The 115,247-nt window shown below is 33.2% G+C and overlaps 2 protein-coding genes across 9 annotated transcripts; both read left to right on the top strand.

The window, feature by feature from the left end:
* The first annotated feature begins 34,246 nt into the window (after nt 1-34,246).
* On the top strand, nt 34,247-71,638 carry LOC143256780 (protein bunched, class 1/class 3/D/E isoforms-like). Of its 2 annotated transcripts, XR_013031485.1 has the most exons (4): nt 34,247-34,684; nt 64,691-64,745; nt 65,873-69,802; nt 71,343-71,638. XR_013031485.1 is itself a non-coding variant. In XM_076514441.1 (3 exons), exons 1-3 carry the CDS (start codon nt 34,539-34,541, stop codon nt 66,146-66,148), a joined length of 477 nt encoding a protein of 158 aa, XP_076370556.1. In that variant the 5' UTR covers nt 34,247-34,538; the 3' UTR covers nt 66,149-71,638. The 2 variants fall into 2 exon arrangements, 1 of the variants encoding a protein (XP_076370556.1); XM_076514441.1 differs by having other exon boundaries at nt 65,873-71,638.
* Nucleotides 71,639-78,307: 6,669 nt separating this feature from the next.
* Nucleotides 78,308-107,609, top strand: LOC143256779 (cytoplasmic dynein 1 light intermediate chain 2-like). 7 transcript variants are annotated; one of them, XR_013031479.1, is made up of 6 exons: nt 78,589-78,867; nt 85,711-85,874; nt 91,520-91,613; nt 92,988-93,117; nt 97,847-97,939; nt 107,160-107,609. XR_013031479.1 is itself a non-coding variant. In XM_076514440.1 (5 exons), exons 1-4 carry the CDS (start codon nt 78,861-78,863, stop codon nt 93,098-93,100), a joined length of 378 nt encoding a protein of 125 aa, XP_076370555.1. In that variant the 5' UTR covers nt 78,590-78,860; the 3' UTR covers nt 93,101-93,117; nt 97,847-107,146. The 7 variants fall into 7 exon arrangements, 1 of the variants encoding a protein (XP_076370555.1); XR_013031482.1 differs by lacking the exon at nt 107,160-107,609 and having other exon boundaries at nt 78,575-78,867; nt 91,524-91,613; nt 97,847-107,146; XR_013031481.1 differs by lacking the exon at nt 107,160-107,609 and having other exon boundaries at nt 78,576-78,867; nt 91,524-91,677; nt 93,006-93,117; nt 97,847-107,146.
* The last annotated feature ends 7,638 nt before the right edge of the window (nt 107,610-115,247 follow it).

The raw sequence follows: 115,247 nt of genomic DNA, 5'->3' as shown, positions 1-115,247 counted from the left end.
CTAGTTGTACCTAATTTAGCAGTGTAAGATTAGAGGGAAGGCAGCTAGTCATCACCACCCACTGCCAGCTATTGGGTTACTCTTTTACCAACGAATCGTGGTATTGAACGTTACATTATAACGGCCCCACGGCTGAATTTTTCAGGATAACGAATATTGCTTAAATCTTTATTAGTAAAAACTAAAAAAAAAAAAAAAAGATGGAGTTTAATAACATAACCATTAGGCCACACTCACATCCAGAGATAAAATTATCTCCTTTTCTGTGCTATCTTTAAATTTTAAAATACTATAAATATCATACGTATGTTAACGGTTGTAAAACTTCGTGTCGTCAAAGTTGATTTCATGTTTGGTAATGCGAAATTATACGGTTAGTTGTCAAAGTACTTATTTGCTATAATATTTAAATTATAGATTTAAAATGCAGCTATCAACAATATATATGCTGTTCATAACTGAAATAAAATCGGTTTTTTCATGACTGAGCGCACATTTATGTATTTTATTAAAATTATCTGTTTACCTTTCCATCTCACTAATGTCACACCGTGATATATAAAGACAAACGTTGGAGATGAACTCAAAAATAGCAGAAATGTAAAACAAGTGGATATTCAGCAACTGATATATAAATTAAAAATCAACTTTATGTCATTTATATCTAGACATTGGTTCTTATCAATTTACTTATGACATATAAATATCTTGTATTCACGCTGATCCACGCTGAAGTCGTATTATTTGTATTTCTTGCTTCCTTAAAATTTGAATACTGCAATGACATTAATCGCCTGACTAATCTCATAATACGCTTACAGCGAGTAAAGCCTTTGAACCAAAGCAATAGTAAGTAACCCCCATAAAGGAAAGAGGGAAATCTCCTTGGCATGGACTGAGGATTTCGCGATCTCTTTGATGTAACTCCTAATTTTATCAAGTTTATAATTATCGGTCTCAGAAGTTTCAATTGAATTTCTGATGACATATAAAGCTAATACTATTTTATCTTTTTTATGGTTATTGGTAATTACTATATTTTCTCCCCTCCCCAGTCCTAAATGACACAACGGTACGTCTGTAGACGATACTGGTAGAAACCGAGTTTTGATATCGTCGGTGGATAGAATCCATATAACTTTTTCTTTGTGTAGTGTTTGGCTTAATAGCAGACAAAACAACAACCCCTCTCATTCTCTTATATCTTATTCACTGTTTATTTTGGTTTATGTAGAATATATCGGACGGAGATTGCAGACTCACTCTCGCTTTTATTGTACTTTTGTGTTTGTGTCTTACAAAAGTGAAGTCCTTTATTTTATAAATACCAGTGATTTTTTCATTTAAATCTGTCTATGTTCGTGTATTTATCACAATTAAACCATTAGTTAACGTTGAGGATTTTATGCTTACAATTTGTCTATCCTTGTATTTATGAATGGCATAGTTAGAGTATGGTGCAACGAAAATGGGAAATTAATCATGTGGTGCCGTTTTTCGTTTCTGTTTGTTTCCATGCGGTACTTATTTGTAGGTATGTTTTGTGTATGTGTTTTTATTATAGTAAAGCCACAATGGGCTCTCTATTGTGCCCACTGAGGGGAATTGAACCCCCTGATTTTAGCAGTGTAAGTCCGAAGACTTACTGCTGTCCTAGAGGGAGACCGCATTTGAAGAATACTACGTTTTGTTTTCTTTAAGTGTCTGAATAACGCATCTTCTATTATATAACGTCGTAACCAATACTTGATGGACCTCATGTGCTCATAAATTTGTCCTATTTACATCCATGTTTGTGTAGAGTATGACTTGAGTCTTATTGATGGATTATTGCTGATAATTTTGTATAAAATAATAATCCTTTGAGATACTTGATTTATAACATTTGAATTGTTATGATTACAGTACTTGTCCAAATAATGTAACTAAATGTTTTGCTCGATTGTTTGTGGAATTTGGCGCAAAGCTGCTCGAGTATTTTTGCGATAATTATCCCTAACTTAGAAGTGATGCATATCATATGTATATGCATATTTTTTGCATTTCGCGCACAGCTAAACAAGGGCTATCTGCGCTAGCCGTCCCTAATTTAGCAGTGTAAGACTAGAGGGAAGGCAACTAGTCATCACCACCCATTGCCAACTCTTGGGTTACTCTTTTACCAACGAATAATGGGATAGTCACATTATAACGTCCTCATGACTGAAAGGGCGAGCGTGTTTGGTGCAACGGGGATTCGAACCCACGACCCTCAGATTACCAGTCGAACGCCTAAACCCACCTGGCCATGCCGGGTCATAGAAGTGATAGAGTAGAGGAAAAACAGCTAGTTAAGGCCGCCGACCACAAACTTTTAGGCTGTTCTTTTACCAATGTGATTAACCACCACATTATGATACACTCAAGGCTTAAGAGCAAGCAGGTTTGGTTACGGGATTCGAATCTGCAACTCGTAGATTGTGAGTCGAGCACTCTAACCATCAGCTTATGAAAGATCCATAAGTCAGAGAAATCTGGTTCTCTACAAATGGACCAATTTTCCCTACATCATTAGCTCCTGTGTACACTAAAAATACCTGTATCAATACTAACATCTTTTACAATGTCACTTTGTTATTGAATAGTAGAGCCATAGCAACAGTTATAAACAACTTTTAACTAATGTTTCGGAATTACATATTCAGTCTCTAGTAAATCTAATAAACTATGAATTGAATAATATTTATTGTAATCATTATATATTCAGTTTTAAAGGAAAAGGAGGGAGAGAGCTATTAAGTAAAGCAAGGGGGAACAAGTTTGAATGTCTATTGATGCTTGGATTTTCATTAATATTATGCAATTTTCTTTTATTAACACTTCGTAGTTATTACACCAATAAAGTAGAATTTTAAAGTTTTACTCAGGAAATTGGGTGTGATGACGTTTCATTGTAAGAACAGATCAAAAGAGTCAGGTGGAGTTTGAACTATAATCTAGTTCTGTGAGATACTTTCATGTGTTCCAAGGCTTGTGCTTGTAAATGGCGAGAAGTTATATAGGAGAGTTTAAACCAGCCACATGTATAAGACCTTTGAATATAAGATCCAAGTAAAACATATTTTTCTCTGAAAAATTTATTGATGCAAAGTGACGATCTGAAGACAATATGGAGTTTAATCTGGATATAGTAAGACCTAAGTAGCTTATTGAGTTGGGTTATAACAATAATATTTTGTTTCATAAGATAAGTAATAACAAGTATTAAAGAGAATTTGGAACATGATTTGATATTATTCAGTGGATTTTCATTTCTCATGTTTTTTTGTAAAAATGGAGGATATGTATGTTTTAAGGTGTTCTGTAGGAAAATTAGTTCATTATGAATATACTTGTAATCAGAGCAGATTGAGTAGGCCTTTTAAAGAGTTAAGACTATGTTTAGTTTGAAATATTTTGGTAGAAAACATTCAATGCGCGTGTACAACCCAGTTAAATTTTTTTTTCTGTAAATGGATGTGCTAAATTCGCTATTTCGTTTCTGAACTTAACCATTCAGCGTGAAAAAAAAAATGCAAAGTATATATTTCTGAAAAATGCTCCTTCGGTGTTTAAAAATTAAAGTGTTAACTTTTCTCTTTAAAAAAGAAGAGATTTTCAGCTACATCTATTCGCATATTAAAGAGAAACAGCATGTTGATTCATTGTGTTGGTGTTGACACTGATTATTATAATTATTTCAGTGACAGTTGACAGTTATGCTAGATTTTGAATTTCACAAACAAGTTGCATTGAAAATCAGTTTGAAGGATTTAAATTTTTTCAGTCGAAAGTCCTATGCATACACAGTAGAGATTTTGCCATTGTTGATGACGAAAAGAAATTAACTCAATGAAATCTTCATGTGGTATTTTTCTTTCTGTAATTTGAACAAAAATCATTAGGAAATGTTGGTAAACTTGTGTTTTAGTGACCTGTTACATCTGATATCTTTCAAACTATAATGAAACTTGCTGCTAAAGAATATTGCTTATTTTAACTTAAGTGGTTATAGAACAAAATCATTTATTTTCTGATATAATATTAATTACACTTTATGACGATAATTATGTTAATTTTTTGTTTTATTTCAATAATCATGGTAGAATGTAAGTTGTATCATTTGGTAGTTTTAGCCATATATAGAGTTGGTATTTTCCTATGTCAAAAGAAATGTTTAGTATTACTGTTTGCACACTTTTTTTTTCTGGTTATATTAATAGTTGTTCGCTTAAGTTTTATACTGCACATTTAGGTATATTTGTAGTGTTGGTTGGCTTATTGTACTAAGATAATTGTATTCATGTGAATTTCCTTAATACGTGGGTGTTATAAAGTTTTAATATCTGGCTTGCCTGTAATGTCTTTCGTATTATTTGTCTTCTAATACATATTTTTAATGTTGTTAAGTGTCTTGTGTTTAATTATATGGTGATATTTGTATACTATCTTGAACCATGATTTTATTAAGTGCTTGAGTTAGCCTTTGAAATATGGTGGATGAATGGGTTATTTGATATTTAAACCCTTTGGTACTTACATTATTCAGTCTACAGTTATAGAAGAAAGTAATATGATCATATATTTTATCTAACGTACAGTTAAATATTTCTTAGCTTTTAATATGCACCTGTATACGCCTGTATGTTTACGATATTGTGGACATGAGTTGACTATGTCGTAAAACTGAATTATAGAGCTAGCAAGCTGGATACAATACCATGAAATATTCCATGTATTTTAAACTGAGGAGGTAGTATAAGAGTGAGAGTCAATACCACAGCATGGATAGTAGGTGGTAGGGTGTTCTTACCTGGCTGTCTGTCCTCTAGTCAGTAGTTCAAAAAGAGAGCCAGCAGATATACTCAAGTTTTTACATAAATTCAAATTATGTTTTTTATTGAACGTAATAACATATTTTTACTCACAAACACTTGTTTTATGTTACAACATTTTTTGAGTGTTTATAAGATTTTTATTTTGAATGTTTTAAAAAGTTTATAAACAGTTCGAGTTGTTGTTGTTTATCACAAGGAATTACAAATTGTAGGACTCACAGTCGGAGTACGCTAGCCGCTAGGGCCAAAGACCCTAATGAGATGCAAATGGGTTTGCAGAACTTGGCGACTTAGAAATAAATAATTATACATCTGTCATCCACTTCCTGGAATAGTCTTGATTTGTCTGTAATGAGGTTGTGTCCTACTTAATCATTCGATCCCTCCAGTTCAACTCTTTGACCGTATTATGTACACTGATCTGTGAAAAGCCTATTAGTAGTATAATATTTTTAATTAGGTTATTTTTAATAACGTGTATTCTGTGGTAAGCATAAAATTGATAAAATGAGTTTCATCTTCTCCTTAACATCTTGGAATCTAAATTGTCTTATGACATACGTCGTGGCCCCGCATTCTGAGAGAGGTGGGATACAATCTCCGTCATAAAACACGCTCGCCCTTTCAGTCGTGGGTGCGTTATAATGTTCGATCAGTTCCACTATTCGTTAGTAAAAAGAGTAGCCCAAAAGTTGACGGTGTGTGGTAATGACTAGTTGCCTTCCATCTAATTTTACATTGCTAAATTACATTTACGTGAAATTAAAATCAAACAATCGTATTTACTAAACTTTTAAACAATGAGCATTAACCATAGGCTGAAAACAGAATTTAGTGATATGCTGAAAAAAAAGAAGAAACTCAGGACATATCTAATCACGTGATATTTTGAAATCAAGTAACGGACATACAACGACACTTATTATAGTTAACGCGTTTCATAATCTCGAAAATCTCTCGTATTTATAAATAAAAAAAGTACAATTCATCTAATGTTGTGTTTATTGAGATGATCTTAGCAACACTGGCATCGATATTAAGTGTTTTTAGTTCGCACTTGTTTCAGAATAAGATATAAACTCGCGTGAACGAGTAAGTAGTAAGATACTTTATCTGTACAATTTAAAGCAACGTGTATACGCGTTTGAGGAGCTTTTTAAACTTTACTACATTATACAAAAATCAAATTAGATGTGAGGAAGTACAGACGTCGTAACCAAAAGCTTAAGGAGGTTGATGTAAGTTATTATGAATCGCGAAGGGAAATAAACTGCTCAAAAAAAGTAAATAAACATGCACGTTTCCTTATATAATTTATCTTAGTGTTCCAAATGTGATAATACTTTTTTTATATTTTTAGGTAATTTACCTCATTTCAGTTCTATCTGTATCCATTTTTTAATGTGTGATGAACGGTAAAACATGGATAATTTTTTTAAATGACCAATATTACCAAAACTAATATTCTATATAAAACAATACTTTAAACAGTTTACATGCGTTCATTCAAGAAATGTCTGAAGCATTCAATATCCAGTGTGACCTCCACGGGCTATGATACACTCCTGACACCGATTTGGCACACTTTGAATCAGTGTATCGATGTTGTCTTGGGGTATGGCAGCCCATTCGTCTACCAGGGCTTGTCGGGGTTCCTGTACATTCTGAGGAGGGTGCTAGAGTTCAGTAACACGCCTCGACAACAAATCCCAACAATGCTCAATCGGATTTAAATCTGGAGATCTGGCGGGCCACTCAAAAGTCTCTATTCCTTCCTCCTCAAGAAACTCCATACACAGCCAGGCGACGTGGGCTCGCGCGTTAACTTGCATGAGAATGAACTCATTGCCGACAGCACCGGCAAAAGGCCTCACAATGGGTTCCAGAATTTCGTCTCTATATCGTCGTGCGTTCAGAGCACCGCTGTCGAGTATGAGTGGGTCCGTGCGGCCACCCAAGTATATGTCTGCCCAGACCATTACAGAACCTCCTCCATAAACGTTGCTTTGTACAATGTTACAGACGGATATTCGCTCTCCTCGGCGTCTCCACATTCTCGCACGACCATCATCACGAGACACAGTGAATCTGCTCTCGTCTGTCCACAGCACGATAGCTCATTGACAAAGTTCCCAGTCCAGGTGCTGACGAGCAAACTCCAACCTTGCTGCACGGTTATGCGCTGTCACAATAACGCCTCTTGCAGGCCGTCTGGCCCTAAGGCATCCTTCGTGCAGACGATTGGGAACTGTTTGAGTCGACACACGGGTTCCAGTGGAATACTGAAGGTTATTTCACAAGGACCGAGCCGTAGCTAACCTATCATGCAGAGCGGTAGTCACAATGTAGCGGTCCTCTCTGGCTATTGTGCAGCGATGACGGCCTTGACCTGGTCTCCTGATATAAGAGTTCATCTCCTGGTAGCATCGCCAAAGTCTATTGATGACACACTGACGCGCTGTGCCACACTCCTTTGGGTCTGGCCATTCCCCATCATCTGGACCGCCCTGGCCACCTCGTTCTCTGTCAGATGGCGCCTGACTGCTTGGGTTCACAAGATGAAAGTGCACAATGACAAAATGAGCTGCAAAAGATACATGTTGGTGTTTGTTTCAAGAATTAATGAGGAATGCATAGTTTCACGTAACAGTCTTATATAGGGTACCTTGAGTTGTATTCTCCTTGAGTGAGGTGAGTTTCGTTTGAGTTACTTCAAACGTCACTCGCAAGCTTAAAAATACACTTGTAGAGGAGCGGATATGTTTTTCATACATAAATTTAGTTATGACAAAAATATACTGAAATGTATACTTGTTCTTTTAATTTTTTGAGCAGTATATTTAGTGAATGGATTTGTCATTTCTCAAAGCCCCATCTCAAACAGCAGCGTTTTTGTATTAAGGTTTAGTATGCAAATTTGTTTATAAATTTTTAGAATAACCGCACCATCGCCCTATGAATTTTAACATTCGACACTTTTGGCATTCTCAAGCACCATTTGGCTCAAAGTGTCTTTTGTACAAAATGTGTTTAATGGGTGTCGCATGTGGAATGGGTTTAACCTTGCAATCATTGAAACGCCCTGCACAGCCATCAGATGTGTTTAGAATCCTTCCGTGAGTAGTCTCATCAGGCCATCTAATGGTTTCAATTACTTCAGATACACAACACTGACCTTACATTTTATAAACTTTGTGCATTCAAATAAAAAAAACACAAACAAAAATGTTTCGTACATGTAGCACGAGTTCCCTCTCATATTATGTTAAGAGAATCGTCTGATGTGATTTATTTAGTAACTGTCGGTTTTAATAGTTTTAGTGAGTTTCTGCCTCAAAAAAGTTATTAATAAAAAATTTTATAAATATTTAGAGTGTAAAGGATGTATTTCTCTTAACTTTTTCCAAAATGTGTAAATTCCTCTCTTATGCACTACAAAATTTGGAAGACAACAAATAAGTTATTAATGCTTATATGGACTTATTTTTGAACGTGTATAAAAAGTGTACGTAAGTGTTTAAGGCAAGCATGTTGTCAAATATTTGGTAATAGATTTTAGATTACATTATGTATGGTAGATAGCAAGATTAATTAATCATTGGAGTTGCATTATGTTTGTTATTAAAATACAGTGTGGCCCAAAATTATCTACCCTATTTTACAATTTAATAATTAAATAACTAAATAAGTACAGCTATGCAATTTTCAATATCTTATAGCTCAAATGAAACAGTTTTATTGTCATGTTTTATTTTATTTTGATTTTTCCTTGTAGCCTTACCCTGTAAAATTCAAGAAAATGTTCAATGGGATGGATCGATCAGCGGTGGCCAAGTCGCCAGACAACATTCCACTAGATTTATTCCTTTGGGGGTATGTTAAGGAGATCGTGTATCGCACACTTATAGCAAACATCACGAAACTAAAGACCAGGATAACGGATGTCAATGCCACTGTAACTGTGGACTTGTTGCAGTGAACGTGTACTAAAATAGAATATTGATTAGACGTGCTGAGAGCCACTGATGGTGCACTTATAAAAAGTCTGCTGACATGCCAATAAAAACTGCTTGAGTTACACTGCAAGAAGTTGAAAAACTGCATGGTTGTATTTCTTTAGTTATTTAATAATTAAATTTTAAAATAGGAAGTACAATTTTGGACCTCTCTGTATTCTTATGATAATATCTGATACGCTCCAACATGAAAATTGTATGCTGTGAAGCTGATAAAACACTGTATTTCACTTAATGTAGTTTCAAAAACTAGTCAGGAGAGGTTTGGAAATACGTTGTAAGAATCTAATAAATACCTAGCTTAACTTCATACACCATTCTGTACAATTAACAAAGAAAATACCGAAAAAATCATAACTGTAAATCAAAAACAGCGGAAGAGAGATAAGGTGAAAAAGTCCGATAACACAGTGTTTAATTTAATTATACTTGAATTTTGGATTACATAACAAAATATTATGTTTCATAATGTTTGAAAATATCAGTGACTTTAAAGCAGTGTCTCGCTTAGTCCAGATCCGACGAATAAAAGACTAATTATATATTTAGGTTTGTAACTTATTTGAGGGACTTTTAATAAGTGCGTATATATTTAACCACCTGTGTGTGGACATTGTGAATATAATATTTATAATCGACTAGTACTTATATTGGTTACGCATATACGCTTTAGTGCTTTTAATTAATTAGCTGACTCTGTGTATGTGCATTGTTACTTCTGCCAGCCTTTCGACAGACTCGTATTATGTATGAAATCATTAAGAATTTATTATATTTGAAATCTAGTTTTCACCTTTGTGGAAAGAGTTTATATAACTTATGTAAACCTATATTCTATTGACAAGTTTCCTATACCGTTTTTATTTCACGCATAACTTGCAAATTTTACTTTAACTCAGTTAAACGTCTCTGGTTACAAATACTTCAGTCTCCCTCGCATCTATTTCTTGTATAACTCATAACTGTTTTCTGTTGAAAGTGTCTTTCAGGGAGTGTGCACGTTCAGGGAATGTTTGGTTCTGACGATAAAATTCAGACATAAACACGAACTAAGCTTAAACCTCGCAGTGTTTTTAGTTCATTTATGCACAAGCCCCGTCGTTTACCTTAGTTACCACAGCTATAAACCTATATTATATAAAATTGGAGACTTATACACACTTTATTATTATTATTGAAAACCTATACTTTACTTCTTTGTGTCCTAAGGCACTAAAAGGCCTACTTCTGTGAACTCTGCACAAAATATTCGTTGCTTTACTTCATGAATCATATATCATTTTTATTAGGCCTGTCGTATTATTTGGTCTAGACAGCATCTAAACTACCAGTCAAAAAGTTACATTTGTAAAGTGCATATTTTTCAACCTGTATCACCATATACTACATGACTTGTTTCAGTTGTTGGATATGATGTCCGTTTTTTGTACAACGTACACGTACTTACAGGTTAGGCATTAACTGTTTAGAAAATTACCCGAAACCTAGTAGTTAACTTCAGTTTCTTTTCAAGCTTAACTTCGTCAATGTTGCATGCTGTAAGTCGTATACTATTTTACGTGGGATTTTCTTCCGTAGACTTTAGAGAGATTAATAATTAGTCTCGTGACTTTTAATTGTCACTTGTAAAAGGTTACCTTTCTTCTACTTTGTGTATTGCCAATCGCAAATTACGTCGAAACCTAACTTTCCCAGAATCTGCTATACAAGACTTTTATATACTAGTAAAGGCCCTCGTCCAGGTTCCTAGCAATTCCGAACTTAAACAAAAAATACTTTGAGCCATAGCATAAAGATTGTTTATCTCATGCATAAACACATGCGTTTCTCTGCCAAATGTCATTGAAATTCTTCAACCGGTTTCATGTAATGACTTATGATACAAGATGGACATACAAATTACTCTGCTTTACACACACACACTCATATATATATTATATAGAGTCGATGTTAAAAATTTAATATAACAGAGTATTCAAAACATTTCAAACACTGATAGTACAAAGTGTTATTGATAAATTATATTTTTTGACACAAACACAAATCACATACTTTATACAGTGTCAGTGACACTATAAAACTACATGAATGATGTAGTGTAATGTATGACTAAAGTAATAATGTCATTATTTCTGCACCCAGTGGCTCAGCGGTATGACTGTAACGCTAAAAACTGGATTTCGATACCCGTGGTGGATAGAGCACAGACAGCCCATTGTGTAGTTTTGTGCTTAATTCAAAACAACGTTATTATTTCTGCTCTAAATGTAACTCATTTAAGACTAAATAATCTCTATATTTACGCTATTTGTAAATATATGTGAAATAACTTTCATCACTTAACCACATTTTGATATTTCTTAAGAGATGGAAAAGTAGACAACTTCATTCTTGACTTGAAGCCGTCATGTAAGACCTCTTTGATAAACATACCAATTTCCCTTTGTGTATTAACGTTCGTTTGTTTGTTTTTTGAAATTTCGCACAAAGCAACTCGAGGGCTATCTGTGCTAGCCGTCCCTAATTTAGCAGTGTAAGACTAGAGGGAAGGCAGCTAGTCATCACCACCCACCGCCAACTCTTGGGCTACTCTTTTACCAACGAATAGTGGGATTGACCGTAACATTATAACGCCCCCACGGCGGGGAGGGCGAGCATGTTTTGGCGCGACTCGGGCGCGAACCCGCGACCCTCATATTACGAAGCGCACGCCTTAACGCGCTAGGCCATGCCAGGCCCATATTAACGTTCCACAAACTTGTTACTGTGATAAACAGTGTATGAAGGTCACCTGTGGTTGTAAAAGCTGCTCTAGCATGTACATTTACCGGCATAATTATATTATTACGTAAAAACAAAAGTAGGACGTTGAGAACTTACTGCTTTTATTCATTTTTTCTCTAAAGCACAAGGACACTAACATATCTTTGAATGTAGCTAAAAACTCTTTTTTGTAATAAAAAAAAAGTTTAATATTTTGGTAAAAACAAGACATTTTATTACGACTACCAGGGAGTTAACCCTAGAGTGGCATGGGCAGGTGGTTAGGGCGCTTGCTGGTTCAAATCCTCGTCCCAGTAAACATGATCGTTCTTTCAGACATGATGGCGCTTTAATGTTACGGTCAATCCCACTATTCGTTGGTAAAAGAGTAGCTTGGCGGTGAGTGGTGATGACTAACTGCCTTCCCTCTAGTCTTACACTGCTAAATTAGAGACGACTGGCGCAGGTAGCCTTCGTGTAGCTCAGCATGAAATTCGAAAAACAAACAAACAGACGTTGTCACATTATGATGTGTGGTCAATCTCAATATTCGATAGTAAAAGAGTACCCCAAGAATCGGCGGTGAGTAGGGACGAGTAGTTGCTTGCTCTCGTGTCCTGCTCTGCTAACTCAGGGACGGCTAGCCCCAGTAGTCCGTGTGTAGCTTTGCGCAAACTTCCCAACAAACCAAACTCTAAAATAATCAGAACTATAATGTATAGTATATACTGTTGAATTATATCGTTATTTTTATTCGGGTTATTACAAACAATGCAAGCTTTTATGAAAGCAAAAAAAATAAACTAAATTAAGATTAAAAAAGACGAAATGTTATGTCCCGTAAAATTAAATTACTGAAGCATTTCCCATTAACATTCTTGACTGTTATTATAAGACGTGTGAAAATAATTACCAGAATATTTCCAAATTTTGCGACAAATAAGATGATTTGGTACATCCTTACTACGACACCATTTTCGGTGATGCATTATGAGCACGGCGTTCTAATATTTTCAGATACAATATGAACATAGCATCCCAGTATTCTTACATACACAACATGAACAGATCATTCTATTATTTTTACAAATACAAGACGAGCATGATTTTCAACTAATCTGAAAGATACGGTATTGTAATATTGTCACCTCACAGTGAGTGGCACATGCACTACAAACCATACATACCTGAATGCCAATGTATCTCAAGTGATCGACAGAGAATAGTAGATCTTTGGTAGTACACATTTATTGTAGAATCAGGTGTAATTGCAACTGTGTAAGAATTCACCTGTTTTAACTGGTAACTGTCAATGGTTTGATCCTAAGTATGATAAAGTAAGTATGTGTAACATAAGTTGTATGCAGATATACTGCACGCCGTAAAAATGGTTTCTCTTTTTCTACAAAAAATAACAAAGAAAACAATCAACAGCAAATACGTAAGTTTATTTAAAGTATTTCTTAAGTTATCTGATGACATCACACCTTTACGGTTGGATCTGGATATGTCAGTGTTCTTGATATTTGTAAAGTAGAGCGCTGTTATGCTGAGATTATATTCATCTTTTTTTTTAAGACTATCATTCATAAGGCTACCTAATCAGTGATCTTTTCGTTTAAATATCTTTGCTATCAACAACAAGGAAAACTATACTAACAATTTTCAAACAGGTTCTGGTGAAGTGTGTAACTCTAAATTTAAGCTTTCCTTAATGCAAGTTATAACTCATATATTTTCATAAAAACTATTCAGATATTTCTGGTTGCTCCTTAAAGGTCGAGCAAGTTATTAGGACTCGATCAGTGAAAATGGGTTTTCTCAGAATGCTGCCATATCTACTTGAAAAGGTGCTATTTCTTAATCAACTAATGACCGCTAACATTAGTTTAGCTCCTCAGTGGTACAGCGGTACGTCTAGTTTTACAGTGCTAGAAACCTAGTTTCGATACCTGTGGTGAGAAGATCACAGATAGCCCTTTGCGTAGCTTTGTACATAATTTCAAGTTCCCCGTTGGGACATCATCAAGTCTTCGGATTTACAACGCTAAAATTAGAGATTCGTTTCCTCTCGCAGACACAGCATATAGCCCAATGTGGCTTTGCTATAAGAAGCACACACATAACTTGAAATAAACAACACCAGTTTAAAGCATTGTCATGATATAAAAGACTATTAATTTAGACATTAATTAATTTATTTCTTGGATGAATATTTTATGATTATTTAGTGTTGTTTAGAACAAGAGGGTTAGAAGCAATTGTTTTAAATCAAATGCTATTACAAGCTTAGTTACGTAAGTGATGTTTATATTATCGAACGTTGCGTAAAGTTTATAGATGTCGAGGATATAGCAAGCAAACGTTTAAGTAATAAACATACAAACAGTGTAAGGTGATAGTTAAAAAACAGACACGGAAAAAAATAGAGCTGGGGAGGATAAAAGTAAAATTGCGAAAAGGAATTACGCCAAAGAAAAGTTAAACGTCGTAGTAGTGGAAGGCCTAACAATTGATGTATTGGGGTGTGACTAATGACTTTGAAAGAGATAAGAAGAAAAATTATTTAGTCAAAAAGAATTCTAAAGTAATTGAACAAGTCTTAGTGGCCTTTGACAAAAAACAGAATATTCTTGGAATTATAAAGAGAAAAAAAAAGGAGCAGACGATTTTAGAAGTATGGAATACAACCGTGTAACTCGACGATAAAATAAGCATATTGTTTAGCAACAGTAACAGAAAAATAGTTCAGCTTGTCTACTAAAAGCTCAAAGTAACTGAACAGGTCTAGGTAGATTTTTGACAACAAAAAAAGAACTATATAGTGTTTATGATACAATTATGACCCCTTTCGTGTAAAAAAGTTGGTGTACATACGTTTGACTAGTTCCGAATATATATATATATATATTATTTTTAAAACAAGTAGAGTGACTAGTATTCATTGCTTTTTGAATATATAGCAAACAAGTCACAGACACCTACTGTAGAAGAATCCTTAGCCCAACACACCCATACATGTAATTACTATACACACAATCTCAGGGCTGTATTAAGGGCAACTGATGCCCTAAGCACAATCCAACAACGGCGCCCCCCTCGACCCCTCCACTGCTTAACTGACAAGACATTAAGACTCAATAAGTGCTGAAAGTGAAATAAAAATTTGAATATTTATAACCTTTCTTTAGTTTTTCTCCCAGGCCAGTCCCTGCAACTACATTAAATTAAAAAAATTCATTTTATTTATTTAACAAATTGGGCATGGATCAAAATCAAGCAATTACTGAGGCCTAATATTTAGAAGTGATGAGAGAAATTACTTCTTTGATTAATGATAATTAAAAAGAATTATTTTTACTGTATATTTGTTTTCACTATGAGTTGACAATTCATACTTTGATGTTCGCAAATTCACACTTTGGTGTTAACAAAAATGAAAAATTTACTCAAAACCCTTTCATTCAAAAAATTCTCACTTTTGTATTAACAATTTCTCACTTTGAACTTAAAACCCTGTAAGTAAATCATTTACTTATACCTTAATATTTATTTCAATTTTAAAAAAGAGTTTTTCTAGATTTTTTAATTGCAAAGTCTTTGATCAAGTCCTCAAAACTAATTTGGCGAAACAAGTGTGCTTTATATTCAGCAAAGACAAGGCATCCAAGCCTGTTTTGTCGCATAGTTGTTCTGTTGGGAATTTTAATATGCTTGAGTTGAGAAAATGAACGCTCAGCTGTGCAATCTGTGACCATTAATGTTAAAAATATACACAATGCAATGTTTACGCTTAAAAATGCACGCTCAATTTTGTCTTCTGAAATTATTTTATAAAGTTTAAAATGACTGAATCTGGTTTCTGCAGTTTTTGTTGCCCTAAACTTATAGCGCACATATGAGAGAAACTGCTGCTGAAGCTCGACAGAGAGATTAGTGTCCAAGTCTTCTGGGTAAACATCAATTAGCTTTTGGGAACACTGAAAGTACCTTTCAGTTTCAGCATATGAAGTGACATCATTTGTCATATCACTTAGGAAAGAAAATCTGTTTGATATTTCTTTGTACACCTCTCTTGTTCTCATCTGGGTTTCTAGTTTGTCAACAATTGTGTAGAAGGTGGTGATACGAAATTTATCTCTGGCATTCAGATCTACTTCTTGTGCATCTTCGTCATTGAGTACCTTCTTTCTAACACGTTTGCGAGTTTCAGCTGCATTGTAATCAACATCTGATAGTATTTCCTTTGCAACTGCTTCAACTCTTTTAATGAATGGTGAATACAATAACCACACTCTCTTGTATTGCTCACCATTAGCTTTCACCCCAAAGAAAAGTTTTGCAAACAATATCTCGCTGGTTTGCCACTATTGAAAATCAGGCAAGATATGCCAAATGGCCCATTGTGGTGTTGACAGTCAGTGGGTCCACAAGCAATCCAATAAGCCACATTATCAGCAGAGAAATCGAGCTACAACCCTGGATCTTTTGTTCTAGTTTCTTCATCTTTTGTAGACTGAAGCATTTTACCATAGTCCAGTAAATGTTCAGCAATTATTTCAACTTCAGACTGTCTTGTAGAGCAACTTGCATCAACATTAACATTAGAGATTTCAGGAGAATTTACAGGCAAAGTGAGATCGATTGTGAAACTTGTGCCACTTGAGTCAGCCCGTGACACCTCAACGTCATCATGATGTTCTGATCTTGAAGTGCACAAAGTGATACTTGCAGGTGTGGAGCTGGGTTCAACTTCAATCTTGTCAGAGTCAGATGCAGTACAAGTGACTTCTGATGGCGGAGATGGGTTTTGATTTGGAAGGTCATGTTGTGTAGTTGTGTGAAAATATTAGTCACATTTCCAGTTCTTGCCACTAAATCCAAAGCCTTTTGCTGGTTCTTTATTGCCAGTTTTCTCTCTTGTGCACCACTTAATTGAACACGTTTCATCTTGCAGACTGAAAAATACAGAAACAAAAAATATAGATCATATATAGTTATAATGATTAGAAAAACACTGTCATTCATAAAGAAAAACCTTAAAACAGTCAAACATACTAAACTTTAGGCCTACATTTTGACAAAGATTGTCAGAAAGTTATCCTTGGACCTAGCTTTATCAGCACATAAACATGAATTCATAAATACTGATTTGCTGCATCGTGATTGGTTGAAAACCACTCGAGACTTGCTTCAATCCATTTTTGGAGAATTAACTTTCAGTTACTGTAAAAGTTTCACAAAGCTATGGTAGCTGTATACAAGAAGCATTGTAAGTCAAAAAGTATTCCAAAACAATTTGTGATCAACAAAACATACTGTATGACCTATATACACAGTAATGATTTTGTACTGGTATACATACATAACATATAATCAATTGTAAACTGTACTGCACATTGAACTACTAAATACTGTGTAAGGTCCAGGTTGGAGTACCTTAATCCTAATTAAATATTTGAAGAATCTTTCCTCAAGTTTGAGCTCAGGTTTGACCTGGGGTCTTTAGAGGAGAGGAGCCAACAAACCATACATCAACAAAGTTGGCATATGTCTGAAACTTTATCTGCATGCCTGGATGCGAAGGCAAATTCAAAACGACGGCCCTAAATTGTGATAGTCCACTTCATTATTCCAGGCTACAGTAGCGTTTCCAGCGTATTTACACTAAACTAGTTACAGTATTTAGGCCTAACGTTATTGTCATTCAGTTCTCAGATAACAACACTAACGTTAGGCCTAATGCTAATGTATTGCACCAGAGGCCACTAACGTTAATCCTAGTACTCAGTACTACATTGCTCACACGAACTTGTTCAATTCATGCACTTTTTCACACAGTCCTAAATTAATTTTGTTGATTTGTCAGTTTTCTTTACAGTATCTTTATATGACCACGGTGCCACAGTGCTCTACTACTACTAGTAGTATAGTGCATACATAACAACGTTAAAAATCACGTTGTCGTACATGACGAAGTCTCACGCAGTTTGACCTAAAAGGTCGAATTATCGCCTTTAGACTGCTCCGATCAGTTAATTGTTTTCCCAGCTTTTCAGAAATGTAATAGAACACATACTGATCTGAATTTATAGTCGCAAAATAGTTGAATTACACCTAAAAGTTTGTCGCTGTTGTCTCTGTGTTTCTGTCTCGGATTGTCGTTCGTCTCATAAAAAATATCACCAGAGGGCCGGACCGGACAAGGCCGGGTCGGGGCATTATGACGTCAGGATAGAATCAAGGAAGAAGTAAGGAGAATATAATCGTGATCTCCATTTTTAGGTGTAAAAATGGCATATTTGACAAAATTTTGTTGACTATTTATGAATGGGAATAAAAACAAGGGTGCCCGGTCTTAAATCACATTTCAGCCCCAAAGTAAATCTCAAGTTTCAGATCTGTTTATATTATTACATAATCACATGAGAATACATTCATGCCCAAATTTATGTGATCTATGAACGGTGGCATCGCTACAGCGGCATTCCTTTCTAAATTTTTTCTTGGTGTGATAAATTTCAAAACATACTCACACACAAAGGAGGTTTTTTACAGCAAATTGTTTGAAGCCAAAAAAGTTACGGCTCAGAAAAGCTTCAGTAAGAAGCACTTATCAAAATATTACAAACACGCATGAATAATGCAATACTAACGCAAATAAAACTAAAACAAACGAGACAATAACCCAAATATAACGTACGAAAACAGAAGCCGTAAAATACATAAAACGTTTCTGTACACATCTGTCACCATTTCGTTTGACTTATGTTTCTGTGGTATTATACTCTTAGTTTTCTGTAAATGTGACTGAATTAAGCAGTAAAAGGTAAAACAAAACAGTTCTATTGCCTATAACTTCTTTTAAATAACGATAACAAAAGGAATGATTGAGAAAAATATTTCATCTCGAAGGTCAGACATCATAGCATACAATCATCTTTTATCTGAAATTTTATCAACATTTTGTACTGCTCTTTACAGTAATATTTCGCAAATCAATGACTTTTTGCTTCACATACATAGTTTAATAGTTTCTCGGCTCTTTAGTCACTCATCGAGCCAAAGTAAACTTTTCTTAACAATGCAGAGTAAAGTCGAACACGGCAGATAAGGACAATTACAAAAAATCGACTAAAGTTTATTGTAGCAGTGAAAGAGTTGAGGGAAAAACTCTGTGGTGCCCCCTTCCCTTTGTGCCGTAAGCACGTGCTTATTTTGCTTAATGGGTAATCCAGGGCTGCACAAACTATAAAAAGTAAGTTTTCTGATAACTGAAGAACCAACCAGGATTATAAAGATAATGGCATTAAAATACAACAAGGTCGACAGTGTAAATGAGTAGAAGTGTATACGCAGAACTGTAGTCGTAAAGAAAGTCTGGAAATTACAATCGTGATATTGACCATGTCAAATTTTGTTAAATTGCTGTAAACTGTAGAACGTCTTGGGTTAAAACACAGTGAACTAAGATCGTATTTAAACAACGCGAACTAGAGAAACAAGAGCATGGGCAGAAAACAGAGAAAGAAAAAGTAAAAGATGAAAAGGAAATATAGGTAGAAAGAATCAGAGTACAAAGAGAGAAAAAAGATAAAGAAGAGATTAGAAAAAGAGAGAATGAGAATGAAAGGTGAGGAAAACAAAATACTATAAACAGGACGAAGGACCCAGAAATGACAATGGAGTCAGGGACAGCTGACCCAAACAACCAAATTTTGGTGAATGTAAAGATTACATGGAGGCTTTTCTAAAAATATATGAAAAATTTGCCCAAAGTTAGAACTGGAACAAAGGTCATTTGGCATTATGTTTCAAGCCACTTTTTACAAGCACAAGAAAAGGCCTACAAGTATATGCAGGCATCAGGTCAGAAGATGCTACAGAATATGACAAATTAAAGTGGCTTTGATGAAATGATATGAACGTAATGAAGAATGTTTTTGTCGGAAGTTCAGAGGAGTCGAACATGACACTGGATAAACTGTATTTCAGTTTGTGGTACGCCTGCGGCAATATTTTACCAGATGGGCTGAAATGGCCAGATGTGAAAATACTTTTAAGGGATTGGCAGATCTATTAGTGTGATAACAGCTCATTATCACGTGTCCAACTGACTATTCTTAAAAAACAGAGCACCAAACGATGTGGAGGAGATGATCAAGCTTAAGCTAATAGAACAGTGTATGGAGGCCCATGAAGGTAATGTAACTGGCAAGTCCAAAAATGTTTGGTTAACTTCAAAACCAGTGATGGCTGACCAAAAACAGTAGTTTATCAAAGACGGCAGGAGGTTAACAGACAGAAGGTAGAAGAGATACTATGTTTGTTATAAAACGGGACACATTGCAAAGGAATGCAAATATATCACCAGCAAACAATAGCAGAAGTCTTTAAATGAAGCAGCTGAAGCTATTTACAAAGACAGTTCTAGTAGAAACAAGAAAATAGTGATTGACACTGTGAATACTGCTGTCAGAAGGAAGAGAATCAAGACAACTCATCAGATTCAATATATGAAGAAAGCATGATTGATTAGTGCATGAATAATAGTCGGCTCGAATCATCAAATGGATCAACAGTGTCACTAGTAACGGGAGCATGTGACGAACACCTAGAGGTGCTAACAAATCATAATATGACAATATGTGAAGAAGATGTTGGAGACAAGAAAGTGAAGGTTTCACGAGACACTGGGTGCAATAGTGCAGCAGTGAGAAACAGTCTGGTATCTGATGATCAGATGACGGGCACCGTACATCTATGTGTTCTGATGGATGGGACATTGAAGTTTTCCATAGCAAAGATAAAGGTGGATACTCCATATAATGTAGGAGACCTTAAAACCATGTGTATGGAGAGACTATAATGCGACCTGGTGATAGGAAACATACTAGGTAGTAAGAATTTGGAGGAACTAGACAAAGCATCTACTATCTCCACCAGAACTCAAGAAAAGAAAAGCAAACAAAACATCAAGCCTCTGCAAGTGTCAAAAGGCAACATCTCGAACGTTGGTTGCAGGAACTCAAGGAGTGTTTGTGTGTGTGTTTTTTTCTTATAGCAAAGCCACATCGGGCTATCTGCTGAGCCCACTGAGGGGAATCGAACCCATGATTTTAGCGTTATAAATCCGTAGACTTACCGCTATACTAGTGGGGACGGGAACTGAAGGAAGCACAGAAACTTTGGGAAGAAATATATATATAGAATAGAAGACCAGAAGGGTGTGAATCTATACACAATATACGGGAAAAGTTAAACAGATCATAGTACCAACAGAATACACGACTCATTAGATGAAATTTACTCATTACTCAGTTGTGAGAGAAAACCTAGGGACAAAAAAGACGGCGAACGGAATCAACAGTAACTTCTATCAACTGGAAGTCATCTGAGATGTGAGTACATTCTACAGGTCATGTGGCATCTTCCAAAGAACAATACCTAGAGAAACGTACTCAAAGTGCCAATAAGGGAGATACCTTCAGAAGAGCCGTTCAGCACACTAGTTGCGGACCACTAGCACCTGTATCTAGCAATAATAACTATTCGTTTATTATGTTATTTCCACAATTTCGTGGCATATAATTAACCAATCCATAGCCGAGTTATGGAGGATTGACTAATATCCGAACATCCCAGATAATTTTTATACTACATTGTCACAATGCGGCACATTATCCAAATAGCTGTCACATGCAACGACGAATCACTCGCGAATCTGAGGTAGTAGCACTGACCTGTAATATACTGCATAGCACCTACATGGCCATTTCTAGTCGTACCTTTGCCAAACAGTTGTGCAAGACACATTCAGAATGTGCGATTGTAAAATGTAACTACTCCTGTGAGACACATTACAACCTAATTACCCTGCTCTCTGGTAATCCCATGTGGATTGTATATAAGAAATAACTACCTAAAGTTGCAAAGTTGCTCAGTCTAGGCCTTTCATCCACCGGTGATATTACTCTCTAATAATGTATCATTTATGTTGGAACACATCTGATAACACAGGAATTTCGTGGATCTCATTCTGCTTTATGTATCTACCAGACATGAGCCTTTCACAGTGCCCACTCCCAGGTGGTGTAGCAATGAGCCTTTCACAGTGCCTACTCCCAGATGGTGTAGCAATGTTTCAATCAGTTGTTCGTTCAGTCAAACTGATAACTATTACTACACCGTCTCTCTTATCAGTACGTAATAAACATCAGTTATATGTGTTATTTGCTCTGGGTATTCATAGTTTAATGCTTTTTGATGTGAGTGTGTAAGAATCAGTTAAATGCAAATCCGCGGATTTTTTACTTTTAATGAATGTTTCCTGTTTAGATTTCATGTTGTAGCAAAGGTCCTGTCTGTATCTACAGAACGCGACTTTTCATTTTGACACTTTATTTCCTATTTACTGTACCACTTTATTATCTATAACCTTTCACACCACAATTCTATCCCATTTTTATGAGTTGCTGGGTGTCTTTAGGCCCATGACGACATCTGTCTTTTGTCGACAAGATTTTTATGGATTCGAATTTTATGGTTGGCTATTTAATTAACAGATTAACTACCCAGTCATATAATCTACTCGCAAATCTTACTTAAAATATATTTGGGTTTAATAGAAATAACTTTTCATTTTTAACGCATTTGGTGGATATTTTTCCCCAAATTTAGGTCTAGATGGCGTTCTCAGCACAGCTAAGGCGACTAAAGATTGGACGTCACCAGCATTGTACCTCTTCCTCCCCGCATCCTAAGCCCTTTTCATAATGTTCAACAGTTCCTTCTATCAACACAAACACAGCTTAGAAGGTCTTACATTCCACTAGGTTAATCGTACAAAGAGGTTTTCTTATCATCATTAATGCTATTCCATTGCTGCAGTTCATCCCTAAAATTTCACCATTAATGATGTTTGTTGGATCCAACAATCTTCAAGCTGTTTTTACTTTAGTTTTGCCTTAAAATTTCCCCAAACGTTTCGCACCTTTGGCATTTCGGTAGAGTAACTCTTCCGTGGGGCCTGGCATGGCCCGGTGAGTTAAGGCGTTCGACTCGTAATCTGAGAGTCGCGGGTTCGAATCCCGGCCGCACAAAACATGCTCGCCCTTTCAGCAGTGGGTGCGTCATAATGTGACGGTCAATCCCACTATTAGTTGGTAAAAGAGTAGCCCAAAAGTTGGCGGTGGGTAGTGATGACTAGCTGCCTTCCCTCACTACTAAATCAGGGACGGCTAGCGCAGATAGCCCTTGAGTAGGTTTGCGCGAAATGCAAAAAACAACAACAAAACTCTTCCGTGAAGTATGGAATTATAACTGTTACCACAAAAATATTTCCATGCGCACATTTTCTTCAAGTATTAATTCTGTACTTCACAGAAAGTCATTTTCAAATTCAATGATGTTGTTTTCCAATTACATGTAGGAAATGGCCATCAAAGTGATATTCATAACGTCACTTTTTGTATTACTCGTGACAAATAATACGTCCGTAATTTCATAAAGTCTCTAAATTAGCAATTCTACCATTTCTGGTGATTTGATGGGCAATTCGAGGTCATTAAAGACACCTGTCCATTGCTGGCATTTTTATTTTATGGATACAAAGTTAATGATTGTCTATTTAATTAGCAAACTAATTCACAGTGTTAAATAATGAATAAGTCTGTTAAACTTTACGAATTCTCTGAGGTGTTTCATATTTACTATAAATGTTTACTTTTGTGCTGTTGGTACAGTTTATTTCTGGCCAATTTTTAACCTGTACAAACTGTTTCGGTTATCGGGTTGTAGTCTCACTTCGTTTTCTATCTTTCCTCTAATCTTGGTGACAAACCACCAGCAGTCGTCAGGTGTTTTCTTTTTAATAAAGTTTAATATTTTAAGTAGGTCACCTGGCGTTTAGGTAGACTTGTAATCTCTTGAAATGAGAGACATTGTTAATATGATAAAAGTATCGTGTCTTTTAAATCAATAATAAAAAACTAATGACGTATCACAAGGTTTTGTGTTTAACTTTAGAATACTTTTTATTAATTTGTTTGATTTTAAATTTCGGGCATAGCTACTCGAGGGCTATGTGCGCTAGCCGTCCGTAATTTAGCCGTGTAAGACTAGAGGGAAGGTAGCTAGTCAACACCACCCACCGCCAACTCTTGGGCTACTCTTTTACCAACGAATAGTGGAATTGATAGTCACATTAGAACACCACCACGGGTGAAAGGACGAGCATGTTTGGTGCGATGAGAATTCGAACCCGCGACCCTCAGATTATGAGTCAAACGCCTTAATCTACCTGGCCGCTTTTTATTAATAGTTTATATGCTTGCTGAAAAGGGAAGTCTGATAGGAACGTTCGAGACTATGTTGAAATTGTGTTTCATAGTTAGGCAGGTCTCCACTGTATTTATGCTAGCCGTTTGTCACACATTATTAGTCCCGAAGCCGCCCGATGGACCTGTGGTAAGTTGACAGACTTAAAGTACAGAACTCGGGGTTCAATTCCCTGTGGTAAAAAGAGAGCAGATAACACACTGTAACTTTGCGATATAACAAGAAAAAAAACCCGTTATTCACTGGAGAGTTCTGTCAGGGAAGTTAATAGTGGTCGGTAATATTATCACAGCTTTCAATAAATTATTTGCAAACAATAGAATATTACAGCACCAGCCCATGTGAATTTCTACATAAATGCACGAAAGGGGCTGGTTATTAAACATGTGTGTTGAATTATTTATAATCTTAGTTTGCATTATTTAGTTAAACGACATATGACTGTTTAATTTTTGTTACACGCTTGCACGTGGCAAAGCATATTCATTATTAATAAGTGTTCACAATTAATAACACTGTCTTCAGTATAGAAGCCGAAACGTCGCCTTTGCTTTCAACAGTCAGTTGCAGTGAAAATTATCAAACATACTACGTCTACTCGGCCTCGCTGAAACAACTGTGTAATTCCAAATCGAGACGAAAGTAGCAAAAAGTGTTTTGAAAAACTAAAGTGTAAGGCTTGAAATTATAGTAAAATATGTTATAAATATATTTTTCTGTGTTATATAATGGTGCAAGGAATAATGTTAGATCACCTATATTTCAGAAGAGCATTTCTATGTCTTCACATATTTATTTACTGGCACAAAAGGTTGTCATAGCAACCACCACAATACCGCGTTACAACACTTAAGTGATGGGGAGAAAAAAAACGGCCACTGTAATTGGATAACATATTTTTCTAAGTACATGTATATATTCTCTTTGTTTGTTTGTTTTTTTGAATTTCGCACAAAGCTACTCGAGGGCTATCTGTGCTAGCCGTCCCTAATTTTGCAATGCAAGACTCGAGGGAAGGCAGCTAGTCATCACCACCAACCGCCAACTTTTGGGCTACTCTTTTTACCAACGAATAGTGAGTGGGATTGACCGTCACATTATAACGCCCCACGGCTGAAAGGGCGAGTATGTTTGGCGCGACGGGGATGCGAACCCGCGCCCCTCGGATTACGAGTCGCACGCCTTAACACGCTTGGCCATGCCGGGCCTCTATATGTTCTGAGAACTAGATTCTGTTTAGCGTTATATTTAAATTCGTTTAAAACGAAGTTTAAAAATGTATACCATTTGGCATAAAATTGAAAACAAAGCCCACTGAAAGGGGAAATGAACTAGTTCGCAGTTTCTGAGTGCTGTAGGTAATCCTCCATAGCAATTTCACGAGTTACTTCTTCGCTTTAATTTTAATTAACAGAAAAGCAAAGAACATACAAGAAAGTAGCTATTTTTTAAAAACTTACAGGTCAAGATTTAGTTCGTTTGTTTTTTAATATCGCGCAAATCTATACAAGAGCAATCTATGCTAGCTGTCCCTAATTGAGCAGGGTGAGACAAGGGGAAAAGCAACTGGTCATTACCACCCACCGCCATCTCTCGGGCTACTCTTTTTACCAACGAATAATAGTATTGAGCGTTACATTGTTACTTCCCCAAGGCTGAAAAGGGTAAGCATGTTTTGTGTGACTGGAAATCGAACTCGCAATCCTCTGATTACGAGTCAATCGCCCTAACCACCTGGCAATGCCGGGTTCATGTAATACAGGAAAAATATCTGTTTAGTAAGCTTAAACATTAATGTTAACATTTTCCATTGATCAAATATTTTGACTTTGTCTACTTAATGAAAACTTGTTTTGTTCTGGTGAGAATGTTGTGAAAGTTTAGACACCTAGTCAAAAGCTGTATCGTAATATTTTAAGTAACGATGGTTACATAAGGCAGAAATCACTCACACACTGGTATTTCATGAGTTCTAAGTTTCTCAGGATAAGTTGTCACCTGTTCCGTTTGTGTGCAGTACGTTTAAAAATGTGTAATAGATGCTACTTTTAATCTTATATTAGTGTTCTGTGGTGAAACGATACATAAACTAAATTATCATACACTGCTCTTCTATTTCGCAAGAGTCACTGTTACTGAAGACATATGTGTTTCACGGGAAAGGAGGAAATGCCTTTAGAATGAGATTAACATTGTTCGGATATTTTTAAACTTATAATTACCCATAACACTTAAACAAATGACTCAACCCAAGTTTTAAATAGATATTGTAAAACAATATTTTAAATATGTGGACATAATATGCCTGCGTTTGTCCACCTGACAAATTTCATATCGTTAACAAGACCTTTGTTCCAGGAATCTGGAATGCATATTGAATTTTCAATTTAGAACCAACTTATCTGTTTGTTTGTTTTTTTTGTTTTTCAGTCAAACTTTTCAATGAAACGAGCATCCTACATGAATGCATAATGTCGTTGTCGTCACACAACGATCGGCTTTGATTTAAATTTTAGTGTTTTTTTTATTTGCAAAGTATTTTACTGAAATAACACGTAACCCGCGTGTAAGTTCCTAAAAATTAAACATTACATTAAATAAAATTTATGTGAACTATCTCGACTTATTTAGATGTAAAATACGCATGCACAGTTGATTCAAAACCATATGCTTATAACTTTTCTTGGACACACATTCAGACGTTTTTGCATACACAGCTAAGTTTGCTTTCATAACAACAACATTTACTTTATTACTTTGCACTAATGTTGCTTCGGTTCGCTCCATAAACTGCTATAAACACCATATTATAATTACCATTCCTTTGCTTTATTGTTTATTTTGTGTGTAGGTTTACTAAATAAAATTACGTCTACGTAACTTTGTTTGTCTGACTGCGTAAATTTGTTTTTGCAATTAGACCAGGACTTACCGATCTAACTCGTGTTGGAAAGAAAGCGCAACTTAAACGTAGTGCGAGAAAATAATAGAAAAAGAAAAAAATTCAAGAGAAGAGCATTAAAACTATCACAAATATTTTACCGGTTGCAGATAGACCTTTAGTAATTTACACTTCCTATAAATCGTATATTTTGTGTGCAGGTATTTTTGAACACAGAGTTGTCATAAAATTGTTAGTTCAAGGTTTGTTTGGTACAATATTTTTCTTTTTCATAGGCTACTTAAAATTCTAGAGGTTTAATGAAAGTTAAAGATACAGCATACTAAAACTGTAGTTGATTAACAAACAACTGTCTTGGGCCGGAAAACTTTTTCATCTAAAGAGGGCGATCTGAAAATTTACAATCACGTTTCATGGAATGGAAGAAGATTTTTTTTATTAGAACAATCTTTCTTATATACAATTATTTATAAATCCAAAGCCTTTTTATAATGTGCATTTCTAACTGGCATAGCATGTCTCACTTTTAGAAACTTAAAACTGTTTTGTCTGGAAAAGGTGCGTTTAGCGAATAGTGTCACGATTTTACTTATTACTAGTCTGGTTTTGTTATTGGAATAAAAAGTCGCTAACCAAATTGTGTTCGAATAACCTTATTTCTGGAGGGGAGGATAAGGACTTATCGGATATAAATGTTTTGTTACAACATGAAACATGATCATATACATTGTACAACAAGCAGCACTGTGCAACTAAAAAGTAGTTATTTTATTTAGTTATTTTGAATTTCGCGCAAAGCTACTCGAGGGTTATCTGCGCTAGCCGTTCCTAATTTAGCAGTATGAGACTAAAGGGAAGGCAGCTAGTCATCACTACCCACTCTTTTACCAATGAATAGTGAGATTGACCGTCACATTATAACGCCCCCACGGCTGAAAGGGCGAGCATATTTGTTGCGACCGGGATTCGAAACCGCGACCCTCAGATTACGAGTCGAACGCCTTAATAGACTTGGCCATGTCGGGCCTGCAATTAAAAATAAAACCATTGATACTGCAAAAAATTCCAAAAAAAAACATCGGAGTTCACATTATAAAGTTAATAGCATTGTTGTTTGGAGTGCTTTTAACACCTGAAGGTATTTCTTTTTTCTTAAATTTGAAACGTTTGTTAAATATACTTTTGAAGCCCTTGTGTTTTATAGGTCTATAGTTAGAATTTTCTCCATGTTATTAAAAACATTGAGAAGTTAACATGCACGTTAAAAGATAATAGAACAGTGTACTACTGGGAATAATTACGGCTTTAAAGAACGTACATGTATGAATTACTGGAACCCTAGTTTACAATGTAATGATATGAGAATACTCGTATTCCACTGAGCTGTATGAGCTCTTGTGTTCCTGTACTGTTATGTTTTATCGTACTTTACGATACTATAACTGTCTCAAGAATTAATATTAACATTGCTAAGTACGGGCTGGGTATGATATTATTGAATTTAAAGTATTGAGATATTTGTATATATGAAATCTCGGTCATTCCATGGAAGTTATAAAAGTTGGTGTTGATGCTAAATTTGTCAAGAAACTTCTAACTTAATTCAAAACTTTTTTTTTCATTTTTTACACTCTACTTATATAAAATCAGGTAAGTGAAAAAAATGGCACAGAAAAATGACTACAAGTTGTGTAAGAAAAAGTTTATTGGAACAGTTTAGCAACATATAATAAGATGTATATATTATCCTATGATTCATTGTAAGGCACCAAGTCAACATGGGTTTATCTGCGTTTCTTTTACTTTCAGCATCAGTTTGTTTTTTTTTAATTTCACGCGAAGCTACACGAGGGCTATCTGCGCTAACCGTCCCTAATTTAGCAGTGTAAGATTAAAGGGAAGGCAGCTTCTAATCACCACCTACCGCTAACTCTTGGGCTACTCTTTTACCATCGAATACCGGGATTGACCGTTACACTATAACGCCCCCACGGCTGAAAAGGCGGGCATGTTTGGTGTGACGGAGATTCAAACCCGCGACCCTCGGATTTCGAAATCGAGCGTTTTAACTACCTGATGATGCCGAGTCTAACTTCGCGCAAAGCTACGCGAGGACTATTTGTCTCGATGCCTCATCAAAAGCATAAATTTTCAGCAATTTTGTTTACTATACTTCAGTCAGAATTAGGTAAAGAATGTAAAAAAACATATATAATAGGTTATATTGAAAAGTTAAAAATTATAACCTAAGTCTGATAAAAGTGATGAATATTGTACTAGAAGTTAATCCTATTTCTCTTTACATATTATCCGTAGTTTGGCAATTATTTTTCCTACATCTATTTCAACACTTTCTTTACTTTTGCTTTGTAGTGAACAAATTATAAGTAACCTGAAAATGGGGTGTTATTTTGATATATCATTTCATAGTAGTATTTCACGTTATTTGTTAAGTAAGAATTATCGAAAAAGCACATGCAGTCTAACATAAATGTGATTTTCAATTTTATCATATTTTAAAGTCTGTAACAGGTTTTTCAAAGTTTCACCAACTATTCAGTTTTCAGTTCGTAAGCTGAAAGTTTGTCTTTCCTATTAAACGAACCTAAAAGTTTTTAAAAGTGTAATACTCTTGTGAGTCTATACAGGTTTTTCATAACAACATTTTGCATTAATATTCTCTTTGTTTGACACTTACTTGGACATAAGATATTGTTCTTTGTTACTGATTTTACCATGAAAATCTGGTGGATTGATATCTTTGTGGTATGCAGGCATAGTATGCTTTACCTACCCCTTTAATTGATATATAAAATTTGCAAATTTTTTATACATTTTGGGTAAAGTATATCAGTCAAGGAAGCCGTTAAGTTCATCTCGCTTTATTTACTAAATAAATTAGGTCAGTCTACAAGGGTGTCACGTAAGCTTTCTCATTTGAAGGATTGGTGTGATGTCGACCACAATGTATAGAAGATTACTGTGATCGTTTGCACTGGCAAGTCGAGTGATGCTCGAACAGTATAACATCCCTTATTTGAAGTGAGAGTGATCGTTAGTCACAGAAGTGTTTCTTAATCCTGAGAAGAATGGCATTATTGTTACTTGTATATAAATAACGCCATGTTTTCTTGGTCTGAAATATATTTACCGACTTGAATGAACAGTTTCAGTAACTTTGAGAGCTAAACAGGTTGCCTTAATACTGCTTAATTGAAATAGAACTTAGCTTCAATTCTAACAAGAGCTGTGGAAACAAAGGAAAATATGTTACAACATGTCAAACTCACTATGTCTGTTATATCCTCTGCCAATGAGGCCTTTTGTCCAATAATAAGTTTCATCAGACTAGGTGGAATAGTACAGACGCAGAAGTTGTTCAGACGTTATTTATCTTATCAATTTCATTATAAGCAACTTATTATGTGAAGTATATCACGTTGGTGAAGTTTAATTTCTATGAATTTCATGAGTTATTTACAAATTAGGGTAAGGATGATTAACTTAATATTATATATTAATTTTAATATGAATTTACTGTTACTATTTATTTTTACTTATTTTAACTTCATTCATCATTCAGAAAAACTGGTAAATCAGTCAGCCCTTCTTCCTGTTCCAGTGGGTTGATCCCATCTTTGGTAGCTCAGTGGTAAGTCTAAGGACTTATAACGTTAAAAGTCAGGGTTTAATACCCGTGATGAGCACAGCACAGATAGCTCATTATGCAACTTTGGGGTTAATAGCAAACAAACCAGGAGCAGGTCTGTTATTTGATGGCTGTGGGTGCGTTATAAGGGTGACAGACAAATGCTACTATTAGTACAAAGAATAGTTGGTGGTAAGTACAGTTGACTAGCTGTCATCCTTGTGATCTATCAGGTAAAAAAATTAAAATCGACTAGTGCAGATTGTTCTTTAGTAGCATTGAGTGAATATTCGAAAACAAAATAATATCTGTTTCCAATAATGAAGAAGAAGATTTTGAAGATTTGTTTATAATTAAGCACAAAGGTACATAATGGGATATCTGTTCTCTGTCTACTACGGGTATCTAAGCTTGGTTTATAGCATTGTAAGTCCAAAGACATACCGCTGTGCCACTGGGGGGACAATAAGGAAGAAACAATACTCGTTAAAATAAAAGATATCCCTTTTTAAAAAGTAATCATTTTGATGAATGTAATGCATTAAGAAGTTTAATTTGTAGACTACAAACGAAATACTAAAACGCTTTTGATACGACATTTAAAAAAAAAAAAAACGTTTCTCATATTCAGTTTTTGAGACATTATCATTAATCTAATTTTTAATAATTTCACATATATTACCATTTTTCAAATGTAATAAATTTACTTATAAGTATAAACAACATAAAGATTATTTACATGTTTTATCATTATTAATATGTTTTTCAGTAGTTGTGTATAATAAAAAAGTTAATATCGATGGCAAGGCATAAAACTGAGCATAACTTGTAAGAGGTACAGTATATACTTATACTAACTGAGAATAGCCGTTATGGAAGCAAAATTGTATAAAGATAATGTTAAATAATGTTTCTCCTTTTTTTCTTTCTCTCATTAGATGCTAATTGCATACCATATTTGATGGAAAGTAATGGCTTTCTATACAGGTATCATTTTATGGCCCTATCAGGAGGTTTTACAAAGTTACATTTAAACTTTGCTGTAACGCGTACAGCTGCCATAAAAAATGTAGCTAATTATGCATGTTTTAATATTACATACGTTTTCAGTTCTTAATTTTATAAGTTAATGTTAAAAAGAAAATTTTCAATTCTTCATAGAGTGGGAATTTTGACATCAGTTATTTAGGCTTCTCATCTTCTCTAATATATTTATCATACCTCCCAAAATAAAAAAATAACGTAAATTGCTTACTATAATAATGCCATCGTTCAGACAAAATATATTTTTTATAACTATCAATCTTATTTGGTTACAGAGGCATAAACTAGGAAATCACATCCTTTCTTTTCAGAATGTGCCAGTATTTCTCTCTGACGTTTAATGCTGTATTATTTATAACCAATATAAAATCAAAGTTTTAATATATCGAATGAAATATTATGTTAAGTTAGTTAGTTAAACAGAAATAAATATATAGTGTTGTAATTTTAAAGATATTAAGAATTATTAAATGTGGTTTCACGTTACAATTTGAATTCATTCTAAAATGATAATTTAAATATTTTTTTCTCTCTTTTTGTGGGTACGAGGTCGTTCATATTGACCAACTTCTTAAAGAGTTAGGGTACAGAAAATAACAAATAAAAAATAAAGTCACACTGAAAAATGTTTTAAAGTTACTTAGAACTTTTTAGATTTTAAAAAATGAAATTTGAGAATTTTCAGACGACGCAAAGTATCTTTAATCTTAACATGAAAATCACATCACACTCAAAGCAGTCAACACTTTGACTCTAAATATTCATGCATATATTTTAAGAGGAAATGCTTTATTCAAAATTCTTATTTTATGTCTACAAAATACTCTTAATGTACGCTAAAAGCTTGCAAAAGTTTCTGAAAATATACAAAACATGTTAGAAATTATAGTATGGAAACTATTTGGCAATTTGGGATCACGAACTCGGTTGATACGTTCGAGCCAGTAGTGAGTGATAATTGATTTATTGAACTGATTAGGTACTTGTGCCTCTAAGAAGTAGAAAGTTGCGCAATTCCAAGGGCATTTTTATCTCACATTTTAGGTAAATTTCTGAAACAAAATAACCTACATACACAACCAGTTTCTATAGCAAAAGTTAAGGTAACCGAGCAAACCAATTAAGTGTGAAGGATTTCAACACATACGTAATGGACTAAGTATAATGTAAGAAGGACGTGTTTCGTTGCATTTATTTTAATGTGTGTGCATTTTTCTTGTAGCAAAGTCACCTCTGGCTATCTGCTGATTTATTTTAATAGTAGACGACAGTGTTTAAGTTACCATTATTTTATACAAAAGTACAAATTCTGAAATGATATATCTTTCGTCCGAGTTCAAACGTGAAATTTTTAAATAACTAAACCAAATGTCTGAATATTGAGTAAAAGCGACTTCATAGAAACATTTTTTCCATTAAAGCAGCTTTTTGTTTGACTTTATTGTCGAAAATTTATATATTTATATTTGAAGCGGCGTTTGATCATTACTTATTTAAAAGGTCTATTGCATCAGTCACAGGATATATACGTATATTTATAAAGTCGATAAATATGGTTTGATTCGTAGGTCGGTTTTATGTGAAAATATTGGATCACAAGACTGATAATACTTTGGCAAAAATGTAGGGGAAAGACCTTTCATTTCGTCCCCGCTAGTACAGCGGTATGTCTACGGATTTACAAACCTAAAATCAGCGGTTCCAAACCCGTTGGTGGGCCCAGCAGATAGCCCAATGTGTCTTTGCTGTAAGAAAACACACACTTTTATTTCCAGATAATTCATTCAACGTTTCGCCATTGCAACTTCACCAAGGCTAGTGGTGTGAAATTCTAGCCCTGATGAAACGGAATGACAAAATATTGGCGTATTAATTTTTTTTAAATTATTTTCTAAAGAGTATTTTGTTTGTTTGTTTGTTTGTTTTGGAATTTCGCACAAAGCTACTCGAGGGCTATCTGTGCTAGCCGTCCCTAATTTAGCAGTGTAAGACTAGAGGGAAGGCAGCTTGTCATCACCACCCACCGCCAACTCTTGGGCTACTCTTTTACCAACGAATAGTGGGATTGACCGTCACATTATAACGCCCCCACGGCTGGGAGGGCGAGCATGTTTATTCTAAAGAGTAACTTTCGCTTTTAGCCGCAGCATTAGCGCCTCATAAAATGGAGTTTCTTGGGGTGTTTTTTTTTAGTACAAACTTTATACTCGTAGCTCCCTCTTTTCATTGATTTGAGATTTAATTACAGCCGCAGCTATTGAATATTTTCTCTTGTTTTCGGTAACTTTACTGCCAGAATGTACGCATTACAGATATTAATAATTATCAATTTCACTGAGATGCAATGACTCATAAATACTTGATCGCTATGTTAACAATATTAGTTTTAATTTATGTATTGTGTTTCTGAGTGTACAGAAATTTAATAAAAACTGTTTTCATTTAAATGAGAAATCTATTAGTTAAACAACTCATTCTTCCATAACTGATATAGTTATCAGTAAATAACAATAATGTATAAATATCTTATAATAATGTGTATGTAACATAAAATAATTTCACATTGTTAATCAGCCAGTCTTACAGGCTGTTCCTACATATAGCAGACATATTTCTCAACATGGAGTGCTCGGGAAACCTATTCTGCTCGCGTTGTGATGATGTCATCACGACAAAGGCCAGTTACGTAGAACGGGTAGGAGCGTCGTGTTAGTACTTTTCGATACACACATAAAATACTTTAACGATTTGAAAGACTACACTCTTGCGAGTATCATTTTCTTTCAAGGAATGGTGCATAATAAGACTGAATATTTTAACTCCTAGTGAATGCTTCCATGTTAATACTGTTAATCGTGCCGGACATTTTACCCCTTAGTATCACCAAACGACTGAGCTGCAGCGCGTGAAACAACTGCCATCTATTGGGCCTGTCAGCATTGCTCACCGTGGTTGCTTCGTACATTTGGATGTTGACCGCTATGAGTACCGTAGTCCAGTTTAGTCTGGCAGACAACAGTCAGCAAGTCGACACCGCTAACCAACAAATGCCGCGTTTAAACTTGTCCGATGAAAATCTTCTATCCGTGTACTATTTTATAAGGGATTTTATTGGGTAAGGCAAACATATATATATGTACTACTGTAAATATGGATAATATATGCGTTTCATAACAATCCGTCTATAAATAACTTACATCGAAATATTATGATACAGCCATGAAGAATAAACTTCTATGAAAAGAATACACGGTGTAATGTTTAAGAGAGAAAATTGTGATGCTAAAATCTCAAACCGGAATTGTAATCGCATTTGTTTTGGTGAAAGGTATAAGATGATGGAAGAGTGGAACGATCTGTAAGAATCCATGTATATGTGTTTTCTTGTGGCGAAGCCACATCGGGCTATTTGCTGAGCCCACCGAGAGGAATTGAACCCCTGATTGTAGCGTTGTAAATCAGTAGACTCACCGCTGTACTAGCGGGAGGCCCATGTATATGTAATTTGTAATTAAGCTTACATTCATTGATAAAAGCGATTTAAAAATTAACTCCACCCTCATTTTCGAAAAACAATTTCTTAATGTTTTTTGGGGGGGAGTCAAAAGTTGTGTGTGTGTGTATGTTTGGGAGCAGAGAGGTGACCTCTGAAGTTCATTTTCGAAATTATTCTGAACTCTAAAGCATGAAAGCAAGCTGAGTTGGTCGATACGGTTGGAATTTTTAACTTGGTACCTTTTTGAATATATTTCTCTTAATATATTCTGTTATTTTACAATTTTTTTGTTGAATGTTCAGAAAGTTATTAAATTTTAAATAAACCGTCTTATGATACGCTAATTTAAATGTTGTTTAATGTCGCACTTACACACTCTGTGGGATTAATTACCTAGTTTTGATAACATTTGAAAGGCGCTTTTTTTCGGGGTTGAGCTCTTCGCTTTTCAGCCAAAACATGAATTTTGAACTTTTCTGCTAAAGAATCAGTTCGATTTTCGAATCAACTGTAGTGTATTATATATAGTATAAACCTAAAAAGGTAGACGTTTATAATTTGTTAATTTTCTTCGAACTGTTTTACAGACCAAAATAGATTAATTATATGTAAAAATCAGTTAATTTATGGTTTTAAATCTACCTTTATAATAAGAATCGAATATTCAAATTTTCCAGTCTTACTCAGGTATAATGCTGGTTAGAAAAATAACTTGACAAAAATTATTTATAAGCATGATTAAGCGATATATTTTTGTGCGTTTACTTCAATGTGTATATTGAAGTGAGCTATTTTTATGGGAACATACTACAATATGCATGTTGAAGTGAGTTATCTTTGTGGAAACATACTACAACATGTACATTGAAATGATTTATTTTGAGGGGAACGTATAACAAGCACAATGAAGTCATTTATTTTTTTGGGGAAACATACTACACGTTTTGATATAGTATTGGTCTGTTTTATTCAGATATGAAGCGTGCACATGGTACCATATTTATCTATATATGACTTCTGATCATTTAACTTTTAATTAGAGACCACTGTTTTTGCATACTGCTACCTACCAAATAACAGGGTAAAGTAATGTGCCCTCTGATTGTGCCCACTAGACCCTGGACTTTCTCTAACAACACTATGAATTATATCGAAAAAGGATCTGTGAGTTTTAATTCTTTGTTTTTATTTTAAAAATGCAATTTATAATGATATAATTATTGAACAAAAATTAAATGAAGGTGGATTTTAGTGTCTTGGAGAGGATATTTATCTTGCTCACCATCTCTTTTCAATCTATGGGATTATAATACTTTTTTCTTGGGGGAGAGAGTAACTAAGAGCTACGGTTCCGGCAGTTTTGATCAGCATTACATAAGAAGCTATACCATCTGCTTGAAACATGAATTTCACAACAGGAAGTTGTAATCCATAGATTTGTGAGATTATAAATGACGTGAATCTGTCGTTGAGCATCATAGTGCGGGAAACACCTCGAATCCGGTTTAACGTTGACTTTCCACGTTGTATATGGTACAATTAACCAGTTTAATCGTTTGTTTCAGTAGTACTTTAATACACAGATTTTATCAAGGTAAGATAAAATTTTTTAGTATGTGCACTCGAATTTTTGTCATTTTAATTATTAGAATTAATTAAAATTTCTACTAATGTTTTCAGGATTTTTAGCGTATTAAACCCCAAACAAACACGTTATTTTAAGCCTTTTCTACATGTGTATTACCGATGTATACGCAAGTAGAAGACGAGAATATTTTTATTGCATTTAATGATTCTAATCGTAATTGATGAATTATTTTTAAACGGTAGTAACGTTTCACCATAGTATGATTTCGAGTGTCAGTAAGAAATAAGCATTACGAAATTCTTATCAATGCTCTTATATTGCATTTACCTAACTTTTAGGTCCGTTGAGATTAAATGATTGTTTTTAATTATCTTGTGTAATGTTACCTTAAGTTAAGCATCGCTTATCAGTTTCCTAAAGGTGAAATTGTAACACTCGAAGAAACAGTATATGTGGGAATTTTGTTTTTCGATGTTTATTTTTTTTAATCCGTGTTTATTTTAAGCAGTTTTATAGTTTTACTTAAATGTCTTAAAATTGTTCTTTTCGGATTTTGATTTTTAGTTTTGTATTGGTAATTTAAAATCGTTTTTCCTTTTCGGAGTTGTTGCCTTAAATACTTTAATGACTGTACTAATATACTGTATATTATCTGCACAATAATTTTTTCATGGAAATAATAACAGGTGCAAAACACAGTTCTAATTATGTTAAAGCTTCGTAAGAGCAGTTAATATTTCGCATGAAATTATAAAAATAAACCAATCACTTTGGAAAGCAGAATAACCTCTTCTGGTATTTACTGAAAAAACATCGATTTAATTTCTATTTTCTTTGTATTGGAGTTGTTTTGTCAATGGTTATCGATAAATCCTAAGATTAGAATCTTCAAGTACATATAAGGATTTTCGAATGAAATTTTCTTCGCCATTTAAGTGTGCATAATAAAATTTCTATATAAATATGTTATCGGCTAAGTGTTCTCAGTTCAAGTCTAATCCAGAACTTTATCACACCGTATATGTGGCTCATTTTTGAGTCAGAAAGTTGTTTAATTTGCAATGAAAGGTGGTAAAATAATAAGGTTTTTCAAGAATTTTACACCACCTACTTTTGAAAGAATAAAGTGGTGAATAGTTTTTGTCTAGTAATACTTTACTCTCGAGTCTGCAAATTCTATTATTTTATTAAGAATTGGAGTGTTATTTGGTCAGTTTTTGTGATTTGTTTTGTGAAAGATTAATTGAATGTTTATGTAATAAGATAATGTTGAACATTTGGAGCAACATTCTAAGTAAATGATGGATATTTGTAATAATAACTTAACCGCCCAAAATAAATTGTGCTTATGCGCGTCTTTAAAAACTTTGAATGTGCTGTATGCATGGACGATCAAAACTTGTCAGCCATGTGCTGTAATAGCAGTGTGCAACTGTATTGTCCCCCCAGTAGCTCAGTGGTATATCTGTAAACTTACAGGGCAGAAACCGGGTTTAAATACCCGTGGTGGGCAGAGCACAGATAGGCCATTGTGTAGCTTCGTGCTTAACTATAAACAAACAAACTGTGTTGAAAATATGGTCTCACTTTCTGTGTAAAAAATTAAATAAAATATCCGTTTTAATCGTTTTAACGTCTATACCAGTTCATAAGTCTTGGTCTCTGGTGTCTACTGTGATAATGGGTATTCAAATATTTTACCTGGCAGATTTCTCGAACGTTCATATAACCTGCGATGGCTTCTTTTAACCCCCATATGACACAAACGTGTTGATTCATTGATTATAAGTATCCTCAGTCATTTAGTAAAACATTTTCCCACGTTTAATGTACTTAATATTCTCATACAGGGCCAACTCTTAGAGCACCAAAATCGACATTACAATTAGCAATTCTTACCAGATCTACTCTCATATTAAAGGGAATCTGCCTGGTCACCTGTCTTAACCAATCGCACCACTATACAGCAGTGTGTTGTCTGTCGGTCAGTCAATATGAACTAAAATGACGAATCAGAAGAACCGTTTAGAGTTGCAATTTATACTCTCATGACGTCAGGAAAACTTGTGCATCTCATGAATCACGAGAAGAATTATGTACTCTGTAGGCTACAACGCAGCAAAGACAAGAAATACAAGAAATAAAAGTTACTCTTAATTTTGATTTTAGTTACCTTTGAAACAGAACTATTTCGAGGATCATGCGGAAGTATACCTAGTATTATAAAAATTATTTTGCATATCAGCAGAAGAAGTAGGGCTATGTTTATTAACTGTTAATGTCCTCTCTAATGTGAACTTAGTAGTCAACAGTTTCGATACTGGGATGCCAGCAAGACGATCGAATTACTCAGAAAGCTGCTGTTAAATTAAACTTACAGCGTACATTCAATAATTTTTGACCAAAATACTGTCGTTATCACTGTTAATTTTAAATCCAGGACATAATTGTACAATGTCAATTCAGAAGTGACATAAGCGCACTCTAAGAGCTAATGATGAGTATTACTGACTAGCTGCCTTTCCTTTAATTTATAATTTCAAAATTAGTTACGATTAAAGAAATCCTGAAACAAACTTCCTCCATCTACATAGATGTGTATTTATGAATTTTATGAAATTCAATTTTTCACAGTATAAATTATTACTGGTATTATTTTATTAATTCCACATGTCCACCACCCTGTCAATTGTTTCTAGTGGCACATTTATCAAAGACATAATGGCTACAAGCACATTATAGGATCTCATTACCTGATATTCAACCAGTTCTTTCCTAACTGAGACGAGTAATATCACTGAGCTTTTCCTAATGATTTTTCTTTGCAATTACACAATTATATTTTAACTTCATGTCACCTTATTAGACCTCTTATATACACAAGTCTAGAAACAAATGATAGAAGAAATGAAGAATATTCTAGTAAATACACTTATTTATCAACTCTGGAATGGAATTTTATAACATTATAAACATTTTTGTTTAATATTTATTCACTTGAACTTAGATATGTAGATGAATTTTCAACTGTATAAATATTTTGCCAGGTGCACAATTTCTGATTAACTTGGAAAACCCCTGTAATATCATCTGGGAATGGACTCATAAGATAAGTAAAAAGACGCAGCAAACGAATCAGTGGATACTGAATGTACTATGGATGAGCTTGTTTTAACGTAGGATAAGATAATCCAAAGAAGAAAATACGTTTCATTAACTTATCAATAAATAGTTGTTTTTTTCCTACTAATTCCACAGTTTTTTTTGTTTTAACCTAACGGTAAATAACGATAGCAAATGTATAGATAAATCCTTACTTAGAGGTAATTTCAGATAAGACTTTAGTTGCTGGTTTAATTGCTTATAATAAAAACTTAAACATGCTCTATATACGAGCAAAATCAATACCGTTTGGCCATTCTTTATTGAGCGAGGGTAATAATCTTCATAGCACTGCTAAATAACGTAAAGTCATTTTTTTTAAACGTAGCACTTCATTAGTGTTACAAGATTCACGAATAATGCTTTTCTTGTTCTATTCAGCTTAAAATCTAGTCTAACTTGAACATTACTTGAAATCTTGTGAGCACAGCTCATTTAGCAGATTTGCACTTAAAACAGTAACCGAACATGCTCGCTTTCTCAGCCATGGGGATGTTATAAGTCACGGTCAATTCCACTGTTCATTGATAAAAGAGTAGCACAAGAGTTGACGATGGATGGTGATGACTAGCTGCCTTCCCTCTAGTCTATCATTGCTAAATTAGGGACGGTTAGTGCTGGTAGCCCTCGAGTAGCTTGGAGTGAAGTTCAACAAACAAACAAACTGGAACAATTTTGTGTTTTAAATCAGCCATTAACTACTTCAAACTAGTAACTGAGTGATGTAATTCTTTTATTACTACTGCCATGTTTAGAATCTGTGTTCTTCTGAACTTTTGGATCCTAGCAACTAAAGCTGTGTCTATTTTCTGACTGTTGACCTAACACATAAACTTTTACTAGTGACAGGGATTTTGGATTTAATACCCTGGATACTTAAAGATAAAACAATCTCATGGAAATACAGTGCAATACTATAAGTTGCTTCTGTTAGGTGTAACTAGGAAAGTTGATGGTTTGAACATTTTTGATTTAATATAGTTGATTTAGTTTTTTAAAGTCAGTTAGGCCTAGTGTTTGTTAATATTCGGTTTTGTTTGGGTTTTCATAATAGATATTTGAATTTTGCAGACTTCTGAGGTTTTTAGAGTTTCTTATTCCACCTTAATTAATGTTAAGATATGACACATGATTAAAAAAAATAATTTCCTGATCGTCTATGCATTGACCTTCAAGATGGCCGATCCAACAGAGCCTGTCTGTGTGTGTATGTGTTTTCACTCCTTCTATTTATTATTTAGCCATGTAAAGTCACTTTACCTGCCAAATAAATCATCGTGTTTCTTGAGTTGCAGTGGATCTAACCAGTCCCTTTTTACTTTTACAGCGAAGAATAATACAATATTAATAATAAAATATTTTGTATAAACTTAATTTTGTAAAATAACAATGAACAGTAATTTGACTGTGTATCAAGGTATAATTTGCTAAAACGTTTTTCACATTAACCCAGTTAATTTTAGAAATATAAACAATCGCTAGTGACCATGTACGATTATCGTAATGTAAAACCAAGAACGTGTAAGTTGGACAAGCACAAGAGATGCAGTGTTATCGATCCGTCGTTGCGTGAGTGCGACTGCTCTACGGCGCCAAACTTGAGAATATCAAAATTTATCGTATGTGTATTGGAACATAGAGTCTATCAAGAGATGGCCAGCAAATTAACTGTGCGTGAAATACATATTTTTTATTATATATATATATATGTTCACGAGCTAAACTAGTAGTATTCGACTATTGGTAATGAGCAGCGGTAAAAATATCCACAGAACTGCTAAATAATATAATTAATTTTTAAGAGTAACATGTTTTTACTGTCACAAAATTCATGTGGCATACTTTTATTTTTCTATTCAGTTCAGCAATCTAGTCTGACTTTAAAAAATTGTATTTTTTAAAAACTTTTTAAGCATGTTTTGAAATAGCTTGGAAGGCAAACTTACATTTTAAAACATGTTGTTTTTATTTCGCAGTACATTATTCTTTACTAATTGTATATATATTTGCTACTAAATTTATTTTAGGATCTAAAATTCTTATTTAGGCTATTGAAGTTACAAACCAAACTTTATAGAAGTATTCAGATATACTTTTTGTCTATAGAATATACACCACACGGCAATTTATCAAATTACTGAATAATCAGTCACCTTTATAGTTTTAACTAAAACACCATTTACATCAAAATCGATCGGTGGTAGAAAAGTGTTGGTGAAAAAACGTACTTTAAACAATAAGTATCCATACAGTTTAAACTTACTATATAGCAGATGTAACTTGCTGTTCGTGTACATAAGTCAGGAAATTTGAATGTGATTAAAATTAAAGCTGTTTTCCTTCACTACGAAACATTAAATCAGACACTGCTCAATGGGTAAATACAGATACAGATTACGAAGTTTCTTGTTTACTATTAAGCACAAAACTACACAAAGGGCTATCTGTGCTCTGCCCACCACAGGTGTTGAAACCCGGTCTTTAGCAGTATAAGTCCGCAGAGATGCCGCTGTGCCACTAGAATGGGGGAGCTTTTTCTTTGTAAACACACATAAAATGTATAATTTATTTAATTCAGTATAGATTTCAGTGATATCCATATTGTGTATATAGTTTGTTTTTAGTAAGATTTAGCAATGGTTTAGTCAAGTTAAGTCAAGAATGAAATACAGTTGTGTACAAAAGTAATGAATTAAAACTATACCATAAACTAGTTTAATGACTGAAATAAGAACCAAACAAAGTATTGGAAATGCACCCGTGTGTGTGTGTGTGTTCGGCTAGATAATGTGATTCTCAAAACGAGTTTTTTAGCCTTACGAACGTGCTGTATCTTAAAGAATCCTGGGTCAGTCACGTAGCTTGGGTATGTAGACGCCCTCAGGCGTTTCATTCTTCGTTTTAATGATGGAAAATTAATGGTTTTTGTTGCATACAACCCGTTTTTGGCGGAATTTAGAGTTGGTGTACAACGATTAGGTCACGTAGCTTGGAAAAGTCTTTTATCCTGTGACTGTCAGGTTCACTTGCGCTATATCTATAAACTTTAGAGTTTGTAACACGGGCATCATGTCAATTATATAAAATTAGTTTATGCTACACAATACTGAGGTTTCAAGGGAAATGTGGAATAGCTTGGAAGGTAAATTTAAATTTTAAATCGTGTTCTTTTCAGTTCACAGGACAGTACTCTGAACTCACATATAGACTACCTAATGCTACATCTATTTTAGAATACAAGCAATTTCTGCTGAAATTAAATATTAAATGATTACCTCTGTAGTATTTTCTATCATATTATTGGATGTTTTAAGCTGTTTATTTTTTTTGTATCTTGGTTTTAGCTTTATGCGATTAAAATCAGTCGTTACACCATGTTATACAATATGTTATTAAATGGGCATCTTCAAACACCACACTTTTCGTTGTGTGGAACACTGTATAATGTATTTCGACTAAAACGTCACAAAATTTAAACATTTTAGATTTTATAAAAAACATTTTCATAAGTTACACACAAAGTCAGAGGTTCAAGTTTTACTGAAGAGATTGAACAATTAGACCTTTCCTAGCGCTCTTCACAGCCCTTGACGCTTGCTTGGATAGCAGTTAGTAACCCATAAGAACATTTAAAACTGCAAAAAATCGTCTTTAAACATTTATTATAGTTAAAAACGAACACGACTGTGTGGATATTATTCAAGGTTGTATCAGAAGATATTATTGAGTTTCAGGTTTCTAATGTATTAATCGCCTTAACACTAAATTAACGTCCGATATGAAAATGTTCAAAATGTGAAACTCAACAAACTCTTACCCATAATGTCTTGAGTAAAATGTGCTTTTTATGAGTCTTGCTTCTGACGATTTAGAGACAACTTTCCCTCTTTTTATATGCTGCAAGTTCTGAATTACTGAGAAAATTTTTCATTTCTAAGCTTTTTGACATTTGTTATACGATAAGTTTCCATAGTTAATTGTATCAGATATTCATTACACTATGTAACAAAATTTTTACTTTTTCTTGTTCCTGGGAAGAAAGTGTTATTTTCCATTTGTTTATGCCTAAAGTAAATGGAAAAGACCTATTTTTTCTTCAAACTTTTCAAATTTATCCATTTTCCAGAACATTCCAGGTAGATTCTGTGCTGACTATCTGATAGAGAATTTTCTCGAACTTACAAGAATTTTCTGGAATGTTGTAGAACCTTTTAGAATTTTTTTAGAACTTCAATATATATACAAGGGCTTACCACTCACCACTTCAGTTTAGTTCTAGCTGCTTAAGTGAACACATAGGCCTATATGATTTTATCAGAGATGGCATCAAGAAGCTGCAAGCATTCTCCAGACGCATTCTGCTATGTTCGTGGCCAATTTATCAAGACAAGAGTAAAATAATACTCTGTGACAGCATCTACTAAAATGTGTGAAGCCTACAAGGTATATTTCAGTATATCTGTCGGGGATCAATACAAACCCTTGGCACCTCATTTTACCTGTTAGCACTGCAAAAAAACTGTAGAAGGTAAGACGGACAATTTTGCTTGCTTGAATGGTAAAATTTTATATTACACAAATTTAAGACCTTTTAAAATTTAAATATATTTTAGTGCACCTCAAAGAGGAATACAACAGGATATAAACCTTGCTAGAAGCCTTGAAGTATGATGACTATGGCTGGGAGGTTATCAGAGACTTCAAAATGGTGACATTCCTGATGGGTCTCTAAGGAGGCTTTACCAAGTTTCCCTGTTATCTTTGCTTTTGGAACAGCAGGGACATCGCAGTGCACTACAGTAGGAAGCACCAGCCACAACGAACCGAGTTCTCTGTGGGGAAGCACAATGTCAAGTGTGAGCCACTTGTGGATCTCCAAAAGGTGTTTTTCCCACCATTGCACATAAAATTGGGTCTTATGAAACAATTTGTCACAGTTATTGATAAGGAGTCTGTAGCCTTCAAGTACCATCGACACTTATTCCCTAGGCTGTCTGAGGCAAAGATCAAAGCTGGTGTCTTCGTTGGACCACAAATAAAGAAGATCCTGGGGTGCACAGAATTCCCAAAGAAGCTCAGTAGGAAGGAAAAAAATCTTGGGGGAGCTTTGTCGTAGTGGTTCGGGGCTTCTTGGGCAATCACAAGGCCGAAAATTATGTAAACCTGATTGAGGCTTTGGTGAAGAACTGCGGCAAAATGGGCTGCAAGATGTCCCTGAAAGTCCATATCCTTGACGCTCATCTTGATAAATTCAAGGAGAACATCGAAGCATACACAAAGGAGCAAGGCGAGCGCTTCCACCAAGATGTACTGGACTTTGAACGCCACTACCAAGGAGCGTATAACGAAAATATGGTGGAAGACTATATTTGGGGGCTGATACGTGAAAGTGATTTACATTACAGTCTCATATCTCGAAAAACTACTCACTTCTGAACATTTTTGTATAACTTTAGTATAAATACATATAAATCTTGATCCATATGTTGTTTCATTCAGACCTTTTGTAAATGAAAATGTGCAAGTTTGCTCGTTGTTATATAGAAAATAGGTTTATTTCTAAATTTCATTCACAAAAGCAAAGTTTGAAGGAAATAATGGCCATTTTCTGTACTTTTACAACATAAGTAATTAAGAAATAACACATACTATCCAGGAACAAAATTTGTGTTACATAGTGTTATATATATACAAGTTTAACGATTATATGAGCTACAAAAAGACACGATGAACAGAAGTAATAAATATCTACGTATTACATCTGCAAATGTAGAAAAAAAAACAGCAATAAAAGAAGTCAGAAGAAACTTCACCTCGACTTTTATCAGATTTGCAGAACTGAAGTTTATGTTGCAAACACCACCCACAAAACATGTAAAAATCTGTATATTTGCATCACGTTCGAAGATTAGTGACGAAACTTATCATGCTTTAAAGATACGGATGCTTATTTTCAGTGGTTGTCGTTTTTTAGTTTATCTACCTGTGTGATACTATAATTTTGAATATATGATTTTATCATGAGATGGGAACAGCTGAAACAGTCAATTTGTTTGTTTTTTAATTTCGCACTAGGCTACATGAAGGCTATTTGCGTTAGCCGTTCTTAGCAGTGTTAAGACTAGAGGAAAAGCAGCTAGTCATCACCACCCACCGCCGGTTTTTAGCTATTCTTTTATCGACGAATAGTGGGATGGATCGTATATTATAACTCTCCCACGGCTGAAAGGGCGAGCATGTTTGGTATGACGATGATTCGATCCTGCGACCCTGACTTAACCACCTCGCCATGGCGGGCCTTTTAACAGTCGAAGAAATTGATGTAATTTTAAAGAAAAGATGTATATACGAATGCTTTTTTGTCAAACAGACTCACGTTCGTTTTAATGTATATATTCTTAGAAAGTATTTATTTACACACTGAAAGCGGTGGACTCAGCAAATAGCTCGATATGGCTTTGCTATGAGAAAACACACACACACAGCACTGAAAAAGTCGACGAAATGTTTAATAAGTAGATTTTGTTATTACTCTTGTTTTAAACTAGAAACATGTTAATAGAGTACCAGCTGTACATAGTGGTTGAAGCAAACAATGAGGCCTGGTATGGCCAAGTGGTTAGGGCGTTCGACCCGCAGTCTAAGGGTCGTGAGTTCGAATCACCGTCCCACCAAACATGCTCTTTCTTTTAGCCCCTTGTGAGCGTTATAATGTGACGGTCAATCCCAGTATTAGTTGGTAAAAGAGTAGCCCAAGAGTTGGCTGTGAATAGTGATGACTTAATTGCCTTCCCTCTAGTCTTTCACTGCTAAATTAGGAACAGTTAACGCAGATAACCCTCGTGTAGCTTTGCGCGAAATTAAAAAACAACAACAAGCAAACAATTAAATATGCTTGGTTGATATACTTAGTTTATAGCTATAGTTTATAATTTTGTGTTGAATCCAAAGAACAGGCAGAATTTGCATTTTATAGGATTTCTAAAGTCTGGTACAATGAATTAGTATGGAATAAGACTGTAAATACTAAAAGTTTTATAGATGTAACTTTCTCTAGAAATGGCTAGGACTGTTAAGCTGTTCTAAAGTTTTTATTTTACGTTTCATTTATTTCTTTCATCCATCAGATAAATTTGCCACCTGTTTCAGAAGTGTTAAGTTATATATGCGTAATGTGTAAGTGTAATTGTATACAAGGCAATGGAGTCAATTCGGGCAAACGAATATACATTTATATATGTTTCATGATATTTTCCCTCGCTGGTGTACAGTTGAAACGTATACAATCGTAATGCATTTTGATATTTTTCAACATACTTGTAGGTAGATGTCTGATTAGGTGTGCACGTAACCTTCTTTTAAAAGCTAAACAGGTCCAGTTGGTACAAAAAGGAAAATCGATGGTTTATGTTACACTACTTTCGGTCGATTTACATATTATTTATTTATCTGTGGGTTACTCAGGCTTAAATAGTGGTTTAGTTTGATTTGGTTTGAATTTCGCGCAAAGCTACAGAAGGACTATCTGCGCTAGCCGTCCATAATATTGCAATGTAGGACAAGAGGGAAGGCAGATAGTCATCACTACCCACCGCCAACTCTTGGGCTACTATTTTACCAACGAATAGTGGGATTGATCACCACATTATAACGTCCCCACGGCTGAAAGGGCGAGCTTGTTTGGTTTGGTAGAGATTCGAACCTGCGACCCTCAGATTACGAGTCGAGTGCCTTAACCACCTGGTCATGCCGGGCCCTTAACTAGTAAACCATTTCTTTACAACATTGAATTTTTATCATTTCAGACGATGCGGGTGTGAAAGATACATTTATTTTGTCGTTTCTCGTATTTGTGTTCTAAGTATGTAAGGTCCACTAATAAATATTTAATTTCTCAACAGTACGTCTTTCAAATGGACTGTTAGCGTGTAAAAAAGGTATTTTCTTAAGAACAGTGAACACTTCTACAGCAAATAAGTGTTTAATTTCCGAATAATACTTGTTTAAATGGACTGAGTATGAAAAGGTATTTCTATACGAACGAGTAACACTGATACGATAGTGCTTAGCACGTAGGAACGTGGCGGGATAAAAATGGCTGCTGGATTCAATTTATTAATCTATGATGCTTGAAAATAACTGCTTACGTTGAGCTATAGCTTTATATGAGAACCTAATTACCATTATCGAGTATTTCACACCTTGTGAGGCTCTCAATATCATTGAAAAGTGTCGCTAAAGGGGTGAACTTGGAACTAGATAAAGAGCCAAAGTGTTCATCATTCCTTTTTTTATCCCACGCTAGCCAAAAAAAAAACGGGTGTATATTTCGCAATGGTTTTAATACGACTAAAAGCATTTTAAGAGGGTTTGTTTTGGAATTTCGCACAAAGCTACTCAAGGGCTATCTGTGCTAGCCGTCCCTAATTTAGCAGTGTAAGACTAGAGGGAAGTCAGCTAGTCATCACCCCCCACCGCCAACTCTTGGGCTACTCTTTTACCAACGAATAGTGGGATTGACCGTCACATTATACGCCCCCACGGCTGGAAGGGCGAGCATGTTTAGCGCGACGCGGGCGCGAACCCGCGACTCTCGGATTACGAGTCGCACGCCTTACGCGCTTGGCCATGCCAGGCCCGTTTTTAAAAGGGATTGAGAACAGGCTATCAATATGTAGAAGTGGGCTGAGAAAATACGGCCGCCACATTCAATCCGTTACTCTACGATGCTTATAAATAACTTCTTAAGTTAAGTTATGGCCTTATTTATAAAGTGTTTCAAAACTTGTATAACAGTAATATTATTCTGTTTTGGTACCACACGTATTATTGTGAGGATATAATAAAAAAGGAAACTACTACTTAGCAACTAATTAAGTTTGTAAGCATACACTCTTTTTATGTTTCATAAATAACGGTTTCATTTCTGGTGGCTAGATGACCCCATGAATTGCTCTCATATAACGACCATTCGTTACTTTTCATTACAAAACCATGATATCTGCGAAAATAATTTAACAAAAATAAATAAAGAACGAGTAATCTAAATTAATATTCAATGTATGAAGGAAATCAAATATTTATGCAACTGACAGATCTGTGTACATGTTATTCATGTTTGAGTTTCAAAACACCAGTTTCTTAATTATTAAAACAGTACATTACATAATGGTCTACTTTTCTTTAAGTTTTCAGTGGGGTCGGGCCTGGCAGCTATTTGTGTATGTGTGGGATCATACTTCATAGCCTGGAATCTGTATGATAGCCTCTCTATTAGTTCCCCCCCCCTAGTGGCATAGTGGTATGTCTGCTGACTCACACTGCTAGAAACTGGATTTCGATACCCGTGGTGGGCAGATCACAGAGAACCTATTGTGTAGTTTTGTGCTTAATTGAAAAACAACAACAAAACCCCATTAATGGACATGACGCTAGTATATAGTGCAGCTGATCTCATGTAATATAATGATTTGGGGTGAAGTTGGTTGGCATGGATTCTTCAAATATCCTCCGTTGTTGGTCCACTGCTCCAGGGTACCTGAGGAATCATTCCAACTTCACTGGCCATCAGTGTAATCCAAAGTTAGAGAAACGGGCAAAACTGATATCATATTAACAATATTAATTAACTGAATTATAATTAAATGTTCACTTATTAACCTACTTTAAAAAATTGATTTCTTTTTTAAAGGATGGAGAAACAAGTGTTAAAAGTTTTTTTACAAAAATAGAATACGAGGTATGGATGGCAATGTCAACAAGAACAAAACCAAGGTGTTAATGAAATCACAAAACTATACACAAATCCCTAGCCAAGAAATACTGGGTCAATCTTACAAGCACATGGTTATTAATTATTGTAAGACTGTATAGCACTATTTGCTTTAAATAATTCTATTCAAACCGGAATTAATGCAACTGACAGGAATTCGTTATTAGGTGAATACAAAAGTTGTTTTGGAATGATTTGGCTGCTTATTTCTGTGCGTTTTGCCATCCATACATTATACTTAATGTTTGCAAAGTTTTAACTACTTCTTAAAAAGATAACTACCGGGTTTTACATTAACTTTTTAACTTAAATTTGTTATATAATAGCAATTAAGTACAAAAAGGGAGTGAAATCTAGATAACTATTTCAGAGCATCATTCCTAAAATAATAACAATAACAACTGGGTTTATTTAGGTTTAGATATCTATAACAATGTATTAATTCGCAAACTAATTTAAGTTTGCGAGTTACATCCTAGTTCCTCTATGTTATAATCTTATTCATGGATTAGTGCAGAGAAGTAACATGTTATTATAGATACTTCAAATTATAAGCGTAATATAAGATTTCACACTTACTTGCTGTGATTTGAGCATCTAATATTTCCTTCAGTTACGTTGTTTTTCGCAAAATCTATATTGCTAGTGAATAAAATTTGGAACAAAATTGTCTGTATTATTCCGACTCGGAAGAATTTTGGAACCCAGGCCTGGTCTAGTGCCCCAGGTTACAGATCAGTAAGACCAAAGTTCGAGTCACGATATGCCATTGAACATTGTAGGTACATCAGCTAGAAGCCTAATTATATTTTTTTTGATTTACTGGCCAGTCTGTGCTGACGAGCTTTGAATATCTATGTATTTCCAATGGAGAAACACAATGCTCCTCTTTTCTAGATGTGCCACCTTCATGTTACAGATGTAACCCTACCAAGTATTATGGACACATCTTTAAAATAATTCTGGCTTACTCCTCATGCTCTGCAAGACACATCACTGACTATAAATTTCGAAACGAACTTGATAAGTAAATTAGTAATGTCAGAATGTTCAGATTTATGTGGATTTGCGAGAAGATGTTTCATAGTGGTTTGAACTGTTCATTGTAGCCAAAAGTGTTTCCAGAATGTGAAAAGTGTTCGAGTGTTAGAAATATTTAAAAAACAACAACACACTACGAATCACCTTTACAACACATTCACGAGTAATTTGCTATATAAATATGACTGAGACCGCCCGTATGGATTATGGAGCATGTTCTTTATGAATGCTAGTATTTTGAAAGTGTTAAAATTATCAAACTATATATTATCCAATTTAGCTTGGGATTTTAAAAATTGGTTGCAAGTGTTTGTTTGTTTCGGAATGATAAGATTTAGAGACAAGAAGCTAATTATGTGTGTTTTTACACATCTACATGCCTCTGAATGAAGAATCTTGAAATATATTATAGACTTTATGGCAGCTTTTGTTCTTGTTTCATCAGTAAGCAACTGTATAGTCCAGCAAGATAATATTCTGTGTCGTAAATTATCGGAGTAATAATAGCAACGTCTAGGTAACACTCACTCAGATATCAGATGTTAACCCAGCAGAAGATGTTTGGAACTGAGTGGAAAATCTAGACCAGAGTATTTCAGCTTTCATCAACTTACCTCTTTGTTCCTTCGTGACGTATTGAAGCATACTTTGTCGGCTTCCACCATTTTCTTTTTGTCTGATTTCTACCCCCCCCCCTTTCTTTATATGATGGAGTGCTGTGACTGTATAGAAACTCAATAGAATTCTTGAAATTCTATGGCTGCGAGTTCTGTTGTAGTAATATTCTGTACAATTATGGTGCTTACGTTAGAGAAAAGGGGTCTTTCTTGGGCGTTTGCAATGCAGAGCATAGACTCTCGTTATGTGTGTTTTTATTCGTTTTAATCTTTATTGTCGTGATGCTCAGTCATATAGTTGTTTTTTAGCAACGGTAAGATATTTCATAGTAAAAAAGAGAACTATGCAACTGAGAATAGGTGGAGACTGCAACGCATGTGTTTCCATATTCTTCATGTGGTTAGGGCGCTCGAGTCGCAATTCGAGGGTCGCGAGTTCGAACCACCATTCCACCCAAACATGCTCTCGTCGTAGGGGTGTTATAATGTTCAAAGCTATCCCACTGCTCTTTGGTAAAAAGGTACCCTAAGAGTTGGCGTTGAGTGATGATAGGTAGCTACCTTCCCTCTAGCTATTTCTCGTTTATCTTTTCGCGACATTCAAACCAAAACTACATTCGTTTGTTCTTTGTAATTATTTTAGTTTTTCACGGTTAATAAAATAACACGATTTCTTTTTTTTTAATTTTTGAATAATACTTTGTGGTAGTAATCGTTTTTAAAGTTAGCCACTCTAAATTCATCTTGAAAACATCGATGTTTGAATTTAACATGTTCAACTTACATGAAAAAGGCATGTTACAAACAAATATTCGACAAGCTTATAAAGAAAAACGCTCCTCGATGGCTCAGCGGTATGTTTGCGGATTCACAACGTTAAAATCCGGGTTTCGATACCCATCGTAGACAAAGCACCGATAACCTATTGTGTAGCTTTGTGCTTAACTGAGAACAACGTATAAAAATTACGTCGTGAAGACTGTTTTGCCATTTTAAATGTACAGAATCAAATACACAGAATTCAGTTTTGCAACATTGATTTCTAAACTGAGCAAGACAATGCTATGTTAAAGTTGTTGTTAATATCTTCTATCTTTCAGTGCTTCCTACTTCATAAGCTAGTTTGACGTCAACAAGTCGAAGTTTCGATACAAGATATAGGAAAGCGATGTTTTATTTACTCGTAACATAGAAAATATGTGGGATAAAAAATTCCAGATATAAAAGAATGTATAAATGCTTTATTATTTGTATTTAGAAGAATGAAAGTTTTAAAGGTAGTATTTCTCTTAGGACAATGTAGAAACTTACCGTATAAGTAGCAAAAATATCGAGATTTTAATGTTGAGGAATGTTTTCACTCAAGATAAATACTTGATACATGTGCAATTTCAGTATAATACCTGTTTATTTAATCGTAGAACACATTATTATTTCTATTACATGAAAAACGGTACTTTATTTTAGCTACACCGCTTATCAAAGTACAAAAAAATGTCTTACATTTAAAATAGAAGTTTTGTTTTTCTGGATATCAAAAATCTGGAAAAAAAATTTTACATTGATTTATTGTTTTGTTTGATCAGTTGTTGTGTAATTATGTTTTAAGTTGTGTTTTATTAGTTAAAGTAATCTTATTGTATATATTTTTAAAACTTTTAAGTTTTGTTACAAAACGGATAGAATAATAATTTTACTTACACAATAGACTATATTTTTCTTTTAACAGAAATTGTTATTTCTATTATCAGAATTTCAATTTCACAGAACTGTTGTTTTCTAGTCGTGACTCAAATTGTAGTATTGCTTTTAACCCAGTTTAACAGTGCGTTTATTAACTAAGTGCATGAGCAGGACATTATTTATATGAAGCTCATAAGAGTTCAAGATTCTTTGAATAGGGCCTGCGCTAATTCTGTTTAGTGTGAAATTAAATTGTCATAAGTCCGTAGGATAGCCAAAAGACCGTGATAAAGAGAATGAAAATAAAATAATAATCAAAGACTTGGCAAGTAGCAACTTAAAATCCGGGAAACCTGCACAAATTTGATAAAAATAAGCAAAATCTCTGCAAGAAGTTTTTGTAGCGTTTATTATCTAAGAAAATCGTGGTAAAATAGAAGTGGATCTGAATTGGAAAGGGTACAGCAGTCTAGTCGAGAAACTTGACAGAAATGGCAAAGCACACCATTTCACAGTAGAGATGTGGTCAAGATTTTTACTGTCTGAACTTGGTACATTCAATATATTAAATTTAATAATAATCTTGAACTTTGCTTCTACGTAAAATGTATTTACTTATTAAGAAATTAGAAATATCCTAAAAATATTTTAATCATGAAATACTTCTCTACTTCATAGTGTAAACCCTTACTCTAATCCTGGTATAAATTTACAATTTTTTGGTTTACCTCTAGGGCAGCAGTAAGTTTACTGATTTACAATGTTAAAATCAAGGATTCGATTCCCCTCAGTGGACACACCACATATAGTCCAATTTGACTTTGATATAAGAAAAACACACACAACACATACTGTCTTTGACTTGTATTATTTTGTTGTAGTGTGAGTTTTATTCAAACTCATTTACTTACAGCAGCTACTTCAGTAAAAAAATACTTTTTCATCTTTCAATATATGGTATCGTTTAATATGCGCTTGGTTTGTTTTCGGACTTCTAAGTTAGCATTCCAAGTTTAGCCTGGATCAGTCAACCTTTACATAAATTCACAGGCAGATAGAAAGTTTTCTTTTATATCGGAGAATTACCACACCGGTATAACTTAAATATAGCTCATATGTGAATAACGCTATTCCCCAGTTTTTATACCAAGCTCTACCTCGCCTTATTAGGCTTAATAAACACACTACAGGGATAACGTGTCCAAATGCTGAACTACAAAAGCTGGATCGATGTTTTATAGGTATGAGACCTACAGAAGGGTCAGGTACACTATGGATCTCTAATGTGCCCTTTTTTTGTTCTAGTGCAGAGGTTCTCAAAGTATGGTCGCGATAGTCCTCCATATAGCTGCATGTTAGTCCAAAATGCAAGTCTCATCAAAAGCAGCTTCACTCTTTCCTTTAATTCTGATGTGTTGTTTTTTTTTCGGTGGAAAGCAAAAACGGATGGGGTAGTACAGGTACACCCTTGTGCAAATTAATTGAAAAAAGTGGTCATTTTACAATATTTTCAGCATGGCGGCCGGTGTAGGCTTGCTGGACCAGCCGATTTCCTTTAATAGTCATTTTTTCACACAAACGGCGTCATTAGCTGTGTTTTGCAGTACAGTTAATTTATTTTTGGGATACATGACGAAATTTTGAGGAATATTACGTCATTCGAAATTGCGTTAGAAGGGCAAGGAGACCAGTCAAACAACAAAGTCAAAATATTGTTTCTATAGAAACGCTACTTTATTTTGCTGACTACGATTTGTATATATTTTTTTATTTGTACGTATATAACGTTCAGTTATCTTAAGTAGTCCTAAAGGCATATGTGCAACAGTTTGAGTTTAAGAATTGTAAAGACAAATTTAGGATTCCTTATGTTTTAAAATAGAATCACTTATCTACAAAATGTAATAAACTAGTATTTGATCATCTTTTACTGCATAGATTTATTTGTCATATATCTCTATTTATTCCGTTATATATATATATATTTCAAATCAAAGGATTAAAAAATAGAATACCAGCTCTGTTTATGCCGGGTGCGGCGTGGCCAAGCGTGTTGAGGCGTGCGACTCGTCATCTGAGGGTCGCGGGTTCGCATCCCCGTCGCGCCAAACATGCTCGCCCTTTCAGCATTGGGGGCGTTATAATGTGACGGTCAATCCCACTATTCGTTGGTAAAAGAGTAGCCCAAGAGTTGGTGGTGGGTGGTGATGACTAGCTGCCTTCCCTCTAGTCTTACACTGCTAAATGAGGGACGGCTAGCCCAGATAGCCCTCGAGTAGCTTTGTGTGAAATTCAAAAATAAAAAAAAAATTGTTTTGCCATTTCTAATAATTCTTGTCGTTTAACACAAATTCGTCCGCTGAGCTAGGCCTACGCGACAAAGAGTAAAAACTAAAAAGCTCCTTTATGCAGTGTGAGAAATGTATTGCAGTGTTGTAAAATGGCTTATCTGGCGAAGTAATGAAACATGTCTAACAAGTATGACGTTGTTAACATTAAGTGCATATTCTTGGCATTCCTTAGTGTCATACGATTTTCTCGTAAGAAGCGTGTAAAAATAGCATTTTAAATCGATATATTTTGACTGTCGTCAGTTGCAGCCAGAAAGCCTTTCTTTCAATACAATTCTTCAGTAGTTTGGCTAGATTTATGGTAGCTATAAGTTCTGTCTGAAATGTTTTTTTTTTATGCAGTGCTTAAACTTCTCATATCGCTGCAATAAACTTAACTTATTAAATGTATAAGATGTTAAATGTAGGGAGAATAAATAATATTCCAATAATTGTTAATAGAAAATTGTATTTGATTAAAGTTTTAAGCTCCAAAGCTGTATTGTGTGATATTCTAATCTTGTGTTAAAAATGTATTTATCCAGACCAGTAAATTGTTTATCCAGAATATAGCATGTTTCAGTTTTGTTAAAAACATACAGTCATAAAGAATTTCACCAAGGTTTTTGTTGCATTTTAGCGATAGTCAATATGACAAACTTACTTTTAAAAAATTGTATTATAGAATGTTTAACAGTATTACCAGAGATATAGTTACTTCGTAGAAATTACTAGTAATACTCATATTATGTTCATTATTCTAATATTTATATTCAAAAGGTATAAAATCACCTCCTCCAAATATATATACTAATACTTAGACAGCCAAGTAAAATAAAACAAAATCTAGAGTACATTTTACATCCCACATTATAGCCTGCACCCTGGGATCTTTTCGATTAGTGCAGCGTTTTTTAGTTTTGTTTATAACAGACTATATATATATATATACATACACCCTTGTGCAAATTAATTGAAACAAGACAGAAAATTACCATTTTTTCAATTTTTTGCGTTTTATTTCTGAGAATCGAAAAATTACTCACAAATTAATACATGATATGACCGTCTTTATTTTTCAGAAGATCATTAATCCGCTTTGGCATCGAGTCCACGAGTTGACTGCGATCTTTACTAATTTTTGGATTGCGGTGCCATACCTCAATTATGGCCTCAATTAGGTTATCTTTTGTAGTACAGTCGTTTCCCCGAAGTCTTTCTTTACAAATCGCCCAATGATTTTCAATAGGATTTAAGTCTGGAGAGTTTCCAGGCCAGTCCAGCACCTTTATTCGCGTCGTAGTCATAAAATTCTTCACAAGTTTTGATGTGTGGCAGGGAGCCAGATCTTGCTGAAAAAATGCCAGCTCCATCTGGAAATCTCTTTTTCAATTCTGGAACGACTCTTCTTTGCAAAACTTTGATGTACTGTGGTTCCTCGCATCATTCTACGACATGTAAGCCTCCGACGCCATAGTAGCTGAAAAAGCCCCAAAACATCTTTTTCAAGGGATGTTTTACGAACTGATTGATGTGAGATTCTCGAAGTTTCGCACCTGTAGATCTGCGAACATGCAGACTTTTTGACCCTGTACGAAGAAATGAGTCTCGTCACTGAATAACACCTTTCTCCATTGTTCTTGCGTCCAGTTCTTGTATTTCAGACCCTATTGATACCGTTTTTTTTTTCATTGAGTTGGTAAGAAGTTGGTTTTTGACTGGTCTCCTTGCCCTTCTAACGCAATTTCGAATGACGTAATATTCCTCAAAATTTCGTTATGTATCCCAAAAATAAATCGACCGTACTGCAAAACACAGCTAATGACGCCGTCTGTGTGAAAAAATGACTATTAAAGGAAATCGGCTGGTCCAGCGAGTCTACACCGGCTGCCATGTTAAAAATATTGTAAAATGACCATTTGTTTCAATTAATTTACATAAGGGTGCATATACTGTTTATTATTAACAATAAAGCTACACCTGGTTTCTAGTGGTATAAGTCTGTAGGTGTTCCGCTGTGATATATATATATATACTTCTCATTTCTAGCATCGATACAAAGGTAAATATGCATAGGGGTCTGTTATTGTAGCATAACAGAGCTCCGAATTTCATTTTATTACGTTGCCAAAGTATTCATATTTTTACATAATTTACATATAAACGTATAAACAGTGTTGACTGTTAAACATAATTTTAATTTGTGGATTTCGTAAAGTACATCTACATCAGTGTTATCAGATTTATAAATTTTGACTAAGTTATGACATGATTTGCTATACAATGCCATTTATGGTCTGTCAAAAGGTTTTATTTTTTGAAATCTCAAAGAACCTTGGTTGTTATTTCACAAAACTTAATACTGATGAAGATGTTAGAATTGTGTTAATTATTTGCAACATCCTTATACATATTTTTGTTTTTGGCCGTTTTTAATTTAGGTGAAGGTTATATAATTCTAAATTTTTCTGAATAAGCAACATATGCAACTTTTATTTTTTTTCTGCATAATAAGAAATTTTCGGGTGCATACTTTTAAAATGTTTTTTGTTTGTTTGCATTTTTATATTAAAAATTGGGACTCTGGTATCAAAGAGGGTAAACAAAAATTTCGGTTTATCATCTAATATCTTCAGAAAGCGGAAGAGGGGAAGTTTTCATTTTAAAAGAAACCATCCAGTATATTGCTCAAACACCAAAAAGACGCACACACATTCTTATAAAATATATACTTCTAATGTTGTAGTTTATGTGTTACTCAGAAGACACATCACTAGAAAAATCTAATTTTGTGTCACATTTTGTTCTAGCACTTTCGAACGTAGGGGGCCCGGTATGGCCAGATGATTAAGGAACTCGACTCATAATCCGAGGGTCGCGGGTTCGAATCCCCGTCACACCAAACATACTCGCTCTTTCAGCCGTGGGAGCGTTATAATATTCAATCCCATTATTCTTCGGTAACAGAGTAACCCAAGAGTTGGTGGTGGATGGTGATGATTTGCTGCCTTCCCATTAGTCTTACACTGCTAAATTATGGACGTCTAGCGCACATAGCCCTTGAGTAGCTTTGCGCAAAATTCAAAACAAACAAACAATCGAACGTAGAGGTTATAAATTATTCGTTCCATGAAGCATAAAGTTAGTTTAGTATAGAGTTTTGTTCTTGTCAGTGTTTGCTATTGATACATTGTAGAAGTACATCCATGTTTACTTTTGTGTAGTAAAGTTAGCGTGGCTGTAAACATAAACCTACAAATTACTACATTGTTCAGGCTGTTGTTGAACTACATTGTTGTACAAATAAAGAACAACTTGACAGCAATATAGACGCTACTTGCATTATCAGGCTAGCCACTTGACGACACTAGATGGAGCTGATCGTCAAGCAAACACTTGAAAATCCATATAAACACAAAAACTTTGAAACTGAAAAGAAATCTAAATTGGTGGTAATTTCTAGATGCGGACGATGATGAGTTGTTTCACAAAGCTGCACAATGAGTTATCTCTGCTCTGCCCACCACGGATATCGAAACCCGGTTTTTAGTGTTGTAAGTCCGCAGACATACCGCTGAGCGACTGGGGTCACGATGATGAGAAGCCAGTTTTAAAATCGGATACAGTACTCTCACGCACGTGCTTTGACATTTGTTTGTTTGTTTTGTTTTTGAATTTCGCACAAAGCTACTCGAGGGCTATCTGTGCTAGTCGTCCCTAATTTAGCAGTGTAAGACTAGATGGAATGCAGCTAGTCATCACCACCCACCGCCAACTCTTGGGCTACTCTTTACCAACGAATAGTGGGATTGACCGTCACATTATAACGCCCCCACGGCTGGGAGGGCGAGCATGTTTGACGCAACGGGGATGCAAACCCGCGACCCTCAGATTACGAGTCGCACGCCTTAACACGCTTGGCCATGTCGGGCCCGTTCTTTGGCATTTGACTACAGTTATTTAGAACTAACTATAAAATTGGCTTAAAATGAAATATTTGTTTCTATGTCTGGTGATAATCAATTAGAAACTTTTTAATATATCGTTTTATGAAGATTAATTCGCATTTACGTATCTTTTTGTTGTTACTCTTTAATTTAAAAATCATTTGAAAAAACATTTTTGTTTTCTCTCTCAAGCTATTTTTCATGAAAGATTTGTTTGTTTATAGTTAAGCTCAATGCTACATAATAGCCTGTTTCTGTGCCCATCATGGTTATCGAAACTCATTTTCTAACGCATATGTCATCAGACTTACCATCATGCTTTTATCAAAGGAAATAAATGTTTTGTTTGTTTTTGGAATTTTGCACAAAGCTACTCCAGGGCTATCTGTGCTAGCCGTCCCTAATTTAGCAGTGTAAGGGAAGGCAGCTAGTTATCACCATCCACCGCCAACTCTTGGGCTACTCTTTTACCAACGAATAGTGGGATTGACCGTCACATTATAACGCCCCCACGGCTGGGAGGGCGAGCATGTTTGGCGCGACGCGAGCGCGAACCCGCGACCCTCGGATTACGAGTCGCACGCCTTACGCGCTTGGCCATGCAAGGCCTACGAAATAAATTCTGTCTTTCCATACTTCACCAACAAATTTCTGAAAGGATTGATTTGATTTTTGTAGGAAGTTTGCCAATACTGTTTGTATTCGAAATTAAAAGTTTTTGTTACTCTCGTATTTTGGCGTCTAATCTTTTTCCCCTTTTGGCTACCGATCGTTCATTGGGTAGGAAGCATTATCTGCCAGAGCTTGTAGCGTCTTTTTTTAAGCACTTCTTACACTCCACTTCCTATATCTGAGACGCTGGCGCCAATTCACGCAGACTAAGTCGCAATAGAACAGGCGCCATATTTGCTACTAGCGTGATGTCATACGCGGCGTGATTGCAGAGGAACAGAAAGGAGTTAAATTATTTTGTGCTAGACGGTCCTTAAATATAACATTTTTATATTTGAACCTCGTATTCAAGGTTTGTGGTATTTTGTTAATGGGTATTTATAGTAAATTTCTATTGATGTAAGATAATCGCGTTTCGTTTTATAAACTTTACAATAAAGTATAGTTTATAATTGTAGTCACAAGAGTAGGCCTAATCCATCTTGCACTTATTAGAGAAGCTCGGCTATTGGTGTTTTGTGGAATGGAGACAGGTCTGTACTTCGTAATAGACTTTCAAGAAATACAGCGTTATTTTAATCGACGTGCAAGTCTTATTAATTTTGCCCCAAGCACAAGTTTTAAGCTTTTTTTTTTTTTATGAACACTTCCATTAGAAATCTCTCTAATTCATGTTGATGTAATAAATTTTTGTTCAAATTCTGTAATATAAGTTATAAAGAACTGATTAATTAGTTGTATTTACAGATTCTTTAAAATTCAGTTTAATTTTGGCCATGAACACAAAGTTTTTGGCTTGGATCGCAGTAAAAGACCCCCTCCTCCAAAAAAAGTGTGTGAGTGGATACACACACGCACATCAAAAGTCTGGCGATGCGTCGATTCAAGAAGTATCATATCGACAAGCCGTGATACGATTGTATTATAACATCATCCCACACTATAGGATTTATGTATCTTCACGAAATCTGGCAAGCTTTCAGTAAGGCCCGGCTTGGCCAAGTGTGTTAAGGCGTGCGACTCGTAATCTGAGGGTCGCGAGTTCGCATCCCCATAGTGCCAAATATGCTCGCCCTTTCAGCTGTGGGGCGTTATAATGTGATGGTCAATCCCACTATTCGTTGATAAAAGAGTAGTCCAACAGTTGATGGTGGGTAGCGATGACTAGCTGTCTTCCCTATAGTCTTACACTACTAAATTAGGGACGGCAAGCACAGGTAGCCCTCGAGCAACTTTGTACGAAATTCAAAAACAAAACACAAGCTTTCAGTGAACGTTTTAGTCTTTTGTTCGGAAGAAAAATCGTAATTTATAGAAAAGTGTTTTTGCTAAAAATTAATGATTTAAAAGACGAATATGAGTATTGAGTATTACATGTTGTCTTGATTTCTTTTATCAAAAACATTACATGCAAAGTAGCATAAAACAGATTGACAGATATTAACTTCTCTTGTGAGCCGTCATTTAGTTGATCAAGTTTAGTTGAAAAAACATAAAGTGTGAAGTACTTAAACAAGACAATATTAGTAAAATAGGTAATAAATTACAAACAAGACGATCAAACTTTGTAACAGACCGTTGGTAAAACCTTTGTATTTAGATATGTAATGTATCGCGGCGTTAATGTATAGATACTTAGCATATTGACTACTATGATGAGATACGCACCCCAAATATATATATATATGGTTATATACATATATATTGGTATGATCTTATAACCTGTTAATATGTTATAACTATGATACCACTCTAGCAGAGTGAGAGACAAGGTTAAATGCCCCATCGGACCGACGGTTGCCGGGTAGGTGCATCCATATGATAAAATTAAAAGTTTGTAAAAAATAAAATTTATATGCAGTTACCATATAACTCCAATAAATATAATTTTAAAATGAATTTTTAGTCATTTTGGATATATTGCGATTCCGAAAAAAAGGGGAAATCAGTGTGTAACTCCGACTAAAATTTCAAATACAGCTCGTATTGATAGTACATAATAAAAGTTGGCTACAACATAATATGTCATGAAGAATAATGTTACTAGTTCGCATTTTTGGTGTAAACGAACCTTACATTCAATTCGATACCCAGATTTGATATTACAAAAAAAAATAGCAATGGCTTTGTTCGTCATATGATAAATGCATATATATATATATATATTCCCTAGATAAGATTTGGGCATAACAGTTCTATATTTTGTTTTTCACCATAACGGACATAATTTGTATATTTTCATAAAATAATTATTAACAGTATTTTGAAAGATAATTTAGAATAATGTGTAGTGGGCCACAAAATAGTTATTAATAATTAATAATTAAAATAGTTATTTCTCACATTAATGTTATCTCTTTCACAATAATTTAGTACGCTTAAAATTTATAGCATAGAATTTCCTGTTTTCTATCTGTGCCGTACAGAAGGCCTCCCGCTAGTACAGCGGTAAGTTTACGAATTTACAACGCTAAAATCAGGGGTTTGATTCCCCTCGGTGGGCTCTGCAGATAGCACGATGTGGCTTTGCTATAAGAAAAACACACCGTACAGAAGTATTAGCGGCATTAAGCAACTTATTTTATCTGTTGACTTATCTTTTTACACTTCTTGCATATATTAAACAGCATACATTTTCCTTTATGACCAAAAACAATATGCTCTTTTAGGCATTATAGGTTTTCCAAGAAATATACCTATACATTGACGTGTGTTCTTTAATTCTACGTTATTAGTAATACCAGTTTTTTGAGAAATCTAGTGGAGCTGGAAAGGTTGTTGCTTCGATACACTAGAGTCTAGAGTAAGCGTAAAGAAAACTATCACTCCGAGATACACAAAATTTAGTGTATGTTTAAGCTTGTTTTTTTTATGAATATGAAACAGTTATATCTAACATGGTTTACATATGCATCTATGTTAGTATCAAAGACTTGAATGAAAAAAAAATTGTACATGCTTTGGTGGATTTTTCTTCGTTTATAATGTACTTACGTTTACAATTAACACTTCGCGGTGTTCAAGAACGGTTTGGATTCCGTTTTTGGATGTTTTCAGTGTAATTACGCGTGAAGATAACAGTTTTTCAGACTTGTACTTATGTATTATCATTATTACTACTACTTAATAAGCAAGTTTCTTATCATTTTTCTCTGAACATAATTTGTTTGCTAAAAGTTTAAAACATGCTAGATACTATTTAGTTTTTGTTACGGACATCCACAGTCATGATTTTGCGCTCTGCATCTTAATTGACATAAATCTCACACTGATGTTATTTTTTCATTAAAGCAACTGCAACGCTAAAGGTGTTGCAATGCGCTGTTTTAACAAATGATTTCCAGTGGAGTTGTGACGGGAAATCTTTTCGAAATATTAGAGAAAATTATTTGTATCTGTACTTAATGGGAATGTAGCTTCTCATATGTGCATAGTAGCAATTAAAATGGGGTTGTTGAAACTTTAATATTCTCAACTTTTATTAGTTATACGGTGATGGCAATTCATCAAAAAATTCCGTTTTTGTCTATAATATTTTGTGCTTGTGCCGTATCCGTTTAAAGCCAAGATTGAGGTGCATATTGCCCGGCATGGCCAGGTGGGTTAAGGCGTTCGACTCGTAATCAGGGGGTCGCGGGTTCGAATCCCGGTCGTACCAAACATGCTCGCCCTTTTAGCCGTGGGGTCGTTATAATGTAACGGTCAATCCCACTATTTGTTGGTAAAAGATTAGCCCAAGAGTTGGCGGTGGGTGGTGATGACTAGCTTGCCTTCCCTCTGGTCTTGCACTGCAAAATTAGGGACGGCTAGCACAGATAGCCCTCCAGTAACTTTGTGCGAAATTCATAAACAAAAACAAAACAAACAAAAACAAAGTGTATGTGTATATATACATATAGCTTAAACATCCAACGTTGGAGGTGAGACACTGATCATATAGCAACAAGTGAATGTTATATCATTTGGTTATTACTGGAAAGAAGTGAGATAGATACCTGCTATGAAAGGGTAACCTTCTTGGAAAACAATTTTTGTAGTTTCTACACCAAGCTTTATTGGATTTATTTGCAATGTGCCAAAAACAGAAACTTATATTTTAAAAAATCAGTTTTTAGTTTTCTGTTAAATGGTTAGCTTTTCTCGTATGTCGTCATTATGTTATTTCCCATCAGCACTCTTAAATATGACTTAAATTTTGTTTTTAAGACCAAACTTGGGTTTGTTGAAGGTAAATATAAGATCACATTTTTGTAAAAATAAATGTTAAATCCTTCCAATGAAATATATAATCGGAACAAAAGGTTCTGGTATGAAATCCAACTCTGTTGATAGTATCTTAATTTATAACATTAAAGCCTGTTGCATTTTGTATTTGTGGAAAAGTTTAGTTTCCTTGTAATGTCACAAAAGTTGTTACTTGTAATAAAATAATTCATCAAGTTACTTCAATTATATGTACATATGCACACACACACATACATATATGCATGGATGTATTCAAATCTTTACCACCAGAAGCTGCCTTTAACATTTTCTTACACTGGATATTATGTTTGTAGTCTTATATAACTTTGTTTGTAATGTGTATGTAAATACAACTTTTTAACATATTGCATATTAAAGCATGTCATGATTTACTTAGATAAGACATTGACGGTTTTTTATTCTTTCATTTGAGAATTATTTTTTCTTTCTGAAGACAAACGTCTTTGTGAATCTATTTTAACAGTATTTAAACTTTTTGATGTTGTTTTTTTACATGTTTGGTGGATAGTAATAAAATAATAACTTTTTCAAATTTGTCTCTTTCTAGCTCATCAACAGGATCTAACACTGTAGCCATAGACAGTAAGATCGAACAAGCCATGGTAAGTCCATATCTACATCTTTTCAAATCTAAGGTATAAATTTCAACAGTTATAAAATCCATTTAAGACACAATAGTAACTAATTTACTATTTTTTAAGATACATACTGGTTTATTTTAAGTACAAAATATTAATGAGATTCACACAAATAATTGGAAAACTGCACAAGTTAGTAATCTCAGTTTTAGATGCATTAGCATAAAGAATTTTGCTAATAATGCAAAATTAAAGCAGTGAAAGTAACTAGTAACTGTTGTTGTTGAATATTTACTTCCCCCCATTCAATATTAAATGTTACAATTTTTACATCTTTGTGAAAATGTAATGTTTGAACAAAGTTTTAGGTAATTATCATATTAATAATGAAAAATGTTTCAGGTATTTAAAAATTAGATTCCTGCTTTGCACTGTCATCTTTACCATTGCCCTCTAGTGGAACAACGTATGTCTGCAGACACACAAGCTCAAAACCAGGTTTCAGTACCCCTGGTGGGCAAAACACGGATAGCTCATTGTGTAGCTTTTTGCTTGATTCCAAACAGTTAAAAATCTTTATACCAGCAATAGAAGTCAGTTTTTTCTCACTAGTGTCTGTAAGAGTTTTAAAGTATTAAATATTGAATTTGATTTTTAAGATAACAAAGCATATTTTTATGTCTTCTGCAAAAAATTTAATTGGTTCCCAAACTACTGGGCCTGGCATGGCCAGGTGGTTAAGGCACTCGACTTGTAATCAGAGGGTCGTGGGTTCAAATACCCATTACACCAAACATGCTCACCTGTCATGGGGGTGTTATAATGTGATGGTCAATCCCACTATTTGTTAGTAAAAGAGTTGGCAGAGGGTGGTGATGACTAGCTGCCTTCCCTCTAGTCTTACACTGCTAAATTAGAGACAACTAGTGTGGATATCCCTCATGTAGCTTTGTGCAAAATTCAAAACAAAACAAACCAAACCCAAACTACTGAAGGCAAACCTTTTTGTTTTAAAATGGAGCAAAAGTTTTTAAAACTGTAATATAGGCCACTTTTTGAAATAGGAGATTATCATGTTTCTTTCTTTTTTTCTGTACTAAGAATTTTATTATTTCTGTATTAGCAACAACTGATTGTACTTAAAATTTTAGGACCTTGTAAAGAGTCACTTGATGTTTGCTGTGAGAGAGGAAGTAAATGTACTGAAAGAGAAGATTGGAGAACTTCTGGAAAAGATTTCCCAACTTGAATATGAAAATGGAATTTTAAAAGCTAATGCTTCTCAAGAAACTCTAAGTAAACTATCCGAATCTGGATCTAATGTTACCTCTCAGTCTCACCATGCTTTAACATCCAGTGTAGGAGTTGCACCTCACCAACAAACTTCTCTAGCAGTTCACCCACAACACCAGAGTTCTTCCACATAACCTGTACTTAAACATGAACAGACAGACAGTTCTTGGTTGTAAATATTAATGAAAAGTATTTAATGCAAGTGTACAGGATATGCTGTTGAGACACTTATTTGTTAGGAAACAGCTCCTTAAGGAGACAGTATATGGTAAACAGATACAGTCAGATGGAAAAGAAAAAAAAAAAAACTTGTGCTACAGAATCCCAGTATTTGGGATTACTTGTAGCTGGCTATTTAAATATGTTATGAAAACTTGCTGCTTTTGCTATCACATCCCAAGATATATATTTCAAGTTTTGGGAAGCAAGAAATTGCAGGAAAAATCTTTTGTTTCACATCTCCCAATCAGTCATATATTATTTTTACTCTTTTCAGAATTGTTTTATAAAGTCCAATTAATCTTATAATTTCATAACTTCACATACCTGAACTAAAGCAAGTTTCAATTGAACAAGGTTTTTCTCATTAAAATGTTATGAAATTTGATAATTTAGAGAAACAGGTATTTTGAAGTCATAAATGATGTTTTAAAAATAAAATAGAGGAAGGAACCATGATTTTACTAAAATTTTCTGCAAATGTTTAATATATCTTCACAAAAAGTGCAGATAAAATCCAACCTAATAGAAAACTTTTGTAAAGTTGAACATTTTATGGAAATAAAAAAGATTAAAAATACTGCTATTTTTAACGTTTCTTCCTCCTGTTGGCAAGCTGATCTCTCAACTTTAGACTTTCATATGCTTTTTTTTAATTTTTTGTCAGATCCTTTTGTTATTACATTTGACCCTCAGTCTCTATTACTCAAAATGTATCTAAGCAGTTCAGTTATTCAACATCTGTAATAGGCTTAGAATTTAAAGAGAAGCTAATTAAATATTTATAATCAACAAGAAAGTTTCAAAGGTTGGTGCATGTCATAAACAAAGTTGTTTTTCAAGGTTATGTGTTCTTATTGATACTTTTGTTCCTATGGTATATAGATTTAATCCTGTGAATGTTCTTAGGAATATATGCTAAAAGTATTGTAACTGGTTATTCCATATAATGTAAAGTAAATAACTTGTTTGAATTTTACAGTTATTTTATTGATGTTAATATTAGTGGAATTTGGAACAAGCTGTATTTCGAGGTGCTAAAGAAACCAACAGTATTATATTTGTAAGAAACTAATAATATGCTAAAAGGAAGTTTCAATTCTGTCCACATTATGAGTCACATGTTCAAATTCTCTATAAGAATCAGAAATTTATTCATTTTAAGGATATCTGTCACTCACAAGAATAAATGTAATTTATCATCTATAAATTAACATGTACTTGCTCTACTAAAAATCTCTTATGATTTTACCATTATATGATTGTCTACTAGTGTAAAACAATTTTAGTAAAACAGAGAAATTATCAAACATTGTATGGTGTATTGGAACAAAATGTTGACCTGAAAGTGAACAGCGGTTAAGAAATTGTGACAGTTTGCTGATTGGATATTGAAGCTGGTGGCAGGTTACCAGAATGTGGTGGTACTGTTTTTCTTCAAACTGTAGCCCTTTGCCCAGTTTTGAATCTCTAAAGTTGTTAAGTATCATCAAACCTGCAGCTGCCAAATAGTTTTATATTTTGCTGCTTAAACTTTTTATTCTCCAGATTTATCTACTGTTTGATTCTAAATATTCAAAAAAGTTTTGATACATAGCTTTACACTTTTTTAATTTTATTTATTTAAATTTTTATGTGTATCTTTTACTTGGTAATTTCTTTCTTTCTTTTGATATATGTTGTTGTTTTTTAAATCCTGACCCTTCTCTTCTATACGTATATATTCTCATAAAACGGATTAACAGTTATTCCTGTCACTTTGCTAATATTCAGTCTTTTCTGTAGCTGACAGTTTAAAAGATAATATTTAATCCTTTTGTAATTAACCCATTAAATCAACATAGGTTACTCTGTATTTGTAATGCTTTTGGGTGACTATCTCTTCAATTTTGTAAAAGAAGTGCTTTTATTTTTTTCAGAAACAGGTGTATTTTTAGAAGTTGTAATTTTGACTTTTAAAATGTTATTCTTTCTGTTATATCTTTAGCACTTTGAGGTAATTTATATGGTTACTTATAAAGTAATGTCTGAAAATACTTATAAGCTTTAACTGTTTGGTAGCTAGGCAACAGGCATACTTTTGAGTAGCAAAGAGATGAAGCACACAAGTTAAATGATGTGTTTAAATTTATGTTATGAACTTGGGGGCAAGTGGAAGTTTGAACAACACTAGCAAGTTACATTGATTTTTCAAAAATTAGCTCTCTTGTATTTTTTATAATGACAGTGATCATGCATTTGTAATATGCTAAGTTACTTAGGATAAAAGTAGGAAATGTCTTAGTTAAATTGGAGAAAGTGTTAATCTAGCAAGCCTCACTGAAAAGTAAGTCAGAGGGGTTACCATGTTATTTATGGTGAATCAATTATCTAACAAATCATGTGGGATAAGTAAACATTTCATATTTACGTACAAAAAACATGAAGTATTCCACAGATATCTTATATTGGAAGCTATTCTGTTACAGTGATTATTGACCTGTTTATTAAGACACTATACTTTTATATTTCTCTGAAGGAAAATTATACATTTGCTATAAACATAATGTAAAAATGTTTCTTAATTTAAAATAAAGAGTTAGTGCTCATATTCCTTATTATTTATGTAGATTAAAAGTGAATATTTGTATTTAATCCATGTTTGTGTTCTGTAGGACACAGGTATATAAGGTTTTGTTGTCCTTTTTATCAGTTTTATTTCTTTTTATTTTAAAGAAAAAATTCTGGTATTATTTATTTGTAAAATTTTCTTTTTATGTATTTACTTTAATACTTTTAAGTAGTAATATAAAGAATTAGATGTACATAATATTTACTGTTCAAATATTAAAAACAATTTTAGAATTGTATCTCTTCCTGCAGTGAGGAAAACAATTTTTTTTTTTTAGAGATTTATTTCTCAGCAAATATCCTTTACTTTATTAGATAATTGTCCATTTAGTCTGGAAGTTGTGTCTTTATCATTGGCTAGTAAAATGCACTTTATTGTTTTCAGGAAATAAAAATTAGTTTTTTTTTCCCGTTATTCCTATACTAAATATCTAAAATGACAAGGAAGGACTGTAGATTTAACTTATAAATTGTAAGTTAAATGATAAAGCATAACCTACCCACACCAGTTGGTTTGGAAGTTAGAAGGTATAACAATCTTCTTTCTAAAAGTTTGTGGCTTTATGTTTTAGTTGGTTTAAGTTGACATTTTACCTATAGTTAAATTTTAAGGTATGAGGTGCATGGTAAAAAATATATCATTATGTACTATTTCTTTTTGAAACAACAGTGAAAAAATACTAGGAAATTAGACCATAGGTGGAAGAATAAAAATTAGGTAAAAATCACTCTTTCTTGTCATAGATTAGTGTTTTCAACATACATTCTGAATTTTAATAATATGGGTATATTTTAGGTTTTATGTGACACATTTCCCCCATTGCATTACTGCCTGCTTGTGATGCTGAATATAACGTACAAATATTTTTTGTAGATTGTAAACATTGATGAAGAAGGTGCATTCTAGTTTGTGGCAATTGTGAAAAAAAAAAAAATACTGTGACTGTTCAGCTTTCATGGTAGGTTAAAATTTATTTTAAACAAAAAGATTGAGAAACTGCCACTGCTGTGCTACTATTGTATTACCTAGAATCTGTTGTAAATAGATATATATAACTTCTGGTGAAATAAATTTCATGACTTTGCATTGATTTGTCTATGGTTATTTGACTTAATAGGATTCTTGTCTTGAAGTTATGTTGTTCTTGCATGCAATATTAGTGTGTTTTCTTGATGAGGCTTTCTGGTGTTCATTTTTTGTTGATTGAAAACTGTTTGTAAGAAATTATATTCTGTGGTTGGAAAATACAATAATTTTTTTTTGTAGTACTGTGTTTGTTATTTTAAGATGAAAAAAGTAATGAGATTAGGATAATATTTTATTTAAACTCATTTTCTGGATTTCACTGACTATAAAACACAACTCCCTCATCAATAACCAAGAACTGGTGAAGAAATGGAATTTGTGTGCAACACCACATTGATGAAAAATTATTATTATTTTTTAATACTGACACTACAATTGAATACACCAATGTGTACTAACGTATCTTTCTAATTAAGAAATATAGTAAGGACCCCATTCAAGTGTTTGTTATTGGTTTCTTAATAACAGTTTTTAAGTACTAACAAATTAATTCTTTGTTCTCTCATTCACTTCCTGTCCATCAAACACTGAATAATATGGATTGTAAGTAAAACATTGTGTATAAGTTTGATGTTTCTGGTTTAACTTCCAAAGTTCTGACCTGTTTAAAAATCTCTACTGCTTGTGATTTCTAAGGTGAAACATCAATTTTATAATACAATTAGGTTCAAGAAGATCTACTTGTAGAAAAATAGGATGAAAGTGAACAGTTGATGGAAAACCTTAGATTTTAGTATAAAATAAAAGTAAAAATATGTTTTGCACGTACAAAATTTTCTAAAGTTTTTTTGTGAAACTGGAGTGCTTCTATAGCTCTGGAATAACTTCTGCAGTACTTCACTCATTGAACAAACTATGTGATTGTTGTACTTTCAAGCCAAACCAAAGGTCTAGTATGATGGCCCCTATTATGGATTACCTGCATAAATTATTATTGCCCTAGCACATACTCAAGTTAATGTTAAATTTAGTTAATATGAACTTGAAAACACCTCCAAACCACCCCTTCACTTAGGTGTGAACCATACCAAATAGAGGTAATACAAAAGCTTGACCTAGTAAGTACAAACTTTCTTGAATAAGCACTGTGATGTGTAACCTCAGCACAAAGAGAGAGAGGATTAAAGTGAATTTATGACTGCTTAAATCTGATTCAAAATTAAATCCAACTTGCAGCATCATTTTTGAAAAATATTCCTTAATAAACCTTTTCATAGCTATGTACAATTATGGTATAGAAACATATCATATGTTTACTGCCTTTTTGTATTAATACAGTATTATTCTAAATTTAGTTATTTCTAATTATGTGAAGTTTTGAACACATGGCCAAGGAAGTGTTTAAGTTGATGTTGTTCTAGCTACATTCATACCTTGTCATTTTATTGATATCACACCTGTTCTACCCATAGGAGAAATTGCAAGAATGTAGACAACAGTATCCTTCAGTTGCAGGTCAGATAATATCTGGAGATTACAGTATTCCCCTATGTTTGAAAGAGAATTGCCAGTGAAATGGGTAGTGCCTGTCAATCTGGGAATCTGACTTGTGAGTAAGGAACGTTGAAATTAAACAGTTAGATAGATGATTAAGAAATAGTTAGTTTTTGAAAGGGAATAGATTCAATCCTTTACTAGTAACAGTAGAAAATAGTACTTGCTGTACTTGTGTCTTCCTTCATATTAAAGATTGTGGTTTTGTACTTTACATTGTGTTTGGTCTCTATTTATTTCTCACAAATTCAGGTATTCAGAGAAATACAGTACTGCGTGGTAATAAACGCCTTGTTGAATCACTCTAAGGGAAATCAGTTTGATTTTAACATACCAGAGTGGATAGGAGGAACATTTTAGTGTCGTGACTAGCAATTCTCAAATTCCACTATGATCTCCTTATTACAGGGTCATTTTATACTTAAATCTTTAAAAATAAAGGTCTTTCATTAAAAACCCTACTTACTTATCTTGGAAATAAAAATTATATACATATTTATGTACAATTTGACTAATTTTTTGAGTTCTAAATTGTGTAACTATCTCTACCCTTTGGGAAAGCCTAACAGGTCTAATGAGAATCTACAAGTAAAAGTGAATTCTCAATCTATAATGGACTTTCTTTTTAAAGCTCTTGTAATGTACTTTACACATCTTACTTTAAAAGTTTTGGAGGTTATTTCAAGGAGACTGCACTTGCCTGTCCTTATTGTCTTGAAAATTTATAAAATATGCATAGATTTATTGGATTGTTCCCTATAATACGCGAAACATAAAGTAATAAAATGTCAACTACAATGTGGAAAGCATGTTGTCTTTGGCAGTGTTTGGTTGTTGTGAGGGTCGGGTTCAATTCAGATCTCTTTCTTTTATTGTTCTTTATAAACTGCAAAATGCCACGAAGTTATCCAAAAAATCAGAGTTTGAACACTTCGTAGTAACACTGTTTTATTTCCTTTTTCAGACTCATGTCCACGAATACACTATCTATAGCATTTATTGTTATTTTAGTACTTTTTTTAATTTGGTTGTATACACTCTTAAACAGTTAGTTCCATGGTAAAAAAGTCATTTTTCTTTTCATTTGAAATAATTCTCAATCGCGTATTTCACATACAATACGGAATCAATTGACCTAGGAGGATCAAGTTAGTTTTCGACCTCTTCCTTCCCAATATGTTCATCTTGATTTACAATTTTGGCTTGGATTTTGTCTGTTAGATTTTCATAAATATTTTCTGTTGACATTTATTTTATATAGTTCAGTTGCTGGGTTTTTCTTTGTCACCTTTTTTGTTTCCGTTTCCGTTATCATCTTTTTCAGGTAGGCTGGTGGAGTTTCTGCTCGTAGTGCTTGAGGTTTGGTCTTATTTACGTAAAATTTGGCGTTGAAACCAAGTGTGTAGTTATAGAAAAGAGCACAGTTGTGTTCAGACCCCATAATTTTACACGTGTTCTGGATAGTAACTGCTGTCAGGTAGTTGTCCAACTTGGGTAGACCTAGGCCTTCTTCGTTGGTCGGGAGATTGACTAATTCTCGTGACAGGCGTTCTGTATTGGAGTTCCGTATAAAACTGTATATTATTCTATTTATTTTCTTGATTTCCGTCTCTGGGGGCGGAAGTGTTCTGCCTAGATATATGACACTTGGATATACGACTTGTTTTATGGCTTGTGCTTTAGCTTGATAGGACAAATAGTTCTCTTTTCAGTTTTCTGTTTTTTCCTCTATTTCTGTAACTGAGTTTCCAGTTGTGGGCTATTGGGTCGTATGGACCCAGCCATATTCCTAAAATTTTGATGGAGCTTTTTTGTCCAGCTGATATTAGATGGGAAGTCATTTCTGATTCTCCATTTACTTAGCCAGAAATCTTTGGACTTTTCTTTATTTATTCTTGCTCCACTCGTACTACAATAGGTTTCTAATGACTGCAGGCTTTTTACTATTGAACTTTCTGTGGTTAAAGTCAGGGTTACGTCATCAGCGTGTGCAAGGCACTTTTGCTGAATACCGTAATTGCCTGGGATATGTACTCATGTTATTTCCGGTTCTACGTTAATGCTACTGAGAAAAGTTTCGATTATTAGTACACATAAAGTGGGGGAAAGGGGACATCCTTGTCTTACTCCTGTCTCAATTTCTAACTTATATGTCAAGTGTCAGTTTATATTAATTTTAGCAGTCACCTTTTTGTATATCAGTTCGATCCAGTTAATAAATGTCTGCGGAAAGTTATATTTCTGTAAGACATAGAACAAAAATTTATAGTCTATTTTATCAAAGGCTTTCTCTTGATCTAGTGAGATCATACAAGTAGGAGTGCCTTTGCTATTGATAAAGAGAGAACAACGTTTCGACCTTCCTAGGTCATCTCACGGTTAAGAAAAAGTTTGTATGTGACCGTTGACAGACACATGTTTTCGGGACGAGAGTATAAACGGGTACGGGATTGTAAGGGGCGTTGCAGGTGGATGTTAAGTTTCTTAGTTTTGTTAGGATTGCACGAGCACGTACAGTTAACAATGGCGTAATGTAGGTAAGTTCAAGTATAATGGAGTTTAAAAAGGATAACACAGTACACAAAGAAACACAAAAGATTTACACTTCTCGTATAACCGTCGTGGTGAAGTAATTCTTGATGATCGAAACGTTGTTCTCTCCTTATCGATAAAAGTGTTAATACCCATACCAGCCGTTCCAAGATACGAATTAAGAGAAGTAGTAAATAGCAATAAATACTGTAGACAATATATTCGTGGACGTGAGTCTATAAAGGAAATAAAACAGTATTACTACGCAGTATTCAAACCCTGATTGTTTGGATAACTTCGTGGCATTTTGCAGTCTATAAAAACACAATAAAAGAAAGAGATCTTAATCAGTTACTTGTGCAGGAGGATAAGCGTTCACAGACAGACAAAAAGATATCTTTGATATTCAGTAGTTACCCCTAGCGGTGACTTAATATGTATAGTGCGTATGTCAAGTATGACTGTGCCCCAATTTTTATACTCGTTCGACAGAGCTGGATAACATTTAAAATAAAGTTCAAGTTTAAATAACATACAGTTATTCTTAAATATATCATTTTCCTAGACATCGTCAGGATCCCAGCCATTTACACGTTAACATACCACAATCGCAATCAAGTTAAAACCATAAAATTTCAGCATAATCAATCATACTGAACTAAGACTAAATTAATATCTGAATTAAACACAAAAAAGTATTTTAAGATTTGAAATGAAACAGAACAAAGTTAAGATTACATAAATACAAAACTGAAAATAATACATACTAAAATTACATAGAACATTCCTATGAATTTTTGAGTAAAAAATCAAAATATCAAAAAAAGAATGTAAAGATATGTCAACCATCCTATATTTCCCATATCCGGTACTGACAAGGCCTTTTACCCAATACCAATGCTCATCAATAACAAGACAGACAAATTAGTGATTTAGGTACTATTTAAAAATGTATGGTAAAGTGTAATGCATAATAAATAAACCTGAGGATCGTAAAAGTAGAAATCTAGACAAAATAAAAATACGAACTACGATGAACATATTACAATGTAAACTTCAACTGAAATCTGTATCTAATATAAAAATAAAAGTGACATACAACTGGGTAAACAGTATTTAAAACTAGGTGAAACTGAATACAACAGGTATAACAATAAATAAAGCATGACATAAAATGACTTACATACATCAAAATCCCAGATAAATTAAATTCAATAAAATACGTTATGAACTGAATACACAAGTTTGAGCGTGTCATATCACAACGATTTTGAATACTGAAACCATCAAGTCACTTGATAACCAAAATTAGTGCAAAGTTGTAGTTAAACAAAATGTATCATAATGCCATTTAGACATTTCTATGGTTTACATAGGTAATGCGATGTCGCCAAATATCGATCATTTTTACAAGGGTATTTATCATCCCTTTTCTATGCCGAATGTTTTTAGATTCAGATCATAAAGATGTGGTCAGATCAGATATTTAGGATTTCCAAAACATATTATCTCTTGTACTTAATGGTGTAAAGAAACAAAGGAACATGAATGAACTTTAGGCTCTGAAAACATTCCGAAAGAGACCTGCAATAAGTTGTATCCCAACTGTGACAAGTAGGATGAGGCTTCTTTTAAAAGTTGAGAATCTATGACCACGAAGATAACTACTGGACATAGTATACATTATAATCACGAAAGATGTCTAAGTGGAGACCAGACCAGCAGATAATGCTTCCAGTCATACTTCACATGCAGCCATAACATACCTCAAATAACTAGAAAATGGGTCTTCATGTTATTCCATACGAAGTCACATTGATCAGGCTGTTGAATACAGTGCCTGTAAATTTCTGTGCAACTGGACTGTTGAAATTGGCAGTGAAAAATCACAGTCTTTGAACTTTGATGAATTATAGAAAACCAACATATAGTAGTGGTGTGTTTTGGGTATGAAAATCTACGACAGAGCCTTTTGTAATAGAAACTGTTACAAGGCTATTGTCAAGATGCATAGCCGTCAGATAGATCATGGCTAGGTATGGGAATATGGATTGTAATGGTATGGATATGCTCTAAAATCATTTAATTACAATGTTTTCAACCTCTGTATATTTTGACCATTATATTGTTTCAATATTTTTAATTTTAGCTTTACATTCTCAATATGTATGCTTAAATAGTTATTATGCACAGAATAAAGTTCATCCAAAGACTGGCTTATTTATGTATAAAGTTAGAGCTAAATTAGAAAATCTTATTAACTAATTTTAAATAAACGTGTAAATCCTTTCACCTTACTTGCTGTCATCCTGGCAATTTAAATGCTCTCAGGACAAGTTCCAGAGATATCGAAAAATTTCTTAATAATTGTTGATTGTTTGTAGGGGATTTCATTTTGATAAGTACTAATGTTTGTGAGCTCTTGCCACTTTGTTTTAAGTCGTTTGATAATTTTGATTTTTAAAATTTTTATTGGCACCCTGTGATGACACTGCTGCAGGTTTCCAAATCATTATCCAATGTGTAGTGTTTCCACCTTACTCTATCACCTGCAGACACACTGTCTCTTTAACCTGCGGGAGGATTAATTTAATATTTTATTTGAAATGTGGCTCGTAACTGGTCAACCAAGCTTAAATATAACTTGTCAAATAATATACAATTCATTAGTTTTTAATTCACAGTTTCTAACCTGAAGCAACTTTCACTTCACAAATTTTATATTTTATCAAATGAGTGAACAGGCTGAACGTCATATACAGCCAGTGGCGGCGCCAAAGGGGAGCTGGGGGGGGGAGCTTGAGCCGAAAATGAGCCAAACCTCCCTCAGCCCCACAATATTGTTACCTACATATATTCATAAAATATGGAAAACACTTCCTCTTTTACACATACACATATTTTCATAAACAGATTATTTCTAATTTGTAATAATGAATTATTAATCAGAGTATGAGTTTCCAATGAAAACTGCCTTGAAAACGCAGTTCAAAATAGTACACCTTTCTGAAATGTATCTTGATAATTACATTATTATAATATACCATCTATACTTCATATTGATGATATTTTGAGAAGGCCCGGCATGGCCAAGCGCGTTAAGGCGTGCGATTTGTAATCTGAGGGTCGCGAGTTCGCATCCGCGTCGCGCCAAACATGCTCGCCCTCCCAGCCGTGGGGGCGTTATAATGTGACGGTCAATCCCACTATTTGTTGGAAAAAAATAGTCGCAAGAGTTGGCGATGGGCGGTGATGACTAGTTGCCTTCCCTCTAGTCTTACACTACTAAATTAGGGACGGCTAGCACAGATAGCCCTCGAGTAGCTTTGTGCGAAATTCCAAAACAAAGACAAAAGAGAAGGCCCTCCACAGTTTACCTCAGCCTCCCCCCTCCCAACGAAAATATCCTGGTTCTGAAACTCTTAACTGTTGATGACTAGCTGCCTTCTCTTTAGTGTTACACTACTAAATTAGAGACGGTTAGCGCAGATAACCCTCGAGTAGCTTTGCGCGAAATTAAAAAACCAAACGAACAAACTGAAAAAATACATTCATACACCATTATTACTATATTAATATGTTAAAAGTGGGAATCTCGTTAATCCATTCATGCGTGTCACTAATTAGATGATGAGTCATTTGGCTACCTTAAGAGAGCCATAGAGGGAAAGCAGCTAATAATTATCACCCACTGCCAACTTTTGCACAATTATTTCACCAACTAATTGTGGGATTGACCATAACATTATAATGCCTTCACGGCTGAATCTGTTGAAAACTAGTAATAATAGTCCATTTGAATAATATGGAACATTAGCGATGTAAAATGGAATATGTCAAGACTTTTATCTTTTTCTTTCTTCTCCTTTTTTCTGGGCGACGAAATAGCAATTAAGTGTCGATGTACAAGTTGACGAGGGTCCAACAATGGGTTATTCTACTGGGTGAGTTCAAATACTCTCTGAAGACTTAAAGTCTCAATATCTCAATGATCAAAGTTCACTATGTTTGCAAATCATTTATAAACCAGTAGATAAATAAATTAATGTCGCAACATTTAAAAAACAATTCTAGTAAGTATTAATTCGTAACTATTCAAAATTTATTGTAAACAATAAAACGGTTACAAGTGGAAATATTACTGCGTGTTAGTTTTCGGCCGGTGCCCGGCATGACCAGGTAGGTTAAGGCGTTCGACTCGTAATCTAAAAGTCAAGGGCTCGAATCCCCGTTCCACCATACATGCTCGCCCTTTCATCCGTGGGACCGTTATAATGTAACGCTCAATACCACGATTCGTTGGTAAAAGAGTAGCCCAAGAGTTGGCGGTGGGTGGTGATAACTAGCTGCCTTCCCTCTAGTCTTACACTGCTAAATTAGGGACAGTTAGCGCAGATAGCCCTGATGTAGCTTTGCGTGAAATTAAAAAAAAATCGTTTTCAGCCGACTTTGATTTTTATGAGGCCTTCTTTTGGTAATTCTTTGCGGTGACGTTGAGAAGTTCTTTCGGATCATTTTGCAAATAAGACGCGTACCGGCGAGAAAATAATGGAATAAAACCAACCAAATAAATTGAAAGACGAAAGAGAAGGTTTGACTATTTGGTGAGAAGAACAAAGTTCTTGATAACCAAATAATTCCAAACATTATTTGAAACTTTTGTGTTTTTATTGTTAACAATTAACTTGGTGATTGTGGTTAATAGTTGATAATAAAAGTAAAAAAGTAATATCAAACACTTCTTACGAATAATAATAATTATTAAAACTGTACATTGTTCTAGGTTAAAAGTCTTAGTTTAAGTATAATGTTTGGTGCATACCCATGTGTGCTGTTTACTTACTTTAATTTATATACGTATGTTGAATTATACATTATAGCCAACTCAAGTTTTCCAATTATGAATGTCAGGTATCGTACATTTTAATAAAAAGATGCGTCATTTTGTTTGAAGTGTTTTCAAAATTTGTTGAAGGTATCGGGAAGACGTGATAATTTGAAGAAATTAAGTGCAAGGAGATAGAAATTTTAAACTAAGTGGCACAATAAATTGGATGAGGTATTTGTGATAGTATTTAGGGTGCAAGCAACATGATTTGGCAATCTAAGGAACAAATGTGCATTTCGGCGTTTGTAGCAAGAACTTGTAGTGAAGTTGTTTTTTCAAACTTAATTTTACCATATAAACTAATATAGGAACAAGCAAGGTGACAGAAAGATAAAAAACTAATATAACGTAAATATTGTCTATCATCTACGTGTATCTGTTCAGCAGAATTTTAAAATAATTCGAACTAACAGCACAGTTAACCTTTTCACAAGCTTTTAACTTCTAACTGAAAATTAAACTGTGTCAACAAGTTTTCATCAGCCTTTAAAAAAAATACAAAACCTCTCACTTCTAATAATCAAACTTAGATTTTAACTGTTTATTTTATCACCAAGACGAACTTCCCAAGGAAGAATGACCAAAGCTCTGTAATTTTTAATTATGTAATATCTTAATAACTTGTCCTTTAGTTAATTTTTCTGTGCACCAATATCAGTATTCCTTCTACTGAGGTGTGTCCTTTCCTAATTTTCTTTTCTGGACTATATAAATTTACATTTTTCAGTACTAATATACAAGTGTAATTATGGAAAAATTACCTCTTTAATCCATGTATTATAAAGACACACACAAAACATTTTTGTCAAGATCTCTTTGAATAAAAAAAAAACTTTTTCAGAAAGACCAAGTCGTTTAGTCGTTCAGGCATTTTGATATTCTTTGAAAATTTATAAAAATTTTTGTTTAAGAAGCAACCAAGGTTTTTGATACAGTGAATAACAAAAGTTCTATAATGGACAACCAAGGGATCATACTAATTACATCAATACATTTGAAAATTATTCCATTTCTTACATCTGTTTTAAAATCACTGATTCAGTCTTCTATCTGATTCTTAACTCTTCCCTATTACATGTCCATCTGTGTAACTAATTTCTTGTGAAGCACATTTTCAAGTGGTTTCCAAAAGTCAAAGTGCATAATATTAACTTTATTGTATCATTCAAACAAATACAAAAGCTCTCAAAAAATCTGTAATAAAATGGTAAGGCAAGAAAACTTTTCTAAAACCCTGCTGAGACTCATTAATGTCAATTTTTTAAATGATGTATGGCAATGATTTCCAGTATTTTTTTATTACAGTTCTTTCTCAGGCCCTGTTGTTGAAAGAAATAAAAATTGCATTAGTTAATTTTTCAATATCAATAATATGATTTTTCCCAGTTTAGGTTTTTAAAGAATGAAACCCTTGATATCTATTTTATAAGATTTCTAAAGTTTCAAGAATGCCAAAAGCTATTCCAAAAGTGTTTTTTTAACAAAGATAGAATTTAATTCAAATCCACTCAGTTGTAAAATAAACTAGTTTGAGAATCTTCTTTTCTCTCAACAGTAAAAACTTCATTAAAATTGTTTAGAACATCATTCATAATGTGTTGTTGAAAATGCTTCTTTTAACTGAAAAGGTTCTGGATAATCTTTATGAACAGGCATTATTATAATGTATCAACACTTAGAGATATGATTCAACTAAGGAAGAGAAATGTGGAAAATTTCTGAAAAGAAGGATTTAACTACAATCATTGATACATGTCAATGATTAAACCTTTTGGTCTGAAGAGCTAGCAGGGTTTAGTATTGTATTGAAATTTATATAGATTTATTGTTTAAATTAAAAAAAAACTTGTGTTCAGTTTTGATTTTTTATCATAGGAAAGATAGGCTTAGATAACAGTTTTCCTGTTTAACCAAGATTGTCTTTATTTACTTTTCTGTTGAATTTGTAAAAAGAGCAAATGGCTTCTTTGATGGTGGGAAAGGCTATAATAGCTTGAATTGGTGTTTATTGATGGTGGTTTGGAGAGTCAAGTTAATGGGTTGGCTAGGTAACTGCAAACTTATTTCTGACCAATGTTCAGAATTCTAATTGACCTATATATGTGTGTGTGTGTGTGTACTAAGACATTATGCTTTTTTTAGCAAATTTATATTTTTAGTTAAATTGTTTCATGTTTATTGAAAATTTAAAATTAATGTGGTATTATTTGAATTGTAACTGTGATTGTAAAAAAACACATATTCCTTTGAAGATGTGTTCACATAACTTATCTATTGAATGCAGATAGAGCATATTTTCAGAATGCACCTTATAAAGTTAGGTTTAGTTAAGCCTGTGGAATAAAGTATGATTTGTCTGCTGTTAGTTATTGTATATTGTGAAAACAATTGTTGAAATCATAATTCTTTGTTTTTAGAAGTGTACTGTAGTTGAAAGTTGACAGTAATAACCAGTTTCCAAAGTAACAAAGTTTATATATTTACTGTTGGATGATTTATTGGAGAGATGGACAACTGGAATTTCAGGACTTGTATGTAGCTTTTCCATTGGTTGCAGAGTAGTTCTTTGAATGTTTTTAATATCTGTGTAGACATTATGATTTTTGGTAATTTCTATTTATTTTTACAATTACCACATAGTATAGGACATATCCTGTCAAATCCTTTACTGCTGGATAATTGTAGTAGTGTAGTCAAAAGTAAAATGTCAGTGAGAATACTTCTCTGTGTCCAAGCATAAGTCTCAAGTGTTATGTCACTAAAAAAACTGGGTTTTGATACCCATGGTGGGACAGTGCAGATAGCCCATTGTGTAGCTTTGTGTTTAATGACAGTTTTTCAGCCTCAGTGTATTCTTTTTTGCATTTAAATTTTACAGGTTGGCCATTGTAGATTTAGTGGATTCTAAAATAAACAATGTCTAAAAACTACCAAAATATCCAAACAGGTTTTGGGAATATGTTATTTTATTGTGTTTGCTATATTACATTAATTTCAATTTTCAAAATTTAATATAAATTTTCATTTCTGCAGTTAATATCCAAAGATAAAAATTAGAGGTGATTAAAAAATATGTAACATTTCAAATAATTTTTTGTACAGTTATTATGTAAATTTAGAAGTAAAATGTAACTGTATCATTGTAGTTGTTTTAATAACAGGCCAGTCGTCTGTTATCTTGAAAAGAAATTGGTGTGTGATTGTAGGCATTGTTGTAAAATGTACTCATTTACTGGAAGCTTTTCTGATTAACAGAACTAATTATCAAAAGAAGAAAAATTGGTTTAAGCATAGTTTATTAGTATTAAGAGTTTCCTGAGTATTACTTTGAAGAAAGTTTCCTCTTTGCAAAATGTGTAGCTAAATGTGTTTAATATAAACACATTTATAAACAAACCATAATTTAGTTGACAGGAGTGTAAAATGTGCTTAAAGCATTCACCTAAATAGCCTTAGATCTGTTCCTAAAGTTTTTCTTTTTTACTATATGAAAGGGTGATGTATATATTGTATTCACATAAGTGGATTTTTCCAATATATACAAGTTTTTTCTGCCTACTGTGTTTAGTATTACACAATTCTTAGATAATGCTTTGTAAACTAGTATATATTTCAGATTTTATTTATTTATCTAATAACTGTGAAAAACTGCTGGATAAGTGTTCCAAATAAATACTGTTGGTGGATAAAGAGTTCTTTACAATTTTCAGGTCAACAATTTTGAATCAAGTTCAAGCCAGTTCACTAAACATGCTGCCTTCTTGCAAACTTGTATTAATTTTAGGTAACCTTTAGCATTTAATTTTTCTAATTACTCTGCCAGATTTGAATTAAAAGATGGCTTGTTTGCAATGACTTTACTGGTTTTAATATTTTGCAAAACACTTTTAAGTCTATGGTATTTATATTAAAGTTTTTTTGTTATAGAGACATTTTAGCTCAAGTGGACAAGTTATGAATGTAGTATTTCCCCTTGTCAGAATAGTAGGAAAAAGAATCATGAATAAGCCATAGTATAAAAGAATTCAAGTTTTATCTTAGTTTTTATGGTTTTTCAAGATATTCTAGAGCATGATTTTGCTTGTAAGATAAAAGTAGAGTGAAATACTTTTAGAATATTTGCTGTGAACATGCTATTAATGGATCTGACTACATTTGTTTACAGGTACTTCAAATATATATATAAGTTTGAAAGATTGATTCTTATTAATTTGTTTTAGTCACGTACTCACTACTTTCCAAAATACATTGTTATGAAATATTAATCATGTGTAAATGAGAAAACTTTTTCAGGGAAGGAAAACAGTGTTAAGTAAAAAGAAATATCTGTAACTTTGGCTTTATATTATAATAATATACCTTGAAGTAAATTTTGCTGACATTTTACATTTTTTTCTCTATCATGAATAATGTTAATGTCAATTTAAAACTCGCTTCAGGACTTTGCATTATCCCTTTTATAATGGGACATGGGTCAAAGGCCATGTCATCACATTTGTTGATTTGCATTCAAAATTTTATTGAACTACTATATTATGAATTTATGTAAATAAGTTTGAAATCAAATTGTAGATTATAATTCAAACTTTAATGCTATATATATGAGTTAATGTCTTAGTTTAAAAGTAAATATTAAAAGAATGCATCTAATTATAAATTTCAGTGAGTAATGTGGTATGTTGAATGCAGCACTGTTTAAAATTAGATGTTTGTGATGTCAAAATGTAAGTCTGTAGTTTTGTACACAGTTAAGAACTCAAATTACTAGTATTGTCAAGCTAGAATATAAAATAAGAACAATGTATCTTTTTATTTTTCTGCCATATGGCTTATGTACTGAATCAAACACAGTGGCCTCATTCATCTCTTTCAATTTTTGAAAATGGCCTTTTATATACACTTACTTTAATATATGACATGTGACTAACCAATCAACAGCTTAGAATGCCCCCAGAGTGGTTTTCTCAACCATTTTAATCTGTGAAAAGGCTACCATGTTCTTTTGATCCAAGATTTCAAGAGGGTAAGTTGTGTTTTTGTCTGCTTGAAGTTTCTTACTTTTTTAGACCTAAATACAGATTAGTCACTAAGCTTAAGTTATTATGGAATTTTATGGCATCATTATTGCTATTTAAGATTTTTTTGGTTATTCAACTTTATAACATAACCTAAAAAAAAAATTTTGTATCCTCCATGTGCAAAATTTTGAGTCTTATTAACCTGTTTCTAGCAGCAACATAGTGGAATTATATGGTATCAATGCAGCTATTTATGATTTTTTTGGTTATTGAACTGTATATATAAAACCTAAGTAAAAGTTTATTTGATATCCTCCATGTGTGAAATTTTGAAAGTGTTAGTAACCTATGTCCAGCAGCAACTGAATACAAAGGTCACAGCAAGAAGAGATAATTGATTGCTTTACTTCTTGATTTATTGTTTATATTTTACAAAAAATAAGTTGAATAATTTATTTCTAAATAGTAATAATCTGTATAAACGTATATAATTTATAATTGAAAAGTGATTATATGACAGTAATACTAGTCAACTAAAACACAAGGAAGACTAAAAGTCAGTTTTATATTACTGGATATTTAACATGAATGCATGTGCACAATGTCAATTTGAGTTATGTATTGTTAGCTAGGTATAACTGGAAGGTCAATATAATATATATTTGAATATATGACATTATTGAACTTAAGCTACTTAAACTAAACATTTGTATTTTTATGTTATAATATGTAGTCATTCAAGCATGAAAAAAGCATAATTTTTATATATTTCCTAATTTTTTTATGATGGATATGAGGTTGGTCATTTGACAGATCCCATGTAGTTGGAGTATAGAAGATAACAAAATATAAAATCTTACTGAACATAAATATTTGAAATGTATTTAGGAGGTTTTATAGATTACACAAATAATATTTGATATTTTTAGGATGAAGAATAGTTGTTTTATGCACAACATGAAATCACTTTACACTCAGACTAGTAACAAAACAGACTATTTTCACAAACAAATCTTTAGTAAAAATATTTCATTAAAAAAAATCTGATTTTTTTAATACAAAATACTTGTAATCTTTACTAAAAGTCTATCAAATTTTGTGAAGATACACTTTCTATATAAAATGTTATATTGCAAATACTTAATGTGTGAAAATGTGTAGATAAACTCGTGTATATTATACTGAGCCTTGTAAAAGAGTTAATGTAGGATGATCAACTCTCCTGTTGTGATTTTTTTAGTTTTTAATTATAAAGGTCCACCAGTTATGAGAAGCTGTGCAAATTCTCTCTTAAGATACTCATGAAGACAGTTTTTATTTTATTGTTGTCTCTATTTTGTCTGGTAGGTAATCATTTGAAGCCTAACTCAGCTGAGATCTGTTACTCCCATAATATGTCTGATCACCTTATAGCAGCTTATTAAGTTGGAAGCTTACTTTAAATTTGTTGTATACCATGATTTCACCAAGAGGGGGCTAAAGGCTGCTTGGAGGAGTCACCTGTTTTTAATTTCTTGAATCACTATACGGTAATGTGTTGTTTGTCAGTCAGTCAGACACTAAAATGACATCACATTTTAAAATAAACATGTCACAGCCATGTTTTATTAACACATGCCCATGCCATAAAACATGAAAAGAATTATGGGTTCTGTAGACTACAACACAGAACAACATATGAACTTCAAAAGCAAAAAATAGAAATATTTGTTACTCTTAGCTTTGGTTTTATTTATTCTAAAAACAGAACACTTTCAGTGACTCTGTATTGGTATCAAGAACAAACAGTTTGTTTTCAAAACTTAAAAAGAAAAATTATTCATAGCAAAATTGTATGTTTCATTTTAGCTTTGAAACGATTCCAGGAGTATATTGAACCAAGAGATGAGATAGAAAATGCAACAAAATCTGTGAAAAAAATATTAGGATCAAAAGAGGAAACTATATCATTATCACTTGATGAAATCACATTAACCAATATTGGGCTTGATTTGATTGTAGTAGTGACTAAGGTATGGTTAACAATATGTTTTGTGTTTATTTAAATTTATGATGTATTTTACTTTGTTTCAAATATAATATGAATATAAATTATTAAAAAGTCAATTGATACTTCTGATATGATTATTTACCTTCAATAGTCTTAACTCCCACATAATTCTGTGTGTATACTACTTGGTTCAGCTGCAGTTAAGAATGCAAATTAGCATGCAGCAGTCCTTCACTAATAGGAATGCAACAAAACTTTCTATCATAGCTGACTCCCTCTATGCAGTTGAACCCAATCTTTCCTTCTTGATTTGGCACAACAGTGTTAATACCTAGTGCTTGATTTTGAACCTTTTCTTCTTCCTTTAGTGTGTTTTAAAATTATTCTCTTACTGTTTGTTTTTTTTCATTTCAAAGTATTGTTTATAATCCACTATTGACTGGATTTCTTTATTTAATTGTGAATTATGTTTCTCTCTCAATTACTTTATTTATGAATTCACAACTTAGTATGATTGTGATGGCTATCAAAAGTACCTACATTCAATAGCCCTTGACATTGGCTGAAAGTGCACCATTGTAAGCTAAGGAAGTGTCTGGAGTAGCTTGTTGGAGGATGGCTTCTTTCATATAGACAAAGAAATCTTCTGATCTACAAGCAATTTTGCCATTACCTGAAGACTTAAATTAGGGTGATGTGGTTTTGGCCAGCCTCCCTCTCTTCCTTTGTTGTGAAGGCACCTTGTGACATTTTCGAGCACCAAGATTTCAGTCATAATTTTTAAAGTTAATATTTATTTATGTTATGTTTTGTCTTTGGCACCCATATTGTTTGACCACACCCTTGCCTTATTAACTGCAGCACCTGATTCTGAGTTTTGTTTTGCAGATCATTTATATGCAGGGGCTAATATACCACATCCTCCACATACTGAAGAGGCTCATGTATGAGGTTATCCCATAAGTAATTATGAAAGTTTAATACAGAAAGTGCATCATCATATCTGTCTTTGTAGAAGGCTTTAATGACTAAAGTATGTTGTAGGACATGTATAAAACTGTTCAGATAAATAAAAAAACTAACCAAACTCCACTTTTGTAGATCATTAATCAAATAAACCCTTATGAAGATGGATGTGTCTGAGGAGCACATCATGCTTTATGAGTTTAAAAACTGCAGTGGTGCAGCAAAATTACATGAAAGATTCAATTTGTTTATGGTGCAGAGTTTTGAAATGAAAGAAAATGTCGAAGGTGGTTTCAGAAGTTCAGATCAGGTGACTACAGCTTAAGTGATGTGCCACATTCAGGTTGTCCTGTTGAGCATAATGATGACTTTCTGCTGGCTGCACTTGATGATGATTGTGCTGTAACAGTTGGAGAACTAGCATAGAAACTTAATTCAACCCATTCAACATTTCATCATAATCTGCAACAGTTTGGAAAGGTGTCAAAACTTGGAAAATGGGTCCTCCTTGATTTGACAGAAGCCAACCTCAGAGCAACAGTGGACATTTGCACTTTTTTGCACTCTTGTAAATGTAATTCACCTTTTTTGGACAGGTTTGTGACTGGAGATGAAAAATGAATATTTTATACAAATGTTAAGCACCACAGTCAATGGCTCAGTGCAGGTAAACTGGCTAAAGCACAGTCCAAAATGAACCTCCACCCTAGAAAAGTCTTGTTAAGCATTTAGTGGGATGTTGTTGTGATCCACTTTCAGTTGTTGCCACTTAATGTAACAATTACATCAGATTTAATGTTGCAGTAAAAGAAAAGAAGTCTGCTTTGATAGTCATAAAGGTGTTGTGTTACACCAGAATAATGCACAGCCCCATATAGCAAGGATCACATCTGCAAAGATTGAAAAGTTAGACTGTGAAAAACTTCCACATTTTCCTTATTCTCTAGACTTTGCCCCATCTGATTATCATCTATTCCAAAGTTTGCAGAATTATCCTAATGGAAAAGAGATTGGAACTCGTGAAGATGTCAAAACTAGCCTCTCTACATTGTTTTTTTCCAAGCCCCAAGAAGTGGCATTCAGAAGCTTGTGAATTGTTGGCAGGAAATAATTAATAACAACAGAACATACATTATTGATTAAATAACATTAAAAGCATTTGAAATCCTTTCTTTTTTTCCAAACCTAAAATTGGACATTACTTAAGGGATGACCTGATACTTACATGTTATCATTATGCAAACTCTTGGATCATTCAAGTTTTATCAGAAGCACTCTTCCTTCTTTTCCTTTCACTTTATCCCCTGTTCCTGATCCTTTCCTCCCCTCATAATTCCCTTCCCTGACAGCATCTCACAGAAACAGTCCAAGATCTTCTTATCAAGAGTACCTTTGAACAGTTTTTCCCTATGCTTCAAGGATTTTATTTCTTACTTTCTGTCATTCCCCAAAAAGAGTGGATATCACAATCCTTTTTTCAATCTCTCTCATCACAGGTGCTTCATCAGTGTGCCTTGGTTTGCCATAGAATCCTACATGTCTGTCAGATAGGCCTTTCTTATAGGGCTTTGGATGATAAAGTTTGATGTAACTGATGCTTATATTCTCATCCATACTTCTCAGCCTTCACATTGTTATCTAAGCTTTGTCCATATGAATCACATTTATCAGTTTCCTTTTGGGCTGGCATTGACACCCTGTGTTCTCTGAAGGATGGTTCAATAGTTTGCCCAGTTTCAATACAAACAACACACACCAATCTTCTCTTTGGAGAAGCTGTTTGGGTGGGTTAGATTATCCAGATGGAGAAATTTGTTATCCACTCTACTCAATATATTATTCATTTGGAGGTATTTTTTTGACTCGCATCTCAGTTGAACCGAACCTTCTCTTTTGCCTGTGATCCATGGAGTTCTTAATTGAGAGGGCACTGTCAGCACCTTTTTTTTTTTCTGTATGAGAGGTTCTCTCACTTTTAGAGATTTGGGCATCACTGGAAGCTATTATCCCTCTGGGTTGTGCCCAAAAATGTTCCTTGCAGTGGCTTGCCATCTTTCTGAATTTACAGGTATCCCTTTCTGTTTTCCTTCAGTTCAGTTTTGTATGATGGTTACAGGAGAGACAGAAGAGACAATTGTTTCCTTTACTTCTTAATTTATTGTTATATATTTTTAGAAAAATAATTTCAGTAATTTATTTCAAAATAGTAATAATCTATATAGATGTATATAATTTATAATAACTGAAATGTAACTATATTACAAAATACTAGTCCACTAAAACACAAGGAAGACTAAAGGTCAGTTTTTTATTACTGAATATGTAACATGAGTGCATGTGCACCATGTCAATTTGAGTTATGGAATGTTAGCTAGGTATAACTGGAAATTCTATATAATAAATATATACTTAAATATATGGTGTTAGAAGACTTAAGCTACATAGACTAAATATTTGTATTTTTGTATTATAATATGTAGTCATCCTAAAATGAAAAAAAGCATAATTTGTATTTATTTCATAATTTTTTTTATGATGGTTACGAGGTTGGTCAAATGACAGGCCCCATGTAGTTAGAATGTAGAAGATAACATAGAATGTAAAGTCCTACTGAACACAAACATTTTAAATGTATTTAGGAGGTTTTATAGATTACACAAATAATATTCAAAATTTGTGGGATGAAACAGACTATTTTCATAAACAAATCTTTAGTAAATATATTTCATTAAAATTCTTTTTTTTTATACAAAATACTTGTCATCTTTACTAAAAGTCTACTAAATTTTATGAAGATACACATGCTCTATCAAAAGTTATAGTGGAAATATTTAATGTGTGCAAGTATGTAAACGAATTTGTGTATACCGTACCAAGCCTGTAGCAAAGTGGTTAAACTCACCTGAACCATATGGGTATACACATGGGATTAGGTGAGAGTTTTAATACTATTGGTGAGAAAAAGTTTGTGCATTAGAAGACAGTCAAGGTAAGTGTGTACTATTTACTGGAAATATATTTTCAGTGCAGGAAAATATTAACTTTTGCAACTCTTTTACCTGTTTATTTCAAGAAGGTTTCCTGTTGCTTATATCTTTAAACATTGTTGTGAATAAAGTGTTTTATAAATTGATAACAATTTATGGACTTTGTATTTATGTTCCATTTAAAAATAATTTAGAATTTGGCATTAAACATGTTTACTAATACAAATTTAAATGTTTAAAATATTTTGAAATTGCATTTTTTTATAACAGTTGCTTATTGTTTTTTTTACTTTTGTGTGTAACCCAAATAAGAATATTCTCCTTGTAGTTTCATTTTATCTTATAAATCATTTAATGTATGCCAATTTTTAAAGCATAATTACCAATGTGTTAACTAAGTAATTTTGTCTGTAAAAATGTAACTTTCAACTTTTTGATAAAACTTATCAGAAAGAGATTATCAGTAGTTGAGTTTACATGTATGCAGGAAAAGTTCTAAAAAAATGTTAAATGAAGTTGTAATCAGCATTCAGTGGAGAATAAGATGTTCATAGTTACAGATATAGTAAAATTAGTTAAAACTGCTTATATATTTGGATTAAAGTAAAACCTCTGAAATTATTTTTATAGGAAAGTTTATAAGCATTTGTAATATGAAGGTTTTCAAAAATCTCAAATTGTATATGCTTCCTTTACTTATAAATTTTGTTACTTAAGGTAGAAAGTCCAGTTTTGGATTTAATCAGACTCAAAATTCAGTGTTACATGCAATATGTTTTGTATTTTATTTTTACAGACATTTTCAGAAAACAGTATTTTACATAGCTGTAACAAGAATCGATATATTTTGAACTCTAAAAATATATAACAGAAGCTATTATGAAATATACTGTGTGTAAAGCTAGCTGTGATGTTGATTATAAACCAGGGTGTGTAATACAATGAAATGTTCAATTATTCAATTCTAAAAAGAGAAAGTAACCATTATATACCTCTACTGATATGTGTTTATGTAGTTTTAGATTAATATTGCTTTAGCAATTAGCATATATAGTTATTTATCTAAAATGGCTTTTACTAATTGAATTAAAGATGTTTCTATCATAAATTTAGCCTATGGATAACAATGTAAGTTGTCAAACACACAGACTTAAAAAGACTCACAAAAATTAAGTAGTGAGTTAAGCAAAGTTTAAAAAAGGAAAATTTTTAAAGACACTTATTGAGAGGAATAAAAACTTTAATTACAAATGTAAAATTTATTTTGTAATTAAAAGTTTGTGTGATGAAATACACTAGTTTCTAGGGGTAGAGGCACTACCAATATAATAGAGCTCAAGAATAGATCTTACATGTACAATAATATTTACTATTATCCATTCCATATATCTATATATAATTTCATTATTTGAATTTTTTTTAGTTTGAGATAATTAAAGTGTCTAGTAACTATCTGATAAAACAGTAGGCTAGTTGACAGTTAGAATATTAGTTTGAACTTAGATAAGCATAGTTTCCTCTGGAAGTGCTTTTTTGCAGGAAGGTAAGGGTGTTTCATGATCATCTATGGAAACTTGTTAAAGATTGAATATATTTTAAACACTTTGTGGTTTTATTTAAAAAAAGAGTTTGTGGTTCACACATAGAAAATTGCTTGATTGTAATCTGCTGTTTTTTTCTATACTGGATAATTAACTTTCTAATTTTTTTTCAGACAGATTTTATGTTCACATCTGAAAAAGAGTGTGATTATAAAGATGTGCATTTTGACTTCATACAGCAAGCACTTAGAAAATTTTGCTTGAGATGTATCCTTTAATATAAAATCTTTACTTTTTTGGCCACATGCTAGAAGAAACCCATCTTACAAGAGTAAAATTATCATCAGTCTCTTTTGTAATGTAATATCACAGATATCATATCAACCTCTGAGTTATGTTATGGTAGACAAGCAAGCAAAAGTACCCATTTCTAGTGATAGGAAAAATTAGCTTAAACTAGCAAAAAAAGTCTGTTTCCAAGAAAAGGAAAAAATTAAGTTAATCTGTTAGTTTAAGTTATTTTATGACCTTTAAAAACATTAATTGTGTTGCACTATTGGTTTCATTTAGAGCCCACCACAACAAATAATTGTTGTGCATTTTAACCAAGAGCCACTCTACCATAACATACCATAGATCTGCACTTTTATTCTTTAAGTTACATCACATGTTGAAATGTGATTAATTCCTGTTCTCACATTATTTCAAAAGTGAATGTTCAACTTTGGCTGCATTTGCAGCTTTCCAAATGCAGCTCAAAAAATAGGGACAGATGCCATGGTTCTCAATAAATATATACATATATATATAAGATTTGAAGTATGTAACTTAACATATTGCAGAAAGGAATCAAGGTAAAAAAATTGTATGATTCTATAAAATTGTAACATAAGGAATTGTTTTAATTAAATATGATGTATTTAGATATCTACTTCTTCACAAAGAGAAACTTAAGTTTTTAGAAAAAAGTTATTGTTCCACAAGCTTGTATTGATTTAAGACTGTAATATTTAATGCATTGATTTCAAAACATTGGTACTGACATATGTATTGTGTGGATCATGTTTTTCTTTTTTCATTTTACTTAAATCATTTGGTGCCTCACTGGTTTATACATCTGTGAAAGACGATTAAAACTGATCTACTCTATAAAAAAAGTGTGTTTAACAAAACTCTGGAATATTATAAATTTCTTTCTTTTTCATCTCCTTTATTAATTTCTTTGGCCAACTTTGTGATTCAAGGTTCATGTTTGGAATATAAATTTTCAGAGAATATTATTGTCTTTTTTGTAGTGCTTAATAATAGTTTCTACTGTTTCACACTTTCAGCTAGTAAATTGATAAATAGACAACTAGATAATAAACTGTGTAATTTTAATTTTCAAAGAAATAATATAACTAATAGCAGAATAAAAAGATTCAGAATGTTCTGTCATGGCATATGAACACTGAAAGAAGTATCTAATTGACATGGAAAGCTGTTGGGTTGTAGTAAAGTTTAGAATTATACCAATACAAAAATTCATAAATAATATAATCTCAAAGCTTTAGTTTTTATCCTACTTTAAATATTAAGATTCTGTATTTTTAATAATGTGGCTTTTTTTAAGAGATTTTTCTTTCTTTAAGAGTATTTTAGCAAAATATTTATTTTCAGCTCATCTGGATGGAACAACAAAAACAAAATTTCTATCTTATATGAGAACCTCAAGTCAGTTACTCCTGATGATGTGTACTCAGATTTCATTGTGAATCCAAATATCAGAAAGGTGAGCATTTTTATCTCTATTATTGTTATGAAAACAATTTTAAAATGTAATTGTGCAGCACAGATATATAACTATTGAATTTTAGAATGATAAATAAAATTCAATAGTTATATATCTTATATGAGAACCTCAAGTCAGTTACTCCTGATGATGTGTACTCAGATTTCATTGTGAATCCAAATATTAGAAAGGTGAGCATTTTTATCTCTATTATTGTTATGAAAACAATTTTAAAATGTAATTGTGCAGCACAGATATATAACTATTGAATTTTGGAATGATAAATAGTTAACCCTTAGCATAAGACATGACTATTATGTGTATCATGACCTTCAACAATGGTACATTCCAAATTTAAATAAATAATTTTATTATGAACATGTGTCAGTAAACATGACATGAAATTGTAGTCTATAGTTCAAATATTTTTTTAAGGTTTAACTTTTTTTTATTTCAAAATGAAGTATATAATAAATTTTGAGTCTTCATTCTTTTGTATCACATAATTACAAGCAGGAATCTAAATTATGAATCCATATCTTCTTGATTTGCTGAAATATCCTTAATTTTATATATTTACTTGGGTAGCTTCTCCTCTTTCTGACTTCTGAGACTGTTTTGCTAATCAACTTTTATATAACTGATGGATGGGCTTATAACCAGTAGGTAGAATCTGTACATATGAATCTTTCTGTGGTTTTCTTGTTTTAAAGCCATTGTCAATGGAATTCTTTGGTTGTGGACAATATTATTCTGTTGCTCTGAACACTTAAGGAATTTTTAAATCATATTTATAGGTTACATAGCTAGATGAATTATAATCATCTTAGGACTAGGGATTGATATAATTTTATGTTTTGGAATTTGAAAACTATGTGAATTTGTTTTTTTATGGAGATCCAAATTTGTAAGAAACAACTTGGATTTATGAACAACATTACTCAGGTGCAAAAACTTCCTCATAAATGAGCTAAGAACTGAACTCATATTTTTTATGTATGTTTTTTATTTATTGTTATGTTTTTAACAAAAATAACTTAAATGTAAAACAATACAAACTTTTTTAATTTATAGATAACAGAACTGTTAAAAGTAACTTTTAAAATTTTGTAGTTCAGTTGGAGAATAATTTTCGCTAGCAATATGGGTAATGTGATGCATTTACATCTGTAAATGTCTTGCTGTAAATTATTGCTTTTCACATGCAGTATTGGGTCTGAAGTATAGCAATAAAACCTTATGCAATATGGGTAATGTGATGCATTTACATCTGTAAATGTCTTGCTGTAAATTATTGCTTTTCACATGCAGTATTGGGTCTGAAGTATAGCAATAAAACCTTAAATTAAAAGAAAGCATGTGTGTAAAGTTAAAGCTAAACTGTTGAGGTAAGTAATTTAGAATTGTTTATTATAACCTATAGTGAGAGAACAAAACATACTATTAATTTTATTTCATGTTTCTCAACTTTTTATTTCACTGTAAATTGATGATTTCACAACAGTTAGAGTAAAGAAAAGATAAAGTGTAAATTTTTAAAGAAGAAACTTCTAATATCCATTTAGGATATTATAAGGGTTATGCAAATGAAATATGAAACTGTAAGATGAACAGAAGTATTTCTATTCTTAGCATAAATGCACTCTACACTCAGACTGACTGATAAAAGATTTTTTAAACTCAGACAAATCTTTAAGAAAATACTTCACAGGAAATTTATTTTTGTTTATGTACAACTGACTTGTAATATTTATAAGCTGGCCTGTTTTTCCCGTAGATATACTTACTACATTCAGAGTAAAAGTATATGTAGGGGTGGAAGTGTTTTCTCTATTTACAGTTTGTTTGTCCTAGATATATTTGTAGCTGTGAAAAATATTTTAAGAGACATCCTTCTTGTATTAATATATATATATAATCTTTATAAAACAATGTTTTGTATTTTTGTAATTTACCTCTATGTGGCAACTATAATTTCTGTTTATTCTCATTTATTGACCTCTTCTATACTTCTATTAATGTTGACTGCAGAGTTGTATGATGGATATTTCATCATGCTGATTTCCTTAAAATGCAAAAATGATAGTTCTCTAATAAGTCCATAAAAAAAAGTGTTGACAGTGGTGTAGAGAAGGATATTTTTAAGCGAGTTCTACAGACTGTAGGTACAGAAAGCTGACATTCCTGGGCAATGTTTTTGTACTTTTTGTAGCCACTATTATATTATGGAAGCAACAGCAAAAAAACTCCTGAAAAGTCAATATATGAAAAATTAACAGCATGTTGAATTAGTGTTGGCATAGTTGTCAAACCCTTCCAGCTGCAAAGCCTTAATATCTACAATTTCATTTAAGAAAGCTTGGTTAACAAAAGAAACAAGACATGAAAAAGAAAATTCAGACAGCAACTTCAAAAGGAAGAATCCAAGAAACCAGAAAATTGATTACAGTTAATAGCAAACACTTCAGAAAACAAGGCTGTTGTAATGAATCCAGTGCTAAACTCCAGAAAAAAGTGACAGAAATATCCAAGACAAAAGTATCTCTACAGAAGAGAGACTACTGTCAGTTTTTCAGATACCACTGAATAAAATGTAAATGAGAAGTTTGACAAAACAAGCACTAGGTAACCATGGTTACCTTCAAGTATTTAGAATTGCCAGTTACTTCAGCAAGTTTCAAAACACCAAGGATGACCTCAGTTATAAACTGGATTAAGACAATCAACTAATAATATAAGAAAGGTTGTAACTACTAGTTGTTTGTTAAACCAGTCTTGTTCATTTGATTGTTGATCCAAGAATTTCATTGAGCTTTTTCTTGCAAAATCCTGGATATTCAGCTACAACAGCATGGATGTTCCAGACACCCATGACACTTTATCTAAAGAAATTCCTGCTGTTATTAGTTCTAAATGTATTTGCACTTAATTATGAAATGACTTCAATATGGACTTTGTAATTTTTGTTTTAAAACTATAAATAGTAAAAGCAAATTGCAAGAACATATCAGATTTCAAACAAAAAATTGTTTGCACTTAGCATATTATGTAAACTGCAGTTTTGTGTTGCTTTACATGAGTATTGCAATATTTTTTTATAACAAGCCAGTACAAAGAGAAACTGAAACTAGAGCTAAAGACTTTCGTATTAAAGCAACAAAATCGTCTTAATACACAAGTATCAACTACTGCTCAACCTGTAAATCATTTTATGTCATAGGGACTGTGCAATTTATAAACTGTATTTTGTAAAATAGACAAATAACTGCTAGACATTTAAGAGACTAGGAATATTAATTACACTATGTAACACAAATTTTGTTCCTGGATCGTATGTGTTATTACTTAATTGCTTATGTTGTAAAATTACATAAAATGACCATTATTCCCTTCAAACTTTGCTTTTTTGACCTGGATAATGAAATTTAGAAATTAACGTATTTTCTGTGTAAAAATGGGCAAATTTGCACATTTTCGTTTACATAAGATCTGAATAAAACAACATATGAATCAAAATTTACATGTATTTATACTAAAGTTATACAAAAATGAACAAAAATGTTTAGAAGTGAGTAGTTTTTTGAGGTTTGCGACTGTAATATAAATCACTTTCATGTATCAACCATCAAATATAGTCTCCCATCAAATTTTCATTATACATGTCAGAAAAGCAAAGTTTGAAGAGAAAAATAGTTTTTTTCCACTCACTTTAGGCATAAGCAATTGGAAATAACACTTTCTGCTCATCAACAAGAAAAAGTAAAAATTTTGTTACATAGTGTTATATGATCTTATTAAGGTATGTAATTTTGCAAGATTTGTTTTATATCAGTCTTATGTATTTTATAACTCTTTATTTCTTACTACAAAAGTAAAAAAATTGTATGAATTATTACAGTGTTAATTGTTGATATAGAGCATAGTGTAGTTCCTCTGCATTAACCCCTACTAATGGACTACACACATTATCCTGAGACTGTTACAACTTCACATTCATTAATGCGGTGCAATAACTGCATGGAGAGTCTACACTGGCCATTAACTCAGTTGTAACACTGTTTTAGAATTTCATAGAAAGCTCTGTGTTGTAGCTATATAATTTTATTTCAAATTTAAAGAAATATATTAATATAAAAACACATTTAACATTGTAATGAAAATCCATTGTACTGAAGTAGTTTTATCAGCTCTTGAGCTTATGTAATTGGTTCATCAAATTGTAATATTAATTATAAAAGTACAGTTTTATCATTCAGTTCATAATAATTAAAAATGAGTACTCTATTGTAGTACAATTTAAACATTTTATAGATTATTTTTCCAGAGAAGTGTTTGTGATAGCTTATTAAAATTGGAAAAATAGTAAAATAATGTGCCTGTACTTTTCTGGAAACCTCTTTTTAAACATTTTTTAGTCTTTTTCTTTCTTTCTTTCTTTTTCCTTTTACGGTTATTTTGTCTATATTTAGGAGTTAATGATTGAGAGTGCAAGTAACTTCATGACCATGTGTTTTCTTGTTAATTGAAGGGAAATAGAAAGTGACTTACACTTAACACTGGTAGTTACAAGCTGGAGCAATGTTATTTCATGTATGTATAAGTAACTCCCTGTTAGTATATATTTTGCATTATGGGTTTGCTGTTTTAAATATAATAATTTTGCTAGAGAAAGTAACACACATACACTGTATTTTATTTTTGTTTTTTGAAAAAAATTTTGTTCTTACAGGAGGAATCAGTCATGAGGAGTCTCAGTGGTGCAGAGAAAATCTTAGACAGTAGGTTATCTGGCTCAACAACTGTGTAAAAGTCACCAAAGAAAGTAAGCAGAAACTTGGGTAAAACATATAACATTTAAGCTGTTGTAAGAAATGTTTACTGTGTTAAAATTTTAATATTTACCACCAAACTAATCTTTATTTATTGATGATACAAAATTAAGAACTATTTTGGAAGTAATTATGGTCTCACGCTATCAAAATATTTTACAATTGTATTTGATGAGTTTAGGTGTTAACAAAAATGATTTAATTCCAAGCATATGAATTAATAAAAGAAAATTTATAAAACTAGTATAAAAAAATTAAATGTCACACAACATGATTTGATTGCATTTGTAAATATTTTTAAAAATTGCTTTTATAGAAGTTTTTCATTGCTTTAAAAACATACAAAAAGTTATCTTTGTGTTGTATATCTACTCTTTTTTAATAAAGTCATAACCAGTGATACTGTTATCTTTGTGTTGTATATCTACTCTTTTTCAATAAAGTCATAACCAGTGATACTGACTTGGAAAAACCTTTTGTTGAAAGATTAGTTCCAAAACATACATATTCTCTACTTATAGCTATTACTCGATCATCAGGGTTTCTTCCTGTGCTCATTTAAGCATTGATCTCATTTATTCTTGCTTTCTCCAGTCTTTTATGCCCAACTCAACTGCTCTTGGTGATATTTATCTTGTGATACTCTCCACTTCTGTCAATGCACCCTCTGTCTTTGTACTGTATGTAAGCACCTCGTTCAAATAATGTTATCACTTTCTCCTTACAAAACATCACTAACAAATATCTTATTATTATGACTATTCAAAGATATTTTGAACATTATTATAGTGCATAAGAGTTAGGTACTGGAGTTTTAGGTTTTTTCATTTGGACTTGCATTAGCTTTACATGGTACTGTTATATTGTATGTGTTTTTTCTCATTCCCTTTATTCCATTGTATTGTGCACATGCCATTCCATGGATAACTGGTTACTGCTGGCATCATCTTGTCAGTTTTCAGACCATCACATCTTGATTCTACTTTCCGAAACAACCAAGGCAGGCTTCCCTTTCAAGACTGAGACATCTATTTTTGCTCCAATTTAGTATGTTATTAGTCTGGGTATTCTTTATTTTTCATCTTGTTTCTCATTTAGGTTTAGCTGATTCCCATCTAACTCAATTCTATAGAATAGAACACTGCACTCTTTTTCATCTCTCCTGCTCTCACTATATAGATGGTTCTTTTTCTTCTGAGAATGTTAGCATTACTCAAAGCCCTTGTACCTTTGAGACAAGAATACAAGTAATCCTTTTATTGGTCATTATGCAACCAAGAATTACAACATTGATTCACTGGTTTCATCAGTTTCCGTAGTAGGGATAATTTTTTTTTGATTTTGAGGGGTTGTTAAGTGGGGCCATTATTTTGACGTGGGCTCCTCTTCTGCTGTCTTGTTCAGATTTCCACCTCTTCAAAGGATGGAGTGTGTATACTATCACTCAATAATTACAGAGTCTATTCACAGGTGAAGAGGATTCTCTACATCATGCTTTAGTCATTTTTGTTTTCAAAAAGCAATGCCTCATGGTCTGGACTTGTTAAGTTTCTGGTTTCACTCTGAAAATTTCATGGTGGTGTCTTGTATTTTTCATTAAGGATTCACATGGTCAAGGGCTCCTACTTTCTTGGGACCAGTCCTGTCTTATCAACTTCAAATTTTCCATGTTCCACTGGTGATGCCCATGAAGCAGGCTAATTGTTTCATTCCAGAAAGATTCTCTTGACAGAATAGATTTTTGCATTCCAAAATTCTGTTGCATGAGTTCTTATTTTGGAACTCTAATTGGTGGTTTAGCTTCTCATTGAATCACCCAATGTCTGGTAATTTTGTCTCCAATAACTCATCTTTAGGCTTTGGCAATAGATGCATTCCATCAGAATAAAATGGGATGACATTTCTATGCTTTCTCTCCACTTTATAATGCTACCTATGGTATGAAATATGATTTTGTTCCAACCCATTGTAAAATCTTCTTGATTGCATGATGTTGGCTGCTATACCTGCATTTCTCTTTCTGTGATCCCATCTGGTGTGTCCAAATCTTCCACTTCTTTTTTAGGCTCTCTTTGTGAGGTAACCATGACTTGGTATGGTACACCCAGTTAACCAGAAACTCAAGCTTCTGACATAGTGGTTGTGCTGTCTTTCACATGATATCAGAGTTTAATTTTAAAGTTTCCATTTCTCTGTCTCAGTTTCTGCTTAGTCTGAAAGGCACTTTTATCAGTGGTAATGATCTGCATATTGGCAATGGTGTACTAAGAGGAGGTTGAACTCTCTTCACTCAAGAGTGTCAACCATAACTCATTTTTCTACCTGGTTCTTGGATGGAAGTTTTTGCATTTTCCACAGTCACCTTGTTAAGGTACCTTTATTGACTACCTATCAATTGTCACAACTATGTAGTTTTCAAGTCCCTTGCACTTTCCCCATTCCTTATGTTGCTTTGGTTACTTGGTCTCAAATGACCATTCAAGTTACCTACCAGTTTATTAATGTCAAATTATGTTCTTTTTCAACACCTGTTTGTGACTTGACTTTTATGTTTCATATATCCCCTTTACCTGTAGGTTTATTTTTATGGCTGCAGATCTATGGACATCAGCAATCAGAGAGATTTGCATTGATATTTTTTCCACAGACCACTTTCTCATTCTTTCTATCTTCTTAAACCAGTTTTTCTTACTCAGTAAACTGTCAGACAGAAAAAGAATTCAATTCTTTTCTCCAATTCACCTGATTACTATTTCTCTCTTCTATGTCCTATTAGATACTTTAATCTTGGTCGTGTTCCATAAGGGTATTGAAAGTTTTGTTGTCCACATAATACCTTTAGAGATACTAGACAATGCTTTTTATTCTGTGCTCTCTTTGAAGGCGAGGCATCTTCTGTGAGTTGCATCTAATTAAGTTTCACTGTTCTATGCCCTTAGCAGCACAGTTGAACTGCCAGCTGGAGGTCATTGTGCAAACTGGTATGTGGACCTCCCCCAATACCTTATTTGCCTTTTATGACAATCTCTTCATCTAAGGGTTTTTATGTAATCATTCTAATACTTTAACCATTTTTTTTATAGATTATTCAGAAGATGAGAATTTTTATTTCTACCTGTCAAGGCCCCTTACTTTGTTTGCACAGAATCTCACTCTGTGTTGATTGTTCATAGACAGGTGTGCTTTTATCAAACCAGTTTCACGTAAGCAATCACTAATTTAATATACTTTAAAAATGTTGCAACAGGCTCTGTAGAAATGAGATGTTCTATAAGACCACCTAGAAGTTAACCAAGTGGTATTACTGTTCTATGATGGACTGCTGCTCATGGACTGTCATGAGTAAATCATAATAGAATCATGCCCATTCCAACTAATTTTGAATTGGATAAATCAAGGTTGGTTTGCTTTTAAAAATTTAGAGAACTTGTTTCATCTATTGCATAGTTTTCAGAGCACTGTTCCTCAAGGCTTCCCAATGTGCATTACTCCCCAGATTCTACTAATGGAGCTAGGGAGTCTGTACAACACCTGATTTGCAGTTAGTATGATGGTGGACAGAAGCTTTTCATCCATTGTTATAGCAACTTCTTCCCCTCTTGAAGAAGAGGGTAAAGTTGATGGCTATCCTATCTGAGTTCCTGGACGTTTTTTTTCAAATGTCAGAAGGAGTGGCATCAGCCTAAACAGGAACCTACTTGTAATACCAGCTCAAATTTGATGCTCTGCTATCCGTTTGGGGTGTACATGGTCCATCTTTTTTATCAATATAGATTAAGTATATCGCTCTTGGAATATGGTCAACTATCTCCTGATAATTCCAAATGAAGAGTGGTTGCAACCTGGGTTTTTGCTTAAACATAGTTGTTCCACATCCTTCCCATAATTCTGGGGACAAGTGTAATGTACCTTGCCCACACATTTGAGGAGTGAGTATGAAGTTTCATAACTCCAGACTTGACTTGATGAGTTCTGTTTGTCTCAGTTGAATAAAGTCTACATGATCCCATCATTCATTGCCTGGGGTGTTGTCTTTTGGACTTCTTCAGGAGGAGGAAAAGTCTTCCCAATTTGGTGTTGCTTACTTTCTTGTGATTCTAGTGGCTTGAACACATCACTTTAGTGCTACAGATTAGGATCCACTCATACGTGTGTGTGTGTGTGTGTGTGTATGTGTAATGTTGCTCTCCACTTGTCCTCAATAGCAACATGGGATATAGGGACTAAGATCCCTTAATTTCAACCCTAAGTAATGGAACTTCAGCTGTCTTGTTGAGACTGTCCTATATTGATAATCACTTGTGTACAATTCCACCCACATTACATGACTCCAGTTCTGGGTGAAGAGCATACCAGGGTAACATAAGTGGGTTATTCACTGATACTATTGTGATAAGAGAAGAGAAAAATAATTTGTCTTGTTAATTTGATTTTAAAGTAACTGATTCAAGCTGAGTGGACTTTTGACAAGAAAAGCAAATTATTTAAAGTTTTAGATATGAAGGTGATATCTTATAGTGTATGGGTACTCTAAGTGTCCACAAAGAAAAGAAAAAAGTTGCATTCAAAACCTTAACACATAACCACTGCTGTCTGAAATGAAGCTCTGAGGGATGATAGATCCATTCACCAAACACCTTTCCTTTTGAAATTCACAGTATTACATCCATCTCTCTCTTACATTTTTTCATATTTTAATGCAGCTTAAAAAACTTCCCATGCATGTACACACATTCTCTTAATTATATAAATTTAAGTGCACTGTTTTTCTCATAGCAGTCTCATGTTTATTGTTGCCTACCATGTAGTTTGTATGTAGTAAGATGGCAGATGTGACTAGAGCCAGTGGTAAAATTAATGAAAATAAAGGGATAAATTAAGTCATACGTTTGATACGTTTTTGGTGTAAATAAACTTCTTTGCTAAAGTAATAAAAAGAGACAAAGTAATGATTCAGTTTCAAGTGGTCTTAATGTATCACTTGACTCTTATCTTAGATCACTGCCATAACCAAAGTAAGATGTTTCATTTTTAATTATTAAAATATATCTAAAAAGAAACAGAGAACACACAAATAATTTTTATTAATATATCAAATAACCTCCACAAAAATAGGACTATATTGTAGAAAATATGATTGCTCTTGTTTTATATAGGTTAATGTGGTCTGGTCCAAAGTCCTTCCCTTCACTAGAGGTAATCAATTACCTCTGAGCATTGGTTATATCAATTACATAAGATACTTTTTATATTAAAAATATGATAAACCAAAAAATAATCAATATTGGTGAATTCAGTTTTGTACTTTTTTGATTTTATCCAACTATACAAGACATCAAAATATTACCTTTATAATTTATATTTCTTATTTCAAGATTTTTAACTGGATCAAATGATTATTGGCATGACTCATTTCTGGTCATTACTGTTTGAACTTATTTCAATTATCCAAATATTGTGGGAAGATGACTCTAGTTGAATGTAATCAGTTAACAAGTTTAATGATTTATCAGTCATGAAATTCCACAAACTGCTGAACTGTAATTTTTTTTTACAATTATAGCAGGTTCAAAATTTCTGATATGTTCTGTTATGAAATTTTTGTTGTTTTGGAAAATTTGCAAACTTGATTTTTCAAAATATTCATGAAGAAAAGTTAATATTAGTTGTATATTTGTGTGTACTTATATTGTGTAGTTTCTATCTACACTTTGCTGTCTCACGATATTTTACTGGTCACTAAATGAAGTTGAAAGGATTATGTTTTTCAAGATTGTAAGTGAACAAAAAATCATATACTTATAATACATTTTTTTTAAATTTTACTCATAGTAAGCTGACTTAGTGTAACATAACAGTATGCTTTTTTTCTCAATTATATTTGAATTTTTTGCTTTTGGAAACTGTATTATTATTTTATTAGTTGAAGTAATATAATTTTTGTATAGTAATACAGTTTTCTTAATTGATGGAGTTTTATAATCTGGGTTAAATATTTTCCTTCCTCATATTAGAGACTTTCAAATATTTCAGAGAAAGTATTTGTGAGGAATGATGCAGTGGCAGAATTAAATCGCATGATGAGACTGAAAAGGCCTCTAGCCCTAAGTCAGTCAAATAATATAGATAATATGATAAATGCAAGCCAAAGTGATGAAGGATCTTCTTAATCTTCACATATGTAAATTCTGAATTATTTCTGAAAAATATGCCAATGAAAATCATCATCAGAAAGTAGTCCTGTTGTTTTCAAAGCATGGTGGCTTTTGAAATTTCTCACAAAAGATTATTGTGTAATACATACACTTTTTCTCATCTGTCACCATGAAAGTGTATCACAGCCAATATACATCTTTACCAGCAGTACCTATAGGCTTCCATCAAAAATGTTGATTTATTTACATTGAGAAAAAGGTGAATGAAAATAGTGTTTCAATGTTAAAAAAATGTATGTGATCTTTACTGTTTTTATTTTGCAGACACTTTCTCTTCTGAGTGTAAAGTGAAAACAAAATTAAACTGAACTTAAAAAAAATTATTTCTGTAATCTAAACCTGTTCTTTGAAGTTAAAATATTCTGAATTATAATAAAGTTAAAGTTAAAATATTAATTAATAAATAGTGTTAAATAAATGAATAATAATAATTTTATACTATGAATACTTATCCTAATTCTGATTTGCAAAGGAAAAATAATTTTGTTAACAATTATGCTTTACTTATCTAATCTGGTTCATGTCATAATAATTATTAATGAAATGAGTGATATAGATAACACCAAGACCACTATTATGTCTCTGGTATCCTAGCTGGCCTGATGAGCCAAGAGATTGACCAAAATGTTTTATTAGCACTGAATATGGGAGATATATTGTGTTGACATATTTTTATACAATCTTCTTTGCTTTCAGTCATAAGTTCTTATCTCACAATATATGAATTGTCATGCTCCTTCTCAGGATTCAGTCCTTCACTGAAAATGACTATTTTGCAATTTAAGTATGTCAAAATTATTTAAGAATAAAATGAAATGTAATTTTAGTGTTTGTACAAATTATTTTGCTCAAACTGCAAAAAGCAAAATAACAGTTCAGCAAAGAACACATACATGCACAAAACCCACAAGCTTTTGTCGTTCTGTTAAGTGATTTAGATAATTTGCAAAATCAAAAATAGAAACAGGCAAAGAGCAAAGCAGGAAAGAAGAGGCATCTGCTACTTTTTTTGTGTGTATGTGAAGTAATATATAAATATGTATTGGACAGCTGTAGTAGTTTTTGGGGGATTGGACTTTCCAGACCACTTCTTAACAGATTTTGTTCCTGAAAAAGCTTTGTCTATTGCACAAAAAGTGTATTTATATTTGATTCACAGCCTTCTTCTGCATATAAAACAATTTTAATATGGTAGTTACCATTTCTCACAAAATTATTCTTGTTCAATGCTGCCCTTTAGATACGAACTTTTTCTTTACATATGCTACAAGTCTTGTGTTACCATGTTGGAATTACCATATTTCAACATGTCTCTTATGTAGATCATCACGCATTAGCTCTTAACTAATAGGAGCATGACACTTCTTCTACACTCCTCTACCAAACTATCACTTCTTGTTCAGCAGCGTTTGAATACAGATATCTTGTTTTGTATGCTTAGTTCTTCCTGTGCGACAAACACTTCACTTTTCTCTAGAAGTGCTTCCTTTTTCTCTTTAAGTTGTTTCCCAGTTAATTATTGACTCTCTATTTCTTACCTAGACAATTTTGAGCAGATTTTTAACTCACGAATTCTGATGTTCATGTTACCACTTCTGGGGCTGCACCAGTGACCACCATTTTGTCTCGAGCCTCAGGTGTGGATGACCCGACATTGGATCTTTCTGTTATTATACACTTGGAGATTGAATACTACATAAGTCAACATTTGTCCCAAGACATTACCCAGGCTCATCTTGAGTCTGCTGCAGTTATTCAGGATGACAAACATTTTGATTTGTATCTTCCCCGCTAGAGTTTAACATTCCTTTCTAATTCCAGCCTGAGAAACCATCTAGTCCTAACTCAGTCTTCATAGAATTTGTGTTTCAGGCTTGTGATGTTTTATTCCTTTCACCAATCTCTTACTCCTCTTGTTCTTCCTTGTTGTATGAATAATGTTCTCGACCATTTTTGGTATTTCCTCCCTACCCAGATATTCATGTACATTCAGATCAGTTTGTCTCAATTAAGTGATAAGATCATCAGCATCAGCTCTGTTGCTTTTGGAGATGTGGTTCTACATGACTGCACTGGTTCCTTTTGTTCATGCTCCTTTGAGATCCCTTCAGTCAACACTTTACAAACAATAGATCCTTGCATGGGATTCTCTTTTCACCATCATTTTGTTTCCTCTTGTCTTGCAGAATGATCTGCAATGCTGACTGGACAAAACTAGTACATCAGCAGGCATGTCACTTCCTCTCCCATTTCCAGAGATACATCTGTTCACATACACCTTTATGGATGGAAGACTAGAAACTTCAGACTGTTGGTTTGTAGATAAAGCTGCTTTGCATAGCAGTGTTTTAGAACTTCTAGTATATTGTTTGGTATTACATCACTTTCTTCTTCTCAGCTGTCATTGTCTGGTAATGGTTTATTTGGACAACTCTGTGGCAGTGGCACATATCAACCTTCATTGGAGCACCTGGTCCAGAAAAGTGTTTTCAGACATTGGATCTTTTATAGTGGGCATTTTCAGTCTAGTTGTGAATTGTCTTTTTTGTCTAGACTGTATCCATCCAACAGAGTGGGCATTAGATACTTTTGATTTTAGAGACCTTTGCCATTGATGAGGTTCTCTCCAATTGGATGCTTTTCCTATGGGCCTCAGTATCAAGTTGTTTCTCTTTTGGTCACCTGTATTGCATCTTTAGGCTTCAGCAGTCAATGCCTTCAGTCAGCATTGAACACACAAGTACCTTCATGTGTACCCTCTTTATCCACTCACTTCTTTTCAACTCCTCCTGATTCCACCCTGTTAGCTAGCACAACATTGATTTGTGGGTTACAATCTACTTTTCTCTCTACCTATCCTTCTTCCACTTTCCCTTCTTCGTCAACCTTGATTCCAGTTTCTACATCAACCTCCTCCTCCTGATTCTTCACACCTGGTTTTTGTCTAGCTCCTTGGCAAGAAAATCTGGTTTCACTCATAGATTCTCCTTCTTGTTAGCTACTTCCATGTGTTCATCTTCCTTGGAAGTGTACCATCATAAATGGGAAAGTCTTTTACTGATGGACTGCTATCAGGACATTTCCTGCTGGCAAGGCTTTGGTGGCTCAAGTGGCATGATTTGTGAATGTAATTTGATTATATCATAAATTCTTTACAAAACTTTTACAGAGAATTAGTTACAAAATTGTAACTTATGATTAAATATAAAAACGTATGACTGATTTGATTATAATCTCACTGTATATTAAGGCAATTAATAAAATAAATTTGTAATAAGTATGAATAGAAATACTTTGAGAGCATTGAAAAATTTTATAACTGAAGAAAAGATGTTTTAATTAAACTTTACTGCTTCTGTTGTGAAAAAATGTGTTGGTTGAATTTCAGAATTCTTTAAATATTTTCTTCTTGCCAAATGGCTTTAATTATCACAGTTTTATTCTTAGAACAAAATATTTAAGTAATAATGTGCTTTCTTTTCAAAGCATTAAACAGTCAAATTAATTTTTGTTACAAAAAATTCCCAAATTTCATGACTAAAAATTTAAATTATTTTTATACTACTAAAGATAAAATGGTAAAAAAATAAAATATTATATTTTATATCATTTATTAGGTTTGTAGTGTTAGCACAGTTTTCAACCATAGAGTTATTTGTAAATCTCTGACTACCAATGAATCTTCAAATAGATATATCTTACAAACTTTTGTCCAGCCTCTAAAGAACGTGTATTTTTATAAAACCATTCTAATGAATAAAATAAAAAAAAATGGGAATTTTGCGCTAGGTGATGGTAAGAATATTGCACATCAGCACACAGTTTAAACACTTTTTAATCATTTTCTATAAAAGATTGCATGAAATTATCAGTGAAAGGGTTTGTCTTTCTGCGTTCTATAATGTGAAACTTTAAAGAAGTTGCTGAAGTCAATATGAAGTAAATATTAAATTTGGCTAATTGTTGAAATGGAGTTAGTTTTATTATTTGTTGGCCATGGAATACAGGCTCACAGAATAGTTTTTTTTTTAATGCAAACTTTTAGCTCAGCTCTCATCTCTTAACTGATTTATGATTTTAATACAGTTTTAGACTTGGGATGTCAAAGCATTTCTATTGGTATATGTAACCATGAAATGATCTTGTAGATTAATTTAATCTAATCCCAGCATAAAGTTTTTTAAGTGCCACAGCTATTGAAGATTCCCTCTTGTTTAATTTTAGGTTGTTTCATAAGAATTAACACCATTTGTTTGGAGTAATGCATAAATTGTAAGAGTTGGCTCTTGACTTATTATTTTAATTAAGAAGTAACTTATGGAAATAGTTAAACAAGATATTTTTGAAGAGCCCAACATGGCCGGATGGGTTAAGGTGTTCGACTCATAATCTCAGGGTCGCGGGTTCGAATCCCCGTCGCATTAAATATGCCCTTTCAGCCGTGGGGGCATTAGAATGTAACAATCAACCCCACCATTCGTTAGTAAAAGAGTAGCCCAGGAGTTGGCAGTGGGTGGTAATGACTAGCTGCCTTCCCTCTAGTCTTACACTGCTAAATTAGGGACGACTAGTACAGATAGCCCTCGTCTAGCTTTACGCGAAATTCAAAAACAAACAAGATATTTTTTTTAAAACTACGAACCAAATTTGAAAAATGGGATTACACTTTAAATTTCATTAGAAGTTATTCAGTGTCAGTAATGAATATTATTTAAGAGAAAAGTTTTGAAATTAAAATGTGTATAGTGTGAACCTTGTACTTTCGGTTATTTTTACCGTTATCAAAATTGTAATTTTAAGTACCAAACTGATAAAATATAATTTGAAAAATCATTTTAAGGTGGTTATCTCTGAATAAGTATAGTTTAATATTGCAATAAAATAGAATTTGACACTAAAATTTATAATCGTTTAAATAAACATTTTAATCGTACTATTTTGCATATTATTAACATGTCGGATAATATTCTGGTAAGAAGCATTTATGAAAATCGTGAACTGTGTGTTCCACTTTGGTAGTAAAAGCGTTATCCAACCTAATATTTGAAACCATCGTTTTTATACATGTATGCATTTTCCTCAGATTTTACTAGGAGGAATGTTGTCGTTTTTTCAAGTGAATGTGCAGTTTTTTTTCAATAAAGTATTTGTTATAAAATAAAAGGATGCTGAGACGTTTATGGCTTGATAATTTTGATATTGTGTTTGAAACTGTATATGACACTAAAAGAAAAAAAAACAACAAAGTTATTTGAAGATAATTTGTAAGTTTGAGTGCACGAAATATATATTTCTAGGATGTACTTGGTACTATTGCTAGGTATCGGGATTTTTCAAATTAGGCCAAGTGGTTAAGGCATTTGACTCGTAATTTGAGGGTCGCGGGTTCCTAAGAAACATGCTTGCCCTTTCAGCCTTGGGGATGTCATAATATTTCGGTCAATTCCACTATTCGTTGGTAAAGAGTAGCCCAAGACTTGGCTGTGGGTAGTGATGACTAGCTGCCTTCCTTCTGCAAAATTAGGGATGGCTCACGTAGATGGCTTTCGTGTAGCTTTGCATGAAATTCAAAACAAACCAATCTTTTCAAATTGCATGACTTTCACATGTTACAAAGAGTTAAAAAAAAGAGTGAGAAAAATTTAAGTTTCACATGCGTGGTCTATTTTTTTGTTTCTTTTGTAAATAGAATGAGTTTAACAGGAATAAAATGTTGCCATGAAATATGGTTTGATATTTCAGTCACTGTTTTTACCCTATTTTAATAAGGACAAACAAATTCCAACATTTGTCCATTCAGATAAAACAGTTCAAATTTACAATACACTGAAATATAAATCTTAATCGTTTGACAGATTAGTATTGTATGCAATTTTAAATTGATAATTGTAAAAACCAAACAAAACTATTTCTGTGATAAACTCACCAAAGACGTACCTATTTTTTAACAAAGTAGCTAGGTTTAACATTAATCAGTATCCTTTTTAAATTTTGAAAGAAATAGCATATTTTATTTTACCAGGAGTGTCTGCAGTGAAAGACTAGAGGAAGGTAGCCATCACCACCTAATGCTAAATCTTGGGCTACTCTTTTAACAATGATTAGCGAGATTCATTGTCACATTATAATACCCACACGATTGAAAGGGTAGGCATGTTTGGTGGAACTGGGATTCGAACCCACGACCCTCAGATTACGAGTCAAGCACCTTAACCTTCTGGCCATGGTGGACCTACCAGAAGTGATTTCGAAGGTTAAACCATGTGAGAAAACGTTTTTCAGGGTCAATGTAAACGTGATTAGGGAGGTTATGTATGTTTTCAGATGAATTCCAAGCAAACGTAGTCATCGTGTACTTGTCTCAAATTCCTGCCCTTGAACATGTTTACCTTTTCAGTTATTATGGTTAATACCACTATTCGTTTATACAATAGTAGTCCAAGTGTTGGCGGTAGGTGTTGTAGACTAGCTGCGTAACTTCTGGTCTGTTATTGCTAAATTATGAACTACATTGCAGATGGCTTTCATGTAAATTTGCGCAAAATTCAAACCAAACCTAATCTTGTAACACATCTAAAACCAATACAAACAATTCTTCTCAAAAAAAGGCACTCCAATATTATTTGACCACCTATCAGCCATATTTAATTTATCTCTATACTCTGGATACAACCCTGTTTCTTGGAAGCAAGCTAATATATTAATGTTCCACAAAGAAGGAAATCCAGCCAATAAGCCAAACGGTTATCGACCGATCAGCTTGACCAGTTGTGCAGGCAAAATTTTCGAAAGAATGATAAGTAATACACTCTCCACATTTTTGGAGATTACTTCTAAATTACCAGAGGAGCAAAACGGATTCAGAAAATATAGACAAACAACAGATCATTTAATTAGATTAACTGAAACAATAATAAAACATAGACAAACAACAGATCATTTAATTAGATCAACTGAGACAATAATAAACAGCTTTAATAAAAAAGAATGCACTGTCGCATGCTTTCTCGATATCAAGAATGCATTCGACACTGTATGGCACAATGGTCTTCGGTTCCGTAAGTATGAAATGGGACTAACGCGAGGAATTATTCGCTAGTTATCTAACTTTTGGAAACTAGAAAATGTAGAATAAACGTAGAGGAACTTTCTGGGAGTTCTTCACTCCAAAAGCTGGCGTTCCTCAAGGAGGGTGGTTAGCCCTATTCTTTTCATCATGTATGAAAATAATATGCCACTTAAAGACCCAAACAATGGATATTTATATGCAAAACGGCTCGTTTGGGTTGAGAAAATATTTTACATAGAAGAGCGAACAACGTTTCGACCTTCTTCGGTCATCGTCAGGTTCACAAAGAAAGAGATAACTGACCGGAAGCTGACCACATGCTTGAAAGGGGTTGTGTAACTGTGTGTCGAAATGTAGAGGGCGGTATTAGATGTTTGAATATATAATTTTATTTATTTTATTATATTAATATAGGTATAAAGGCGTTCCTTTATATTGGTTTATTTTGGGTTTAAGTTGTTGTATAAGTAAGGCTTCTTTAATTTTGCGTTTGTTTATGTTTGTTTCTTTATTTAGTATTTGAGTGTTTTCTATGGTTATGTTGTGTTTATTTGACTTGCAGTGTTCGAAAACGTGTGAAGGTGACTTTTTATGTTCTTTGAATCTGGTTTCCATTTTTCTACTTATTTCTCCAATATAGAAGTCGTGGCAGTTATCACATTGTATTTCATAAATAATGTTGGTGTGGTGTTTGTCAGTGTAGTTTTTACATAGTATAGACCTCAGTTTTGTGCCGGGTTTTTGAATAAATTTGGTATTAACTGGAATGTCATATTTTGTTACTAATTTTTGCCAAATGTTGGTTATTTGTTTGCTGATGTCAGGAATATATGGTATACAGCAGTATATGGTTTCGTGGTTTTTTGATTCGTGAGCTGTATTTACTTTAGTTGGTTGATTTTGCTTTCTGTGTAGGTGTGTTACACAAACATTATCCAAAATTTACAGAAAAAACTACTTAAAGCCATGTTGAACACAAAATACAAAGAACTCCATGACTTACAAAAACAAAAAATGAACCTAGACCATCAACTGGCATGCTGCATTAAACCAGAGATTTACGGACTTATACAACGAAACATAAACCAAATCAATACTAAGAACGACAGAGACAAAAAGATCTGCCACAACAAAAAACTAGAAAAACTAAGATGCAAACAACAGAAAAGACACCAAAACGACAAACCGTTGACTAACCTCATAATTAACAGATCCGACCGTCAATTAAACACAGACGAGAAACAACTACTTAACAAAGGACTCAACTTCGCAATAGCACCTAGGTACATTCCAACCATAGAAATCAAAACATGTTTAGAAGACCTAGCCAGGAGACTTGTGATACTTTCTACAGAGAATTAAAACAAGGAAACAACCAAACACAACCAACAGAAAGAAGACAACTTAGATAATTTTATTGACATCCAACAGCTAAACTTCCCAGGTAAAATTACAAATTTATATTTTCCAGAAACACCTAAAAACAACATATTAAACGATTTTTCAAAGAATTTTCTCACAAAACCATCAACATAATTTCACGAAACAGAAAACTAAAAAACAACCTTACAAAAAGAGACATTAATTCCATTAAAAACCTAAAACAAGACAAAAACATAAAAATTCTAAAAGCAGATAAAGGTAACGCTATAGTCATAATGAACACGAATGAATACATCCAAAATAAAATGCATACTAAATAAAGAAACAAACATAAACAAACGCAAAATTAAAGAAACCTTACTTATACAACAACTTAAACCCAAAATAAACCAATATAAAGGAACGCCTTTATACCTATATTAATATACTAAAATAAATAAAATTATATATTCAAACATCTAATACCGCCCTCTACATTTCGACACACAGTTACACAACCCCTTTCAAGCATGTGGTCAGCTTGCGGTCAGTTACCTCCTTCTTTGTGAACCTGACGATGACCGAAGAAGGTCGAAACGTTGTTCGCTCTTCTATGCAAAATATTTTCTCAACCCAAACGAGCCGTTTTTGCATATAAATTTCTCAACAAGTGGGTTTGTCGACATCACTGAAACAATGGATATGCGTCAAAGTTCGCTGATGATGTAGCAATTTGAAAAAGTGCCCCAACACCTGAAATAGCAGCCACTAACTTACAACCACAACTAAATAGATTAAGTGAATACTGCCAAAAACATATAATTAAAGAAAAACAGCAAAGACACAATTAGTGATATTTTCAAAATCAACAAAACATCAAAAAGTTCAACCCCAGATCTACATGAACAGAGAGCTTCTCCAGACTGCTACATCTGCAAAATGTTTAGGGTTAACATATGATTCAAACTTACCTGGATAAAACATGTAAACAATATAAAACTAAAATTTGGCGAAGAATAAACTCTGCAAGGAGTCTAACTGGTAAAAATTATGGAACATCACGAGAAAACATCATTAAAATATACAAGACATACATTAGACCAGTAATAGACCATGCAGTTACTGCATGGATTAATGTAAGTGAAAAATAATTAGAAACCAAACTCCAAACATTACAGAACACACTAATTACATCAGCATATAGAGTGCCTAAAAACCACTTCCTCAAACTTCATGCACAAATACTCAAATACACAATACCAGATACACTTCTGCATAGTACAATAAAATATTTTGATAAAAATTGGCAAAAAAATGAGTTGTTATGCGAACAAGACAGATATTGCATATATGATGAAGAGAGACCTAAACACCACCCCCGTTAAATTTGTACATCAGATCTTAACCATAAAATAAAATTTGAAATAATAATAATAAAATACTGCTAAAATAAAACAGGCCAGCTATATTTTAGACTTATTTAAAAAAATGATAGAACAATATAAATGGACATTGCCCCTGAAAAGGACCAGATTTAAAGTTATGCTTTTACTGCAGCCATTTTGTATTTACTCTAAATGTATTATTCAGTCCATTCCAACTAAGTAATGGAAGGTGGAAGAGGTCTAGTGTACCTGACCCTCCTGGGTATATAACTATGTATACCCAAACACCTGGATAGAGACATCCAAAACCCCACGCATCGAAGCATGATTTTGTGGCAACAGAACATAAACCATTGGATACAACCATTTAAGCACAATGGTCGCTGTTAGGTATACAATGCTCTTTCATTCGACGTTAGTAGGATAATTGTGATTTTGATTTTTTATTGAGTGCGAGAGTTAAAATTTATATTTTTATTAACAATAAGATATTCAAGACTTACTTACATAACTGTTTGCAAATCATACACTGTGTAAATCACTAGTCGGTGATTGTAATCTGGTTGCATCATGTTACCAGAAACTTCTATGCTTTTTTTCCTTTTTTCATTATAACGTATTATAGCCTATAGAAAGCACTTGGCTTCAGTCGGGTATCATATAAATATATAGGCAACCAAGTTAGTCAATGCTTGAGTTGTAAAAATGTAACAAGTGTAATGGTCAGGTTTGATATTTAATCTGCGAACACTGGTACTATGCTACCCAAATCGTCTGAGGAGTTTAACAACAGAAATGATTTGATTTACAAAAGTTAGCAACTAGAACAGTTCGACTGCGTGCGAATTCAGCTATAATGAGCGATTTTCGAAGTGAGATTTACAGCTTGTATTGTAATAAAAGAGATAGAGAAGAATACTTTGTCTTGTAAAAAGTAGATCTATGTGGACTGTGACTAAAAGAAGACAGTTATTTAAAATTGGATACAACTGTTATAATAAATAGTGTAACGAAAATTTTTACACACGTTTAACACGTTTTAAATACACCATTTTAAAACAAATGGTCTGTGTGCTGTTCATGTATTGTTGAAATTTAACACCAACAAGTCACAGACACCTATTGTAAGGATTCCGGTCCCGTATAAAAACCTGACAGTCACTTACTCACACCCATTTCAATTTTTAACGAATTTTGGGAAAAAGTGTTATCATTAGTCTATTTCCTTTGTAAAAAATGTTTGCTTAGAATTCCGTATGTTGAAAAAATA

Source organism: Tachypleus tridentatus, chromosome 7 (assembly GCF_004210375.1).
Source record: "Tachypleus tridentatus isolate NWPU-2018 chromosome 7, ASM421037v1, whole genome shotgun sequence".
Classification (NCBI taxonomy): Eukaryota; Metazoa; Arthropoda; class Merostomata; order Xiphosura; family Limulidae; genus Tachypleus; species Tachypleus tridentatus.
The sequence above is the reverse complement of the archived record's forward strand: the minus strand, read 5'-3'. Positions and strand labels throughout refer to the sequence as shown.

Coding starts and splice junctions, on each gene's coding strand:
- LOC143256780 (XM_076514441.1), top strand. CDS start 34,539: ATGTTGACCGCTATGAGTACCGTAGTCCAGTTTAGTCTGGCAGACAAC. Junction 34,685..64,690: donor TTTATAAGGGATTTTATTGG/GTAAGGCAAACA, acceptor GTCTCTTTCTAG/CTCATCAACAGGATCTAACA. Junction 64,746..65,872: donor GTAAGATCGAACAAGCCATG/GTAAGTCCATAT, acceptor TTAAAATTTTAG/GACCTTGTAAAGAGTCACTT.
- LOC143256779 (XM_076514440.1), top strand. Junction 85,875..91,519: donor TGATTGTAGTAGTGACTAAG/GTATGGTTAACA, acceptor ATTTTTTTTCAG/ACAGATTTTATGTTCACATC. Junction 91,614..92,987: donor TAGAAAATTTTGCTTGAGAT/GTATCCTTTAAT, acceptor AGAGTATTTTAG/CAAAATATTTATTTTCAGCT.